The following is a 144,179-nucleotide window of genomic DNA, read 5'->3' on the forward strand; positions in this document are numbered from 1 at the left end:
AGTTTTTATTAAAAATACAAAATTTAAAGTGTTGGAAAGTTTGCCATACTGAAATTTTAAAGAATTATAACATTAATTTGAACTTATTTAGGAACTTCCCTGGCGCCATGTCTTCGATAGATATTTTGGTGGCAAAATTCTTCCCCTAATAATACCATAAATTATTTGAAACATCAATTTAAAATGATAAATTAATATTGAGATGCGAAATTGAAATTTTTTAAAAACAAATCGTAGATCAACAAAATTCTGCGACTCGCTAATACAGAATTAAATTTTTATATCAATTTTAGCTTTAGTACCTTGCAAACTCTTAATGTGAAAAAGAATTTCATATTTATGTAGAATAATGCATAAATATTAAAAAAAGTAAGGAAATGATTGGTAAATTTTTGAATCAAATAATCCAATAAAATATTAGTAGCAATATTGCCAATAGACAATACTCATGGAGGCAGTAAACAGGCTAATATATTTCCAGTTGTTAGTTAATTGATGTCACCAAAATTTAAAACCTAAAATTTTTACAATAGTGCAAATAATTCATTCAATATTTTATTTACCACTCAACATACAATACTTTATTAAACAAAGTAGACAGGATTATTGAATATTGCACAGATTAAATATTTCAATGACATTTAATTCCAGCTATTCACCAGTTTCCTTTATGCAAATGTTACTCCATTTTATCAACCAAACTTTTTTTTTTTTTTGAAATATTGAAATTTTTTTTATAATAGTAGGAATAGTTATGGATGTATGTCAATAAGCAATATTTATCAAATTTCAAGTGATCCAATGAAGTTCTATCAGTGATATTATTAGTGGTATGTATTTTATTAAATGCATCAAAATCCCATATCTCACGATGTCACCCAGTGTACATGTATTACTGAAATGGTAGAACACGCTACTGCAGCGCTTCCTTCGAGTTTCAAAAGAGCATTTATAAACTTTATAAACCACAAATGGTGGAGAGGAAAGCAGAATGAAAGAGAAAAAATATTAAAAACAATGAGGATTTGAAACTGTTTCACATTTGGTGTTTAACTTTTCACAACGATTAAAAACCTTTGATCTTTAAATCCAAGCAATCTGAAATAAAAAGCTTCCATTTGAGCATTTCTGTCATCTCACAAAATTGTGTGCTTCACCATGTTCTTCAATATATTTATGACACCCATCATTTGGTTCAATCTTCTACTATGCATCGCTTCTGATAATGAAACTTTCCATCTACCTAATTTCGACACTGCTAATGAAGTTATTACAAATAATACTTATTCTGGCATCTCAGATACCTTTGGATTTCTCGATTACCTCAATTTCGAGCCAATGTTTAGCTCAGAATTTCCATCCGATCCTTCACAGTTCATTGATTTCGCTCAGTTTAGTGAAACTGAGGATGTAGGAAGTGAAGAATCGAAATCTGAAACTAATCAGATCACAAATTCTCCTCATCCTGGTTTCTCCGATATCTATGATCCCTTCGGCCACACTAATTTTGAGTTATCACTTAGCTCAGATATGGACTCATACAGGAATCTGTGGAGAGATGCTAACGAAGAATTAAAAACGAGTGATGATAACGTGCGATATCCTTCCATTAGAGGTGAGAGTTTTGTTTTAGATACATTTAAAGATAAATACAACTTCTTGTAATTTGAGTTATTTAGATGCTCAGAATGAAACTTCTTCCTCACTTAATCTCAACAGCGATGATATTATCACATATATGCACTTAGTCCATGGTCCACAACAAAGTGCCGTTCCAACCCATTTTCATCAACTTACTCTTCCCTCAGGCGACACATCTGGTCAACATGGAAATGCTGAACAGTGTAACATCAACAATAAGCACTTCTCGGATAACTTGAATATCCTCAATTATAGGAAAAATGCCTATAAAGGATTGGAAACAGGTAATGACAAATTGCATAACAAAGTTCCGTTCTAATAATTCCTTACTTCATTAATAACGTGATATTGAAGAAAGAAGTAATAACGAATCGAAAATAATTTCATCACAGCAGAAAATTCACAATTACCTGCTAAGTGAGACCTTTTTAGGGAAGATATTAAAAGTAATTTTTGCTACAAATATGTGCGAAGATAAATAAACAACTACTAATTATCTAAGCCATTTAAAATGCCATGTGATATTATTTTATAGCGCTGAAATCTTTATGATTTCTCTCATTACTTAAGTACCTTATGGTATAATAGACTACTGTTGGCAAAAATAAATGCTTTGACAAGAATTTTTCAGATAAGAAAAATTATACTTGTTATTACCCGGGATGTACTATGATCACGAAAAATCACAAAGAATATCTAACACATAGGAAAACACACAGTCAGCCCTTCATCTATGAATGCAAAGTGCCCGATTGTGGGCGAATATTTGACCATGAATCATCATTTTACAATCACATACAGAAGCATGAACCTCGTCTTCAGTGCAAAGATTGTGGTAAATTCCTCGCCAACAGGAATGCACTGCGAAAACACAAATGGCTCTGCGGAACAAAATCTTTCAGTATGTAAATTTAGCAGAATTTCAAACATATATATCAACCTGAAATGGAATTCGTGTGAAATGTGCTACGAAACATTCGTGAGGACTGAGTGACAACACAACGGAAAATTTACAACTATTCTTTTTGTTGCAACTGTATTCGAAAATAGTTAAGCAACTTCTTGTGATCTAAATTATTTGAAATGGAATATGATAAGATTATTTCATGAGAGTGATATTTTATGGTTTATTAGACTACTCAATTAGCTACCAAAAACCATAATGAAATATCATTTAAAATATACAAGTGTAAGAGTTTTTTAGGAAAAAGCTATGAATGTCTGTATCCCGGGTGTGCTGTAATCGCGACAAGTTGCAATGAATATGTGACGCATATGAAAACACATGGTCAACCTTTCATCTATGAATGTAGAGCACCCGGTTGTGGGCGATTATTCGGCCATAAATCAACACTTCGCGGTCACCAGCAAATGCATGAATCTAATCCTCTATGCGAGTGCTGCGGCAAATTCTTCAGTAGCATGAATGTACTATATAGACATAAGAAATTCTGCCAAATAAAATCTCGTTAGTTTGAAAATTTAACAGAATTTTAGAAGTATATGCCAGTTTAAAACAGAATGTATGTGAAAGAAAACATATATGGAAAATTTGTAGAAAACATAGCTTCTAGTGATGTAAATTATTTGAAATGAGATGTGCTAAGGAGTGATGTTTTTATAAATAATCAGATTACATAATTAGTTGCCAAACATTGTAACAGAATGGCAATTGCAAAAATAAATATTATAAGAGTTTTTTAGCTGGAAAAAGCTACGAATGTCTTTATCCCGGGTGTGCTGTGATCCCGAAAAGTCGCAAAGAATATCTAACACATAGGAAAGCACACGGTCAACCCTTCATCTTTCAATGCAAAGTGACTGGTTGTGAGCGAATATTCAACAGTGAATCGTCATTTCAGAAACACAAGCAAACGCATGAACCTCATCCCCAGTGCGAGGATTGTGGCAAATTCTTCACCACCAGGAGTGGACTGCAAAAACATAAAAAGATCTGCCAAACAAAATCTCGTTAGTTTATAAATTTAGCAGAATTTTAATAGATATGTTAGCCTGAAATAGAATGCATGTAAAATGTGTTTCACATGCATTCTATTTCGCGAAGCACTTGTGACCACAGAGTCACAGTACAAAATTCATTTGACGCGCTCGTTAGATGTCGCATATTTTCTTTTATAACGCTTACTCGATGTGTAGTAATTGCCCATGATCTAAGAACCAAATGCTTAAAAAGGTGTTGACGGTGGTGACAGTGATGCTTCAATATAGATCAACGAACATTGAAAATATCAACAGAGAAACGAATGCTCCATTCGCTCTTCACCAAATTACTTTGTTTTTCTAATTCGTGGAAAGTATGCAGAAAAGCATATCATTTCATCCACAAAACCAAGCTGCGATGAACTGCTAATCATTTCTTTTGGCGTTACAAAACAAGTAAAAATTTTCATTTCAGAAAATGTGACAGAATTTGAACATTCTTTGCAAGCATAAGAAAAGGAGTGTAGCAATCGGACGTTTTCGAGACATCAGAATGCAGCTACCAATTTATAATTTCATTTTGTTATTGGATATTTAATATTTTATCGTCATTTATTATCTCATGAATATCATAAAAATGCATAAACATATAATTGACAATGAAATCTAAAATTTGAAGGCAAGCAATTAAATGCAACGCTCAATAAAGGATTTATCATGCAAAAAGGTAACAAAAAAAAAAAAAAAAAAATAATTGATAGAGTATTTTTTTAATAATAGTTTTTAACAAAAGTGGGTAACACGAGAAGATTTTAAGCAAAAAAAATGGTTTTATAAGAAAAAAAAGTAAGCTAGTTGCAATTTAGTCTAAATCTTGATGTGCAAAATAAATGGTAGATAGTGTAATGAAAGAACTTCCATCACATCACTGTTTCATCATAGCTTTTATTACTTGCAAAAGTTAACATTTGTAAACAGTTTAAAATTTATTTCGTTGAGTGCAAAACTTGTTGAACATTCATAAACATTAATTTAGCATTACGTATTTTAAAAAATTTGGAATGAAAAAAATTCAAATGAAAATAATGTTCAAATATATAAGAAATTGAAGTGATATAGTCTTCAGAGAATTTAATCATGATAGCTTAAAAATAATGCGTATTAAATGTCTTGATAGCTTCTTGAAATTTGTTTGGGAAGAATAGATTTAATGGAAGAAATAATTAACCTAATTACAAGTGTAAACAATTTTAAAATTTGCAGGTGAGATTTTAACTCTATCCAGAATGTCTCGCAATTAAATGAGGTAATCAAATTAAAATTATTGAAATATTGATTTAAAAATTTTTTATCACAAATCCAGCTATGAATTAAAAAAGTTTTGTAAGTCGCTATTACAGAATTGAATTTTAATATCAATTTTAGCTTTAGTACCTTGCAAAATAATTTGATGATATCATATTCAGCTAATTTCAGTAGTTTTTATTAAAAATACAAAATTTAAAGTGTTGGAAAGTTTGCCATACTGAAATTTTAAAGAATTATAACATTAATTTGAACTTATTTAGGAACTTCCCTGGCGCCATGTCTTCGATAGATATTTTGGTGGCAAAATTCTTCCCCTAATAATACCATAAATTATTTGAAACATCAATTTAAAATGATAAATTAATATTGAGATGCGAAATTGAAATTTTTTAAAAACAAATCGTAGATCAACAAAATTCTGCGACTCGCTAATACAGAATTAAATTTTTATATCAATTTTAGCTTTAGTACCTTGCAAACTCTTAATGTGAAAAAGAATTTCATATTTATGTAGAATAATGCATAAATATTAAAAAAAGTAAGGAAATGATTGGTAAATTTTTGAATCAAATAATCCAATAAAATATTAGTAGCAATATTGCCAATAGACAATACTCATGGAGGCAGTAAACAGGCTAATATATTTCCAGTTGTTAGTTAATTGATGTCACCAAAATTTAAAACCTAAAATTTTTACAATAGTGCAAATAATTCATTCAATATTTTATTTACCACTCAACATACAATACTTTATTAAACAAAGTAGACAGGATTATTGAATATTGCACAGATTAAATATTTCAATGACATTTAATTCCAGCTATTCACCAGTTTCCTTTATGCAAATGTTACTCCATTTTATCAACCAAACTTTTTTTTTTTTTTGAAATATTGAAATTTTTTTTATAATAGTAGGAATAGTTATGGATGTATGTCAATAAGCAATATTTATCAAATTTCAAGTGATCCAATGAAGTTCTATCAGTGATATTATTAGTGGTATGTATTTTATTAAATGCATCAAAATCCCATATCTCACGATGTCACCCAGTGTACATGTATTACTGAAATGGTAGAACACGCTACTGCAGCGCTTCCTTCGAGTTTCAAAAGAGCATTTATAAACTTTATAAACCACAAATGGTGGAGAGGAAAGCAGAATGAAAGAGAAAAAATATTAAAAACAATGAGGATTTGAAACTGTTTCACATTTGGTGTTTAACTTTTCACAACGATTAAAAACCTTTGATCTTTAAATCCAAGCAATCTGAAATAAAAAGCTTCCATTTGAGCATTTCTGTCATCTCACAAAATTGTGTGCTTCACCATGTTCTTCAATATATTTATGACACCCATCATTTGGTTCAATCTTCTACTATGCATCGCTTCTGATAATGAAACTTTCCATCTACCTAATTTCGACACTGCTAATGAAGTTATTACAAATAATACTTATTCTGGCATCTCAGATACCTTTGGATTTCTCGATTACCTCAATTTCGAGCCAATGTTTAGCTCAGAATTTCCATCCGATCCTTCACAGTTCATTGATTTCGCTCAGTTTAGTGAAACTGAGGATGTAGGAAGTGAAGAATCGAAATCTGAAACTAATCAGATCACAAATTCTCCTCATCCTGGTTTCTCCGATATCTATGATCCCTTCGGCCACACTAATTTTGAGTTATCACTTAGCTCAGATATGGACTCATACAGGAATCTGTGGAGAGATGCTAACGAAGAATTAAAAACGAGTGATGATAACGTGCGATATCCTTCCATTAGAGGTGAGAGTTTTGTTTTAGATACATTTAAAGATAAATACAACTTCTTGTAATTTGAGTTATTTAGATGCTCAGAATGAAACTTCTTCCTCACTTAATCTCAACAGCGATGATATTATCACATATATGCACTTAGTCCATGGTCCACAACAAAGTGCCGTTCCAACCCATTTTCATCAACTTACTCTTCCCTCAGGCGACACATCTGGTCAACATGGAAATGCTGAACAGTGTAACATCAACAATAAGCACTTCTCGGATAACTTGAATATCCTCAATTATAGGAAAATGCCTATAAAGGATTGGAAACAGGTAATGACAAATTGCATAACAAAGTTCCGTTCTAATAATTCCTTACTTCATTAATAACGTGATATTGAAGAAAGAAGTAATAACGAATCGAAAATAATTTCATCACAGCAGAAAATTCACAATTACCTGCTAAGTGAGACCTTTTTAGGGAAGATATTAAAAGTAATTTTTGCTACAAATATGTGCGAAGATAAATAAACAACTACTAATTATCTAAGCCATTTAAAATGCCATGTGATATTATTTTATAGCGCTGAAATCTTTATGATTTCTCTCATTACTTAAGTACCTTATGGTATAATAGACTACTGTTGGCAAAAATAAATGCTTTGACAAGAATTTTTCAGATAAGAAAAATTATACTTGTTATTACCCGGGATGTACTATGATCACGAAAAATCACAAAGAATATCTAACACATAGGAAAACACACAGTCAGCCCTTCATCTATGAATGCAAAGTGCCCGATTGTGGGCGAATATTTGACCATGAATCATCATTTTACAATCACATACAGAAGCATGAACCTCGTCTTCAGTGCAAAGATTGTGGTAAATTCCTCGCCAACAGGAATGCACTGCGAAAACACAAATGGCTCTGCGGAACAAAATCTTTCAGTATGTAAATTTAGCAGAATTTCAAACATATATATCAACCTGAAATGGAATTCGTGTGAAATGTGCTACGAAACATTCGTGAGGACTGAGTGACAACACAACGGAAAATTTACAACTATTCTTTTTGTTGCAACTGTATTCGAAAATAGTTAAGCAACTTCTTGTGATCTAAATTATTTGAAATGGAATATGATAAGATTATTTCATGAGAGTGATATTTTATGGTTTATTAGACTACTCAATTAGCTACCAAAAACCATAATGAAATATCATTTAAAATATACAAGTGTAAGAGTTTTTTAGGAAAAAGCTATGAATGTCTGTATCCCGGGTGTGCTGTAATCGCGACAAGTTGCAATGAATATGTGACGCATATGAAAACACATGGTCAACCTTTCATCTATGAATGTAGAGCACCCGGTTGTGGGCGATTATTCGGCCATAAATCAACACTTCGCGGTCACCAGCAAATGCATGAATCTAATCCTCTATGCGAGTGCTGCGGCAAATTCTTCAGTAGCATGAATGTACTATATAGACATAAGAAATTCTGCCAAATAAAATCTCGTTAGTTTGAAAATTTAACAGAATTTTAGAAGTATATGCCAGTTTAAAACAGAATGTATGTGAAAGAAAACATATATGGAAAATTTGTAGAAAACATAGCTTCTAGTGATGTAAATTATTTGAAATGAGATGTGCTAAGGAGTGATGTTTTTATAAATAATCAGATTACATAATTAGTTGCCAAACATTGTAACAGAATGGCAATTGCAAAAATAAATATTATAAGAGTTTTTTAGCTGGAAAAAGCTACGAATGTCTTTATCCCGGGTGTGCTGTGATCCCGAAAAGTCGCAAAGAATATCTAACACATAGGAAAGCACACGGTCAACCCTTCATCTTTCAATGCAAAGTGACTGGTTGTGAGCGAATATTCAACAATGAATCGTCATTTCAGAAACACAAGCAAACGCATGAACCTCATCCCCAGTGCGAGGATTGTGGCAAATTCTTCACCACCAGGAATGGACTGCAAAAACATAAAAAGATCTGCCAAACAAAATCTCGTTAGTTTATAAATTTAGCAGAATTTTAATAGATATGTTAGCCTGAAATAGAATGCATGTAAAATGTGTTTCACATGCATTCTATTTCGCGAAGCACTTGTGACCACAGAGTCACAGTACAAAATTCATTTGACGCGCTCGTTAGATGTCGCATATTTTCTTTTATAACGCTTACTCGATGTGTAGTAATTGCCCATGATCTAAGAACCAAATGCTTAAAAAGGTGTTGACGGTGGTGACAGTGATGCTTCAATATAGATCAACGAACATTGAAAATATCAACAGAGAAACGAATGCTCCATTCGCTCTTCACCAAATTACTTTGTTTTTCTAATTCGTGGAAAGTATGCAGAAAAGCATATCATTTCATCCACAAAACCAAGCTGCGATGAACTGCTAATCATTTCTTTTGGCGTTACAAAACAAGTAAAAATTTTCATTTCAGAAAATGTGACAGAATTTGAACATTCTTTGCAAGCATAAGAAAAGGAGTGTAGCAATCGGACGTTTTCGAGACATCAGAATGCAGCTACCAATTTATAATTTCATTTTGTTATTGGATATTTAATATTTTATCGTCATTTATTATCTCATGAATATCATAAAAATGCATAAACATATAATTGACAATGAAATCTAAAATTTGAAGGCAAGCAATTAAATGCAACGCTCAATAAAGGATTTATCATGCAAAAAGGTAACAAAAAAAAAAAAAAAAAAATAATTGATAGAGTATTTTTTTAATAATAGTTTTTAACAAAAGTGGGTAACACGAGAAGATTTTAAGCAAAAAAAATGGTTTTATAAGAAAAAAAAGTAAGCTAGTTGCAATTTAGTCTAAATCTTGATGTGCAAAATAAATGGTAGATAGTGTAATGAAAGAACTTCCATCACATCACTGTTTCATCATAGCTTTTATTACTTGCAAAAGTTAACATTTGTAAACAGTTTAAAATTTATTTCGTTGAGTGCAAAACTTGTTGAACATTCATAAACATTAATTTAGCATTACGTATTTTAAAAAATTTGGAATGAAAAAAATTCAAATGAAAATAATGTTCAAATATATAAGAAATTGAAGTGATATAGTCTTCAGAGAATTTAATCATGATAGCTTAAAAATAATGCGTATTAAATGTCTTGATAGCTTCTTGAAATTTGTTTGGGAAGAATAGATTTAATGGAAGAAATAATTAACCTAATTACAAGTGTAAACAATTTTAAAATTTGCAGGTGAGATTTTAACTCTATCCAGAATGTCTCGCAATTAAATGAGGTAATCAAATTAAAATTATTGAAATATTGATTTAAAAATTTTTTATCACAAATCCAGCTATGAATTAAAAAAGTTTTGTAAGTCGCTATTACAGAATTGAATTTTAATATCAATTTTAGCTTTAGTACCTTGCAAAATAATTTGATGATATCATATTCAGCTAATTTCAGTAGTTTTTATTAAAAATACAAAATTTAAAGTGTTGGAAAGTTTGCCATACTGAAATTTTAAAGAATTATAACATTAATTTGAACTTATTTAGGAACTTCCCTGGCGCCATGTCTTCGATAGATATTTTGGTGGCAAAATTCTTCCCCTAATAATACCATAAATTATTTGAAACATCAATTTAAAATGATAAATTAATATTGAGATGCGAAATTGAAATTTTTTAAAAACAAATCGTAGATCAACAAAATTCTGCGACTCGCTAATACAGAATTAAATTTTTATATCAATTTTAGCTTTAGTACCTTGCAAACTCTTAATGTGAAAAAGAATTTCATATTTATGTAGAATAATGCATAAATATTAAAAAAAGTAAGGAAATGATTGGTAAATTTTTGAATCAAATAATCCAATAAAATATTAGTAGCAATATTGCCAATAGACAATACTCATGGAGGCAGTAAACAGGCTAATATATTTCCAGTTGTTAGTTAATTGATGTCACCAAAATTTAAAACCTAAAATTTTTACAATAGTGCAAATAATTCATTCAATATTTTATTTACCACTCAACATACAATACTTTATTAAACAAAGTAGACAGGATTATTGAATATTGCACAGATTAAATATTTCAATGACATTTAATTCCAGCTATTCACCAGTTTCCTTTATGCAAATGTTACTCCATTTTATCAACCAAACTTTTTTTTTTTTTTGAAATATTGAAATTTTTTTTATAATAGTAGGAATAGTTATGGATGTATGTCAATAAGCAATATTTATCAAATTTCAAGTGATCCAATGAAGTTCTATCAGTGATATTATTAGTGGTATGTATTTTATTAAATGCATCAAAATCCCATATCTCACGATGTCACCCAGTGTACATGTATTACTGAAATGGTAGAACACGCTACTGCAGCGCTTCCTTCGAGTTTCAAAAGAGCATTTATAAACTTTATAAACCACAAATGGTGGAGAGGAAAGCAGAATGAAAGAGAAAAAATATTAAAAACAATGAGGATTTGAAACTGTTTCACATTTGGTGTTTAACTTTTCACAACGATTAAAAACCTTTGATCTTTAAATCCAAGCAATCTGAAATAAAAAGCTTCCATTTGAGCATTTCTGTCATCTCACAAAATTGTGTGCTTCACCATGTTCTTCAATATATTTATGACACCCATCATTTGGTTCAATCTTCTACTATGCATCGCTTCTGATAATGAAACTTTCCATCTACCTAATTTCGACACTGCTAATGAAGTTATTACAAATAATACTTATTCTGGCATCTCAGATACCTTTGGATTTCTCGATTACCTCAATTTCGAGCCAATGTTTAGCTCAGAATTTCCATCCGATCCTTCACAGTTCATTGATTTCGCTCAGTTTAGTGAAACTGAGGATGTAGGAAGTGAAGAATCGAAATCTGAAACTAATCAGATCACAAATTCTCCTCATCCTGGTTTCTCCGATATCTATGATCCCTTCGGCCACACTAATTTTGAGTTATCACTTAGCTCAGATATGGACTCATACAGGAATCTGTGGAGAGATGCTAACGAAGAATTAAAAACGAGTGATGATAACGTGCGATATCCTTCCATTAGAGGTGAGAGTTTTGTTTTAGATACATTTAAAGATAAATACAACTTCTTGTAATTTGAGTTATTTAGATGCTCAGAATGAAACTTCTTCCTCACTTAATCTCAACAGCGATGATATTATCACATATATGCACTTAGTCCATGGTCCACAACAAAGTGCCGTTCCAACCCATTTTCATCAACTTACTCTTCCCTCAGGCGACACATCTGGTCAACATGGAAATGCTGAACAGTGTAACATCAACAATAAGCACTTCTCGGATAACTTGAATATCCTCAATTATAGGAAAATGCCTATAAAGGATTGGAAACAGGTAATGACAAATTGCATAACAAAGTTCCGTTCTAATAATTCCTTACTTCATTAATAACGTGATATTGAAGAAAGAAGTAATAACGAATCGAAAATAATTTCATCACAGCAGAAAATTCACAATTACCTGCTAAGTGAGACCTTTTTAGGGAAGATATTAAAAGTAATTTTTGCTACAAATATGTGCGAAGATAAATAAACAACTACTAATTATCTAAGCCATTTAAAATGCCATGTGATATTATTTTATAGCGCTGAAATCTTTATGATTTCTCTCATTACTTAAGTACTGAATAGTGTAATAGACTACTGTTGGCAAAAATAAATGCTTTGACAAGAATTTTTCAGATAAGAAAATTATACTTGTTATTACCCGGGATGTACTATGATCACGAAAAATCACAAAGAATATCTAACACATAGGAAAACACACAGTCAGCCCTTCATCTATGAATGCAAAGTGCCCGATTGTGGGCGAATATTTGACCATGAATCATCATTTTACAATCACATACAGAAGCATGAACCTCGTCTTCAGTGCAAAGATTGTGGTAAATTTCCTCGCCAACAGGAATGCACTGCGAAAACACAAATGGCTCTGCGAAACAAAATCTTTCAGTATGTAAATTTAGCAGAATTTCAAACATATATATCAACCTGAAATGGAATTCGTGTGAAATGTGCTACGAAACATTCGTGAGGACTGAGTGACAACACAACGGAAAATTTACAACTATTCTTTTTGTTGCAACTGTATTCGAAAATAGTTAAGCAACTTTCTTGTGATCTAAATTATTTGAAATGGAAATATGATAAGATTATTTCATTGAGAGTGATATTTTATGGTTTATTAGACTACTCAATTAGCTACCAAAAACCATAATGAAATATCATTTAAAATATACAAGTGTAAAGATTTTTTAGGAAAAAAGCTATGAATGTCTGTATCCCGGGTGTGCTGTAATCGCGACAAGTTGCAATGAATATGTGACGCATAATGAAAACACACGGTCAACCTTTCATCTATGAATGTAGAGCACCCGGTTGTGGGCGATTATTCGGCCATGAATCAACACTTTCAGCGTCACCAGCAAATGCATGAATCCTAATCCTCTATGCGAGTGCTGCGGCAAATTCTTCAGTAGCATGAATGTACTATATAGACATAAGAAATTCTGCCAAATAAAATCTCGTTAGTTTGCAAAATTTAACAGAATTTTAGAAGTATATGCCAGTTTGAAAACAGGAATGTATGTGAAAGAAAAACAATATATGGAAAATTTGTAGAAAACATTAGCCTTCTAGTGATGTAAATTATTTGAAATGAGATGTGCTAATGAGAGTGATATTTTTATAATAATCAGATTACATAATTAGTTACCAAACATCTGTAATAAAATATCAATTGCAAAAACAAATATAAGAGTTTTTCAGATGAACGATGCTACGAATGCTGTTATCTCGGATGTACTATGATCACGAACAGTTACAAGGAATATATAACACATAAGAAAACACACGGTCAGCCCTTCATCTATGAATGCAGAGTGCCTGGTTGTGGGCGGACATTCAACCATGATTCAGCACTTTATTATCATAAGCAAACGCATGAACCTCATCCTCAGTGCGAGTGCTGCTGCAAATCGTTCAACACCAGGAAGGGACTGCATCAACATAAGAAGATACAGCATACAGCTAAATAAATTCTCGTTAGTTTGCATATTTAGCAGAATTTTAACACATATGTCAGTCCGAAATTGAATGCATGTGAAATGTGTTGCGAAGCACTTGTGACCACAGAGTGACAATACAAAATTCATCTGACGCGCTCATTAGATGCTGCATTTTTTTTTTTTATGACGCTTACTCAATGTGTAGTAACTGTCCATGACCTAAGAACCAAATGCTTAAAAAGGTGTTGACAGTGGTGACAGTGATGCTTCAGCACACATCAACAAACACTGAAAATATTAGCAAAGTAATGAATACTTCATCCACCCTTGGCGAAATTGGCTTTGTTTTTCTAATTCGTGGAAAGTATGCAGAAAAGCATATCATTTCATCCACAAAACCAAGCTGCGATGAACTGCTAATCATTTCTTTTGGCGTTACAAAACAAGTAAAAATTTTCATTTCAGAAAATGTGACAGAATTTGAACATTCTTTGCAAGCATAAGAAAAGGAGTGTAGCAATCGGACGTTTTCGAGACATCAGAATGCAGCTACCAATTTATAATTTCATTTTGTTATTGGATATTTAATATTTTATCGTCATTTATTATCTCATGAATATCATAAAAATGCATAAACATATAATTGACAATGAAATCTAAAATTTGAAGGCAAGCAATTAAATGCAACGCTCAATAAAGGATTTATCATGCAAAAAGGTAACAAAAAAAAAAAAAAAAAAATAATTGATAGAGTATTTTTTTAATAATAGTTTTTAACAAAAGTGGGTAACACGAGAAGATTTTAAGCAAAAAAAATGGTTTTATAAGAAAAAAAAGTAAGCTAGTTGCAATTTAGTCTAAATCTTGATGTGCAAAATAAATGGTAGATAGTGTAATGAAAGAACTTCCATCACATCACTGTTTCATCATAGCTTTTATTACTTGCAAAAGTTAACATTTGTAAACAGTTTAAAATTTATTTCGTTGAGTGCAAAACTTGTTGAACATTCATAAACATTAATTTAGCATTACGTATTTTAAAAAATTTGGAATGAAAAAAATTCAAATGAAAATAATGTTCAAATATATAAGAAATTGAAGTGATATAGTCTTCAGAGAATTTAATCATGATAGCTTAAAAATAATGCGTATTAAATGTCTTGATAGCTTCTTGAAATTTGTTTGGGAAGAATAGATTTAATGGAAGAAATAATTAACCTAATTACAAGTGTAAACAATTTTAAAATTTGCAGGTGAGATTTTAACTCTATCCAGAATGTCTCGCAATTAAATGAGGTAATCAAATTAAAATTATTGAAATATTGATTTAAAAATTTTTTATCACAAATCCAGCTATGAATTAAAAAAGTTTTGTAAGTCGCTATTACAGAATTGAATTTTAATATCAATTTTAGCTTTAGTACCTTGCAAAATAATTTGATGATATCATATTCAGCTAATTTCAGTAGTTTTTATTAAAAATACAAAATTTAAAGTGTTGGAAAGTTTGCCATACTGAAATTTTAAAGAATTATAACATTAATTTGAACTTATTTAGGAACTTCCCTGGCGCCATGTCTTCGATAGATATTTTGGTGGCAAAATTCTTCCCCTAATAATACCATAAATTATTTGAAACATCAATTTAAAATGATAAATTAATATTGAGATGCGAAATTGAAATTTTTTAAAAACAAATCGTAGATCAACAAAATTCTGCGACTCGCTAATACAGAATTAAATTTTTATATCAATTTTAGCTTTAGTACCTTGCAAACTCTTAATGTGAAAAAGAATTTCATATTTATGTAGAATAATGCATAAATATTAAAAAAAGTAAGGAAATGATTGGTAAATTTTTGAATCAAATAATCCAATAAAATATTAGTAGCAATATTGCCAATAGACAATACTCATGGAGGCAGTAAACAGGCTAATATATTTCCAGTTGTTAGTTAATTGATGTCACCAAAATTTAAAACCTAAAATTTTTACAATAGTGCAAATAATTCATTCAATATTTTATTTACCACTCAACATACAATACTTTATTAAACAAAGTAGACAGGATTATTGAATATTGCACAGATTAAATATTTCAATGACATTTAATTCCAGCTATTCACCAGTTTCCTTTATGCAAATGTTACTCCATTTTATCAACCAAACTTTTTTTTTTTTTTGAAATATTGAAATTTTTTTTATAATAGTAGGAATAGTTATGGATGTATGTCAATAAGCAATATTTATCAAATTTCAAGTGATCCAATGAAGTTCTATCAGTGATATTATTAGTGGTATGTATTTTATTAAATGCATCAAAATCCCATATCTCACGATGTCACCCAGTGTACATGTATTACTGAAATGGTAGAACACGCTACTGCAGCGCTTCCTTCGAGTTTCAAAAGAGCATTTATAAACTTTATAAACCACAAATGGTGGAGAGGAAAGCAGAATGAAAGAGAAAAAATATTAAAAACAATGAGGATTTGAAACTGTTTCACATTTGGTGTTTAACTTTTCACAACGATTAAAAACCTTTGATCTTTAAATCCAAGCAATCTGAAATAAAAAGCTTCCATTTGAGCATTTCTGTCATCTCACAAAATTGTGTGCTTCACCATGTTCTTCAATATATTTATGACACCCATCATTTGGTTCAATCTTCTACTATGCATCGCTTCTGATAATGAAACTTTCCATCTACCTAATTTCGACACTGCTAATGAAGTTATTACAAATAATACTTATTCTGGCATCTCAGATACCTTTGGATTTCTCGATTACCTCAATTTCGAGCCAATGTTTAGCTCAGAATTTCCATCCGATCCTTCACAGTTCATTGATTTCGCTCAGTTTAGTGAAACTGAGGATGTAGGAAGTGAAGAATCGAAATCTGAAACTAATCAGATCACAAATTCTCCTCATCCTGGTTTCTCCGATATCTATGATCCCTTCGGCCACACTAATTTTGAGTTATCACTTAGCTCAGATATGGACTCATACAGGAATCTGTGGAGAGATGCTAACGAAGAATTAAAAACGAGTGATGATAACGTGCGATATCCTTCCATTAGAGGTGAGAGTTTTGTTTTAGATACATTTAAAGATAAATACAACTTCTTGTAATTTGAGTTATTTAGATGCTCAGAATGAAACTTCTTCCTCACTTAATCTCAACAGCGATGATATTATCACATATATGCACTTAGTCCATGGTCCACAACAAAGTGCCGTTCCAACCCATTTTCATCAACTTACTCTTCCCTCAGGCGACACATCTGGTCAACATGGAAATGCTGAACAGTGTAACATCAACAATAAGCACTTCTCGGATAACTTGAATATCCTCAATTATAGGGAAAATGCCTATAAAGGATTGGAAACAGGTAATGACAAATTGCATAACAAAGTTCCGTTCTAATAATTCCTTACTTCATTAATAACGTGATATTGAAGAAAGAAGTAATAACGAATCGAAAATAATTTCATCACAGCAGAAAATTCACAATTACCTGCTAAGTGAGACCTTTTTAGGGAAGATATTAAAAGTAATTTTTGCTACAAATATGTGCGAAGATAAATAAACAACTACTAATTATCTAAGCCATTTAAAATGCCATGTGATATTATTTTATAGCGCTGAAATCTTTATGATTTCTCTCATTACTTAAGTACCTTATGGTATAATAGACTACTGTTGGCAAAAATAAATGCTTTGACAAGAATTTTTCAGATAAGAAAAATTATACTTGTCGTTACCCGGGATGTACAGTGATCACGAAAGCTCGCAAAGAATATCTAACACACAGGAAAACCCACGGTCAACCCTTCATCTATGAATGCAAAGTGCCCGGTTGTGGGCGAACATTCGACCATAGATCATCATTTTATACCCACATAGAAACGCATGAACTTCGTCCTCAGTGCGAGGATTGTGGCAAATTCGTCGTCAACAGGAAGGCACTGCGAAAACACAAGAGACTCTGCCAAAAAAAATCTTTCAGTATGTAAATTTAACAGAATTTCAAACACATGCATCATCCTGAAATGGAATGCGTGTGAAATGTGCTACGAAACATTTGTGAGTGCTGAGTGACAACACAACGAAAAATTCACAATTACTGCTTTTGTTGTAACTATACTCAGAAATAATTAAACAATTTCTTGTGATCTAGATTATTTGAAATGGAACCTGGTAAGTAAGTTATTTCATGGGAATGATATCTTTATGGTTTATCGCATAAGAAAATATCAATTCAGACGAACGAAGGTATGAATGCCTTTATCCCGGATGTGCTATGGTCACGAAAAGTCGTAACGAATATATAACACATCGGAAAACACACGGTCAGCCCTTCATCTATGAATGCAGAGTGCCTAGTTGTGGGCGGACATTCGACCATGAATCAACATTTTACAATCACATACAGACGCATGAACCTCGTCCTCAGTGCGAGGATTGTGGCAAATTCTTCACCACCAGGAATATGCTGCAGTATCATAAGAAGCGCTGCGAAAAAAATCTCGTTAGTTTATAAATTTAGCAGAATTTTAACTGAAATAGAATGCAATTTGTTGCGAAGCATTTGTGACCGCAGAGTGACCTAAGAACCAACTGCTTAAAAAGGTGTTGACAGTGGTGACAGTGACGTTTCCATATACATCAACAAACACTGAAAATATTAGCAATGTAATGAATATTCCATCCACTCTTGGCCAAATTAGCTTTGTTTTTCTAATTCGTGGAAAGTATGCAGAAAAACATATCATTTCATCTATAAAGCCAAGCTGCCATGAACTGCTAATCATTTCTTTTGGCGTTACAAAACAAGTAAAAATTTTCATTCCAGAAAATGAGACACAATTTGGGCATTCTTCGCAAACAATAAGAAAAGGAGCGTAGCAATTTGATGTTTTTGAGGTATCAGAATGCAGCTACCAATTTATAATTTCATTTTATCATTGGAATTTTTCCTATTTTATCTTTATTTGTTATTCCATGAACTAGTAAAAAATGATTAGCAAATGGGTTCACAACTAAAATGAACTAAAATGAACAATTTATGATACAAAGAGCTAATATTAAAAAGCATCCCAAGTGAGAACAAAAGTATTCACCTAATAATTTATAACAAAAGTTGACATCACAAAGTTGTTTTAAACAAGGAAATGCTGTTATAAGGAAGAGAGATGATGCATTTTTAACTTATTTATCATAATTGTTCATTATTAATTTATTTAAATTCAATATGCAAAAAGTTGTTTTCCACTTATCATAAGAAAGCAGCTCTAATCTTTAACATGTTGAACAAATTTTTCTTTTCTCGAATACTAATTATAATGAAACAGAGATCCATTTGATGTTCTTCATATCAATAGACAATCATATTTTTTAATTCATTACTAAATAAATCTATGTTCTACAAAATACACATGTAGATAAAAAATGGCGCAATTGTCCCTTTTATTGACTGAAAAGCGATCAATATAATTAGGTGGAGAATAAATAGTATTTATCTGTTGATTAATGTTCAAATAAATGATCTGCTTTTGTCTCTTCACATGCGGATTCCTAAGGCCATATATGTCGTGGAAATTACTCAGTTTACTCTCTGCAAATTAATAAAAAAGGCACATGGACAAAATTCATTTTCAATTAACAATCCAAAAAAAAAAAAAAAAAAATTGATCTTCATCAGTACTGATAATGTGATTATGTCATTTAGTAAAAAATTTCAGAGATTGTATGTAAGCCAAAGATCAGCCATATTTCATTAATAATTTCTAATTTTTACATTCACTGATCATGAAAGATCGATCGCATAAACAACTAAATTTTTGTAACAACGAAATGAAGAAAATAGCAAATTTTGCTAATAATTATTGCTACAACTATTGTTATACCAATTACATATTATACTGCAAGTTGACAAACATGTTTAAAATTTTGATAAATTTAAGAAAATCATGAGGTGATTTCCCGTAATACTTCGTGTTTTCACCATGTCTCTTAGTTTGGACTATTGGTAGTAGTCAATATACCTTCATAATATTCAATTTAACTATTAACATTTTTTTTTTCTGATTTCAGAATTTCTTTCTGAATAATTTCTAAATATTCCATTAATTTACGATCGACATCTTCACTTATTTGTAACAAATATGTATTTCAGTTCAGATGTTCTTTGCTTCTTATATAAGAAAGCAGAAGAATAATTCTTATAAATATAAGAAGATAAATAATGAGCTGAATAGCTGAGTAAATGAAAATCGATTTGTAGCATTCGACTTGTAGCTACTCTTTTTAGAAATTCTAAACTATGTCTAGCTGTTTGATTAGTTCAATTGTGAAGTATTAATAATTAGTACGCTTTCATAAATAACAACATTCTTACTAGAAGTATCACTTTTAGGAAATATTTATATTTTTTTTGCCATGCTTCACTATATGGATATTTTTTGTTCCTTATTGTGTGATGAAGTGACTTCTATAATTTATAATCATATTTTTCAATTACAATTTAATTTGTGAAAGTGAAATATTCTGTGCTTTAGAAATATCAGTATCATAGAAGAAATATGAATAAATAGTGTTAAAATATTATGATTTAATTATCTTCGATTCCACTGAAAGAATATACCTCAAAAATTGATTGGATAAAAAGGATTTATGAACATGCAGAAGCTAATTAGCAGAAGAATTTGGCAGTTAAATGGATATGATCAACATTGTGACATAGTTGACAACATTATGACAAAGTTGACAACATTGTGACATAGTTGACATAGCAATCAATCCTGTCATATCTTGTGTTACAATATGTTTTTTTTTTTTCTTATATTATATATAATATTAACATGTATTTCTGTGATTCTATCTCAAGCATAATCTTTTTCAAAGAATATTTGATCAAAAATGAGTAGAAGCAAAAAAGCATTTATATTACTGACTAATGCCATCAGAAGTTTTATGATTTGCATTAATTATTTGCAGTGACATTTGAGCATGTCACTGATACTAGAAATAAATCTTGCAATTTACGCAAATTCATTTTGATTATCTAATTAATATACATGATATCGTATTTTGATTTATCACGACTGTTTGATTATCATTTGCTTTTCTGCTTCGTTAAAATCTGCAATAAATATAAAGTTAAGCAAGAGATTTTTTTTGCCATCTGTTTTTCACGACATATCTTTCGTTCATTAAAATGAGATATATCAGTTGAGTATTTATTTCAACTTTATTTATGACATAAAATTAGCACGACAAGAATTGAAATAAAATGTTAGTCGAATTGAAATGAAATCTCTTATAGTATTTAAAATAAAGGAAATGCTTTTAATTTAAAAAAATTACTAATTAAAAATAAGCAGCATGCATTACCAATCATGAATTTCTAGAAATGGCCATCTTCTTTCGGATGAAGGTAACATGAATTTGAAATCATATTCTGGTACTTCCTCAGATTGTTGTGTTCCACTTATACTCAACAAATCTTCAACATGTTTCATAAAATACTCAACAAAATCAGTATTCTAAAACATTATACAATTTTCCTTTTTTTTTTTTTTTTCGAAAACAAAATCAGCAATGGTTAGTTAAACATTGCTGATTAATATACGCTATTCATACTTTATTAAAATTTTTTAATTGCTTAAAATTAAACTACTCAAATGACACATCTTATCATCATTTCACAACTGTTTGATTTATCACCTGTATGTAACATTCTGATCTTATCATCAGTTGTTAACTATTTATTTTTACAAACGTACAATTTTCACTTATCAATATATTGAGAAATTTGGGATATTGAAGTGCAGCAATCCTATACAATTCATGCAAATTTTCTTCAGTTATAGAATCCAATTCAGCAAAGAAATCTTCCTCAAAAGGAAAGTTGTGTTCACCAATTCGATATTCCTGGAAATTTCATTCATTTCTTTAACTAACAAATTATATGAACAAAAAAAGTAACAGTAAGTTTACATCAAATAACTCTTGAATTTATATTTTATTATCAACTTGCTATCCATCTTTTCATCTTATTATAGAAAAACTGAAAAATTAAAAGTTGTTCGTTCTGTCTGATATAATTTAGTGATTAATAACAACAAACTCGCATTATCATGTAGTAATCAAAATGTGAAAGACATCGTTGCCACTTGAAAATCGCTTCTGATACACCTTCCATAAATTTCATACATGACCAGCATTGTGGCATAGTTGGATCAACCGGATCAAGTGGATAAAGATGTCTAAGAGTTTTATTTACATCATATAAACATACAGCATGGAAATATAGCTCGATGAATTATATTCTGATATTTAAATAAAATAATTAGATGATACTAAAATGATGAGTGTAAGCATCACATACCTTATTTCCTCAAAATTTGCACTCAAATCTTCTCTCAAATGCTCCAAATTTCCCTTTGTAGAATGATACACTACATGACCTGTCAAAAGTTTTGTTGTGTCATCAAAATCAAGCAATAAAATAGCTGCGACATAATACTCGTCACCAGCTGCAGGTGATGAATGTACCGTATAACAAAGACCATTAAATACCTTTACAAAACCACTCTGTAATAGTTAAGAAAAGATTATTGGCTTCTTCATTTCATACTATACATGAAAAAATTTATTTACATTTTTTTTTTGTTAGATAATACTATATCCATTCTTTATATTCAGTAAAAAAAAAATTCAGTAAGAAATTAGCATTAAAAATTATAATATATGCTATTAGCAATGATATGAGTCAATCATTTACAAGAAATCACACAAAAAAAAAAAAAAAAAAGCTCTGAAAAAGAAGAAATCATTATTTGAAGTGATTAATGACGAATTAATGAAAAATTTCAAATTATTGTTTTCATACTGTTTCACAGTAATTTATATAATATTATAATTACCATTAAACTTACTGTATTAGCTTCATGACCACGTATGAGAGCTCGACAATTTAATTCTCGTAGTTTCTCTTTCAGTGCTCTTCGATTGAAGAAATATGATGCACCACGTTCAGAAGGTGAATATTTTGATCTAAACACTGAAAATTGTTTTGAGCAATAGTGATAGTGAGATCCGATTGAGAATGTTATGCTAATGCAAAAGAGCTTTTCAAGTTATGAACAAAGAATGTAAACAAATATAAGTTAGTTTATATCGAACTTTTTCAAACTTATACTGAATATTTTATTCCACTGAACTTCTAGCATCTTATTTCTAAATCTTGAAAATTTGAATGCTTCGAATAGTGAAATTATTGAATGCTATTAAAATTTAAAGAAAAAACAAACGTTATTTGTTTAGATGGATCAGCCCATAGAATATCTGTCATAATGCTTATATGAAAAACATTTGTTTCTGGTGCAAGCCATGTTAATGGACGTGGTATTTGAGCAATATCTTCTCTCGATTTAATAAACTGCGAGATACCACCATGACAAAGTAATATTTGATCTGCAATGATTTCTACAATTCAACTGATATCATCTTCTTGTTAACTTTTTTTTTTTTTTTTTCTCTCTTTTTGGAAGGAAAATATTGTTAATATTGAGAAAATATTTTAATTAATTATTAGTAATAAGTAACATTTATCACTTATACCAATAAGAGTTTTTTTTTTTTTTTGTTATAGAAAATTTCAGTGTAAATTTAAGCAAAATTTCTTCAAAATTTACCATTCACTTCTCTAATTCTTAAATGTTATCTGCTCTATCAGAATGAAAACTTTTCAATACATTAGAATTCAACACTACTAATTGTGCTCACCTGATAAAATAGCAGCAAGTGGTAAATGATCAAAAACAAAATTGATATTATATAGTATCAAATTCCTATCAGCATTCGGATAACAGCGCTCAATCTGTAAAGACAAATCTTTTTGCATTTTTGTTAATTTAAGCTACAAAAATGTAAGAAATGATAAAATTCAAAATACAAACAATTCAATACTTCCCAATACATTGTGAATATCCGACGGATAGATGCTTTATAGAGGAATGTCAAGAGGAACTGATAAAAGTAGCATAAACCAGTAGTAATTAGGTTTAAATTATAAAATGAAAAACACACACACACACATACATACATACGTACACATGCATGCACATGCATACACATACATACATTTCGAATTAATCCATTTTCCTCATCCTCATTTGCATAACATTGACTCATTGTTTCATGATTACCACGCAGCATGTACATTCGTTTTGGATAGCGTAATTTCAATAAGAAAAGTAATAAAACCATCTCGAGAGAATGCTTCCCGCGATCAATGTAATCTCCTGTCGAATTCTTATATTAATATTTTTATATTAAAATGGTAAGATTGAAGGAAGCAATGTAAGATTCACTTTAATGAAATATAATTAATTGAAAAATGATTTTCAAATTCATTAAATATTTAAATGATAGCAATGTTATAGTATGCTTCATCAACTAACCAAGAAAAATTAATGTTCTTTCGGTGGGCCAACCGGCATCCTTTATTCCTCTAAATAAATCGTATAAACTACCATGCAGATCACCAAATATAGCAACGCCATCCGGATCATGAATGTACTCTAATGTGCCACATTCTCGTAACAGATCAACTGTTTTGTGACAAATCTGCAATGGACGACATTTGCGCATATCCTCCTGAATAGTTTGTCATTGTTGTTGTCCAGATGATCGATGCAAGAAGTAATTTCAAAGGCAATTGGAAATGATATGAATTATCAAATTTGATAAGATCAATGAAGTCTATTGAGTGATTCATTTCTGTGATCAGAGCTAATCAAAGCAAACTTTTTCAAAAGCTACAATTTATATTTATTTTATCCACTTTCTCTTTCTCTTTCTTCCTCCTACTTTCAACTTTAAAATAAAATAGTGATTGGTACAAAAAAAAGTTTTTCCAAAGTGATCAATTCACTGAGTGGACATTCTCCACCACAATTATTCAACATCCCATGAATAAGCTGATCAATTTCCTCCTGCTGCAGTGGTGGACATGGCAAGCTATGCTGAATTACCAAATTTCGAGACATTATGTTTAGTACTGAAATTTTGTATGATTTTCTGCTTACATTTTAAAAGCTAGAAAAATTCAGGATAATTCAAGTTTAAAAAATTTTGTTTTACTTGTCTTTTATTTTGACTAGTACTTCTATTTAGCAATTTTTATTACCATCTTTGATCGTACAATTTATTTAGTGTTTATTTTATCAATGTATAATAATATTTTTCAAATTTCAAATTATGATCTGTTTCTTCGGTCTCCAAATGTAACAGATGAATTGATTTTAAATTAACAGATGATAAGAACTAATTAGACTGAAAGTATCAGAAGTATGCTCACACTAATTCATCATCAAACATTCATTTGTTTATTAATAAAACAATTTATTATTATCAAAACAATTCATTTGCAGGAAGGTCAAATGATAAATTCAAAAAATTTTTTTAACACCTTTTAAATTGCTATTAGAATTTAACCGCTTAGTATGACAAACAACCACTACAAATAATTCATTTCATTGAATTACTTCTCTTCATAAATCTAAAATTAAATCATTAAAAATTTGAATAATATTCGATTAAATCATTAAATATTTGAATAATATTCGATTAAATCATTAAATATTTGAATAATATTCGATTAAATCATTAAATATTTGAATAATATTCGATTAAATCATTAAATATTTGAATAATATTCGATTAAATCATTAAATATTTGAATAATATTCGATTAAATCATTAAATATTTGAATAATATTCGATTAAAGCAATTTATTAGCAATCGAAAAATTTAATCCTCACTTTATAAATTATTCACAAAACTCTTCAATTTAATCTAAATTTGATGAGAGGAAAAGAAATAAATGTATTTTCTATTAATGCAATTTCACAGTAAATTCTTTTCCACGTTGGCTTCAGAACGACCGATATTTCGCGGTTAGCCGCGAAGAATTGAATTTTATCATTTTTTGATTGTTATCTGATTGTAGTTGATAATTCTTTTGCAGTGATTTCTTCAGCAATTTTTTCTGTTCCATACAAATTAGTAATTCATCTTATTTGCTGTAACTTACGTAAATATTTAGTAAAAGCGGCGTACGTGAACCAAATGAGAATAGTACGTTATCATATGACTGTTACAGCACAATGGTATTATCTGTATTATAACCTGAGACATTACGTTTGAGAATTTCGACGTCATTTGCATATGTCGTTCTCAGTATCATTATTGGGTAAATTACTTATTGCCGTTTACGTTACTTATGATACAGCGTTAGTACGTCACGTTTCCATTTTCTATACACGTACTTCTCAGGTATACGGTTAAGATACTTTACTCACTGTACAGTTAAGATACTTCAAGTTATCAAATAGCACAGCTGAATATATCTTTTCAGCAGTAGTATTACATTTTATTTCTTTGAATTCACTTGCATTTTAGAAATTTAAATGTAAAGTAAGAGATAGTTTTATCACCTTATAATTCGTAGATTTTTACCGATTTAGGGACATCTTTACTGTCACTGCTTCTGGCTGGTTATTTGGCTCGAAAATATGGACTACCTCCTCCAGCACCTAAAATTGCTGCTATCGATTTGGGCACAACATTTTCATCAATAGGCATATATCAAGCTGTCACTGGGATAACAGATATAGTCGCTGATGAGACGGGACGGCAAAGTATACCAAGTGTTGTTGCATTTTTGTAAGTTATTATTATTAGCATTCATTTGTGATTTTTTCCAACTGTTAATAATGTTCTGTCTTTTTCTATTTCCAATATTATTTTTAAATATCACAGGCCAAATGGTACAGTAATAGTGGGTTCAAAAGCTGTTGAACAACAAGAGCACAATCCTCTACGAACAATATATGATGCCAAACGTTTCATTGGCAGAAAGTTATCTGAAGACGACCCACAATTTCAGGTGTTACTTTTATGTTTGTAAAGCCATTATGAATAATCTGTTTTTGGTTAGTTTTATAAGCGCATTTAGCTTTTTTAATTTTTTTCGATGCGTACATTCCATGTCAGCACTGCATATAGTGCAGAAAGAAGTGCAAACCAAAGTGGATTTGATTTCTAATCAAGAAATCTGTTGGGAAACATTTAAAGTTTTACGACTATGTTGTGATTATTTTCCATATGAAAATTCTCGAATCATACTTGTTAGTGTTCTGATTTTCAGAGGTTTTTTTTTTTTTTTTTTTTTTTGCAGGTTGATAGGAAGCGATATCCGTTTAAAATTGAGTTAGACATGGAAGGGCGAGTGCTTTTTGTCATACCACTGCAAAATAATGTTATTAAGTAAGTTTACGTAGGTGAAATTTCTTTTAATCCACATCTGTGATATAAAATGAGTCGCTGCTTTGAAAAAACTGGTTTTTTTCATAAAGTTCATATTTGTTCTTTCAGAATTAAAAAACTTTCATGGCTTGCTAACCCAGATGTTTTATTTTTTTACAGGAAAATAAGACCGGAAGAAGTTGGTGCAATAATAATAAATTATCTTCGAAAAGCAGCCGAGAAGAAATATGGGACAGAAATTATTTGGGCAGTTATTTCTGTTCCAGCTGAATTTGATGAAGAGCAACGGAATGCTACTTCATTAGCTGTTGAAAAAGCCGGTTTGTTCTTAATTGCAAGAAAAAAAAAATTACTGTCTTAAATTTTATTTGAAATTCATTTCTATGAGGTCAGCATTTTTTCATGCAGATATTTTTTGTTAATACATGCTTTTAGGAATGGAAAGTCGTCGTGTAATTAGTGAGCCAACTGCAGCTGCCCTTGCTTATGGTTTACATAAGAAAAAAGACGTTCAGTACATTGTTGTAGTTGATTTAGGTCAGTTTTATTTATTTATATATTTTTAATGTGTGGTTCTTGGAATAAAGTCGAAGAGTGCTGTATAATATGTTGCACTTTAGGTATTTGTTTCATTATACTTCTTTCTTTTTTTGATTCATTGTTTTGTTTTACTATTTTTTTTTGTAACTAACAGTTCATTTAAGGCGGAGGTACATTAGATGTTTCGATATTATGGTTGCAAGGAGGCATATTTATGACAGTGGCAATGGCTGGCAACAATAGGCTTGGTGGCCAAGATTTTAATAATCGTGTCCAAAGTGATTTGATGCAGGTTAATATTTTTGCATATTTTTCTTTATAGTTGTATTCCTAATTCTGATAAATTCAAAATTGAAATGTATATGGCGTTTTATATACAACTGAGCATTTAAAGTCTGAAATATTCAACTTATCGCATGTTTATCCAAGTTTAAGTCTTATTGGTGTTTAATTGAAATATTGCTTCCAAATGTTTTGGAACTTACACAGCTAATTCTGATTGTATCTTAGATGTATCTTAGATGAGTTACCTCTGCCTTGTTCATTTACAGTACATAGAAGAGAAGTACGGCAAGGCGCTTGATGACCAAGAAGATATCCAACAGTTGCGCCTTGCAATTGAAGCTGCAAAAATTCAACTTACTACACTTCCTGCCACAAATATCGATTTAAATTTACGGTCAATTGGAAAGATGATTTATAGAGTAATGATTATAAGGTTTTGAAATTATTTAGAGATTCAACTTCTGAAGATTTTTAATAAAAAAAAATGTACATATCTTTAGTCTTCATTTTCAGCTTACTCGTGACAATTTCGAATTTTTGAATGAAGATTTGTTTGAAAGTATCACAGAACCAATAGAAGCAGCTTTAAATGACGCTGAAATAAAGGCATCCGATATCGATGAAATTGTACTGGTGGGTGGTTCAACTCGCATACCACGTGTTCGTTCCGTTGTTGGTCGTTACTTTGGGTAAATTTCTTAATTTTTTTATTGGTGGACTGAACGAGCGAAATTAGTACAAGCGAAGAACAATCTAAGCATAGATTATCATCTCAGTAATAATAATAAAAATAAACTGAGCAATGGATGGTTTAGGTTGTACTATGTAGATTGATATATATCAAGTTGAACCATGCTTAGCTTTTTTTTTTTCATTCTGAATCAGTCATTTGAAATTCAAGACGTTGGTCTCTACATTTGATTATTTTTAGAAAGGCAGCAAATCATGGTGTTGATCCGGAATTAGCGGTTGTGACTGGTGCCGCCGTACAAGCCGGTGTTATCGGTGGTGGTTGGCCTCTTCAGGTTTGTTTTAAACCTGGCAATATGCTTTCGAATTAGCTTTGACAAACTTACACTTAATTTTACAAATCCAATTTTCGACTTTTTGTTAGTGAAAGAAGCGGTAGGTATGTATTTTTAAACACAATATGCAAATCGAGATCGAGCAGTTAAAATTAGATTTCAGTCAGGATTATTCATGAAAATTTGTGAGTATCATGCAAATCTCAATATTTAGGTATCTGCTATAGAATTACCAGTTAAACGCAGGAAGCATCATATTTTCACAGGACAGAAGAAATCAATCCGTTAAGTATTCTCAAAAATGGAGACTTTTGGTATTAGGAGCACATATTCTGCTCAGAATGTTAGACGCATTATTTTTTAACTTTTCGAAATTGCGCAATTTCTGTATATTAGGCGTTGGTGGGTCTGTATGTAAGCGTTGTGTGAATTTTTGTTCTATTGGAATATGCTATTAAAGTTCTAATAATGTTTTTGTTAAAATAGACCATTATAAAGTTTAATGCATATTTAATGAAAAATCGTAAACTGTTTAGTAGTTTCATCAAGTTTAATATAACTTTGATATATTTCATAAGAGATTTATAAAATTTGTGGCACTAAGGTTGTTTGCTTAACATGTGGAGAATCAAGCATGTTATGGTCTTGTTGTTTGTTACTGATGATAGCAATCATTCCGTCTGATTCCTTCTGTTTTTAAATTCCTTGATTTTTCCTGTGACTCTTTGTTTGATAGTTTCTTATGATCATAATTTTAATCTTATTAATGGAATAAGTGCCTAATCTGCTTTTCCTTTCTAGGTGGTAGCTTGGTGGTAGTATTTAGAGAATTTGGTATGTGGTGTAGATGTGGATTTCATCATTCGCTTTACAGATTAATTTGTACAACTTAATTATTTCTCTAATTCTTTGTTCGACAATATGCTTTGTTAAAGTTTTCGTTATTTTTGCTCTAGATTCTTTCTAAAACTGCTGGTAAGTAATTTAATTTTTATGAAATACAATATAAAAATTAGATTTTAGAAAAGAGAGGAATAACTGTTGTTAATATTGAGAAGTTAACTTAAAATGGTTGATTTTAGTACGAGTAATTTTAGCAATCTTACTGAACTATGTTAAGTAATCAGAGATTTGGTGCAGTAGGAATTGTATAGCTCATTTCATCTTTTTGTTTGAAAGTGATTGTCTGTGATATTTTTACAGTTGTTATGCTGCTTATAAAATAAATGTGAATCTTAACTGTGCAGATCAAATGTACATAAGTTTGATGCGCATATTTAGATTAAACAATGAATTATTCTTATTGGTTTCAACTAACCGATTAAAACTTAATTGAAGCATCGATATGAGCGTGTAGCATATAGAAATTGTGCCTTATTAATTTAAATTATAGCTTATTCTTGCTACATTCATTTTACCAAGCTTGATTAAAGTAATATTTTGTTTACTGAAAGTTAGGTATGTATGCTTTTGGCTAATTAATATTTTCGTTAATAGTGAACCAATTCTTATGACAATTCCGCATTTTTCTTTTGCAGCCGTGTTAAATTTGTAAGGTTTTCACGAGGCGCATATGTCGTTGAATATAATTTTGTGTTTCACTTATCGTTTACTTTTATTCCTTTAATGCAAATATGATATAGATTAGTGAGGAACAGTTAGTAGCGTTTCTAACTTTTTTATTTACTGGTTAAAATAAAACCCCTTTAATAATTTAAGAAAATTGGGTGTGATTGTTAGCTAGACATGGTTAGCACAGAAAATAAAATTGGATTGTTTAAAAATAAGGACGATGATATAGATGGTGAAGAAATGCGAGAATTGCCGCAGAAAAAGTTCTACCGACAAAGGGCTCATGCAAATCCGATTAGTGACCATGAATTCGATTACCCGGTTTTCCCCGAGCAGTAAGTGAACTGTTAATTATTTATGAATTCAACTGATTCATTAAACTTACAATGGAGCATCGATACGAATGTACAGCATACAGAGATTGTGTCGATTCATAAATGTATTTAAGGTGTGAGCTGCAATCAGTAACCAGTTTATTTCTAATTAGTTTGTCTATTATTTGTTAAAATTGTATCTGAACAGATTTCGTTGATGCTCCATTGTAAGTTTCATATTGTCACATATTGTTCACAAAAAATGATAAACTATATTTTGAACTTACTAGTACACTTTCTACTCGCACACTCACTTTTTTAACTTTCACCTCATGTAAGATAAATCTTGTATAAATGAACTGAATTAGTATTATATTGGAAAAATTGCTGTGTGATTATTACTTATAACAGAATGAATAATACCAATATAGTTAAGGATGGACTGGAAGAAATATTTCGGGGATTTCAGTGAAGGACGTCAGGTAGAGTTTGCTGATGTTGGTTGTGGCTATGGTGGTTTGCTGATTAAACTTTCTACTTTATATCCAGAAGCTCTGATGGTTGGATTGGAGATTCGAGTGAAGGTATATAAGTTATTCAAATATGATAGTAAATAAACTGTTCTCCTTGAGTTAGCTGAACAACACTGAGCCATAGTTTTTATAATTTAGTTAACTTTTATCAAGGAGTTAGTTAAAATAGTACTAAAAATTCACGATCCTTGAAAACTGAAATGTTTATAAAAAGTATAAAAATGGTAGGGGCAAAAGGGCAATGACTTGATTAGTTTTTAAGGGAACTTTGCTATTTTTATTGATTCCAACAAAAACAAGGAAGTAAAGTGTTTTACACGGAGTAAATGAGGTGAAATGATTTTATATTTATTGATTTCGTAATGACTGCATTTTTTCAAAAGCAGAAATAATGTTTTCGTTAAAACCACTTTAATTCATAGGTTAGTGACTATGTGCAAGACAAAATTCATGCGCTACGTTTGCGAGAACCAGGGAATTACCGAAATGTCGCATGTCTCCGAACTAATGCAATGAAATATTTACCAAATTATTTCCGTCGACATCAGCTCACAAAGATGTTTTTCTTGTATCCAGATCCACATTTTAAGAAAGCGAAACATAAGTGGCGAATCATTACACCAACTCTACTAGCTGAATATGCTTATGTTTTAAAACCAGGAGGTAACAGCTTCTATACTGAAATTGCGAATGATTATTTTGATTAACTTGTTAATGTGACTTATATGACATGTGACTGCATCCGTTTACTACTTTAAAACACTACATTTGATAATTTACTCAACTTTATTCTACATTTAATATGTTCTGAATGAAGATAGTCCTAACTTAGTGTAGTTCTTATCGATTTGCTCAATTTGCTAATTAATGTTCTCTAATACCTCATAAATCTGGAATAAGAACATGCTAAAATTGCATTTGGTGAAACTCTTAATTTTGTGAGATCGATAACTATAAGTTCATTATTCAGTGACTTTAATTTCATTTAGCAAAACTATTTGTAGTTTGGACTATTGCTAAAAAGTGAAGTTTATTTTTGAGGACTGGTTTACACGATAACGGATGTTGAAGAATTGCACATTTGGATGGTGAGGCATCTCTCTGCTCATCCTTTATTTGAGCGTTTAACAGATTTGGAAATGAAAATGGATCCAGTTGTGGAAATGCTTTATGATAGCACAGAGGAAGGACAAAAAGTAGCGCGTAACGAAGGATCTAAATGGTCTGCTGTATTTAGGCGGTTACCTAACCCTGTCCTGTCGTCATAACAATAATTATTATGTTTGTAAGATGTGTTTTACAATGTATTTCATTTGTGTTAATACGTAATTAATTCTTGAATTGAATTGGCTGATGTTCTATATCTAAAGGAAAGTTATCGGCGCTATGAGTATTTGTGATATTGGTGTGTATTTCTGCGTACAACTCTTTTCTCTTTTACATCCTTGGTAACTTGTTGGATAAATTAGAGATAAGTCGTGGAATATGAAATTGGATTCATAAAACACACTTTAATTTCATATTCTATTGCTGTTACTATAGGTTTCAACTAATTAAAATGACATATCGATGTTGTGATTTTGAAACCTTGACATAAAGATAATTTCACGAAATGAATTTTATCTTCAGTGGTTGAAATATGCTGCACTTCGGTTTACATTTTATATATGCCTCATTTCTCGAAAATGTTAAAAGTTGTTTCTGAATTTATTTTTTGTTGCTAGTTTACAGAATTAATGGACGGAGCTTCTGGATCTATGGGTTACAGTCCCATTCAACAAGCTGGTATGTTTCGTAGTTTCTGATAAGATTTAAAAAAGAAGTCTTTTAGTGCTGATTTGCTAAAGCTGTACAATTTCAATTATATATTCATTTTCCCAAAAATATTTAACTAAAAGTAAATGGTGAATGTTTTGTTTGTTAACAGAGTGCTGCACAGCGAGAAATTGGCTAATTGGGATTGGTACGTTGATTGGGTCTGCGTTGTTTGGATATTATGTTGGTGTGCATCTATCAAAAAAGAAAGCTCGTCTTAACAGTAAAATCAAACTTTTCACTGATAAAGTAATTTCTATGCCCGCATTTTTTTTAAATCAAGTTGTTACAAAATGCAACTGGAATACCAAATAGAACTATTAATGGCTTAACTAGCGAGTGCATTAAAATTGAACAGTTCGAGATAGTAGTATTGATAGCTTCTAAGTTTTTAAAGAAGGATTGCTTATTATGTGGTAGCGTCACGAACGAAGTGACGTAGTCTTTGTGACATGCCATCTAATTTTGATACAAATATAAAATATAAAAAAAAAAAAATACAAAAATGTTCCTATTTAAGGTGGCCGAAACGGTTGATTTAGAAGATATTGGTGAGAAAAAAGTTTTCTGTCGGTGCTGGAAAAGCAACAATGTTAGTTTGCAGTCGATAACTTTTGCTGAATTGAGCATTTAAGCATGGTATATTCACTCCCTGATCACATCATTTAGATAGTAGTGTCCGTCTCAAACTAATTCCATAATTTAACGATGATTTATGAAAAAAAAAAAAAAAAATCACTCCTTGACCTATGATATTTTGGTTATTAGATCGTCTCCGTTTGGAATACAATATATAACATAATTTCTCAAATATTTAGTGATAGTTTCGAACTTCCATCTCAATTTTAATGTGCTCTAATGTTTTCTTTATATAACGGTAAGAAAGGATAGCTTAAAAGAAACTATCACTAAAAAGGACAGTTTTTTTTAAGTGAAATTTGTCTCCTAAAATTTCATAAAAAAATGATCAAATTATTTGTACACTAAGCATACAAAGCATTTTGTGCCATAAATTTTACATGAATAAAAGGTCTTTTTTTAAAAGTACAGTAACGGTTATAGGACTTCATTTTTCATCAGTGACATAAGTTTGTTTTGAAATTTAAAAGGAAAAACGGTTTTTTTAAGGAAGATGGTCTGGTTTCTGTTAATTTCGGCTACCTATCATTAATAACTCCTTAAATTTAATAGTTGCTCCTTTGCTTAATATCAGTGATCCTTTGATTGCTAGTTTATGTTACATATAGCATATAGACTCGATAATCATTTGTTGCATATAGCATTTTTGATGGATGCTTTCTTATAGTGGCCTTACTGTGATGGAAGCCATAACAAACATAATGAAATCACTGGTGATAATGTTGGACCGCTCATTGTGAAGAAGGCCCAAGCATAAGGAAATCCTCAATAATTTCACATTGTTTCAACATATTTCATTCATTATAATTTGTTGTATACACGTTTAGTAATTATTATTAGTAGTAATGTGCATAAAAACGAAATGTTAACTTTTTGCTCTTCAATATTTTGACATCTCTGAAACTAAAGTTCGACTAGATATACATGAAGTGCTACTCATACAATCTCGTACCTTACACACGATACACACATCCAGGTTACGCAAAAATTACATTACGCACCTTTACGTACTTACCACTTGCGCTGGAGTGGCTTGTTATCGATATACGTGCGTTCACGTATCCACAAACTAACCTGAAATGGCTTCAGGACACAACTCGTTTCATAACGACTCCAGAGAAAAGCGCCAAGTGAATGATCAAATTTAAATGATTCGCCTGGGATTGTGAGGGTAGAGAGGGGAAGCGTATCTGTTTACGGTTAGACTCATGGGAATGTACACGTAGTGGAAGTACACGTAAGTAGTACAGAGGGGATGATCGCGTAACATTTGCTATGTGAATCCCAAAAATTGTTTTGCTGAATGTGACTCGATTAAGCTACTGCACTGTTTACATATGATTCTATATGCTGTACTCTTATGATTGCTCTATAATTTGTCTTTGTTCTTCAAAAGGGTATTTTTGCGCTTCCTCGAAATTTTGAAAATATCCTGGTTCTGAGATTCATGAGGATGTTTATGTGACTACCGTTTATTACTTTTTCCTCAGGATTTGGTAATTAAATTAGGTGTCTTTGTATCGAAATTTGGATGGCTCATAATTTCAAATTTTGATGCAAAATTTAGGTCAATCATGAATAGATTGGTAATTTCACGTTTAAATTTATTCGCGCAATACTTTTTGTAATAGCATATAATGGCTCTTAGTGTATTAGTGATGGGTTTAACTATATTCTTTGGGTAGGCCTACTCTCGAGCTTATCATCGCATTCCTCTGTAACTCTTTGTAATGTATTCCGTCAGTTCTGAGGGATTTTCAGTAAGTACAAGATATCAGTTTCCGTTTTGTTATACTTGTTACCTAATCGTGGGTTATTTGACTTTTAATGCTTTTTTGCAGGATTTGATATATACATGAGTGAAGTGAGATTTCAATAAAACTGTTTAATGTAATTGTGCTCATGAAACATGTAGACAATGTTTAAAATACATTGATTGATAAGTGAGGTAATAATGTAATGAGAGTTTGTTGAGGCCTTGTTTCTGTCTGTTTGTTCTTCAGTGCTTTTTTTTTTTTTGAAATAAGTAGAAGGATGTTGAGTTGTTATTGTATGGTTAGTAATCTGTACAGTTTTCAGAAATAAAAATTATTTACTTTTCACGTCTCTTGCAATATAAAGAATGGACTCCGGAGAAATTAGCGCTTTGCAAAATTATAGTCGAGTTGAGAAGATTGGCGAAGGTATTTCTCTAAAATTTCTCATCATAAAATCACTGGAAATGTCCAAATTGATGGAGATTTAGCTACCAGATTTCGGAAAAATTTTCTTTTAAATAATTAACCATATCTACTGTGACAGATGTTGTGGATCGAACGGCATGTTGGTAGCTGTATTGTTTAACTTCTGATTTGTCTGAACTTCTACTTCATTGAATTAGTGCCACTCACTGCAGCTTCTTGCCCTATTAATTTATTTATAGTATATGAAAAATATAAAATTCTTTTCAGTCATGAATCATTCTATGAAAGCAAATCTCTGCAAAGATACGAAGTATTTTTTTGTATTTTCAGGAACATATGGAGTGGTTTACAAAGGCATCGATAAACGATCAGGAAAGATGGTTGCAATGAAGAAGATTCGTTTGGAAAATGAAGATGAAGGAGTTCCAGCAACAGCAATTCGAGAAATTTCATTGCTTCGAGAATTAACTCATCCAAACATTGTTGCGTTGGTTTTTCATTAAGACATATTCTTTGGTCGCTTTGTTTGAAAACTCAGCGAAAAAAGTGAGGAATTAAGTTATATATTTTAACGAATTTATGAATAGGAAGTAATTGTTTCAATACCAGAAATTTACCGGACTCATTATCCGAATATAGTTGAAGTCGATCGAAACTTCGTGTTTTCAGTCTTGAAGAAATCATACTTGAAGAGAATCGGTTATACTTGATTTTTGAATTTCTCTATATGGATTTGAAGAAATACATTGATACAGTTCCTGACAGTGAGTTGATGAACAAAGAATTGGTCAGTGATCTTTTTCCATAAGTGGAAATTCTATGAAGAGGAAGAAAAGTATTTTTTGTAGCAGTGTTTGTGAAATATTTAATAAACTGAACGAGGATAAATCAATTTAATCTAATCAATTTAATTGTTACAGCAAAAATCTTACTTATATCAAATATTGCAAGCTATTTGTTTCTGTCACCAGAGGCGTGTTCTCCATCGTGATTTGAAACCACAGAATTTACTGGTTGATCAAAATGGTGCGATTAAACTTGCAGATTTTGGTCTTGCAAGAGCTATCGGTATTCCAATAAGGGCTTACACTCATGAAGTGATTTTTAGCTTTAATAACCATAAGTGTGCCGTTGAAAATATTCTTCATATTGCATTATATTAAATTATTCTATTCAACAGATTGTCACTCTCTGGTATCGAGCTCCTGAAGTACTTCTTGGCGCAACTCGTTATTCTATGGGAGTCGATATATGGAGCATCGGATGCATAGCTGCTGAGATGGCTACAAAAGTGCCGCTATTTCAGGGCGATTCAGAAATTGATCAGATTTTTCGCATTTTCCGGTTTGTTTCCTGTATTTATGTTGGTTTCTCTTGCTATCTTTTCTGTCTTTTTTTTTCTTTCAGAATAATGTCGACTCCTACTGAAGATATTTGGCATGGAGTTACCCAGCTTCCAGATTTCAAGATGTCATTCCCTCAATGGAAGGAAGATGGTTTGCGCAAAATTCTTGACCCTTATATGGATCCTGAAGCCATTAAGATTTTGCGTGTAAGGATTAATTCATTGGAATTTTAACATTTGAATTTTTAATAATTTATTCTAGATGAAGATCACTTTGAATTTTTATACTTACTGTATGTTCTTAATAGGACATGCTTATTTACGATCCGGCACAACGAATCTCAGCGAAACAGCTACTGAAGAATCCATATTTTGATGATGTTGATCGAAAAAAACTTCCAGCTGGCAATTATGATGGGACGTTGGTTTTACCTCCTCGATATATCTGATTTAAACTTAACTTTTTTTGCTGCTTAAAACTGACTGTGCTTTCCGCTTATTCTATTCATCCTTGATCATTACTGTTCCATAAAGCATAACAGTGTAGTGTTATTGACAAATGTTAATTGGATTCAAATAGCCTTGTATTTACTCAAAGTTCTCATTTATGTGAAGGAAAAATGGTTGCAGTAAGTGTCCTTCATGCATGTATTTTTAATTTTTCTTCAACAAGTACAAGTACAAATTATTGTCTTTTTCTTCTTAGAATAGAATAAACAGATTTCTTTGAATTATCTTTTTTTCACTTGTTCATGGAATAGTTGTGTATCACAGACTGTTATTAGAAATAGCAGAACAGTCAGGTATCATATTTTATGTGTAGAGAAAACTACTTTTCAGAAGAATCTCTTACCAAAGTCTACGAAGTTCATAAAACATTTTAATCATAGATTTGCTCACATTAAGCAGTATATCAGGAATAACACAATAAAATGCAGCTGTAAAAAAGTGGTGCCTGTTCATTGTGAATCATGAGGGAATGAGATTAGATGTTGATATTGATATTTTTAGTATAAGTCTAAGCAGTAAATAGCTTTAAATTTTCATCCTGTCTTCTCGTTTTAGCGAATATTTATACAAACGATAGCATATTTTGGATCTATATTAGGCAGTTCTAAATCTCTCAAAACAGTTACTAATGGCATATTTGCGCTAGTTCCGCTACATTCCTTTGTTTCGTTATTAGAATATTCAAAATGTAATAGAAGGGTTTGCATCAATCCCGATATTGGGAGGATATTATTGCTTGTCTTTGATTGTTATGATGCAAAATGCTTGTCACTCGAGACATTCAGCACTGATCTTTCTATGAAGAATGAGTATGGCACTAGCAAATTCATAACTAGTAAAGAAATAAGATAGATCTTTGAGATCTACCAGTTTTGCAGGCAGTTGAACATAGAAGGTGATCTTTACATAAAGATGATCTTTCCTTTATGCTTATGATTCTGGTATATGTGGTTAGTTTGGAACAAACATTAGTTCACTCAAACATTCCATCATTTAAGCATGTTAAACTTAAAGGAACCACTTAATTGAAAAAGCTACAAATGAGACTGACATAGGGTTGTTTTATCCATATGCAATATTCTAATTCATTTCATATATTACAATCAGGGTGAGATTTCTTAGGAATGAGCTGATTAATTCTAGTGGGAAGAAGAAGATCGAAGAGATGGGATGACAGTTCTAAGAAAAATATGTAGTTATCCATAAAACAGCTGTGTTTATCTTTCAAGGCTGTCTTAATACTGTAAAGTTTTCTATCCATTACTGTAATAATTGACTGATTCCTCAATTAATAAATTTGAAAGTCTTATCATTTATTAAATTCACTACATTGAGTGATTTGTTTCAATTTTAAATTCAGACTGAAATGTATGTTTAGAGGAGGAATCATTTGCAAGTATATTATTTGGATATGACTACTTCAGAAGACGGTTTACAATATTATTCTTTGATAGAGCATATTGGTGAAGGTGATTTTTCTCTTTAATTCATCATTATTGCTTATGTATTTCAACTTATTTCGATTATTATAATGTAATATACGATTGTAGCTTCTCCAGAGTCATCTTAAATAGTTAATTAGGAATCGCATATTTTGCTAGATATTTTATTTTTATCGAATTATAAAATTGTTCTAACATGCATATATATATGCAGAATTAATTCGAAAAACATTAATTAATTGAGGTAGTTTCGGCATGGTTTACAAAGCAGCTGACATTCGAACCGGAAAACTTGTTGCTTTGAAACGCCTTTGTTTCGATACAACTCCCGACGGTATGCTTAAACCTGCTGTTATACGTGAAATATCAGTTATGAGAGAATTGGATCATCCAAATATTGTACGGTTAGTGAGCAGAATTTAGCAATTTCTATTAATTAATTAAAGATTGAAATCCAAAGCAATTTTGTTTTGTTATGTATCGAAAACGTTTACTAGTGTACTTCTTTTTAGCATTAGCATTTTTACTTGTATGTTTTCAGGCTTGAAGAAGTAATTTTTGATGAAACAAACGTACATTTGGCTTTTGAATTCTTGTATATCGATTTGTTGAAATACATAAAACAGCTACCACAAAATATCTTTATGGAACGATGGCTTGTAATCTTCTATGTCTCAATATCACCACTTCATTTCTCACATAATTAAATTTTAATATTAATTCTCCAACAAATCTTATCAACGACAATCTAATTAGAAAAGCAGCTGGTTCTTTACCTGACATTATGGATTTCATTTAAAGGCTTAATAAGGGCTTGGCTCTATTGTTCATCATGCAGTTCCAGCCGTCCCAATAAATTCACTAAAATATTCAAATGATCATCTTATTATCAATAGCGAGAAAAATTTGATGTAATACTGCTGACTGCATTTTGAAGTTTATAGATATGCAGTATAGTTCCATGTACATTTATGTATATTATATTCAAGCACATTGCATTGATAGGAAAAAGGGAAAAAAAAAAATGAAATGCTAGTTAGAACCCCTTAAGTTACTAAAAACTTTTAATTACTAAACCAATAGTGAGCAGTATAATACATAAGATTTAAGTTAGTAATATGTAATTAATATCCCAGAATGCAAATTAATGCATTTTAGCAGAAATCATTTCAATATCAAATCCTTCAAGGAATGTGCTATTGTCATCAACGAGCCATTTTACATCGTGATATGAAACCATCAAATCTCTTACTCAATACTTATGGCGCTATCAAAATTGCTGATTTTGGTTTAGCAAGAGAATTTGGTATGCCAACACGTGCCTATACAAATAGAGTTGGTTATATCTAACCTTATGATTAATTTTTATTTCAATTTTAACTGATTTACGTAAAAACGTGAATTTTAGAAAAGTATTACAAGGGGAATGTATAATCAAGTATAGCAGTAAACTTATACTTTTGATAAATATTCGAGAATATTTGATAAAACATTTGATAGAATACTTCAAGACTTGATACCTTCATTAATTATCATTTCTTTTGCAATATTATTGCTTTGCATAGAATATTGCTTATTCTGATTTATTGAATATATCTAAAATTAAGATAGTAACGCTATCGTATAGAGCACCTGAACTACTTCTTGGAACAGTTCGATACTCACCGGCAATCGATATGTGGAGTATTGGATGTATATTTGCTGAAATGGCTACGAAAGATGTTCTATTTCCTGGACATTCACAAACGAGCCAGCTAAGAGAAATATTTTCGTTCGTTTCTTTTCTGTTACTAAATAAATAAAATAATAAAGATATAGCATTTTGTAATATGCCATATTTATTACCTGTGCTTTAGAATTTCGAAACTTCAAAAAACTTTAATTTTCGTGAAATTATTGAGTAAAAAAGTTCTTATTGCACTATTTTATATTGTTTGCATAGCATAATATAATTTATAACTCCTTATCAGACGACTGAAAACGCCTACAGAAGAGATCTGGAAAGGAGTATCAGAACTACCATTTTATTCAACTATTGTATTTCCTCGTTATGAATATGATCATCTTGATAATTTGCTCAGCTCGTACGTGGATCCTATCGGTATCGCCATAATTCGAGTTTGTTTAATAGCTCATTTAAAGAAGTTTTTTATGCTCCTTAAGTTCAGTTGTTATTTGTTTTGTAAGAACTATTTCTACAATTTGTCATTAAAATTTACATTATGAAAATGATGAGAATTGATGTGATATTGTATTTGGCATAATTGTCATTATTAAAGTTAACTTTAAAACAAAAAATGTCGAAATGCAGGAAAAGTAGGTGAAGTTATGTCCACTATTAACATTCAACAGTATATGCTTTTCTTATACTTTTAGCTGTTACTTACGTACGATCCAGGCAAGCGTATATCAGCTAAACAACTCCTCAAACATCCCTATTATTCTGATGTGGATCGTTCAAAATTACCAGATCCTAACTATGATGGTGCATTACGAACACCACCTAGATCTTGGATTGCAAATCTCACAGCAGAGAAATATCCAAGTAGTAGTAAGTAATATGTAAAGAAATGATTTGTGTGTACCATTTTAACTTTATACATGAAATATTGTTTGCTGAAGAAGTCATTTAAACTGAGATATATTAATATGACATGATCTAGCAGTATTGAAAGATATGAAAATTTGGAGGAAATGAAATCATTTCCTTGAATACGATTATTAATCATTGTATCATTTTATCTTTGTTATTCATTCTACTGTCATCTTACTCTTCATTCTGTTTGATATTTTCATTTCGATTGGAATAAATTATTTTTCTTGAAATGGAATGCTTTGAAAATTTTACAAAATGCAATGATTGACGTGCATGCAACACATAATTCATTGCAATGTACCACTACTCTCTTACAACGATCATTTCAAACTGCTTGTGCTCTTCAATTATACGAAAACATTATGTTTGATTTTCTCACCTTAAGAATATAATACTTCTTCTCACTAATGAGTGCATTCTCTTCACTTCACAATCACTTACCTATAACTGTCATCTGTCATCTAACTGCACAAAACTCTCTCCTTGTTGAAATGTTATCGATAAATAGAAGCAATGTCCTACGGGTAAGGTAACTCATTCACCGCCACATTTTACAGTTTTACCTTCCTCTTTTTGCTGTCACTTTGAGCATCGACGAGACACACAGATTATTGCGCCACAGTCATACATACCTACATATAATATCTGCTGTGTATGTCTATGTATGCGTGTATGTGTATGTTATGTGTATGTGTGCGTGTATGTGTGCGTGTATGTGTGTATACAAGCGCATTCTCTCTATTACACTGACATCGCAGATTTTTGTTTGTATGATTTGCTTTTTTACTCTTCCGTCCATTATCAAAACGAACCGATAAGCTATTTTTTCTAAAGTTATTTTATTAAATTCTATGAGAAATTTCATTACATTCACATTTAATTCTCATTATTTGAGTATTTTTTAAGAATTAAATAATTTCTCAAACGATAAATTACTTTAATTTATTCCTCTTCAATACTACAATTTACATTCATACTCTCCCACTTACCTTTTACTTTACTTTATTTCATAGCATACTCAATTAGCATTAAACAATAAGATATTTATTATTTAAATGGATTTTTCCGCATATTTTAAGTTGATTTTCAAAAACTATTTAGAGCACTCATTATTGCATCTTATTTTGAATGCTTAGTTATTATCAGTTGGGAAGTATTGATTGATCTTTGGTGATATTTATATTTTGAATGCTTAGTTATTATCAGTTGGGAAGTATTGATTGATCTTTGGTGATATTTATATTTTGAATGCTTAGTTATTATCAGTTGGGAAGTATTGATTGATCTTTGGTGATATTTATATTTTGAATGCTTAGTTATTATCAGTTGGGAAGTATTGATTGATCTTTGGTGATATTTATATTTTGAATGCTTAGTTATTATCAGTTGGGAAGTATTGATTGATCTTTGGTGATATTTATATTTTGAATGCTTAGTTATTATCAGTTGGGAAGTATTGATTGATCTTTGGTGATATTTATTGATGTCTTTGTTGACAGTTTTACATGATCAAATAATGATGATTCATGCTGAGTGCATAATGAATTATTCTATTAATCATCACTGTTCCAATTAGTAAACAAATTGGTTAATCGATTAAAGATTTTGCTTTGATCATTTTTTGATCGCACATTAAATTTTAATCAAAACTGATTTATTTCAACATTTCATTTATCGCCTATTCGAAAGCTTATTTAAATATCTGTAATAAAAAGTTAGATGTAAGTTTTGTAAGAAAAGAAAAAACAGTACATTTTATACATATTAAATTTCTTCATCTAATTCAAATAATCTTTTGTTAATTTTTTTTATTTAAAAAAAAATAATCAATTGCTATGATTAATGCTATCGAATAACTTTATCTTATATCATCATATCAATCATCTTCTCCTATTAATTGGAATTATTTTTGGAATATTCAAAAATTACATAATGTAAAAATTATTGAAAACATTTCGAGATTTATCTGTCACATTGTTTATCATCTAACTTTCATGTAATTCTGGAAGTTATTAACTCAATGTCCTTCAACTCAATTGCTCTAAAAAAAACAAAAAAAAAAAAAAAAGAATTGATTCATTCATTTTGCGCTCACCTCTTATTTCATCGCCTTTCTCTTCATCTCTTTCTTGCTTATTTTGTGACACTGCTATTGTCACCCGTTAGTTAGAACTATTCCTATTCAATTGATCATTGCATTTATAGTACTTAAATTGACTATTGAATAATTAAAAATTATTTATTATTATATTTATTTATTAAAATTATTTGTTTATAATTAAAAATTATTTATTATTTTATTTTATTAAAATTATTTATTATTATATTTATTTATTAAAATTATTTATAAAAATTATTTATTTATTAAAATTATTTATTTATTATTATTATAGTTCAGTATTTTAATACATTTTCAATAATTTCTTCCTTGTTTTTATGTATCATAAAATATTAGAATAACTATGTTTTATTCGCTTTAATTTCTTTTTTCAGATTTACATTTTACATGTTATTTAAAATCCACTTGTGTTAGTGTTAGATATATATATATATATTTTTTTTTAAATCTGAAGATAATTTTCTTGAAATATAAAAAAAAATTGTTTTGTGATAAAAGTTTTTGCTAAAGATAAAATAACTGTATGCTTAATCATTAATATCTTATGGTATCTAAATGAGAGATAGTTGCAATTATTGAAATTTTTTCATGATATTGTATGATATTTATATATGTTATAAACATTTTTTTGTTCTCTAACTAATAGTTAAAACTTGAATATTTACTTTCTATTAATAAAATATAAAACTTTTGCATGTATCTTCTGCCAAAAACGTTTGCTAAAATCAAAAAAGAAGATAAAAAGTTGTTAATTTAATAATTTCATTTTGATTCATTTTCAGGAAAAAGTATTGCTAATGATTGCAAATGTATTTCAACGAATGCTAAAATCTCCACAGCTTACCTGTTGCTGTTTTGTTAATAATATTCGCTACGTTGTTTTGATATTATTAATTGCTTGTTTAAGTATTTTATTCGCCAATATTATTCTCTACAGTATTGCTGTAATATATGATGATTATCAGGTAAGTTATTTTATTACTGCTTTCATTTTTCTCATTACTTTATTCATAGTTAAAATTATTCTTTCATTTATTTCACTTTGATAGATGAACTATTTGTTAGAGATTAGTGTGAAGTTTGATTTCTAGTAGCAAACAAATTGTTATCGTATCAAATTGTTAAGTTGCTTACTTATAGTTTAATAACTTATTGACTTGAAGAATGTAAAATTAATACTTGAATTCATCATCTATAAAGAAGAAGTTTAATTTTAATTGATAAATTTACAATATCTTATTCTCAGGTTGAGTGATATATAGAACAATGTGGGTTTTCATCACAAAAAAAAAAGAAAGTTTTCATCAAAAATTGAATTCCTAAATGATAATTTTTGTTACTTCATTAATAATCTTCCAGTTATATTAAAAAAGTTTCACTTTATAGAATTTCCACTTTCAAGCAAAATTTTGGGCAGCTTTAAATTTTAGAACAAAATAACTTAAAGCAAGTCTTCTTTTATTTTCAGTTGATCAATTTTTCATAATTCTGTTTTATTACTTTTATTTTCAAAAAGTTAATGAAAAGTTAACACTATTAGTGATAGCTCAAAATTATAATCTTATCATGAAGTAGTTTAATTTGTTTGATTATTTTATGAGAAATATAAAACCATTCACTAATTCACATTTTACAGAATACTCAATTATGGAGGCAAGTGCATTTGACAGAGCTAACTTCTACAGGAAAAAGTATTTCCTATTTTTTTTTTTTTCATAATCAGTGCCAAAATTAATTTGAAGGATTTTTATGATATTTTGAGAAATATGCCAGATTATATTGAATTAAATAGCTGAGATGATAATATAATGATAACTTTTCAGAGCGATTTTTGCGAAGCGTTGTTAACAATGACAGTTTGGAAAACTCAGATATAAAGAGCAGACATTTAATGGAAATATTGGAAAGAGTAAATTTCAATTTCAATGAAACTGTTGAGTCGTATGGAAGTGATTTTTTAATCATAATGCTCATAAAACTTCAGTAGAACTCTCGAATTGTGCATTTTTTTAAGAAGCATATATTTCCAAAAAAAAAAAAAAAGAAGTTATTATATTGTCTTCATTTTCTCGGATTTAATATTATAGTTTCAAATATTCTTTTCTAGCAAGCAATGTAACAATACTCGCTCATGGGAATTTATTTTCAGATACAAATGTAAATGATGAAAAAACAACATCATTAAGGTGAAATAATTGTATATCTTTATGGAAAAGTTATTAGAAACTGAAAATTTTTGAGTTTCTTCAGATTGAATTAAGCCAACAGTTTGTTTTTACAACTTTTCTTCTAGGCCAATTGGTGCGGATCTTTCAATCTTTCGTAAGCAAGAAGGTAGTGAACGTAAGTTTCTAGCTCACTTTGTTTTTATTCACAGCATTTATTGAACAATTCATTCGAAATATTTACACACTAAAAAAATCCATGTTATAGTTTAAAAAGTTCTTATTTTTATAAAAAAGTTTTTCTGCTTTTTGAATAGTTTTTTCTTTTTTTTTTACTTCTAGAGCTGACTTATAAAAATGGCTTACAACTTGATAAGGACAGACAGTGGGATGACAATTTGAAAGATGGTAACGAAAAATCGAGACAGCAAATTGAAATGTTAGCTACTTCTAGTTCAAAAAAATTTGATACCATAATGTTAGCAGCTTTTCCCAGCTTTTACAATCCAATTAATCTGGTAAGTAAGTGATTAATAAGTATTTTGACGGCTAATGCTCTGAACTAATTTCAGTTCATTTCTGACTTATGAATATTAGAATTCTTTGAATGAAGTAATAACTACTTAAATGGCTTATAACATTGATGAAGATAGACTGTGGGGTGAAATTTTGAAAGATAGTGGCAAAAAATCGAAACAGTAAATTGAAATATTTTCACAATGAATATTCTTTACTTAAAAATTTTTTTAACAGTGTAATTCTCTACTTAATTATCAAATTTGAGAACAACTAAACTTTTATGAATAAATTCATTATAAATATATTTTAAGAGAAAGTATTGCACATCGAACACCGGAGAAGAGAATGCAACACTTTTTGATTTGGACTGCTCCAGGTATTGGAATGTTTTGTGGATCTTTCTCTATTTCTTGGTTTCTTCGGTCATTTGGTGGTCGTCGGTTTTTTGCATTTATGATGATGGTATCAGCTGCAGCAACTGCCTTACTTGTCGTGACACCTCAAATTAAATACGGTAATTGTACATTTGTTGTATTTATTTTTATGAAATTTATGTTTTGGTCAACATTTATAGCTGTTCAAAAATTGTTTTTTTTTTTTTTATCTCAAGATTTTTTTTATGATTTAGGCCGATATTTAACAGCTTGCATGCGATTTATCCAGGGTTTAGTTTTTGCCAGCGTTTATCCGATAATCGGTTTAGTGATAGCAAATTGGGGAACTCTCAAACAGCAATTTCTATTTTTGGTTTGTTGTACATCTTTCATTCAGGTAATTTTTTTTTTTTTTTTAGATTTTAATGAACTTCATCTTTTGGAAATATTTAAAATATTTTTTTTTGAAAGCAATTATGAGGGGCATGATAAGAGATATTTAATATATCTCTTATTATGGAAAAGTTTTAATAATACGAAACGATAACTGAGTTATAGTCTAGTTTTGGACTAAGAGCGACTTTGTGAGTTAGTTAACTAAACGAATATTTTTGAGTGCTGAAATTTGAGCAGTTTTCATGGCTACTCATTTATGTCTGAACCGAGCTATCATAGGAGAGAGGCTGTGGTCTCTAACCGAGTAGCTCTTCTCATAGCAATAAATAAATGTGATAATGTATATCCAAAATATAAGTAATAAACATTAAATTTATTGAGATGATTTTCTCTAAGGATGAACATATAATGTTGTTTTTGTAATTTGTAGCTAGCACCTTTAATTAGTTGGCCAATTTCATCTTTTATATTCGCTCACGATTGCCGAGCACCATTTTTGGTACATGCAGCGTTGACTTGTTTACTAGCATTTGTCTGGCTGGTTATTTTTCGAGAAAAACCACAATATCATTCCTCAGTGAATGGATTGGAACTGAACAAAATTGTGGCCGGAAAAATTAAGGTTTATATTGCATACATTATAGAATTTATTCCTTATTCGTTTTTCAATGACTGAGAGGCTTCTATAGTATTCGAAAGACATTCAGATCTATTAAATAATTTCTTGGTAAGAAAAATGAATTTTTAAAAAAATGGTAATTACAATTTATTATGAGTGCTTTTACTTTATGCTTTACTATGTGAAGTAAAGCTTATATTCTATTTGTCATTCAAAATTTATCATTTTCTATAGGCTGAACACAACCGAATTATGGCGGAGAATCCGTGTCGACCGTTGATTATGTCATTTCCGGTTTGGGCCATTTGGATTGCTGCTTGCGGTTATTTTCTTGTTGTATCGGTTGCTGTTCAGTTCTTACCCTTGTACTGCCTGCTGATTATTCGTGAAACTCGCACTGATATCGCACTACTGGCTGCTATTCCTTTCTTGTTTATGGTATAAGATTCTTTTTTTTTGTTGATATGATAAACAAGCAAGTGATTTCATTAATTATGTTAGCTAATTATATCATTTGATTGAAGAGAATAATGAACTTTGCTAAAATTGCTTCTTCTAATTATAAACTGATAAGTAATATTTGATAATTTAGTGTTTGCTTTTCATTCCAGTTTATAATGACAGAGCTTCACTGGCTGTGGTATCGTTTAGCGAAACATTTTAGTGACAGAATATCAATACTAACATTCAACACTATCTCTTTTGTTATTTGTTCATTGATTTTTATTTTTCTCGCAATATTTCCTCCTGGCGGAGTATTTCATGACAGGTAATTTTGTTTAGTTTAATATTTCACTATACATCTTCCTTAAATAGCTTCTATTTGATTGCAAAATCAAGACTCAATTCTAATAACAGCATAGCTGGAAGAATTTGCTAATAATATGTTTTGAATATATGATTGTAACTTAACATTTAGGAATTTTATTTTACTAAGGTTCTGCTAACGAAATTCAGATAAATTAATGGTGCGCGTAGACAGTAATATATCTTTATAGCTTATGGCCATATCATTTTTTAGTAAAAAATTGCTACCTATTTTATCTTTTCTATGTAATATCTCAACTCTATAATTTCAGTGTCGTGGCGGCATTCACTTTCATCCTATGCATTTTAACATTATCTCTTTACGGGTTTTATCGTAGTGCGATATTAGTGGGCCGTTTTTTTGGGCAATTTATTATTTCCTATATTCGGTTTTTTACTGGTTTTGCATTTTTCTTTACAGCTGCAGCTGTTGTTTTCTTTGTGGAAGAATAGTTAGTTTTTTAAGTTTAAATATAAGCTGAATTACTGATATTGATTTTTTGATAAATATGGCGATACTTCGAGGATAGGTCCACCATTATTATGAAGTTCTATGAAAATATGTTCTCGTTTAATTTGATTTTTTAATTTCGTAATTAATATTTAGCAAATGAGCAGGGAATAGTAAGATGATTTGTTCTTTAAAATAGTAAGATAAGTTTGCTAGTTTTATGAATTTTGAGCAGAAAATTGTCCTTTGTTTAGTTTTTTTTTTTTTTTTTTAATTTTTTTTTTCAGTAATGCTGATGAGTGGCGAGTAATCTTTTTGATGTTAGCAGCTCTTCTCTTGATTTCTGCTGCCGTGTTTGGAATATTTGGAAGTGCATTACCTGAAGAATGGTCAAAGGATAGTTGGGATCCATCAGTTGCACGTCCAATGATTACATTTGATCAAATTGATTATCATGCAGATGAATGTGGCGTTTTAGAAATGAGAATTTTAAGATAATTTGTTATCATTTCTGTGTTACTCTGTACATAATGTAAAAAATGACAACAATAAATGTTCCATTTTAGTTTTCTTTTCGTCTACTCAAATTTCAATAAATTGAATATGTATGTGACGTACGAAATTCAATCCATTGAAAAAAAAAAAGAAAAGGAAAAAAAAGAAAGTTTGTTAATACTCTTTATAAATTCTTTTCAAAGTATTAACAAAGGAATAAAATATCATTATTATTAGGAAAATTTTTGAATTCTTTTTAAAATGTTAACAAAGTTAAAAATAAAAAAAAAAAAAAAAAAACACAAATGTTGCAAGTTAATTATTATTATTATTATTAGGAAAATGAAATATACATGGCGGTCGATTGTTGCTACTACATTATTCAGTTATATTACTCCGGTTTATACAGAAGTACCAGTAGTTCCGATCAATTTTACAGCTATTCTTATTGAAATAGTCAATAAATTTCAATTACGAGGTTAACAACTATGTAGTGTTTATTGAAAAGATATATCTGTTATAAGTAAAAAAAAATGTGAGAGTAAGAATTATTTGTAGAAAATTATCCGTTTTTGCATCCGGAAAAGATAAAAGATGATTAAGTGAATTTCAGGACGGTTGTTTGCTTTACATATTTCATATATTGTATTGGGATTATTATCAGTTTTATTTATGTTTGGTTTATCAATCGTACTACTCTCTGAACATCAATTGTGTAAGCATGTAATTTCAAAATATTTTAACCATAAATTTTCCTATTTCTCAAAACATTATCATCGATGATTACTTGTTCCATTGATCATTTATGATCGATTAATTAAATTATCAGTGAAAGTAATTAAATGTTGACTTTCTGAACAAATTGTATTGTTTCATAAATTCAAACATAATAAGATTTATTATCTACCATTTAAATTTTAGGCAAAAAGAAAGAGGAAGAAGATGCAAAAACGATGGAACTTGTACCACACGATATTTTTGAAGTACATTATCCAAAAATATTTAGTACAAGCAATCATCATCAATTTCAATATTTAAATGAAAAAAACAATGAATGTCATAAAAGAGAGAAACAATGTTGCAACTGTTTTATCAACAATAATAAATTATATTTGTTAAATCTCTTTCATACAATGTGAACAGTTAATTTCAATTTTATTTTTTTTTTTTTGAAAATTTTACAATTTTAACAAAATATATGACATTCTCGAATTGTCACACTTCTTCCCTAAAAGATCATTTAACAATATTATTTAGTGTCTTTTTTTTTTTCCTTCTCTCTCTCTCTCTCTCCCTTCTAAACAATAATATTTCATGTATATTTCAGAAACGATCAAGTTCATCAATGTCACAAACCGGACAAAGTCAATAAATTTATTATATATTTTTGATTGAAATTAATTTTTAAAAATTTTTTACTGGATCAAAACATTCCTTTAAAATTTTCTTGCTTATGAGAGAAAAATAAGCTTACAATAATGCTAGATGATATCATTCATTGTATATTTGTGATTTGTCTCTTTCCTTCATATTACCTTTAATTTAAGGAAAATATTAACTTTTGTGACATTGAAATGCCCTTTGAGTAGTATATTTGATTTTGTTTCAACTTGTTTTAAATTCAAAATTTGGATATTAGAGAGGAAAATTTTGCAATTTTCAAACCTTATATATCAGAATTAATGCATAGTTGAAAGCTATAAAACATTTACAAAGAGTGAGAGAGAGAGAGAGAAGAAGAGAGAGGGAGAAGAAAGAGAAAACTTAGGAGTTATATAAAAAAAAAAAAAAAAGTAAAAATGAAAAAGTTACATTCTAAAAAACATCTCCCATAATTTATTCCGATTTTGCTGATTGCAGTTTTATCATTTATTCCTTGTTTTACTTCAATTGTTAAATAATGAAGAAAAAAAAAAAACATTTTCTTCGCTTTTTATTTTTTGGAATTTAACTAACGATGTAATTTGATGGAAACTTTTAAGTACTTCAAATTTGACCTTCCATATATTTCATGAATTTTTTTCTTTTGATCTATCACAAACATCTCTTTCTACTTTTCGAATTTAGATCTTTTTTAAATTTTAAAAGAATGGCTTTTCATGATGAATGAAAGAATGTGAAGAGAGATTTATCCCAATCTTTGTTTTCCTTTTTCCTTTTTTTCAAAGATTTGTTATATCTGCTGCATTTATATGTTAATGATTGATTTATGAAGTATTTATTAAACAATAAAATTGCACAAAATAGCATTCAAATTTCTAACTGTTAAACTTTAAACTTTAACAGTTAGTGCAAACCTCCAAATGTTATGTCATTCACTTCCACAAACTTTCAACTTTTGAATAACAATTGAAATTATAGCTCTTGAAGTGATTTCATTCTTAATTGGTGCTTAATTTGGTAGTCCTAGCAAAATTCATTTAAGCCATACTACAAAAGCAATATCAAAATCCTTCTGATGTTGACATTTTTCCTAAGATCATTTGCAAAGTTGACAGAAAAGAATTTTACTTCCTATGAATTACTAAAGTAGCAAATTATACTATTTCATCATAAAAGCTAGCAATGAGCTTCAATTTTAAGATGTTTAATAATTTACGGATTAGATTTCCGGTGCAAACAATGAAACATTACTTTTTTATACTTGAAAATATTCATTTTAGAAATTAAACATTTCAAAGACTGCGCCACTACAGTTACTTAATGGAAAAAAGGAAGAGAACTCATCAAAATTTCGTTGACAACAGCAAAGCAAATAATGGCTCATAGTTAGCCAAGAATTTTAAATTCATTAACTGTGGTAAGAAAACAAATTGATTAGCTTATTATCTTCTAATTTACGTAAAACTAAATAAAAGTAACAAATAAAACTTATGGTTAAGAGGGAAATTTCATTTAATCTATATATTTCCATTATTTCTTCGATTCTATTAACTAATTTATTAGTTTATTAATTTCTTTTAGTGATTCAATGTTTTTTTTTTTTTTTCCCTCTTTTACACAAACTATAACACCAATTATCGTAGTAAAAGTAATCTCACGTAGAAAATATTTATCAAAACTTCAATATGAGTACTCATTTCATATCAAATTATAATGAATTTTAATTAGTATTATGTTTTTTTAATTGACACTAGTCGTTCAAACTGATAGCAATAAATATGTATTAGTATTAAGGTAATGATTAATAATTTATGTCTAATATATCTGTGTTTAAGAAGTTATCCATTTAACTTTATGAAAATATATTCTTGCTAAAATATGGAATAAAAGTGAATGGAAATTGATATTAACTTCATTCTCGCCTAATTACTTCATGAATTCGTTGTAAACATATAAAGTAATTAACTAAATGTAATCCTTTTTACTCTACAACTTTAAAAATTTTCTCTTAATGATAATTCTTCCCAAAGTATACGGTTTTTTTTTTTTATTTAATATCAGATAGAAATAGATTTAAAATGTAAACAGGTGAATAATACTTTTCCATTTCATAAAGAATGAAACAATTTCATTGCATCATTTCTCGACAAATACATCATTGTTAGATTCTCGAAGCAAATTTTAACAGATTTGCAATTGAAATAAGCACGAAGAAAGTTCTTCGTTGTTCAGTTCAACTTGCATTATTCAATGCTTTTATTAGAGACTAAGAACTATTTATTTGCATCTATTATGACAAACATCAATGATGATGCTGCATTGCAGCGTTCATTTTCCGTTTTAGAAATTTTTCTAAAACTAATTTTTTTTCTTTACTTTCTTTTCTTGCTTATCTCATCATGTTAAGAGGAACAGAGAGAGAGAGAGAGAGAGAGAGAGAGAGAGAGAGAGAGGGAGAGAGAGAGAGGGAAAGAGGGACGGAGAGAGATCAATTTGTTAGAAACTTCAAAACTTCAACTTTCTTTTTTTCACAAAGCAAAAACTAGCAAATCTTTACTTCCTAATTGCTGTGCAATTTCATTTCATTCTTATGCATTAGAAATAGTTAAATTGATGATCATTTCATGTTTGCTTCGTAATTATTCTATCATTCGAATAAATTCTCAAACTTAAATCAAACTTGCTCATAACATTTGCTTTCATATTTAACACTACATTATCAATCATATCAATCAAATAACTTGCTTAAATTATATATTATATCTGTTTCATAAGAAGTGTGAAAAAACACAGTGGACTTTTAGAAATTTAGGATAGTGTAATGAAAAGTTTATAAGAAAACTTTTGAAGAAAAAAAATAATTGAAACATATTCAGTGCATAGTTCAAACTCTTACCTCTCGCAGTAATCATTTTCAGATATCTTAAATTAAAATGTTTCACATCCACTCTTTTCTTCAATCACTATGCGAGACCAGATTTATTCATTTCGTTGCTTGAAAAATGGTTTTGATAAATCGATTGAAACGATTGCTATGAAAAAGAGTAATTATGAAAGTATGCATAGTTTAGATTACATGAATGTACCTTATTTAATGAATTAATAAAATTAAGGACCTATTTCTGTTATGTTATCGAATGATACTGTCATTCCAATGCTATTCATTTTCAAAGCTTAACCAACAAAGATTTTTATAATTCATGAATAATTCTTTTGTCTTTTTACAGAAGATTAATTATAGTTTAAGAGTTGAAACAAAACTTCCTTATTTACTTTGGATAAAAAATCTCTTCTTTGAATTAGCATTCTGAAACTGTTGTTGAAATGTTCAAAAATTGTAGCCGAAAATATGAATGTATTTGAGGAATGAAGTAATTGTTGAAAATAGGCAGCACAATCCCTTTTGCATTGTGGGAAATTTCAAGAGGAAATATTCGTCATCCTTAAATGTCATCAGTAAAGAATTATAAAAATCTTTTTTGGTCAAACTTTGAAAATGCAACTATTCTTTCCAGTTAAATCAATATCAATTCCCTGAACAGATTTGTAGCTGAGCAGAAATAAAAAAAAAAAAAAAAAAAAAAAAAGAAGTTGAAAACTAAATTGAAAACTGAAATAAAACAAAAGTGAAACATATAAAAATATTGATAGTAATCTAGAATATAAACAGATTCCTTTCTCATAAAACTAATTAAAGATGTTTCCCAATGTATGTTAACTTTTAGATATTTTCTAAGGTACCTTCCGATAATTTAGAATTGCTGTATTCTCATTTGTACTGACAACTCTCATATTCCACACCATTTTTCGTAAGTCAAAAATGAACTTGTGAAGGACAGTCGAATAAGTCCTATTTTCTTGACTGGTTAGACGACAAATATCATTTGCTAATTGATCATATATATTCTTTCCACTGCTTTTACTACTTTCAAGCTTCCGAATAAAATAAAAATGAAATTCTCTCGAGAAATATTCATTTTTCCCAACACAATAATTAAGAGATATCAAAAAAAACAAGGTTTGCAAATTTAACAATAAGTCATAAAAGTTATAATTAAACTAAACAAACAACTGTTTGAATCTTTCTTTTTTCTTTTCCTTTTTGTTTAGATAGGCTTTTTTCATTCTCAGATGTCAAATTTCTCCCTTTTCTTGGATAATTCACTACAAGAAACCTTGGCATTTCAATAAATATTTCAAATGAAAAGATTTTTAAACGTAAACTTTGAGAAATAGAGAATTCCCATTTATTATTTATGGAAAATAACAAACATCTAAGCTGACGTACGTCATAATCACTCCACGTCACTTCCACTCTCTCAGCCTCACACATCCTAAAAAATCAGCAAAACACTTCTGCAACTCATCCCTCCCACTCGCAAGCATGTTATTTCAGTTCTCGTAGCATGCAACGAACATGCGACTTGGCATTGTCTGATGGTAGTTAGAGATGCAAGGATCTCAGAGAGTATGATGGAACAGTTAGAGTGCTACGATAAGAGTACACTAGTCACGAGAGAAGATACAGGTTGTCTAGCATATGCGAAAATAGTGTGCAGCGGATGGTGTGCAGATTTCTAAATGGCAAAAAGAGAGTGAGTAGTGAAGAGACGATAGAGAGCAATAGTAACTGCATGAAACAATACCGCAATCTTTATTGGAAGTGAGAGTGATGATTGCTGGCGACTTTTGAATTGGGTGGTGGCGGGTGAATGAATCTGTGCTTATAATTGAACACTTTGAGGGTAATCTGCAAGTTGCAGATGTAACTTACTGTATGTCTTGCCACATGCATGCATGATTGTCTGCGTGCATTGCAATGAAGCAATTCATTAATGCATTCCTTCAATTTGAAAACTTGTTTGTGAGTTGTCTTTTATAGTTTTATGATTTTTAAAATTATATGTTGTAATTTATTACAGATTATCTCTCAATTCTTTGCTAATGTCAAATTATTCATAGATTTTATATGACTGTATATGTTTGTTTTTTTATTTCAAATCATAATGTGTCACTAAAATGAAATTTTTCTACGAAAGCGCAGATGTTGAAAGATATGAAGAGTCAATTTTATGATAGTATCAAGTTATCTCTTTGTATGTTTTATCATCTTTTGATGTCAGTCGAAGCAATTAAAAAAAAAAACACTATTTATAGGCACAATGCATCTTTATTCATAATCTAACAAATTCATTCACTGACAAAATTTACTCAGCGTTGCTCTAACCAATGATGGAAGTGGAAAGGTATCCGTTACACCGTGCTGCATTCTTCAATGATACACAGTCAATTGCACGACTCATTAATAATGGTTGCACTTCTAATTCATTTATTTTTTGTTCTGTAGTAAAATGTCGTAATTGCTAACTCTAAGCTCAATGTTTTAGTAGCTCAAAAGAATGCATTCTTTGATGGAAGTAAATATTTTTTGTTTAATATGTAAATCATGGACATAATTTGAAATGAGTTCAATTCTTTAGGTGCAGATCTTCATTTTCAAGATCGCCAAGGCAATACAGCTTTACACATTTCCACGATGCTGGGACACAAGGGTTTGTTTTTAGGATGAAACTTGCTTTTCGAATTTCTCATTGTTCTGGACTGAATACATAATTCATTTTCAGAGGCAACAACACTTCTGCTTGCTCATAATGCTTCAGTGAAATCGAAAAACAAGGATGGGTGGAATAGCTTAATGGAAGCAGTAAGCTATGGTGACCGACAAATAAGTAAATTAATTTCTTTTTAATTACTGTCGTTGTGGAAAATTTTCTCACTTCATATTATCTATCTTCCAGACATGTTTTTTAATGAACAGTATGACTTTCTGCTTCTGCTAAAATTTCTTATAGTCACTATGCGTGGGGCGTGGGTTGTTTTAGACTATAAATAATAACTTTTCAGTTCAAGATTTTTGTTTGGATGCTGGTAAGTTGTAACTGATTGTTATGTGAATGTTAGTATTATTATATACTGATTAATTTGAATCAGAATTAAATGTGACTTATATCTCCATGAAAAAATTCAGAAATAGTGGAAAACCGTAATGCTTCTGTCCAGAGTCATATATATCAGGTTAAACAGGTTACTAGAACTCCTACGTGCCGTACTATTAAAAGTCAATTTTTATTCAATTTCAGTTACAGCTATGTTACGTAAATTGAAGGCACAATCACGGGAAAATATGGCAGCTCGAAAACCTCATTTACTTAAGATGTTGTCTGAGTTTGGTGATTTCTACATGGAATTAAGATGGGACTTTCAAAGCTGGCGTAAGTTGTACTTACCGTTATTAGTTCCTTTTTTCTGTTTGGTGGTGGATTCGCTGATATCATAAACTTTGGGCAGATGAGGTCTTAAACAATATTCAAGATAATCGACGAGAATCATAATTAAAGTGACTCTTTTTAAATTTATTAAAAACTCGCAGTGCAAGTTTAGATTTATGTGGTTACAAAAATTCATACATCTTTTAAATTTCAGTTCCTCTGCTCACTAAGATACTTCCATCAGATGTGTGCAAGATATATAAATATGGGACAAATCTAAGGTTGGACACAACACTAGTTGATTTTACTGATCGAACCTGGGAACGAGGCAATATATCTTTCATCTTTTCATCAGATTCAGATCGCTCGAAGGACCAGTTTCTGATTTTAGATCATGAGGCTAAGGTTGTTTTCAGTATCAAAATCTTTTTTTTTTTTGAAGAAATTTATTGAAATTATTTGCATATTAATTTATTCGTTTCTTTCGGCTTACAATATAACTGTGGTTTTGAGGTATTCCAACGTATAAGGCACGAAGAATCAGAGACTGAATTGGATGAAGAAATTGATGTTCTAATGTCTTCTGATATTGTAAGCGCTCAGATGTCTACAAAACCAATAACGTTTGAAAGAACAATAAGTGGTTGGATTTTCAAACATGAAAAATTGGTAGTTTTTTTTTGTTTTCAATTGTTTAATTTATTCTAATTCTTTTCGGACTTTCGTCATCAAAGGCAGAGTTAAACTATCATTTTGACAGCTTTTGGCGCTCTTTTCTAATGTAGATGTTGATTTTGTAGGAACAAGTGGGTGATTATAATGCCGTTTATTATACTGTGGAGGGTATGTCACTAATTACACGTAAACGGTTAGTTTTTGTTCTGAAAATTTCCTGATAGCTATGAATTATTATTTGATTAGGAAGGACAAGTTTATAGTTTTTATTTCTCTGGAAGGTTTCATTTCTCTTCCATTTTTCTGCGATGAATAGAACATTCACTTAAGAGAAAAGTCATCAAGGAAGCAAAAATAACGAATTAATATTAAAGTCATCCGATTCGAATCGCTTAATTATTTTGAGATTTAACCTTATGATCTAAAATGTGAAAAGTTTTCATTTCGTTTATTTCTTTATTTTTGTTTTTCTAAGAAGTATCATTTTGTAGGAGAGAGCACTTGACAGCAGAAGATATCAAGAAAAATAAAGCATTCATGCAAAGTTTAGCAATGGGATCACTGTTGGCAGAAGATGAATTCATAGTAAGTTAAAAAAATTTTTCGTCTTACAGTTATTTTGATTTTTATCAGAGTTCTGTTGGCTTACTGAGTTTTCAGTAACACATTTAGTAATTAAATTGAAAAACAAAAATAACTGAAATTTATTTATGCCATTCGTGTATGTTGTCTGTAAAGATATCAGTTTCAGAGCCTTCAACATCGAAAAAGTTTACCTCCACCGCGAAAAACAGCGATCACTTGGGAAGAATATATTAATGCTGCTGCTGGTCTTGCTCCTTCTCTAGGACGTGCTCAGGTTCTTAAGCAAAATACAAAGAAATTCAAAGCGCTTGTTGCAATGGTAAAATTCTTTTTTACTAATGATGGTAAAATCGTATGAAGTATTAAAAATTTTTGAAAAACTTTCACTGATCGTGCTAAGAGAAACGATGTAGAAAAAAAACTTGTTCAACAACTTTATTAGCTGACATTTAGTAGTAAGATTCAAAACATCGAACAATAATTGCAGCATAATATATCAATAATTATCTTTATATCATTAATGATTAAGATAATAGATTTATCAAACAAGTGCTAGTTGTTGAGTTTCTTTTTGAGCTGTTTTTTTTTTTTTTTTTAATTCAGCTTTTGTAGGCCGAAGATTTTCCTCTTTCGGTTGACGTTTTATTGGATATTCTCGAAATTGTCGCACCTTTCAAGCACTTCGATAAATTGCGGTGTTTTTGTAAAATGAAGATGCCACCTGGTTTTCCAGTCCGAATCGGTAAATACTATTAAAGTTCAAAAAGTATATTTTAGAATTAATTGTGTCCATCTTTTCTATAAATTGTTTTTATATCCTATTGTTTCATTTCAGAAATTCCTATACTACCAACAATATCAGCGAAAGTCACATTCCAGAAATTCATGTTCCGCAATGATCTAACGCCAAAAATATTCAAAATACCAAAGTCGTATCAAGAAGATGCTAATCGTTTTCCGGATCTTTAATAGCGGCATTTGAAAGTGCAAGCCACAGGACTTTAGGAATTCATTAGATTGTTTCTTTTTTTGATCTCTACACAATTCAAAAGAGCTTCCTCAGATTCCATGCATGATTTTTTCGTGCATAAGGACTTACGTTTTCATGCTCTATTGTGCTCCATGCACTTTCTCTTTTATTGTTCCTTTTTTTGTCTTAATAATTAAATTGAATTCTTTATACGTAAATAATTCAATTTCATATGTGGTAAAGGTGTATGCGACTGTTAGATAATATTATCTTAATGTTATCATCTTTAATATTTTTAAAACGGGGTTGAGAGTTTTCTTGTGAATAGTTGAACACGTCTTTTTGATTGTGTAAGATAGTGTTATTTTAGATTACGGTTATTGAAGTCAGCGTACTTTGTAATCTTTGTTTGTTTTTGAAGCTGTATCTTACTGCTTTTTAAAATCTGTGCTTGCGTACATTTTTTACAATCTTTGCGTTTGCTCAGGATTTGATGGCCTCATATTGTTGAACAGGATGTACATGTTGCTAGGATAAACTTGGTATCATTTTAATAATGCAAAAGAATTACTTTGATTTCCTCACAGTGATGGTTCATTTTTAAATTTTTATTAGTCTCTTTATATATTTTTGCCTTGCATTGTTTTAAAGAGAGGGTAATAATTTCGTGTTACTGCATCTATCATAAATAATATATCAAGGACTATTTACTGGTACATTTTTTTTAAACAATGCTTTAGAAATTTACGAACATAAAAATCATTTCAGTTGTCTTCATAATCAAAAATATTTGATATTTGATGATTTTTATAAATATTTGAAAATTTTCGTTGTCCCATATGATTGGTTCAGTGCGCATAAAAAGTATCGTCGAGAATTTTGATGATTCAATGAAATAATGAATAAAGAATCCATAAAGTATCAATTTCAATCTATAGCATTGAAGTGCAGCACTGTTTTATATTGTTGGATCTTTTGTTGTTTCAACTTTGTCTTTATCTCCGGAATTAATGTTTTACTACTGAATTGCGGTTTTGGTTTTTTTTGATATTGGTGATAGACAGGTATTGATATCCTGGGTAATTTATTCTGATTCCCATACCATTTAATAATATTTGATAGAGTTTTTTTATAATCTGGGAACTATTTGGAAGAGCAATTATAAAGTTAGATATGTGGATATTGTAGCAGTGATATGACGATATGACAGTGATATGATAATAATTTTAACACTTTTTTGAATGATGATTCCTCCCAACTGATAAGCTAATTGTATCACATTTACGTTTTTGAGGATGGTTATCAGTTTCACTAATCACATAATCTCTTGACTACTTGTCAGCTTGTATTTTTTTTTACTCTCTGAGAATTGCAAGCTAACTCAATTCGTCTGTTATAGTCAAGTGGCTACCAATGATAGATCTTTTATTCGAAAATATTTCTCTAACTAGTGTTTTAAAATTGGAAGGAATCAAGATGTAAGTAGTTTGATTCAGAAATTGTAAGATTTTTCAGATAACAAAAGATTTGTTTGAGCATTGACTGAATGGTTTCCAAGGAATGTACTAGTGAAATGCCAAATTATCGATCTGTGGTGGATCGAGTTTACAAGCGTTATATTTTAAAAAATGATGGGAATGGTTTATGCTATTTGCGACATCCAAGTGGAGTAATAGTTGTGACATTGTGTAAAAGTCATGAATTGATACAAAAGCAAATTACAAAAATTGATTGGCGGATGAAGAAAAATAGAGGAATTGATCGAAGTAAACAGAAAGTTAGTGGAAAAGGGAAAAAAGTGAGATTTTTTTTATAATTCATTTAATCATATTTTTTCACATATTATAATTTTATCAGATCAATTTTATCATATTTTAAAGATATAAAAAAATTTGTTGAATTCTATGCAGGGTGGACTAGCACTACTACCAGATACAAAGCTATGTATTGTGCATTGTGAAGATGGTACCGAATATATACTACGTGCAGGTATTAAAGCTCTTTTAATTGAAATCAATGAACGACTTCTAGAAGATCCTAATCTAATGCGTTCTTCTCCTGAAAATCAAGGTTACATAGCAATAGTTATACCGTACTGCAATGAACGACGACAACTTCCACAAGCTTTTGCCGAAGAAGGCATTGATGATAGTTAACAATTAAGGTAATTACTTATTACTCTAACTAAAAAACCTTTTGTAATATTTATTCCTAGCAATATATCCTTGGTACAGTATGAAAGACTGCTTTGTCTTTTTAATTTCAATCATTTTAAAATTTCATATCACATCATATCACTTTTCATTGTCACAAACTTAAGCAATACTTCTTTGTTCCTTTTTTTTTTTAAAAAAAAATATTGATAGACATACTTATATGCTAATATTCTTTTTGGTAACGAAAATGATGAATTTAGCTTTTATTGCAATGAAAATTTTGTTATTTATTTATCATTTCTTTTTATTAATAGCTCCGTAAATAAATATCAAATTCTTATGATAATTCGCTGGAAAAAAAAAAAGCTATAATTTTGCAAATAGTTGTCTTTAGCTTCTCAATTTAGCCTTTATTTTGTTATTTTATTATTTGGATTGATTGTCTCTTTTAATTTTGATAATTAATAATTTATTTCAGAATTTGATTGCAAAGACGCATCTTATCAACACTTTTTCATCAATCATTGGTGGGAAAAAAAATTTTTCAAAAATTGTTTTCTTATTTTAGCACTTTTCTCTCTCTATATTTATGTAAATAAATCATTTGTGAGTGCTCTTTTTTTTTTTTTTTTTTGTTGCTCTTCATGAAGATATGCACTCGCAATTATCGAATTACTGTAAAGAACAGTGACAGAGGTACGAAATTTAGTCATCGATGAAAAGAACCCAATTCGTTTCCTTGTATAAAATAACATTCGTTGCATTCCTTTACAGAATGGGCAAAAGAAACAAAGGATTACTTCGATGATAGAAGGTTCCTAGAATATTTTGAAAAAATTTGGGAAAGAATTTTCTCTTCCAAATTTATTATTTATAAATTTATTTGACATTGTCACATAAAAGTCAAAATTTGTCACATAAGAGGATTTTTCCTTCTTCTTCTTCTTCTTCGGGTCGTCATAACATTCATCAAACAGTTTCACTGCTATCGATTGATTTTAAAGTTTGGAAGAATTAGCATCACTCAACAGATTGCAAATTTTCAAACGATTAATGTCATGATAAAATTAGAATCAAATTTGATTAAAGTCTTTCATTGATTCCAGAATTTTTTTTCATTGCATTTAAACTTGGTAGACCTGAAGGTCTGATAAGCATGGAGAGTTTACATTTTTTTTTTTGGAATTGGAAAGCATTAAAGGATAAGGAAAAATTACATTTTTGTTTTGTCGGTTCTAACTTGTAAAAAACCAAAATTGAAGAGCTGGAAAAAAAAAAAAAGAAAGAAAACATTTCATAAAAAAATTAAAAGTGGGACATCATTTGACAAAAAAAGAAAGAAAAAAGAAACGGAATTCTCTTTACTTATTTTTCAATAAACGAAAAATCTATTTGCGACCATATAAGTTGATGGAATGTTAAAGAATACATTCATTGTTTTTGCTAAAGTTAGGAATAATTCAAAATGTCTCAATGCTTTCAATTGAAAATTTTGTCACACAGATATATTATGTTTATATATTTTTATTATTATTATTTTTTCTTAATTTTTGCACTGTGTTTTTTTTTTTTTTTATTTAATTTCCAAGAAAGAAAAAAGAAGAAAAACAACACGAAAGGAAGGAAAGTTCTCTGTTTGATTCTCAAATATCGAGAAATTATGATGAGAATTATGATGTCATATTACAAATGTGCAAAAAAATAAGCTATTAGTAATTGGTAGTGGTCAGTGAAGTCCACTTATTGGTCATTTTATTTTCGTTGCTTTATGTATGAGAAAAGACATGCAATAGCATTATTTTATCTTTTAAAAATTGTACAAAATCAATTCAATTCATTCTTACATTGATCTCAACTTCTTCAGTTCGATCTGATTAAATAAACAAATTTCTATTATTATTATTATTAAAAAAAAAAACTTCTATTATTATTATTATCATTATTAATATTATTATTATATCATTATTAAATAATATTATTATTAATATTATTATTATCGTTATTAAATATTATTATTATTATCATCATCATCATTAATATTATTATTATTATCATTATCATTAATATTATTATTATATATTATTATTATTACCATCATTATTAAATATCATTATCATTATTAATATTAATATCACAACATTTAAAATATTATGTTTAAATATATAATTGAAATATATAATATATATAATCAAATTGATGGAAATATTTGCATTTATAGCTAATAATTCAGTTTCAAAACTTCAAAATTTCTCACATTATTGTTTTTTTTTTTTTTTTAAATTCATCTGCATTGTTTCGGTGTAACATTTAAAAAAAAAAAAAAATTGAATGTAAAAAAATGAGCAAAAATATTTCTGTAAGGCGTAATTTGTTGTAATATTTTTTTTTTTTTCACTTTTTTATCAAATTTATGAATGTAAATGCTAAATATTTGAAGCACTTATAAATAAAACTATAAAACATTTTAAGAACAAATTTTTTAATTTAATTTTTTTTTTTTTTTTGCTATTAATTAAAATTGAATGTAATTTCAAATACATAAAAGTTTTTTTTTTTTTTTTTGAAATTCATGATGGACATGATTATTTGATAGAAGCAAGAGACATTAGCAATTTTAGTTTATTGAAATGTATGTCCAATGTCATAAACAGTGGTTATTTCAATTTATATAAAATGAAATTTGTGATTTATTTGAAAGATAATCAATGAATGCAATCTGAAAAGAAAAAAAGAAAAAAAAAAAAAAAAAAACAGAACGAATTTCAATTTATTTTTTTTTTTTATTGAAAAAAAATATTTTCTTCTAATTGTAATTGTAAAGAGTTCATTGTAAAGCTATGAATGTCATATGCATTTTCTTTTTTAAAATAAAAAAAGAAACAAATAACATTGTTTACAGAAAACTTTCATTTATTTCCAACAAATATCTTTTCTTGTTTTTTTTTTTTTTTTTTTTTTTTGTAACAGTGTAATACATTTTTCATGTAATTTCAATTAATTATAATTGTCTATTCACACATGTGACGTAAACAACATTGTTGTTGTTGTTGTTGACAATCACTAAACTATCATCAAACAGAAGAATGACACATAAATATTACATTGTTGAAATACATTTATAAAGATTTTAAAATTGAAAAAAAAAGAAAATTTTTTTCTGGGTATATTCTATTTTAAAATTTAAATTAATCCAGTTTTATCCTAATTTGTTGTAATTTTTGTTTTGACATTGCACACAATTCTCGAATGATTCGAGAATAGAAAAAAAGTTCATTTTCTGGAAAAAAAAATTTTTTTTTTCTCACAAATAATAAAAAATTTTTGTTAAAAATTTTTTTAAAAAAAGTGAATTATAAGATTACGGAACTAATTTAACGTAAAAGTATTTAACGTGATTACGTAAGTACCATTTTTAGCTAACTGCAAACAGATCAGCAATCGTGAATGACGTACTGTTTACGTTTCATATAAATGCTAAACTTCAATTAAGTAAGTACAAATTAATTTAATTATTAACTTTAATTAAGATAAATATATATATATGAAATTAATGTCATTAAAAGTGAAATATTTTGCAATTTGATTGAAATAATTACATACCAAATTTGAATTTAAAATTTCAAACATTTGTTATTTCTAAATTTGAAATTCTCAATTCTTTTTCAATTAATTGGAAAGGATTTTTTTTTTTCAAAAATTTCAAAAGTTCTAATTTAAGCTTTCAATTTAATTCTGAATAACTATTTTCTGAATGTTATACATAATTTTTATTTTCACAAATCGATAAATAATTATTAACATCGTACCACCTGTTCACAAATAATTAATAATTAATTAAAATATAAAAGCCACAAGGTAATATCTAACATTGTGTAGCAGAATTTGTGTTTTTTTTTTTTTTTTTTATTAATTAAAATGTAAGTGTCACTTTTGATAATAAATCATTTACAGTTAATTTGATAAGTTGATATAGAAGAAACTTGAAATGATACAGCAAATTGGAAATGAATAATCGAATTTCTCAGATAAATTCTCAGCATAAATAAATTCCAATTAAGCTTTTAATTTGTGCAAAATGAACTGTGATATCATCCATTTAAATCAAGGTATTACACCTAAGTAATCATCAAAGTAGTCATTGTTCTTTTTGTATTAATTTATTAATAATTTCATGAAAAAATTTTTTTTCAACTTTTTTTTCAATTTTTTTTTTTTTTTAAATTCAAAATACTTTCCGCTTTTGAAATTTCTATTCATTTATTTCTCAATTAAGATAGCATTAAATTTTCTTGAATTCTAAAAATTTTATTAGAACATAAATAATGCAATAATATTATTTATAAAAATGAAAGACTTATAAAATTATCTTATCAAACTTGCAAATGATTAATTTAAATGTTAGCAAATATTTTAATTTTAATTTTTTTTTTTTTTTTTAATCATTTTGAAATATTTTCTTTAATTATTCTTAAAATCTTCAAAAATTTTTCTTAAATTCTTCATATTCTATTCTGGTGCAATCATTAGTTAAAATATTGTTTTTTTTTTTTTCCTTTTTTCACTAAAGAAAATATCAAAACAAAAACTTTTGCATAGGAAATTAAATTTAAAAAAAAAAAAAAAAGAATCAAAAAAAAAATTTTTTAAAATTTATCAATTTTTTTTTGACATTTATGATTAAACTGAAAGTAGTAGCGTATGAATTTACCTGAAAATAATGAGAGATGAATGATGCAACTGATAAATTACTTTGTTTACAACGAATATCGATGAGAGATAAAAAAAAGAAGAAAGAAAGAAAAGAAAAGAAAAGAAAAGAATTTAAATGATATAAAACAGGTCTATGAAAATTTCTGAGAGAACAATTATTAATGAATAATGAATTCTTCTTAGTGCTTCGTTTTTAATTTAAATCATTGATACATTCTTTTAAAATGGAAAAAAAAAAAAAAAAAAGTTTACATACAGATTAAAATTTCTATTGATAATACATTTTATCAAAATTTTTATCAGAATTTGCTACCATTTTATTAGCTAATTATCAATTAATTTTAGATACATTTTAATTAATAAATTTATAAATTTGAATAGAAAAAAAAAGTTTACATACAGATTAAAATTTCTATTGATAATACATTTTATCAAAATTTTTATCAGAATTTGCTACCATTTTATTAGCTAATTATCAATTAATTTTAGATATATTTTAATTAATAAATTTTAACAAAGACTTTTAATTAATGTCCTTGCAATTTATCTATAATAATTTTGCGGTGTATTTTTTTTTTTTTTTTGATCACAATAAAGTTTTAAAATGAGTGCGTCAACCATTTATGATGACATTTTCATTCAGAACACATACATTACGTGCATACTAATTTCTTTCTCAAATAAAAATAAAAACTAATTCGATGTTAAATTTCAGGTCATTCAATAAAAAAAAAAAAAAAAATCATTGAAACAAAACTTTCAATAAAACATTTGATAGTTTCATTTCAACAATAAACTTTTAATTATGATAAATAAATTTCATACGGTTAATTCTTGAGAAAAATCAAAGATAAAATGAGTCAGATAAAAAGAAAAAAATGAATTTTAATTATGATAAATAAATCCCATACGGTTAAATCTCGAGAAAAATAAAAAAAATGTGGTCAGATAAAAAAAAAAATCAACTTTAATTATGATAGGTAAATCCTACATGGTTAATTCTCGAGAAAAATCAAAGATAAAATGTAATCAGATAAAAAGAAATCAATTTTAATTGTGATAAATAAATCCTATATGGTTAATTCTCGAGAAAAATCAAAGATAAAATGTAATCAGATAAAAAGAAATCAATTTTAATTATGATAAATAAAATCTACATGGTTAATTCTCGAGAAAAATCAAAGATAAATGTAGTCAGATAAAAAGAAATCAATTTTAATTATGATAAATAAAATCTACATGGTTAATTCTCGAGAAAAATCAAAGATAAATGTAGTCAGATAAAAAGAAATCAATTTTAATTATGATAAATAAAATCTACATGGTTAATTCTCGAGAAAAATCAAAGATAAATGTAGTCAGATAAAAAGAAATCAATTTTAATTATGATAAATAAAATCTACATGGTTAATTCTCGAGAAAAATCAAAGATAAATGTAGTCAGATAAAAAGAAATCAATTTTAATTATGATAAATAAAATCTACATGGTTAATTCTCGAGAAAAATCAAAGATAAATGTAGTCAGATAAAAAGAAATCAATTTTAATTATGATAAATAAAATCTACATGGTTAATTCTCAAGAAAAATCAAAGATAAATGTAGTCAGATAAAAAGAAATCATATTTATTTCATTATTTTTCTCATCTCTTTGATTAATTATTGTTTCTAAAAACAAAAAAAAAAAAAAAAAAAAACGAAAAAAAATGGAAAATTTTTGGCTGAAAAAAAAAAACAAAAATTTTTTTTTGACAAAAATAATTGTTTCTTGTTTTTTTTTTTTTTTTTTGTTTTGTCGTAAGCAGTGATTATTAAAACAAAATATTTCAAGAATTAATTCTTAAAAGAAAAAAAAGTTTTCCAAAAAAAATAAACCTTAATGACTTCCAATAATAAAAAGTGTATTTATTTTAAATATTTGACTTACTGAATATTTTTCAAAATGATAAATTAAATTGTGATAGTTCGAAATGATTATCGAATGATTTTTAAGTTTATAAATAGAAAAAAATATAATAAATTTTTTTTTTGTTTCAATTTGTAAGCGTTGTTGATTAGATTATATTTGACAAGTAGCTTTTGAAAATAGCGAGAAACTATAATTTGAAAATTTTAGAAATATGAGAATTTTTAATTATTATAGGCTTGAATGGCTGATAGTAAATATTTTTTTTGAAAAATTTAAATATTCAACACCCAGTTTTTTTAAAATTTAAATTAGTTGTTTTTATAGACTGAAATATTTGCGAAAAAATTTCAACTAACATTTTTTGTATTTATCATTTAAAAATTTTACAACAGATATTTTTCACGAACAAAAATTTTAAAAATTTTGTGAAACTTATTGATAGTTTACATTTTAGCGAATATTTTTTGTCATAAAATTTGCAAAATTGATGACGAAAAATTCTTTGCTATTCGATCAAAATTTAAAAAACAAAATGATTTGAATATATTTGACAAAAATTTTTGCATAAATTGTTTAAAAAATTGAATATGAGTAATTGAAAAAATTTTTTGTTTTTTGATTTTTGATTTTAAATAAATTAACAAAATTTCAAATTTTTTTTTTTTTTTTATCAAAAATTGATTGAAAATGAAATAAACATTGGTTTATGGCGCAAAAAAAGCTAAGCAAAAATTTTGAGTAATTAAAACTGAATGATGTAAATTGAATTGGTTAATGAATTAAATTGACAATTAATTTGATCAAATGAAATAGTTAATTTACAAATAACAATCAAATTAGTAGTTAATTTTTTATTCTAATTTTAAAATTTTTTTTTGAAAAATTCAACTGAATAAAATTTTGTTACTTTTCAACGATAAGTAAAGTTGTGATATGATGTGATCAATGTAAATTTCAATATTTGAGGACACTTATCACCACTGATTTCACTAACATCGAGAATTTTTGCTATAAAAAATTATAAATTGCAAAATGATGCATAAATAATCAAATGCAATATGTAACGATCGATCGTTATCAGTGATTGTAGTTATCAATGATTGCTGTTATCAGTCAAATAAAATGTTCAACTGATCGAGTAAAGATTTGAATTAGTACATCTCATATAGTTGACTTAGTACAAAGTGAAGGTCAAACAAATAAAACAATTAATTTCTTCAGATACTCCACCCATCCTTTCCATCTAATTTTTTTTTTTTTTTTTGTTTGGAAGAATACCCGCCCAATTAGCGGGGAGTGGTTGATGGGTAAAAGAACCTGAATGTTTAGTAAATGTATGAGAGTGAGGGCAAATCATTGTATAAATAAATACCTGGAAATTACCTTCGAAATCAGTGACATTCGTATCAGAAGAACAGTTTCAATTCATTTTCAGAAGGAAAGGAATGCTTATCATATCATTTTATTTATTATTTTGTTACATTTATTTGATCAATTCGAGAACAATCACAATTAGAATTCCTGAAAGTGCTAATCCGGATTTTCCGTATGAAACAGCTGGTTCGTTTCAAGATTACTATTGACACTATTCAATTACTAATTTAAGATTTTTTTTAAAAAATTAAAAATGTTTGATAATATAAATTTTAGATCTTTTTTTTTTTTCACTGAATATTTTTTAAATCAAAAAATCATTTCCTATGAAAATTGAAAAAAGAAAAAAAAAATTCGTCTAAAAATGAAATTTTTTGCATTTTTTTTGATATATATTTAATATCAATTTTTTGCATTCATTTTTGATACTTTTAACTATTTCTATTTTTATTTAATTATTTTTAAATTTAGTGGAACAATTTAAGCGATCAGATCAAAATGGTGACAATAAATTATCATTTGAAGAATATCTTCATCTGGATTTGCTATATGAAAAGATGAAAAAGTTTGAATTTGAACAAACTGACAAGAATCGTTAGTTCTCTTTTTAAAAGTATTTAAATATTTGAATTAAATTAATAGCATTGTATTCGTTGGTACTATTAATGCAAATATAATTTAATATCAATAAGATTAAATAAATACAAATTTTTTTTTTACTTTTTTTTTTTATTCATTTGCATTACATTTATGGTTAATTCTTTGGAAGCTTTTTGGAAAATTTTTCAAAATGTTAAAATTTATAAAAGTATTTTTTGTCTATGAAAAAAGTTACAAATTTAAGGAAGGATATTTCATTTTATAAAGTAAGGCGCAATTGTGCATAAATATATTTCATTTTATAAAGTAAGGCGCAATTGTGCATGAACATATTTCATTTTATTTATTATATTTTAATATATAATAGTGTTGAGCAGAATGATTTAAGATTAGTGAGACTTCAATTTCTCACTTTCACAACAATTTTACAACGTTACTCTCTGAAATACCTCATTTAAATTTATTTTAGCAGCAGGAATAAACTTTTATAAGAAAAGAAAAAGGATACTTTTAAGTAAGGCGCAATTGTGCATAAATATATTCCATTTTATAAAGTAAAGCGCAATTGTCCATAAATATATTTCATTTTATTTATTATATTTTAATATATTATAGACGATGGATTTGTTTCACGTAGTGAATATGATGCTGACGAGAATGTGAAACAACAAGAAGTTGATAAGCGACAAGCGCAATATTTTAGCCAAATTTATGAAGTACTAAAATATCATTTTTTTTATCATGAAAGTTTTAATTTAATCAAGTTTTAATTTTTTTTTTTTATCATTTTAAAACTTTTGAAAACTTATGCAAAAAAGGAGAAAATTTTTTTTTTTCAATTTAAATTGTAGAATATTTGTTTTAAGAAAAAATCAATGTCATGTGAAAGTAAGCTATAAGTAATTTTAAAATGTTATTATTAAAAAAAAAGAAAAGTTTACTATTTCGTTTATATATAATTATGTTTTGATTTGAAACCTTAACTAAGAAATATAGGTTCATTTATCAAAGTTGAAAGTAATAAATTTAATAAAAACTTGAAAAGATATTCATTTTTCAAGAATGCTTTGGAATATATTAAAAAGAATTCGAGAATATTGTATCTCGAGAATGCTGCAAACACTAAAATTACATTTAATTTCATGCAAAGGAAGTGAGTGCAGCATTTTAGAAGAGTTATATATTTGTTAAATAGCAGAAGAGGAAATTGTTTAATAGTAATTATAATTTTAGGAGTTCAATGTGCTAATTTGTGATTATGCTAAAGTGCTGCAAAAAAAGAATTTCAGATATTCGATGAAAACTTAGACTCAAAATTGGACATCAAAGAGGTGGAAAAAATCTTGGCTGAACGATATGGCCTGAAACCTCGTTCCAATTTCCATTCTATATTTTACTCATTTGATACAAATAATGATGGTGGCCTGGATTTGTCCGGTTAGTTTATCTTTCTTCTTTCATAATAATAATAATAATAATATTAATACAAATAATAATAATAATACAAATAATAATAAATATATTCGAAAGTATTAGTATTTATTATTTATTTATTTATTTTTCATAGAATAAAAATAAAAAAATGAAAAGTAGAATCATATGAAAGAGTAAATCTTTGAAATATCTGATGACACAGGTCTTTTCAATAAATTTTTCGAAATAATAAACAGTTAGTAACAAATAGGTTTTTTTCATAAAAATTATACTTTCAAGAAAAAAAAAAGCTAGTAATTGTCCGGTTAGTTTATCTTTCTTCTTTCACAGTAATAATAATAATAATAATAATAATAATAATAATAATAATAATAATAATAATAATAATAATAATAACAGTAATAATAATAATAAATACATTCGAAAGTATTAGCGTTTATTATTTATTTACTTATTTTTTCGTAGAGTATCTATTATTTATTTATTTATTTATTTTTTGGTAAATTTTTCCGATTTAAAGTAATTCACATAAAATTGTCAGAGAAAATTTTTGAAAAAAATATTGTCTCTAACAATAGTAAACAAAAAAAAAAAATGGATCTTTTGTGATCATAAAAATATAATTTTCTTAAGTTTTGACTTTTTCTAAGTTTTATCTTCAACAAATCAAAATATTTTTAAGTAATTTAAATTAATTGATTGTACCGGTTTCTTTCTTATTGCCTCCATTACCTTACATTTTTTTTTTCTTTTTTTTTTTGCTAAATTATTGAAAAAACTGGTTGCTAAAGAATGCAAAAAATTTGTCATTAAAAATTACTGTTTTCAAAAAAAAAAAAAAAAAAAAATATTTTAAATGACTAATTTTCAGCAACATAATTTTTAATTTATCAATTTTTATTTTTTTTCCTTCATTCCATTCCAAATTTTCTTTTTTATTCTCATTTTTTTTTTTTCACAAATACAAATCTTTTTTTTAACTTTTCTTAAAAAATTTTTGCTAAAAATAAGTTTGATGATAAAAGTAAAAGTTAAAAGTAATCTAAATTGTCATTTTTCTATTTTATTTTTTTTCTATTTGTACAAATTTACATAAAAATATATTAAATTAAAAAAAAAAAAAATATATTTTTGTTTGTTTTCATTACTTTGAAGCAATTAAATTAGTGAATATTTCAGAATATGTGAAATTTGATAATAATGTACCATTCGAGGAGATGGATCCACTAGATGACACTCCATTGTCATCAGGTAAACTTGCCCGAGAAAAGTTATTGATTCAAAAATCAAAATCATTGGTCAAAATTTAAAAAAAAAAAAAAAGAAAAAAAAAAAGTAAAAGAAATGTTGAATTGTAGAATAAACAATCTATTTGTATATGCTTTACTGAAATCTCATATCAGAATTTTCTAATTAAGGCTTTAATTTTATTTTATTAATTAATTCCTTCTTTCTCCGCAATTTTCGAAATATTAAAATGATATTTTCTCATTTGTACATACACAAATTTGCATATTTTATTTTCTATTGCAAGAAGAAAACATTGTTTTTTTCCAGAATTTTCCTGATTTTCTCTCAAAATTACTTTGATTCATCACTATTACTAATTATTATTATTATTTTTATTTATTGTAATAAATTAATTATTATTATTTCTATTTATTGTAATTAGTCAATTATTATTATTTCTATTTATTATAATTAATTAATTATTATTTCTATTTATTGCAATTAATTAATTATTATTATTATTATTTCTATTGATTGTAATTAATAAATTATTATTACTGTTTCTATTTATTGCAATTAAATTCCACTGTTTTTAAACTGCTCAATATTATTTTATTGTGAATAATAAATTTTACTTTTGAACTGAGATCTGTCAACATATAATTTTAAACATGAATATAGATTTTGATGAAAATTAACCAAAATATGAGAGATTATTAATTTGTTTAGTGCATAACATATTTATAAATGATTTATTGAAATTTTATATTAAAATTTTAATTTAATCTTTAACAATTAACAAAATGCATTCAAAAATATATTTTGAAAAAAAAATCTTATTTTGAGTCATATTTCAAGCTTATTAATTAAATTATTAAAAATATATTTCAATCCTATTAATTTAAAACAAATTATTATTTTAATTCAACATGAGCTTATGTAAAATCTCGAGAAAATTCCCGGGATGCAAAAAAAAGAAGGAAAGAAAAGCGCACAACTGGAAAGAGATATATCCAAAGTTCTAACTATTTTTCGGCAAATATTTTTGTAAATTTAGGAAACAAAGAGTTTGATATAATTTCAACAAAAAAAAAAAAAAAAAAAAAAAATAAAATAAAAATTAGCTATTTAAAATATTCTCGAAATTTGCATATTTTTAAACGTAAATTCCTGATTATGCAATTTACATTAAAAGTAAATTTAAGTAAATTTTCTTGCAATTCTTGATCACATTATTATACTTTGATTTAAAAAAGTGCTGTAAAGTTAAATAAAAAAAAAATTTATGATTATAATCCTTTGCAAACAAACATATCATTAAGGTATTTAAAATTAATATTCATATTAACGACAAATAAATATTTGAAACAATAAATATTTCATTAAGTAATTTACAGTTTACAAAGATTAAAATTTTTGTTTACTGTTACGATGATAATTTTTCAGCAGATAGAAAGTCTTTTATCTTTTATCAATAAATTAGAAAAAAAAATTGTTTAAAATCCAAAGAATGACATTGGCAAGTTTTTTTTTTATCTCTTTTCAAATTGAATATCTAAATTTGAAATTGAATATGTGAGTAATCGATAAAAAAATATCTCAAAATTGGAGATATTATTATCATTTCAGAGATATTACTTTCATTATTATTATTTTCAATATTATTATTATTATCATTTCAGAGATATTACTTTCATTATTATTATTTTCAACATTATTATTATTATTATTATCATTTAAGAGATATTACTTTCATTATTATTATTTTCAATATTATTATTATTCTCATTTAAGAGATATTACTTTCATTATTATTATTTTCAATATTATTATTATTATCATTTCAGAGATATTACTTTCATTATTATTATTTTCAACATTATTATTATTATTATTATCATTTAAGAGATATTACTTTCATTATTATTATTTTCAATATTATTATTATTCTCATTTAAGAGATATTACTTTCATTATTATTATTTTCAATATTATTATTATTATCATTTCAGAGATATTACTTTCATTATTATTATTTTCAATATTATTATTATTATCATTTCAGAGATATTATTTTCATTATTATTATTTTCAATATTATTATTATTATCATTTCAGAGATATTACTTTCATTATTATTATTTTCAATATTATTATTATTATCATTTCAGAGATATTACTTTCATTATTATTATTTTCAATATTATTATTATTATCATTTCAGAGATATTATTTTCATTATTATTATTTTCAATATTATTATTATTATCATTTCAGAGATATTACTTTCATTATTATTATTTTCAATATTATTATTATTATCATTTCAGAGATATTACTTTCATTATTATTATTTTCAATATTATTATTATTATCATTTCAGAGATATTACTTTCATTATTATTATTTTCAATATTATTATCATTGTTACCACTCCAGAGATATCATTTTCAGGAATGCGTTGATTTATCCAAATTACTGTTTTCTATAAAAGTTAACTTATCGATAGAAATTCAGACTTAGTTTATTTTTTTTTTCTTTTGTAAACAATTTATATAGTTAAATTACAATGATTCTTTCATACATTTTATTTCATTTTTTTTTTGTGCTATTATTTTTACTTATCATTCTTTTTTTATTTCTTAATCATTTAAAAATTAAAATTAAATTACTTTATTTTACTAGCACATAAACAATAATAATGAAATATTTATGGATCAAAATTTACATTTGCATTGCTGTGAATTGTTAATTTCATTTTGAGGACAACAACAACAACAACAACAACAACAACAATAGTAATAATAACTGTTTGGTGTGTGAAATAATTAGAAGGATGATGATCACTTTATCATTTCATATTTTTCCAACTAGGAACTTCAAAAACCAGTTTTATTTTCGGGAAGCTGAGCAATTGAAAAGGAAAGTTTTAAAATGTTTATTTTCATTCATTGACATATATTTTCTCCATCGTCAATGATAATAGTAATATTTTCGATGAGAAAAATTTTGATTAGGAAGTGAAATGAAAAAGAGAAAAGAGTTAAAAAGAGAGTTCAAAGATGAATTGAATATACTATCATATCATATCACAACTATTCAATGAATGATATCTAAACAATTTGCATTCTCAATTTAAATTTCATTTTGAAAACAATGAAACCCATCAATCTACAATTTAAACACCAATTAATAACAACCACAACAACAACAGTAGTAGTAGTAGTAGTAACGATAGCGGTAGTCAGTCTTTGAAATAAAAGTTTATTTCGATCTGTCTGGTTGATCTGTCTATTGTTGTGTCAAAACTGATTAGATATGATCGATGACCCAGCACAATTTCATTTTCAGTCCTCCTTTTTTCAGTTCATCTCGTCTGTCACCTCTGACCCCATCCATAATTCTGTTTCAAATTGAAAAGTTTTCAAAATGAATTCTTCCAAATCTTTTATTACATTTAATATAAATACATGTAACAACCATAATTAATGAAATCATTCTTTTCTGAATGAAAATTTGAAATTTTTGAAAGTATGGGAGGGCAAAAAAAAAAAAAAAAAAAGATTTTCATTTCAAATCTATTTGCAAAACAAAATGATAATAATCAATCTTACTAATAAGATGTGATAAGAGAAAGATAATACATTTATGACTAAATATTAACTTATTAAATCTTAGCTAATACTTTTCAAAATATATGCTAATTTCAATTTATTGATTGTTAATTCAGAAAGAAGATAAAAGTAAAAAAAAAAAAAAAAAAAAAAAAAAAAAAAAAAAAAAAAACGACTCAAAATGAATAAACAGGAAAAAAAACATTTATAATATATTGCATAATGATAAGATAGTAATGCCATTATCAGTATCCTCAAATACAAAGTAATTTTTATTTTAAAAATAGTAGTGATAAGGATGGCATAATCATCTTTGACTATTCCCATTAAAAACAAAACAATTGTTATGTTAACCCGATAAGGATACACCTGGAATTACCGGTACCTATCAATGCAACATTTCCTCTAGAAAAATGTCCATAATTTTTTGTTTTGTTTACGAAAGTATGAAATGTATACGATGAATGTAGCCATCATTAGCGCACTAATTGAAATAAGTAAACAAAATATCACAGGTGATAAGCATACAGCAATACGATCACTCTTATCAGTCATAACATTTCCATGCACATCTAATCGTGTCCGATACCGCAAATCCTCTGGTAGTATTGTATTCTGCAAGGATACTTTGCTTAAAAATGAAATTTGCAAATTTCATCAATTATAAATATTAGAAATAAACTTGCATATTAGCATAATCAATTGTTGCATGGAACATTTTTTTTTTTAATTATAAACTGAGGAAAGGAATGTAAAGTTAAGAGTTATCAAACTGATCTAAATCATTTCGATAAAAAAGAATTTTACAATGAGTGAATGATAATTTCTTTACATGTTAACCTTATAGTATTAGGAGCTTAAGTTAAACTTAAAGTTTTGTTCTTAATTAATTCATATTTTATGCTTTGAAAAGAAAAGAAATTAAGTAAAAGTGAAAAAAATTTTAATTCATTTCGATAAAATATTTAAATTAAAATATAGTATAATTTTACATTTCATTTGACGTTACTATTGAGTAAGCGCAATTGACTCAAGGTATCATTTCATTTGGCTTTACTAGGATACTTAATAATGAAAAAAAAAAAAAAAAAGGTGACTTGTTAGTATAAATATTACAAAGTAGTTTCATACTGTACTTTTTTTTTTTCCAAATTACTTTCGAAATTTCAATGGAAAATTTTAATGTTATTAAATCAAATTGAATCAAAGAAATAATTTTTTTTTTTTTTGTTATTTAAATGTAGAAAGAAGTATTTAAAATTCATTTTGTGGAAGTGTTCGAATGGTCGAAACAAATAATTCTAATTCAGAAACTTAAACTAAAAACTATAAACATTGGATGAAAGTTATAAATAAAAAAAAAAAGATAAAATTAAGAATATAATAAAAAGTTTGCTAATTATCATAGATATATTTGCATTTTATTCATTTCAAAATGAAATAAAAAAAAAAAAAAAAACCTTAACTACCTCATCAATAATGTCCAATGTACTGATATCAGTCCTGACATCTACCGTACTATCGTAATCAGCAGCTCTCTTCTTCAATAATCTCATATGTGACGCAGGTGTCACCAATGAAACCACCGTTGCACGATTTGTTCTACTACTTTGCTGAACTGCACCAAATCCTTCCGGTTCGGAACATCTCGGTCGTTCACAATCAGTATTTGGCTCTTTGATTGTAATTGTGATTTGACATTGATAGAAAAGTTGCGATCGATCAGCATACTTATATACATGTGCTTCTTGTCCAGCCATTAGATCAGTGGGATATTCTAAGTTATTTAGCAAATATTTATCTAAAGCACAGCCTTCTTCATTTAAAATTTGCACCGTATCACCATTACCATCATCAACAAAGCATGAGTGGACAATTGCGCAAAATGTATCAACAGTTTCTGATTCACAGGTCCATTTATGATAAATTGGTTGACCAATGATAGCAAATTGAATTGGTTGTCCTGTTGGACCACTATCAAGTAGCTAAAATTTAAAAAAATCAATGAAATATAATAAATTTAATTTCATAAATAGATTTAATTGATTTAATTTTTTTTAAGATTTAATTTCATAAACATTAATTATTTGGTCAGATCATTTAATTATGATCAAGATGATTGATTTAAAACAAAAAAAAAAAAAAGTGCTAAAAAATGAAAATTGATAAAATTACAAATATAAATATTTTCGCCATTACACGTTGCTAAATAATTTTTTTTTTTTTAACTAAAAACAGAATTTATGTTTCGTAAAAAAAAGTTCTTCGTCACTTCAAATACTCATATATATATATATATATTGAAGTTAAGAATGAATTAAAGATGACAAATTTATCAATTGTTCTTTCTTCTTTCTGATTTGACCTCTTTATGATTACAATTATGATTATGATTGGGTGATTGATGAAGAAACAAATCAATAAATGACCTCATAACGACAAATTGGCATTGGTACCACTTGAGTCTGGAATGCAGTTGTCATTTCAGAAACTTCAATTTGAGTGCTCACTGTTTTATCAGCTTCCATATAAAAGCATTGAATGCGATAAGCACGATCAATTTTAGTAATGAATAATGGATGAAATGAGATGACAACAGTGGTTGTCACAAAGATACCACGTGGATTTAACGATCTTGTCCGTACCACATTACATGTATCAAATAAAAGTTCAATTCCTGCTACCTGACGACCACCTGCATCTGATCGACAGTCTTGCTCATCATATAAACCTTTCACGTAAACGTGTCCTGAATAATATTATTGAATCATTTGCTATTGTTGTGTATCGTTATTAAAAAAACATTTTCAAATTATCATTATGAACAGAAAAAAAGAACAAAATTTTAAATAAGAATGGAATAAATAAAAATAATAAAGAGTGTGATTAAGTATTAACATTTCCACTTTGTCATCTTAAATAGTATGAATTTCCACTTTGTCATCTTAAATAGTATGAATTTCCACTTTGTCATCTTAAATAGTATGAATTTCCACTTTGTCATCTTAAATAATATGAATTTCCACTTTGTCATCTTAAATAGTATGAATTTCCACTTTGTCATCTTAAATAGTATGAATTTCCACTTTGTCATCTTAAATAGTATGAATTTCCACTTTGTCATCTTAAATAATACCCGCAAATTACAGTACAGCGAAGAAATATTTTCAAGTGCATGTAAAAATAAAAAAGTGAAATGAAATGAAATATCAAAAATTTTCAAAATCATGCAAATATCACTATTATTAATCATTCAATTTCTTTGTAAATTCACGAATTTAAATTTCGATGAAATCTGCTCATTTAAATCCAAAATGAACCAAAGAAATTAGCAAATCTTATTCGATGCTCATTAAAATTGTTTAAAAATGTTTCAATATCATTGAATAGAAGCCAAATGAGCTAATTACTTTGTTTAATTATTTGATAAATCAGCATTGAAAACATTCAAAACAATTTTTAAAATTATTTTATGACTTTTAGATCAACAAATAAATAGCTCATGATGAACAATTTCGTTTGAAAATGAAATTGTATCTAAATTTGATCTGTTTGATCAAGGGAAAGAGATAAGTGAAAAATGAGAGCTATAAAAAAATGTAATACTATTTTAAAAATAGAAAAATGAAAGCATCAAGCAATTGATTAACTATTTTTTTTTTTAGCAACTTTTATTGATTTAAAATTGCAAATAAATTTTTTTAACAATAAAAAAATTTTGAATTATAAAACAAATTGTTTGAATTAAAAAGTAAACCTTCAAATGAATTCCTTGTATTGAAATTAACAGTAACTGATGTTGGACCACATTCAATTTCAGGTTCACCTTCAACACCATTATCAATTGGAATAGCATTAATCCGATCAGTAAGTACTACTACCAATACTAGTAGAACTAAAAGTAAACAATTCGAGAGTGATAATTTTGCCATAAAGGAGCGAATAGGTTGATAGTGATATCTCAGCTGCTTCATAATGTCTCTCTTTATATGAAGACTTTAGTGTCAATCCGATACTGACCGTGGAACTATTTCGACGGGGTTGGATAGTGTGGACGAAGAGGGGAGTAAGGTAGTAAGTTGCCCGCAGGGTAGTTGACCCGCGCCCTTTCCTATTCCTCTCTCATCGGCCTATCTCGGCCTGTTTATGTTTATAATTTTGAAAAATGTTTCTTTTTAAGAAAGAATGATAATATTATTTACTATACTAAAACAATGCAAGTTTCACTTTCTCAAATCCGATTAATTATTTTCTCGATTTCTCGATTTCAATACTATTTCCATCTATTGAATTTTACATTATAATTTTCTATTCATTCCCTTTCTTCCCTCTCTCTCTCTCTCTCTCTCTCCCTCTCTTTCTCTCCTTCTTCCTTTAAAGTTTTTTTTTTTTTCATCAAAAAAAGAAAGCTAAAAAGAAATTGAAAATTTTTTTGGTGAAAAGTTTTTTCAGTATTTTTTAGTAAAAATTTTTAGTAAATAGCTTTTGTTGCTATTCTATAAATGAAGAAAGCAATTTATCATTTATCATTTTATTAAGTAATTCTAACAATTTAGTAACATACTTTTATTTCACGAAAAAATTCTTTTAATTTTAAAATTACATTTTCAAACAAATTTTCAAAAAAAAAAAAAAAAAAAAATGATAAAAATATCATTTAGTTAATTACTTCATTTGAAATTCCTATTTCGTTTGAAACAAGAAATTCAATGAATTAAAATGAATTCGAAATTTCTCAGATTTATTTATTTTTTTTTTTTTTTGCTACAAATATTTTCTATTATTAAACGATCTTTGGTGACACAAAAAAAAGAAAAAAAAAAATGACTAATTTCAAACTTACTACTGCACTGATAATATCAGTACTTTTAGTTGATATAAGAGCTTCTTATCATATTGCTATCAGTCTATAGCAGTTTTTATTCATTTCAACTATGTCATTTCTTCTTATTTTTATTTCTTAAATTAAAAAATTCATTTCATTCTCAGAGTTACTTAATTTCATTTAAAAATTGCATTAAAATGAATTAAATTTTGTTTCATTTTCAACATAGTTATGATAAAATTGTGAAATGATAATTGTTTGCAAGAAGAGTGATAACAAAATTTTATCTTTGTGATAGAAAGTTAAATCTTTAATGACAGCTACTTTAAAAGATTTTTCATCTGAAAGAGATTGAAGTGAAAAAATTTACCAAATATTAAAGTAAAATTAGCATAATTATTTACTAATTATTTTTCTTTTATCCATTGTTAGCTATTTTATCAATAAAAGTTGGTTAATAAATCGCTAAATTATAGAATGTAATTAAAAATAAGTTTATTCTCGAATACTCGAATAAAATTATTGCAAAAAAAATTTGATTAAATTAAATTGAATCCTACTAAAAAGATGATCATCGTACAAATTTCATTACAAAATTAAAATTCCCTCTCAGTGACATTTTAAATTTCTAAAATATCCAGGACAAGAATGTATATTATTCAGATAACTAAATTCATTCCGGCATTTTTCCGATTCGATATCATCAATCACATATTAATAAATCTTTCCATACTTTCCTTCTCCAGGAATTAATTACACATTTCATTTATGATTTGAGATGATCTCGACATCTTTCTCTCGCTCTCGACATCTGTGATCTAATTTCTCTCTCCCTCTCTCTTTCCCTCTCTCTCTCTCTCTCTCTTTTCTGAAATTTATTTGTACACAATATTATTTTCTTTAGACTAAATTATTTCTCATTACTGTGCAAAATGTTCGAAATGATCTCGATAATCCAATTCCTTTCTCCCTCTCTCTTTCCCTCTCTCTCTCTCTCTCTTCTGAAATTTATTTGTGCATAATATTATTATTCTTTAGACTAAATTGTTTCTCAAAATGTTCAAATTGATCGAAGTATGAAATTTCAATGAATTCTCTTTGTTAACAAATGAATTTACTTCTATGATTTTTTCTTTTTTTTTTTTTTTTTTTTTTTTTGTTTACTTTTCCCCAAACACAATTTCAAATGTATTTTCATTTTATGCAAAAAAAAAAATAAACAAAAAATTGCTCCGAATGTTGCAACAGCTATTTTATAAGCTATTGATTAGTAAACTTTTCAATATTTCAAATTTTGTATTTCAATTTCTCTTCAAAATTAAATTTTTATACTACTCATTAGGTACTCATTCAAAGGTATAACTATTCTATGAAGGTACTAATTCTCAAAAATTTATATGACATGTGTGACACACACTTTATTAATTTGCTATCTCATAGTGTGAATTAAGGAATAAGAAACATAAACATATTTGGAAACATTTTAAATTGTTTAGTTTTTTTTTTTGAATTTAATTTAACTGATAATTTCAACTGATTTTAGAATATTTAGCTAATAATGAAATTAAATTTGACAAAAAGGAAAAAAAAAATTAGCAAAAAGCATAAATTAAATGAGCAAGTATAGCTAAACCTAGTAAAATTGTTTAACTTTAAAAATTTTTTAAAATTGTCTAACTTTTTTTTTTTTAATTTTTTCTAACTTTTAAAAATAAATAAGAATTCATTAGAATGTAGCACAATTTATTAGTGATATTAATTTCTTCAAACTTTTGCACTCATTAAATTGTCAAAGTTACATTAGATACTTTTTATCATTACTGATTAGCATCAGTAATGATAAATGATAGCTCATTTCCACTTTTGCCTTTCCCACTCTGAATGCAATATTTAATAATTAAAAAAAATGATTTCAATTTTTTAAATTACTAAACAATTATCTTTTTTTTCTGCATGAAATTAAATCAGAATAAATTAAATTAAATTGAAAACTGAATAAATTCCAAAAAAGTTTCTCATCAAATCTGTATAATATTTATGAATAATATTCATATCCACGAGATATTCATAATAAAAAAAAAGCAAATTTTTATTGCTAAATAAAAATATAAAATAGATAAATTATTGTAGAATAATACATTTTCATTTTTATATCATTTCCAGTTCGGTTCAACTAAAACAAACATTTATTATTTCCTTTTTCCATTTTAAATGTACATTTAAAAATTAATTCTTTTGATTCAATCAAAAAACAAAAAAAAAAAAAAACAAAATTTTTTCAATAATTACTATTCAAATAGTAATAATAACAATAATAATAATAGTAATAATAATAATAATAATAATAATAATAATAATAATAATAATAAGTTCATTCTTATCATTAAAAATTTAAAAGAAACAAAGAAAAAGGATCGATAATACTAATTTGCTAGTTTAAAATAGAATAACTTCATCTAATTGTTTTGCTTTTCAAATTTTTTAAAGCTATAAAAATTGCAGAAAACATTCTTTTGAGTTTTTCGAAAAAAAAAAAAAAAAAAGGAAATGAAAATTTTTAAGTTTTTTTAGAAGTGATAAAAAGAAGAAAAAAACAAAAAATGGGTAGTTCATATGAAGCAATTGGTCCGGCAGAAAATATTGCATTATCACCTGAAGAAAAAAAGGTGGAAAATAATGGTAGGAATTTGAATAGACTAATCTATTTCTCTTATAAGATAAACAAATATAGCTGTTATCAGCTCTAACATAAAGTCTTCTTATCATATCAGTATTGTATGTCTTAAAATATCACAAATGATAATGTGTATCTTTCGTATTTTTGTTGTAAAATATATTTTCTAATGATAATAGCAAAGATAGCAATGATATGACAATTTATCTAATTTATATTTCATATTAAAAGTTAATTTTACCCAATGATTGAATCCTTTTGATGCTAAGCAAATAAATTGTTAAAAAAATATTTGCTTATATCTTTAATGAATTTAATTTGCAGTTGAACAAAAAGCGCAAAAAGTAGCCAATAAAAAAGAGACACATTCAGGTGAATACATTAATTTATAAAGTAGACAATACTGCTGACCATAGTAGGTCAGATTAATTAGAGTTGGGTCACTCGATGATGCATCACTGAATTATTTGAAGTCTATAAATTTAGCATCAATTGCTACTATTATTGTATACATTGAATAGATCATTTCAAAATCATTTCATTTAGTTTTTTCAAAATCATTTTTCACCTTTTGAAATGAACAGGTAAATATGGCTGGTCAATTCCAGCAATTACTCTAATGTGCATATTCATGCCTCTAATGATCATATCCTTTTTTGCTGCTGGAGCTGGATTTGGTAAATTATGGAAGTCAGATTAACGGGTTATTAAATTTAACAATTTCTTCTTTTTTCCCTCAAAATTTTTCAATTTCAGAACAACAATTGAGTAATAGCAAATTTGAATCATCAAAGATTATTATCTTTATTAATTATCTTAATTAGCAATAGTATACTTTCATGGATCTTATTTATTAAGAATAAATCATTCCTCTACATTGACATTGTAACCTAATTCGACAAATTTTCATTATTTTCAGATTATTCTTTCATGTTCGTATTTATCAGTGAAAAACTATAACACATTGCATCGGAGTAGCTAACTCGATGGGAGAAAAAAAAAAATGAAGATTAATAAAAATTTGAATTTAAATTGTTTGTCTCAAAAAGTAAGAGAGAAAGAGAAGGAGTTAGGATGAGACAAAGATTTCGTTGTTTAAAAATTAATGAAAAGTTAGAAAAGTCTTGCTTGTAGATCGTTTAAGAGCACATCTAATTATTGACCTCTATTGTTATAAAACATATTACTGATATCAGTTAAAGCATTAATTAATCATGCAAAAATTCATGGCCATAAAAGAGAGCATTTTCTTCTAGCTACAAATCTTTAAGCTCTATTTATCATAAGACATTACTAAAAGCTGTGTCACTACTGGTGCAGATATGTTAGAATAGAAAGAATCAATAACGAAATCAAAGGAGCAGTTTGTTGTTATCAACCACAACAATAATTTCAGCTAAATTCTCCTATAGTTTTCTCCCGTCTTTTATGCTTTTTTAAAGATTCATAGAGAACTAGAAGATGTTAAATGTAGAAAACGAAAACTGAAAAAAAAAAAAAAAAAAAGGAAAAAAGCAAGTAGCGAAACACCCTAGATGACAAGCAGTACAGGTGAGAAAGTATACGAAGACGATTCTTTCCATAATAGTAAAGATTGTTGATAATAGCTTGCAAGTGTTACGCCAAATATTCGCTGCAACATCTAGGCTATCGTAAAACGGCTTTATAATTGCACACCAAGCTATATTATTTTTTTTTAAAAGGAAACTGACAGTGATGTGAAAATAATGATCATTGAAGGTCTCCTTGATCTTAGTCTAATATAATTTCCAAAGTGTCGAGGTAATTCTTGAAAACTGGAACAACCGCAAAAGATAGGAACCCTCGAGGCGAATAAAATTGGATGCAGTATGTAGACTCAGAATTTCATTTCAATGAATTATTATCATCGTTGCACTAACAATACAAGACAAACCACCCAAACTCATTCATATTTTCCTGATAATTTCAAGAATTTCCTCTCCCACTAGCATTCACAGTTGCACAAATAATTAAACAAAAAACAGGGAAATGTAGCATTATTCAAAAATCCAAAATAATAATAATTATTAATGTGAGTGTACTTTCAAAAATTTGCAGTTGAAATCGAACAACAACTTAAACAAAAGAGATCTTAGTATTATTATTTAAAATGAATGATTTGTAGACGCTCTCGTGTGATGCTTTAATAATATTAAAATTATAATCAAAATAAGCCCAATAATAGCAAACAGAAACAATCATCCAAAGGAAATAAAAAAAATCAGATTGCACTGCATACACATATTTGCCCGTTTATGGAGCCGAAACTTTCGGATGTTTGGAACCGCGCATGTAAGCATCTAATTCTCGATCCAGTTCTTCACTCGTCACTTGTGGTTTCCGAGATGCTTTCTTCAGTCGACCGAAACCACCAGTCCTTCTTTTCATTGATAAATTGTTACTACCAAACCGAATACTGCCTCTAGCTCCTCTTTTTGTTACTCGACCCTGAAATTATTTCCTGTAAATTTACTGAACCTTCTGTAAATCTGTAAAAATATTCTCCTCTCAATTATAATACATACAACACGGAAAATATTTAATGCAGAAGCTATGACAACTACTTTGTCAGATAGAGTGAAACTCGAATTTCAAAAGAAAGGAAAGAACGACTTGAAAAGGAAAAGAACTAACCTGCGAAACACCTCTCATAAAATCATTCTTCGTCAATACGAACAAATCCATCACTTTCCCTAAACATTCCAAATTATTAAACAAATAAAATACAACTAAGTGATCGTTTTAAATGAATTCCATCTTTTCCCAACTGATATCGTAAATTAAAAAGGACCAAATACTCAGCAGCAGATAGTCTATCACCTAAGACGCCAATTAAGCAATATTAACTCAAATGTAGCACCTTAGATTATATAACACTCAAAATCCTTAATGGACTAACATGCAAATATATGCCAGTCTAGAATTATCACTTATATCAACACAGCGTTTCAGAAATTATGTGAAATCAAGTAACAGTTATAAAAAATTAAAAGTCGTATAGAAACGAAACCCAGCGCCACTTCAAAACATAGTAACTTGTAACGACAACAGACAGATTACAATCACAGCATTTGATAAAGCAATTTTGATCTCAGAAAAAGTTAAAGTTATTTCTCACCATCTAATCTTACTCCGGTAAACTGCCTCTTCAATTTCATACCATCTTCGAATCTCTTGAATATCACAACAGCGGTACCAGAGGGGCTACCATCTGGTTCATATTGCACAGCGACATCTTCGTATGGATGCTGTGCAAACAATTCCTGAAATAAAATAAATAGGACCCTTAATGTTTTAAAAACAGATGGGAATTAGTCAGATCAACAGTGGAATATGCTATTTATCTGAAGCAATGAGAAAGCGATTACTTGTTGACCTCATTAAAAGAAAATTTAGTCGAAAAGTTTCCAAACTACCTGTAAGTCGGTTGTGGTAACCATTGGTCCGAGATTTGAAATGTTAACAATACACATATTTGCATCACGTTTGAGGTTACTCAAGCGAAAATTTCCTTTTGGACGCTAAAAAACATCAAAGCTCTCGATAAGAAAGATAATAAAATGCAAAAACTTACTATCACGGTTCCTACTTAAGCACAAATGCAAAATCAAACTCATAAAATAAATAACATCATAAAACAATTACCCGACTGGTGACTACAGGAATTCGACGTACGCCACCGCGAAAACCACGTACACCTTCACGCCTAACAATACCCGGACGTCGGTTTGTGCGAAACTTTGGTCCACCCCGTGCAATAATTTCGTCGAGTGAAAGACCGATCAAGTCATTCACAGACATTATATTTCGTTGAGTTTCAGTTCAGCAATGTGAAAACAATGCTTACGTTGACAAGGAAAACAACAGGCTGAAAATCATACCATAAACTGTTTAAGGAACAAAACCTTAATGAGTTAAAATACGTACAGGATCTGTTGCTGCTATCATTGTATGAAAATAACCACCATAATATTTCCCAGATATACAATTTCTCAAGTTACCAAATGATAGCACAAATATCATTTGATAACTTCATAAAACTCTCCAGTTGCCTACTGTACCATTACACTGGATATTTATCGACTTATGAGTAAATCAATGATTAAACAAAATAAGGTCCAAGTTTCAAACTATATTGCACGCAGATACCGCGCAAACATTACATAAAAAAATATTGTGCCACTTTTTTAAGCTTATGAGATCATTCTTCCCACTTTTAACCTTATAAGATCATTATTTCCCCTTTTAACCTTATGAGACCATTATTTCCACTTTTAACCTTATGGGATCATTATTTAAATAGTATTATGATTAAGTTACATTGATTGCTCAGCTGATTCGAAATCCTATGCCACTATAATTATTTTGCTGCATGTAGTCTTCACATAATTTATTACTCGATTTTCATTTTAATCAATCAATGGTGATAAACTATACAACAATTTAATATTCATATATACTGAACATTGGGCTAACAAACAAAAATTAACAAACAATAAGGACTGATCTTAACAACCTTAACTGGAAAATAATATGCTGAAAAGAAAGTAAACTCTGAAAATCGTTTCAGAGTAGCAAACACCTCGAGAAATACACCAAATACCCCAAAAGAAAATCCCAGAAGAACTGTACACGTACATCAAAGCTAAGACAGCCAACAGTAAAACTAATAATTGGAAAGTATCCTGACGAGACCTATCATACCAATTGCAGCTTTGCATAACTGGGATTTTCTGACTCTCTGTAGTGCACCCAGCAAGATGTAATGTGGTAATTAGACAGGGGCTAGAGATTTCGAGACTTACGAGATAGTATGCTACCAGGGATTGAGAGGATTCTTGAATAGATTCATTTTTTGGGTGGATTCATGATCAAAAGCAAGAGAGACATTGTGGATGTAAGAGAAGTAGAGATGGATTGGAATCATAGACACAGAGTGACAGACAGTTGGTAGTAAGAAATTTGGTGACATTGGCTTGGTTGTGTTCGGTTGGGTGGTCATTTCTTCAGTTATTCAATAAAAAAAATTCAATTCAATTATATTTTGTTTAAAATTAAAAGTTACATTGTCACCTTTCAAGAAAAAAAAAAGAAAAAGTTAAACTGATTGAATTTTAATTAAAGTAAAGTATTACGATTCTGGTTGAAATTTATTAAATTGAATTAGAACTTAGAGAATAAATTATTGCATTGAGAAAAATTTTTGGAAGTCAAGAAAGATGCATAACAATTGTTATTAGAGTTATTGAAGTAAGCATTAGCAGTTTTTAAGTAAACATTAAGTAAGCATGTAGTAATGACATTGAATTAAACTGCAATTGAATTTAATTGAAATGAATTATACAATTCTGATTGAATTTGACTAAACTAAACTGAAATAAATCAGTGCGAAACAAATTTACTTTAGCTCTTTTATTTTTCAAACCATACTCGAAATGAATTCCGAAATTAGCAAAATTAAAGTAACAGATAAGGCAAAAACGAAAAAAAAAAAAAAAGATAACTTAATGAATTAACTATTTTTTAAAATAGCAGCTATAAGTGATCATTATCACACCATGTGGTACACTTTATCAAACGAGATTCTTTGGTAGCGAACAATAACCTGAAATTAATTTGAAGATGACATGTCACTTCATTTTCATTTTCATTTCACATTAGTTTCTCATAGAGCAACTTCTTTAACTTTGACATTTGACATTACTTCCTTAACTTTGACATTTGACATTACTTCCTTAACTTTGACATTTGACATTACTTCTTTAACTTCCACTTAATCATTTAATCAAGAACTAGTTGAAATAGCATAGCTCTTCGCAAAAAAATAAATAAATTTTTTATACCAATGAAATCAAATGATACGGATAGTTAGAAAGATAAATATGCATATTTAACATGCTAAAATTTCATTTTTTTAAATTCCTGCTAATAATAAAAAGTGTCACAAACCTATATAGGAAACATGCAAAAAGGGAAGCTAAACAAGGTCCAATCCAGAATATTCCTTGCATTCGTAAGAGTCCAAAATTGTTTTCAATGCTACCATAGCTAGCTAATGCAAATGCAACTAAAGGATTCCATCCAATGGTTGAATTCAGTAAGCTGTAAATGAATTAGCATAATGGAATAAACGATTATTTGATTGGTTATTAATTTAAGTAAAATTGGCTAATAATTTGATTGGTTATTAATTTAAGTAAAATTGGCTAATAATTTGATTGGTTATTAATTTAAGTAAAATTGGCTAATAATTTGATTGGTTATTAATTTAAGTAAAATTGGCTAATAATTTGATTGGTTATTAATTTAAGTAAAATTGGCTAATAATTTGATTGGTTATTAATTTAAGTAAAATTGGCTAATAATTTGATTGGTTATTAATTTAAGTAAAATTTGTATGATACAACTAAAAATCCATCATTTCTTTACTGAATTAGAAGCGTACACTAATTTTGCATCAATTATAATGTACCATATTTTCATCTTTTTTACTCTTATTTTTTATTCATTTTTAAAAATGATAAAGTGATAGGAACTATTGAAGAGGGATTGAATTGACAGAGTTTTTTTTTTTAAATATTCTTAAAATTTTTATGGTAGACAACGAACTAACCAACCATAGTAGCGATGAAACAAATACAGCGGCAACAACTGAGAGAGGAGTGTCACCAGGCTTTGCTAAAGCTGTCAACCCGGAACCTGTTCGTTTAGTTATGAGAAGATGAGTAATGATAATTAGCAAAGTACCGATAAATTGAGAAAGAATCTGCAAGATATTAAAAATGAGACTTTTTATAAGGGTTTTCCAAGCATCTTCATTTGAATATCTGTTTTAAAAAAAATAATTCGTCTCCTACTCCTTTCAAGTTTCTAGAAAACGAAAGAGTTAATTACTCTTCTATTTAATAACTATGAAATCTGAATAATATATTAAAAATTAATTAACAATATACTTAATTAATAACATAAAAATTAATTAACAACATACTAAATGGTATGCAGCACCGATGTCACCAATGGTAATATCAGATATAATTGTTGGCATTTGCAATTCTGAACCACCTGATCGAGTTATCTATAAGAAAACAAACTAATCAGTTATCTTAATGAAATGATTATTATAAACAAAGATAATATCAATTAATTATTAATTACCACAAAAGTAGCAATAGCAGTTACAGAGCCAAGAATTTGCATAACAATCATGGCACAACACATTGGCCAAGCAGTAGTGAGTGCAAAAAATTCAGCCAAGGTAATCACTGGATTCAAATGTACACTGCAAATGAATGATTGCTTAAAAGAAAAAAATTTTTTAAATTCATAAATATAATTTGTGTAAGTTTATTACTCATAAACTTAAACTTAAACTTAAACTCATAAACATAAACCTAACAATTTGCATAAAAAAAAAGGTATAAATTTTCTTTCCTTTTTATTAGCAATTTACCCTTTGTTTTCTTCTTTTTATATCTACATTTATCTTCTAATTTATATTTAACTTAAACTTTTTCCAAATTAGCACCACTTCAATTTCATTACAATTTATTATGTTATGATGAATTTTACTTAAACAAAGAGTAAGTTAGAGTTTTTAATATTATAATATTAAAAATTTTTAATATAAATATTTTAATGTAATTATTATCGTAGATCAATTTTTTTTCTTATATCTTTAACCCACGAATTGCACTCAGTAATTTAATCTCTTAAATAATCTTTCTGATTCAAATAATCAATTTTATTTCATTAATTAACATTTAAAAGAGGTTGAAAAAAAAAAACGAACAAATTTGATAATTCTATCTTTTATATTTTATTGTTAATTATTTCATTTTATAATTAATTTATAAATAAATATATGGGAAAAAAAAATTTGCTAAACATAATTTAACGAAATAAAAAAGAAAAGGAAATTTCCATCAATTCTCTTTTTTTTTTTTAAATTTTAAAAACTCTAATTTAAAAAAAAAAAAAAAAAAAATGAAAAAAGTTATTACGTTTGAAAAGCCATAATCATAGCAAATACAACCACTGAATCAGTAAAAGATTGAAGTATAATTCGTTCAGTACTGAATGATATCAAATGTGTTCGCAATTCAATTTCCATTATTTTTCCAATAAAAATACATAAAAAAACAGCAATAAATTCTGCTACACATGGACGAATTATACGATTGAAACAATTTAGCTGCAAATTTTAATAATTAATTTAATTTAAATTGTTTAATAAAAATGAAAATTTGCATTGATAATAGATTGTAACTATAAATTATCATTGTTAATGTGATAGTTTGGAAAATTTTTTATTTCAATAATTTAAAATAATATCAATGGCTGCAAATTTTAATAATTAATTTAATTTAATTTGTTTAATAAAAATGAAAATTTGCATTGATAATAGATTGTAATTATAATTTTTTATTTCAACAATTTAAAATAATGCAGAAAATATGAATGATCATTAAAGATTCTTTTCTTTTTTTTTTTCAATTCTATTTATTTACTCTAAAAGATTGTAATGAAATTACTGAATGCTTAATTTAATCCCTGAATAGTAGTTCTTTCTTCTTTTCTCTATTATTTCAATCAATTAACTTACCTTAAAAGTTTAACTTACTCTAAATTAACTTACCTTAAAAAAAGATAAACAAACCTTTTGATCGATATGATTGCATTGATATTGTAAAATAGTTGGTGTGTAATAATCATTGTATTTAATACAATGATTATTTTTCAAATTATTTCTCATTTCCAAATTATTTTCATTCAAATTTCGTTCTTTATTATCTCTCATTGTTCCATGCATATTTCCATTCAATGTTGTACAAAAATCTTTTTTATCGATTGGTGTTTGAAGTAATGAAGAGGAATATTCCAAATCATCGTAAAACATGAAATCTAATTAAGTGTATAATAATCAATCGTAAGATATTGAGAAATGAGATGATGATAAGTAAGAATATATATAAGTAAGAAGGAATAAGTAAAAATATAATAAGTAAGAAAGAAGTAAGAATAAGTAAGAAAGAAGTAAGAATAAGTACGAAATAAGTAAGAATAAGTAAGAAATAAGTAAGAATAAGTAAGAAATAAGTAGGAATAAGTAAGAAATAAGTAAGAATAAGTAAGAAAGAATATCACCTGTGATAGAAACAAATTTACAATTATATTTTAATAAATTTTAATATTTAAAATTTGATGAAAATTAGTAGGCAAAAATGAGGAAACTTTGATATAATAATATAAGTAATATAAATGATTTGAAGAAATAATTTTAAAAATAATTTTTATTGAGAATGAATATGATCATACTCTAAAAGGTCTAAAAAATAAACTCAAAATTTCTCTGACTATATATTTATACTTTAGATTACATTCAAAATAAATCATTTTGATAGAAATTAAAGTAAGGTAAAAAAAAAAAATCCGAAAAAAAAAATTAAATCTAAAACTGATAATATTTAACTATTATTAATTATTTGAATTATTAATTTGAAATTAAAAAAAAAAAACTTATTCTGAAATCAATGAATAGTTTAAGATATAATATTTAAGTACAAACATTCATTATTATAAATAATAAAACCTAAAATGCTTCAATCATTAAATGATTGAAGCATTTTAGGTTTTACATCAGAATTTATACTTTAAAATTGTTAAATTTTCAGATTAAATTTTATTAAAATTGTTGAATTTCAGAATTTTGCAATAAGAAATTTTAAATGAAATAAATGAATTGAAGATAACAAAATTAATGAGATGAATGGTATTAAGCAAACTAAAACATATGTTCTTTGAAAATGCTAATCGAAAATTATGGGATGCTCGAGTGGGATTTTGAAAATTTTTGTTGTAACAATGTTAGAGAGCTAATAATTACAATCACTAAGCTTTGCAGTTATCGAAGTTAATTGATGTGTACATAAATTTAAAAAAGAAAAAAAAAAAAAGCAAAAAACTTTTTAAAAAAAAAAGAAAGTTTAAAATTAGTTTAAATTAGCTCTTTTTACTTTTTAATTAATTGAGCTATTTCTATTGTTAGCATTTCTGGAAATTTTTAAACTTTTCTTTCTTTTTTTTTTTTTTTTTTTATGTTCACTTATTTTAATAAAAAATTTTAAAATGAGCAAAAGTTCAAGTTTTAATTAAAACTTCTCTTTTTCTTTCTTTCTTTCTCTCTCTCTCCCTCTCTCTCTCTTTCTAATGTAGCAAAAAAAAAAAAAAACAAAAAACAAACATTGAAATATGATTTAGCACTTACGAAAAGATAAAATTTGAAAGCATTGATATTCGTGTGGAAATGATAAATTTAAAATATAATGGATAGAAATTAAAATAGTTTGTATAAGTTAATTTAAAAAAATCTTTCACAGAGAAATTTTGAAAAATGAAAAAAATGCAAATGAAAGATAAAAAAAATAAATTATTGCTCAAAAACTTTTTTTTTTTTAATCTAAGAAAAAAACCTACAAATTTGGTTAAATAAGATTTAACTAAATTTGAATTGAAATTACAATAAAAAGAATTTTATTTTATTTTATTTTTCATCATTAAAAATATTTATTGGTAGTAATATAAAAATGAATTATTGATTAAAAATAGAAATTGGGAAAATAAGCAACCATCTAACTTATTCCTATATTCTTAACATTCATTCAATAAAATCGTATCATTTTTTCTAATAAATCTATCTACTTCGTCGAGACTGTTCTATTTATAGCTCGAGACTGCAGAGTGTAATTTTGTTAGAAAATTTTGATTGTAATTGTTGAACTAAACTAATTTTTTTTTTTTTTTTTTAAAGTAGTAATAGGAAGTTTTTTAAAAATAGTAAAATTTTGTTTTTTTTCAAAGTAAATCAAAGTAATAATTTAAAAATAGTAATATTTGAATGACAATAATGAATCGCTGAAATGTTGACCTATGATAATCCAATTTTTATCTTATCTCCTGCAGAATTTTATCTACTTTTTCCTTCTTCTATATCAATTAAAAGATTTAATTCAATAGTTCGATTCAACAATTACAATCAAAATTTGTTAATTATTTAAAAAATTTACTAATTAATAAAAGTTTATACTAGTTTTATTGCTTTATAATACATTTACTTTTTACAATATATTTTTTAAGAAATACAGAGAAAATAGTAACAGAAAAATAGTAGTATTAAACTATGGGCGCAAATATAATTTAAGTAAGTAACTTTTGCTCATCCTGAAATTACTTGATGATTTACTTTGAATTGTCTAAATTTTAATTTCAATAATTATAGAGAAATGATTTTTGTATTTTTACTGCTATTTCATTTCAAATGAAATAAAGCAATTAATTCATTTCAAATAATTTTACGTCTAATTTCGCTTATCATATGCCACTTACGAACGGATATCACGTAATTCAATAATATCAATCAAATCTGTAATTCAATTTACTAAAATTTAAATTAAAAGTATAACTTCCATCATTATTACTAACTTCTTATGTAGATAATATTTTTTCATAAAATTCTGCAAATGTTCACTACGGATTTTTAATGCAACTAATGACCCAAATTGAACCCAAATTGAACTATGACCCAAATTCTTCTAAGATTCTATCAATTTCACTAAAGTGAAGGAAAAGAAATTTCTAAAAACAGAAGGTCATAGTTCATAGTATCAATTACTTATTTATTGTTTGCTCAGTTTTTTGTTTATTCTTTCTAACATTTTATTCTTTTATATGCAATCATTATATGTTCATCTTTTTTTTGTTTGTAAATAAATATTCGTTTTACAAACAATAATTTAATAGTAGCAAAATATCCATTCTTCACTTCGTTACGATCGAAATTTCTCGTAATTTCTCATACTAAATCGAAGATTACAGTTTTTTTTTCTTCCTTTAATATTTTTAATTTATCTTTTAAAGTGCGTCTCAAAAACAACGACAGTGCTAATTAAACTTACAATTCTTTATAAATTTCATCCCATCTACTCTTATGTATTTTTATAACAGTCACAGTGTTCAACTGTAACAAATTTTGATTTAAAAGTTTCTTCAATAATTTCATTTCAATAAATTCTCATTAACATAAATTATTAATTAATAAAACTCAATAGAAATAGTCCCATCACAACATACTATCGTAAAATATTGAAATATCTCGAAACAGTATAGTATTGACTTATTTGTTCTACATCATAAATGATAGATAATTGTTGAAAATGAACGTCCCCAATGATAACACAGTTTTATCATCTGAGTTTTTATCCGAATTTTTTCTTTCGGTCTGCTAAACTGTCAACTGTCTTGTGAATTAACTGTCAACAGAATATCTACAATGAGACATTTTGTTTGTTTGAAATTTGTACGAGATGTGACGTGTAAGCAAAACGCAACTAACTATATAAACTGCTGAATTACTACCAGAAGCAGTTGACACAGTGATTACTACCAGAAGCAGTTGACACAGTGATTACTACCAGAGGCAGTTGACACAGTGATTACTACCAGAGGCAGTTGACACAGTGATTACTACCAGAAGCAGTTGACACAGTGATTACTACCAGAAGCAGTTGACACAGTGATTACTACCAGAAGCAGTTGACACAGTGATTACTACCAGAAGCAGTTGACACAGTGATTACTACCAGAAGCAGTTGAACCAGAAGCAGTTGACACAGTGATTACTACCAGAGGCAGTTGACACAGTGATTACTACCAGAAGCAGTTGACACAGTGATTACTACCAGAAGCAGTTGACACAGTGATTACTACCAGAAGCAGTTGACACAGTGATTACTACCAGAAGCAGTTGAACCAGAAGCAGTTGACACAGTGATTACTACCAGAGGCAGTTGACACAGTGATTACTACCAGAAGCAGTTGACACAGTGATTACTACCAGAAGCAGTTGACACAGTGATTACTACCAGAAGCAGTTGACACAGTGATTACTACCAGAAGCAGTTGACACAGTGATTACTACCAGAAGCAGTTGACACAGTGATTACTACCAGAAGCAGTTGACACAGTGATTACTACCAGAGGCAGTTGACACAGTGATTACTACCAGAAGCAGTTGACACAGTGATTACTACCAGAGGCAGTTGACACAGTGATTACTACCAGAAGCAGTTGACACAGTGATTACTACCAGAAGCAGTTGACACAGTGATTACTACCAGAAGCAGTTGACACAGTGATTACTACCAGAAGCAGTTGACACAGTGATTACTACCAGAAGCAGTTGACACAGTGATTACTACCAGAAGCAGTTGACACAGTGATTACTACCAGAAGCAGTTGACACAGTGATTACTACCAGAAGCAGTTGACACACTGATTACTACCAGAGGGAGTTGACGTTTTAATTCATTACTGCATTTTGTCCATCTTCTGATCGTCACATGTACGTGTGACACTGTCCCCGAGATATTAGAGGAAGGTGAACTACGGACTATTAGAAATTCGGGTGACATTCCACTGCGAGTAGTTACTACTGAAAAGCTCAATAGCGCTGCAATATTTCGCACCTGTCATAGGACCACTGTTTGACAAAAGTGTCTTTTTCATCTTTCGAATTTCGTTTTCAGTTTGCAAAGTTGAGAGATGGTGGAACGAAGAGGCGCAAATGTCGCGGGTGCTGGAAGGCTTAGTAGTGATTCGGTTCGTTCTTTTATAGATTTATTGCTCTTTGTCTTGGAAATTTATTTATGCAACATTTTCTTGCAAACGAAAGAGTGAAATGTGGACAAAGTTTTCAATAAGTAGGATTTATTGCAGGATGAATCGCAAGATGAGGTAGGACTGATAAGAGATGACTTAGAGAATGCTGAGGAATTGGTTTTCGATTTTGAGGCTTATCCCATATGTGATGACGATAAAGAGGGTCTTGTCAATATGCTAACACAGGTACTTTTCAAATTTTTTTTCACTGCAGAAATGACATATAACAATATTCATTGATCATTCGAATTTTACTCATATTGTGCTATCAGCAATCAATTACTTTTTGACAATTATTGCATTCATTTCATTTATTAATTTAGTTTTCCTTGAAGCGTAACGAAATTCTTCACTTCTTTTTAACTCAATATATTCATCAGAAAAGCCTTGATAGTGTGAATATTGCAGATACCGCTTTTTTTTTTCCTTTTTTCTAGATCTTCCTTCGTGTCGATATTGATGTGAAACAAATGGCCGATATCTTAGTGGAACAATCACCATTTGGCTGCGTTTATCGCGTACGTTTTTTTTTTTTTTTCAGAAATAATTCTAAATCCTACTTTGTAAACAAATTGTATTTGATAAATCAAGTTCATTCGGTCCTCTGGTACTGCTTGTTTTGAGTAGAGAGCCTCAAAGAGTAAAGCTTTCTAAATCCAAATTGTTGAAAGTTTTCAGCCTTCTGAAGAATTTATGGATGAAGATGATGAGGGTATTGTATATGGTGTATTGTCGATGTTAAAACTGGATACAGATCAGGTTTTTTTCTTTTTTTTTTAAATCTTTATCGATTTCAGAATTAGGTGTTCATGTTAATTCTCTGTTCAATGAGATTTCTTTCATTTTTTGTAACTGTTGCTTCCCCTGCTTGAAATATATTGAAATATTTTGACTAATTGAAGCGATCATTTTTTTCGTTTTCTCTCTGATGTGCATCCAGTTTGTGAAATATATTATTGCAGAAATTCCAAACAGATATTTGGGCTCTACTGAAAGCAAGAGCACAAAAATATTCCGTTGATAAAAAAATATCCTCTATTTTGGAAAATTTGTCGACTCCAAAATCGGATATTCGTGTTGGCCTGCTAATCAACGAGAGATTGCTCCACTTTCCTGCAACTATTGCTTCTCCTGCTTTCAAGTCGTTGGCGTATGTTATTTTCTTTTCATTTCTAGAAAGTTTCCTGGGTTATTTTCTCAGTTATGATCTGTTGATCTTTCCACTTTTTTTGTCGCTGCTGGATTATTGTTGCTGTATTACAGAACTGAAAACTATATATGTTTCATTTCTGAATTTTGCCTCTGTAAATTCATGATGATTCGTTCTTCTTGAAGAACGTCTAATTCCCAAAATCTTTAAAACGGAACTGGAACATCAGGAAATATAAATTAGCCCAAAATATATTCCTTGTGTATAATGTAGGTGTATTGTCACAAAAACTTAGTTAAAAAGGCTGAGATTTATTCCGCATCAATTTGATTTCTCTGAATTTTCATTTTTCTGCTTATTTCGTTCTGGCATTGCTAATACAAAGAACTTGAAAATTTTCCATATTTCGCATTTACTAAAATTTCATAGATTTTTAGTATATTAAGTTTTCACCAAATGGAAAAACATTCTTCATTTAGGAATGATCTGAAAAAGTTTGCTGCACAATATCGCTTTTCCCATGTTGTTTTGATTTTGAAAATTCGAATAGCTGATAAGGACAGTAATAAAGAACGAAATGAAGCAAGTGCTTCCGATGTACCGAATAAAAGGAAAAAATTAACTAAGGCGCAAAAAAAGCGCATCGCGGCGAGTGCGATTGCCAACGCCAAAGTTATTTATGACAACCGTGAAGAGGAGCTTTTGTTTCAAGTACGAACTATAGTTATAATTTATATTTTTCGAAATCCAAACACCATAACTGTAAATTCCTGATGCTGTGAATTAAATTTAATTATCTAATCGGTGAAGCGTTTTCAGTTTACCATTTAGTCATTATTCAGAAAATTATAGGATTTATAAACGAAAGAGTTTGTATTTATATTTCTTTTTCATCAATGATTTCAGGGTGGTTTGCAGTTCGACTATTTCCAGTACCCGGTTCAATCAGATGTAGAAAAAGATTCTAAATTTGGTTCAGTTGTACGGGAAGGTATCACTTATCGACCTTATAGACGTGTTTGTTTTCTTGATAGTAGCACATTTCATCGTTATATTGAGCTTGTTAGTTCAGCAGACAAGCTCTGATTAAAGATTTTTATTTGACGATATTTCTATTTCTCATTGATCGATCATTTCATTTATATAATCTCTTTCTGGATTGGAATGGATGGTCATCTTTTCTGTATATACTAGCATTATCTTTTCTAATTTTAAAATGTGTTATCTGTTTGAACATTGAATGGAATAAATATTTCATTGCGTTAATACGAGACATACAGCATATCAAGATGTCATAGTTTGCCAATTAAGAAAAAAAAAAAGAAGTCTTTTAATATATATAAACTTGTATTTCTGGCTCATTGCGAAGACGAAAATTTCTCTTAATGGTGAAACATTTTAATTACTTCTTAATGATGAAGCATTTTAAAGATTTTTTTTTGATTTATTAAATTTTCAAAAATATAATGCTGAGATTTTCGATATAGTTTTCGTGATATGTTTGATCATGAATTACATTTGAATTGACATTTATCTTCCACTTTAGTGGGAAATGAATTTACCTGCGAATGATCCGTTCTAAAGCATAGGAAAAGTGAGGTGACCATGGTAACGGTGTTATTTATCATTTATTTGCTGGGCAGTGAGAGGAATTCTTTATTCGATATGTACACCATCATTCTATAATATATTTCTTGTTAGCATGGATGTAAATGTTTGTAAATAAATTAGAAATTTCAGCTCAAACATTAATATTTCAAATATTCAAATATTTTTTGTTATTTCAAATATTTGAAACATGAAAGAAGGGTCATCAAAAAAATTTCCGATTAGAAATTTATTTTCAAATTTATTCCTTCTTGTTTCAAATCATTTTATATGCAGTACTGAATGGATCAGATAAATAATAATGAATCAAAAAATTTCTCGCATCATTTCCTATTCTTATTTTTTAGTTTTCAAAAATTGGCTTCTTTTTTTCCAGAATTTATATCAATCTTTTTGATGTTTTTGAAATATTTTATTTAATTGTTCTTTAATGGCAAACATAAAAATATTTAAAATATCATTTTTTTTTTTTTTTCAAAATGAAATTTATTTATTTTTTTAGTGAATTTTTTTTTTTTTTTTTTTTTTGTTCATAAAGTTTGTGAGCTTAAATTTTATTAGATTTTGAAGAAGTCCTAAATTTTTTTTTATAGAAAGGACATAGAAATGATAGAGGACAAAAAAGTCTTATCTTTAAGTAATTTCATCCATCTTAGTAATAATAATTATTTTTTTTCCATCTTAGTAATAATAATTATTTTTTGTTTTGTCATTCATTTATAATTTATTGATGAATTCAGACTAATTATACTATCATGAGATCATGTCGAGAACAGAATTCAATCGAACAGTTCCATAAACTTTCACTCAGAACACCTGCAGAAGATGAGCAAATATCTAACAAAAAAGTGAAACCTATAATTGATGCTGCAATTATCGCTCATAAACTCCACTCTGAATATTCAAATTCAGATAATTTTGAATGGAAATCATTAAATGATTTAAATATTCTCACAATTCAAAAATCCAATGAGAAATACATCCTTGGTACGTTGTTTTTTCGTTTTTTTCCCCCTAAAACATATGCATAAATCTCTTATAATTATCACTTTGATGCATAAATTTCTTATAATTATCATTTTGATGCATAAATTTCTTATAATTCATTTCATTTCGATTTGTGATTTAAATAAACTTTCTCTAAGTTTAATCTGATTTTTATCTGATTATATTATGAATGAGAAAAGATTTCAGGGCAAAGTAATTCACAGCGTATGATTTACCCGCACTCAGCTACAACAGATTTTGGGCAATTTCAAGTAATTAATTATTTACATTTCATGGAATTATTCAACTCTAAGATTTTTGCCATTGTGTAAATTAATTTTGGATTAAACTCAAAAATGTTTTTTCTTTTTTCTAAATATACATCCTCTAAATATGCTTTTTCATTTGAAGAAAGTTATTTTTTTTTTTAACAAAAACAAATTAATACCATAACAAAATTAGCATATTCATTTGCTTCATAAATACTTTATAATAATGTAAATTTAATTTTCTAGCTTGATGATAATGGTATTGATAACGAATCAAATATCACAAAACGATTACTATTCAAAAGCAGTACTGTTATCACTGAATCATCATCGCCAAGTACTATCAGTTCAGCTTATTCAGTTACTGATAAGATATCAGAAGTAAACGAGGAAAATATTTCTGATTACGATGTGAATGATTTTGAAGAAATAACTTCAACTGAAAATTTCTCTTCTTCATCTTCAAAAAGTTTGACTTCTTCCAACAAACTTATGCAGAATAATTCGACAGGAAGAAAATCAATGGATTTTCAAATGGAAACTTCTAAAAGTAATAGTAGCAGTAGCAGCAGCAACAATAGTAGTAGTAGTAGTAGTAACTCTTCAAGTACTGATAATAGTAGTAGTAGTAACTTTTCAAGTACTGATAATAGTAGTAGTAGTAGTAACTCTTCAAGTACTGATAAACTATCTGTTAAACAAGCAAAACAATGCTTATCGAAATCAGTGATTAAGGAAAATGAATTTGAGAGTAGAAGTGATAGTGAAACATTGTATTCTACGACAACAACAACAACAACAACAAAAAGTTATAAATCCGGTAGCTATCAGGCAAAAAAAGATGAAAGAAAGAAGAAAGTGAAGAATTCAGAAGAAAATCAGAAGCATAAAAATACCTGTAGCATAGGATGTAGTAAATTGAATTACGGAAACAACCTGAAATATGAATCGATAAGCAATTCTAGTGCAGATAGTCAAAGTTCTCGGGAATCGGTTATTCTGGATAAAAGATCATACAGATTTAAAAGGAAATCATCAATTGCCGAAACGAACAATTTTGCAAATATGAAATATCATATTGATAATCTCGAGAAATCAGATAATTCATGGCATTCTAAATTAGCAAATTTTGATAATTGCTCAAGAAAAGCCGGATTTGACAGGAAAAAAAGTATTAAAAATGTTGCAGTGCAAACAATTCATTTAGAATCAGACAATGATCTTTTGCCTATGTTTACACCTCTTCTACTAAAAGATATTGAAGGTAAGCTTTTTCTTTAAAATTAGCAATTTAATATTAATTAAATTTAAGCAAATATTTTTTTTTACTCTTGCAATTTTGTAATAAATAACTAATATTACTCAAATATTTTCATTTAGTTATTTTTTTCAATTTTACTTAGAATCAATTAATTCCTTTTTAAATAAAGAAATTAAAATTTTTTTTTGTGTGTGTGTGTTTCTTTTTTTTCTTTTTTTCTGCTCTTTTTGAAATTTTATTTTTATTTTAGAAAATATGAAAGAAATGAATAAAAAAGAAGCTATTCACACAATTATAAAAACACATTTGGAATTAATCAAAAGACAAGCAAAACGTGAAAAACGATTGCTGCAAGAATGGAATTCTGCTATTAGCGATTTGGAAGAACGATGTGAGGTGGTCAGTTTTGAACGATTGAAATTACTTCTTCGTAGTGATAATTATTCGTATGCTTGAAGATAAGCTTAGTTTTTTATCACTGTTTTTTGATTTGATAATAATTATTTGATATTAGCAAAAGTTTTTATCACTGTTTTTTGATTTGATAACAATTATTTGATATAATTTGATATTAGCAAAAGTTTTTATCACTTTTTTTTTTTTGATTTGATAATAATTATTTGATATAATTTGATATTAGCAAAAGTTTTTATCACTTTTTTTTTGATTTGATAATAATTATTTGATATTATTTAATATAATTTGATATTAGCAAAAGTTTTTATCACTTTTTTTTTTGATTTGATAATAATTATTTGATATAATTTGATATTAGCAAAAGTTTTTATCACTTTTTTTTGATTTGATAATAATTATTTGATATATAATTTGATATTAGCAAAAGTTTTTATCACTTTTTTTTTTGATTTGATAATAATTATTTGATATTATTTAATATAATTTGATATTAGCAAAAGTTTTTATCACTGTTTTTTGATTTGATAATAATTATTTGATATTATTTAATATAATTTGATATTAGCAAAAGTTTTTATCACTGTTTTTTGATTTGATAATAATTATTTGATATTATTTAATATAATTTGATATTAGCAAAAGTTTTTATCACTTTTTTTTTTGATTTGATAATAATTATTTGATAATTTGATATTAGCAAAAGTTTTTATCACTGTTTTTTGATTTGATAATAATTATTTGATATTATTTAATATAATTTGATATTAGCAAAAGTTTTTATCACTTTTTTTTTTGATTTGATAATAATTATTTGATATAATTTGATATTAGCAAAAGTTTTCATCACTGTTTTTTGGTTTGATAATAATTATTTGATATTATTTAATATAATTTGATATTAGCAAAAGTTTTTATCACTGTTTTTTGATTTGATAATAATTATTTAACATTAGCAAAATTTATCAACTAGTAAAAGACAATAGTGATCTTTAATGATCGTAATATTATAATTTCAATTTTAAATATAACCTTATTATTATTATTATTATTATTAAAGAAGGATGTTTTTTTTGCTTATTTTTTTTTTTTTTTTTTTTTTTTGCTGTTAAATTGCTGTTTTATTATTCAATTTTATTGTAGTCCTATTGGACTTTATATTGTCAAATTGTCTTCATTCCATTTTTTCAAAATTTTTCACTCTTATATTTTAAAATTTTATTTTCATTCATATTACAATGAAATTTTGCTTATTCTCTTTGAAATTTCATCAACAAAAAAAAAAAAAAAAAACATTCAGAATTATTTTGTTCTATTGTCAAGTATTATTCTTTTGTAGAATTTTTGCAAAATTTCTATCATGCAGATTTTAAATTTAAAATAAAAAAAAGCAGATTGTGAGATTTATAGAATGAAGAAGCAATTCATTCGTTTTTTCTTTCTTTTCTCGTCTTTCATTTCAAACATTAAACTTAGTCATCAACCAAAATCAACTAACACACACACATACATTCGTTTTTTTTTTTTTCCATTGAAGTTTGATTTTGATTTTAAACTATACATTTTGTAACAGAAACAAATTTTTATTGCATTCAATAACAATAAAGCATTTCATAGAATTACAAAGATACATAAAAATTATTACAGTAAATGAAAAAAAAAAAAAAATCAATCAATCGATATATCATTCCTGGCTTATCTTTAATAAATTAATTAATTAATTGTTTCAAAAAATTTTATTCTAATTTCAAAATAATTTGAAATTTTTGTGAAATTTATCATAAATGTTCCTCTGAATCCGTGCAGTACTTACTACAGAACTTTAATGATTAAGCAATTGTTATTAAAAATTAAAATTAATTATCCCATAATTTATCAAAATTAAAATGTGGAAGGCATGTATATAATCGTCGTGCTTCTTCAACTGTGATACAACGTGTAGCTAAAAATTATTTCAACTTTATGCTATCAAACATGTTAAAAAGTGCTTCAAAATAATCTTAAAATAATTCTCAACAATTTCATAAAAAAAAAAAGGAATGGCTTTGTCAATAATTTTATAAAAAGAACACCTAAGTTAATTAAACTACCAAATTTAATTATAATAAAAGGTTGTATTTAAAATACGTCATTGATGAATTAAAACAAATTTGAATTAAAATTTCAAATTTGAAAGAAAAAAAAAAAAAACTTAATGAAATCAAATTTGAATGCTTCATACTATTTCTAGTTTCCACCTGTTTTGTTGCTTTTTATTAGGCAAAAATATTTTGATAGCTAGCAAATTTTCATTAGAAGAATTAACCTGTAGTATCGGTGACATTATCACATTCTGTGACAGCATGAACTGATGGCAGTCCAACTGGACAAGCATTTATTCGAGGAGTGCAATGTTCTGCCATCGTCACTATAAATTTCTTATTATATATATATATATATATATGTATTTTTTAAAATGAATTTTTAATAAATCATTTAATTAATTATTACTTAAAAATTACAATTAAGTTTAGATTGAATTTTTTTTTTTTTGTAGTAATATTGTGTCGAATTAAATGTATTATCTTTAAAAAATTTATATATATAAAAACTTAGCTGTATTTAATTTGTACCAAATTCACCTGGAACTTGTAAAGTAACCGTTTGCATGGGAACTTGAAGAGGCACAATGAACTGTTGTGTTTGTGGTATCGTTTGTTGTACCGAAGGTACCATCATCATTTGTGTTTGTTGTATTGGTACCTGCTGTACCGTAGACATATATTGTGATGATACCATTGATTCTGGTATTTGCTGTACTTGTCGCAGCACCTGACCCGGTTGTTCAATAGTTCGGATAAGGTACACAGGTGGTATACTGGGTCGTTGCATTCCTCCTCCTATTCGTACTTGCTGAGGTAAAATTTGCTGTTGCAATAAACTTAATGTTTGCTGTTGTTGTTGTTGTTGTTGACTTTCTACTATGAATTGACCGGGTATTTGGGTCAATATTGGTTGCACTGGTTGTTGAATGAGGAAATACTTCATAAGCGGTGCCTGTGTTAACACAAACGGTTGTTGTTGATGGTGGACATTTACTGCACCACTGAACATAGCTTGCACTGCAGTACCTGCCCGACTACACGGGGTTTGCATCCCATCGCAAGGGCATAACGATCGAGGTACAGAGGTTTGCGGGCAATAATCCGGTATACATCTACAATTCTGGCACTGAAAGGTGGAAAATATGCAAATAACTACAAAAATTCCTACAACAGCAATTAATGGAAAATAAATTTAATTGCAATATGGCTTAAAAGATTAAATTAATGTTTGTTTTAATTAATTAATTAATTAATTAACACAAACCATAAATTTAGTCTTTGTGGTTGAAATAATACATTCGTAACAATTAATGTTTACAAATTTTTGCAAATAATTTTTTTTTTTTTTTTTCGAATCTAACAAGTCTTATTGCCTAATTTATAATAATTAAAGGGATTATCATAAATATTTAAATAAAAAAAAAAGAAAAATAGTAATTTTATTCCAATTATTTGATGAATTTCTTTTGTACAATAATAATGCAAAGAAATGTTACATTCAATGATTGAATTGATAAGTTTAGATAAAGTAATGATTGTGATAAGATGATAATAAAAGAGAGTAAAATACCTGTAGGATAAATGCTTCATTACAAATAATAGTAATTACAATAGTAATAGTAAGAGTGAAAGATGTAAGGCGGTGATTGAACATTACTGAATTGTATGGCTTCTCTCCAAAACAATAAATGTTTGCGCCAAAGGGAAAAAAAATAAAGAATAAATTTTTGTCGTTCTGTTAGCAGTAGTGAAAATAAATTGCAATGGACAAACCGATTTATAAGCACAATATAAAGGGGAAGGAGGAAGAGAGCTATTACTCAGCGGACAGCAAAATATCATATTTGAAGAAATAGTTACTATTTTACATCAATTTCTCTTTTTTTAGCTTGATAGCGAAAAGGGATTTTCTCTCTGTTCATCACTAACTTCTCCTAAAGTGGCGGTAATGTCTCTTAGAGGTAGCAGTGAATCTCATCGGACAGCAAAATATCATATTTGAAGAAATAGTTACTATTTTACATCAATTTCTCTTTTTTTAGCTTGATAGCGAAAAGGGATTTTCTCTCTGTTCATCACTAGCTTCTCCTAAAGTGGCGGTAATGTCTCTTAGAGGTAGCAGTGAATTCAAATTTGACAATAACTTTATTACTTATAGAAAAAATCAAATAGATCTCAAAAGTTACTGAGTTATAAACCTTAATATTATTAAAATAATTCAGACGTATGATAACACGTAACGTGATTTACGTATACTTTCAGTTATACCAGAATGACAAGCGATGCATTACTGTAGCTAAGAGACAGTACTGAAGTAGAAAAAAAAAATTTGCAAATATTTTTGAACGATAATTTTATTACATATAGAAAAAATCAAATAGATTTTTTTATTATCTTTAATTTGAATTTTAAAAATGAAATACATAAAAATGAAAAACTGTGTCGAGAAAAATTTGTTTCGAGAAAAAAAATTTTTAAATAATTTCTCTGATAAAAAAAACTTTATTGTGTAATTTAATTTTAGTCCGGAATGGTTGCTGCTTTACCGATTTCTAAATTTCCAATATTAATAATTTTAGGTATTAAATTTGATAAAAAATTGCTAAGATAGCTAAAAAGTAAAGTGAAAAATTAATAAAAAAAATTCAATCATTATAAAAAGAGTGTTAATATTCAGTAATTAGTTAACATTTCTATTTTGCATTTTCAGCATAAGTAATTATCAAGTTTAGTAATTAAATCGCCTTTTTTTTCTTTAATTTAATTCTTTGTTGACTGAAATTGAAAAATAAAATTTAAAAAATTTATGCTATTAAAAAAGTTAGATTTAATCATTTTCAGGTTTTTCAACATTTAAAAAAGAGAATATTTTTGGTGCTGCACGATGTACTCCAACTGTAAGTTTCATTTACTTTTCATTAAATTGAATATTTACTTTCTGTGTAGCAAATTTGAAAATACCTTTAATACTTTCATATAAGTAAAAAAAATTGACCTTACCTATTGTGTATCTAATTCAAATTCATTTTCTCACTTTTATAAATATGTCTTAAATTAAAATTTTTCTTTTCTAGTTCGCTCCTCTTGTGACATTGACATTTAAATCTCAAATTCAAAAATATTTTCCTAATCAAAGATTGAACTTTAATTTGTTATATAAGCTATAAGCTTTGTATTATTTTTCATTTTTTTTTTTTTTTTTTTAAATTTCCATTCTTTGTAATTTATATGAAATTTTTAAAGATAATGCAACCATTTTGTTGGTGGGCAATTGATTTGGTGACAGCAACAAAATTTCACCTTTATCGGAATGGTATGTCACCTTTGCTGGAACATAACATATATCTCAGATGTAGTCAAGCTGCTTCCGGTATTTATGGTTTCTCATTTATGAATGTTACTACCAATATTACTTACGTGTTAGTATCTTTTCAAAAATTTATCTCTCTAATTTGAATTTTACAAAAAGTAAAGTTTTTTTCTCTCTTTCTCTCTCTCTCATACTGATTTCTTTTGAAAGAAAAAGCTAAAACTCAATGCAAATTTAATTACTTGAGAATATGTGATTTAAAAAAAAAAAAAAAAAAAAAGTCTCTTCAACAATTAAAGAATATTTTGAATCTTTGGTTTTGGATTAAAATTTAAAACAAAATACTTTTATAAAAATAAGAAAAAGATTAGATGCTGATTAAAATAATTATTTACGTTTCATTGTAAGCATTTTTCTCCCTTTTTTTTTTAAAAAAAAAAAAAAAAAATTCAAAAAATTCTATTTTAGTGATTTGAAAGTAAATAAAAATGAAACTAAAATTGAAGAACGACAAAAAATTCTTGTTGAAACTATATATTATTGTTGTAAATCATGTGAATATTATGAGGTAAATTATAACAAATTCTACTACTGTTGTGAATTTATTTACGTGAATATGTTACCTAGATATAATTATTATTATTTATGTTTATGTATTTTTACGTTTATATTCACGTTTCATTTTTTATATTTTATATATTATATATACTTAATTACTTATATATTATATATATATATATTTTTTTTCTTATATGTTTTTACGTGGATATGTATGGTAGATATAATTATTTTGATACAATTGTTTATGTTTATGTATTTTTACGTTTATATTCACGTTTCATTTTTTATATTTATATATTATGCATATATTTAATTATTTATATATTATATATATTTATATATTTTTTCTTATTTATATGTTTTTACATAGATATAACTTTTGATTAGTTTTTTTTCAAATCATTTTTTTTTATTGATAACATGCTCAATCTTTTCTCTAATAATTTTTAAATGTTGCAGGAAAAAAGCGATGAAGAAATAATCGAAGATCTTGCCACGGAATTCTACAGGCGTCGTCTTAAAGATTCAGATAGTACTCTATTATCAAGAAAATATCAGGAAGATTCCGGTTACTGCATTAATGTTGATGGTGAAAAAGAAGTAAAGTGATTTTCCGGATTCGTATTTTCACATAAACTTAAAATGAAATTGAAATTGTTTTGAGACGAATATTAGCGTTTTTAAATTTGCATCTAAGAAAGATTTAAAACTTAGATGAGCGATGTGTCATGCATATTTGTGCTTGATGTAAATACTCCAGCGAAGGTTCATTTTGGTGCAATGCATTGGAATATGATCGATTTGATGAAACAGTCGTCAGAACGTGAAAGTGTATGTTCGTTGATACATTGACGTGACGTAGAAGTTCGTTGATATTGACGTGACGTAAAAATAATGCAATCAAGTAACGTATGATAGAGGAAGAAATCTTTCTTTTGTTTTCGAAGTCAAACGATAAAATAACAGTTTCAACAAGTGTTTATTCTTTAAAATTATAGAAAATTATTTTAAAAAATTAAAAAAAAAATAAATTTTGGTTTTTTTTTTTTTCTAATTTTAAATATTCTTCAAATAAGATCTCATTTTCCAAAAAATATTTTATGAAAATCAACGTGAAGTCTCTTTTTTTTTTTTTTTTTTTTTCAGAATTCACTGGTATCCTTAGCATTGAGCGGTCATTTTTGTGCGTCATACAGTGTCTCACAAATTCCGGACGGTGAATGCGTCCGGTACGCATCGATACGAGAATATTTTGTACTTTGTTGTTGCTATGAAACACCCGAACTTTGTGCATACACAATATCAAATAAATCGATGAGCAATGTAAAAGCAAATCGTGAAATATGGGAATCAAATGTCGAAGTTCGCAATTCTCTTTTAGCTAACGAACTGCGTAAAAATACGTTGGATACGCCAACAAGCTCTTGGACATATCGAGATTTTATTTACAGTAAACCTATGACATTTGGTAAGCTTTGTAGCAAAAATATTAATTTAAAAATTTTCAAACGAAAAATTTATTAGCATTGTGTTTACACGAAATTCTTGTTTTTCTTTATAGTAGCTGAAGACTAAGATAAATAAATTAAACAAAAAAATAATAATTCATTCACATAATTATGTCACCAATGTCAACTGAATTCATTATTTTTCTGAACAAAGTTTAACTATATTAATTTTTGAAAATATCTTCTTCAGTGTTTTCAAAAAACATTCATAGAGTATTGTGAAAATTGCTGTATTTTATAAAGATCAAAAAAGCTAAATAAAAATTATAATTACAATTAGACTTCAATTTTAATTTGAGTACAAATATTAGCTAGATAATAGATTATTATTATTATTATTATTATTATTATTATTATTATTATTATTATTATTATTATTATTATTACCATTATTATTATTATTAGTAAAAAATCATTAAAGCCATTCATTCATTCACTTTTTGAGGTGACCAAAAAGAAATTTCATCCATTCGTAATGTTCCGCTTTGGCACTGTGCCGTTGGACGATTCATGGTGTACAGCATTCGAGATATTAATACGTCTGCGGAACTGGACCGACTGAAACGGAAAGACCTGCCAGTGCGTACGGAATACTGTATCGCTGACTTTTGGATCGAATTTAAGCAAGGTCAAACAGAAAGGTTATAGGTTACAATTTATGCTTATTTCTCTCTCCCTTTCTCTCTCTCTCTCTCTCTCTCTCTCTCTTCGACTAATCTTGCGGTCGGTACGGTAACTAATTTCTTTGTAACAATAATAAAATATTACCGGAAATATGTGTGAATGGATCGTCTGGAAAAGCTTTTCATGTCACTGATCAAATGATTTCCTTAAAAGTTTTAGATTGACAGCGATTAGCAGATTTATCTCATTTTAGAAAAATAATTTAAACTGCTTAAATGTTCTGTGATATGTTTGAACAAATATCAGAAGCCATCAAAAGCTAATATTAAATTTTATGGAATAGACAACATTTAACAAATTGAAATTTTATTAAAGAATGAGCTACAGATATGAGCTAAATGTAGCATTAATTTTTGATAAATTAAAGCAATTCATCTTCTTACTTTAAGTTATATGCATAAGTTAGAACAAAAATCAATAGTTGAGTTCATCTTTATGTCTCAAAATTATTTTAAAATATTTTTGATGCATCTTATTTGAGAATTTTTAATCAAAACTTTTATATTATTATATAAGTTAGAATAAAAAAATCAAATATTATATGCAGTTAAAAGTATAAGTAAACAAAATGATAGTTCAAAATTGTTTTTAAAAAATTTTATTAAAAAATTTTTTAAATATTTTAGTATAATTTTTGATGCAAAAGCAGATACAAAACGAGAATGTAATTCAATTGAAAGTGTTTTTTGTCAACTAATTGGACCTGAATGTCTCAATGATTTATTATACGTATCAAATATTCAAGCACAATATCAGTGCTGTTGTAATCGTGGAAATTTATGTAATCATTGGGGCAATAGCAATCCTTCAAAAAGCAAATATCAAATTAGTTTAAAACCAAAAGATTTTCACAAGTTTGATTATTTTAATTTTAATTTTTTTGTATCTTTTTGAAAATTTATTTAAAAATAAATTTGAAATTTTATTTACAATATTTTCATATGAACATAAGCCTTTAAATCTGCTTTAGTTCATAAAAGTAATTATGAATTTACAATAGTTTTCTTTTTATATATGTAATTATTGATCCATCGATCAATCATTGGTAAAATTCAAATTATAATTGCTTCATATCTTTAAAATTCAAAGGATAAGCAGATTTAAATCTTCAGTAAAATTTTGTTTTATTTTTCAATTTTAGTAATTTTAATAGGAAATTCAAAAATGATTGAAATGATTGATTAAAACAAAAAAAAAAAAAAATCTTAAAATTTATATGATGAATTCATTTTATTTTAGTGTTATATTTCAATGTCACATCAAAGCCATAGCATATTTGACACAAATTTTTTTGAAACGCACAAATGCTGATTTATCAGAAAGTATGTTCAATAATTTTTTTAAATTTTTATTAAATTTTCAGAAAGAAAAAAAAAAAAAAAAAGCAAAAGTAAAACTTTTGATATGAATGCATTTTTATCATTTAACAGTATGTTGGCGATCATTTGATTATCATTTCGAGCAAGAAATTCTCATGATTCCTGGTGTTTCTTATCAGCGAGAGATGATCTATCGAGTAGCGCGTAAGGAATTCTCAGATCAGTAAGTTTAATTTTTGAAAAAAAAAAAAAAAAAAATTGCATAAAAATGATTATTCTTCAGAGAATATAATTTGAAAAAAAAAATTTTTTAAATTTTTGAAATTTAAAATTATCAATATTAACTAACTGCTTCTTATCTATTTGTGGGTTAATTTCAAATTATTTTAACAACATTTTAAAATAATTCACATAAATTTTAGCTATAGTTAAAAAATGAATGTTAGATAAATGAATTTTCATTTCGTATGGAAATTTGAAATGACTTTTACATTTGTTTAAGAAATGCTCAAATAAGACAAACATTAATCAACAAATTTCTTTCTTTCGTCAATGCTAACTTATTTTCATACAAAATTATTTTCAGTTTTAAAATCAAAATTATTATTTCACTGTAAAATTATTTTCAGTTTTAAAATCAAAATTATTTCACTGTAAAATTATTTCAGTTTTTTTTTTTTTTTCGACAAATATTTAGTAAAAATTTTTTTTTCATTTTTTTTTTTCATCATTTAAAACTTTTTTATTACAGACATTTGATTTGTGAAATATTGAATACATTTCCACTAAGATCTCAAAATTGTCATCGAAAAGATTACTTCCATCAACCTATCACTTATCAGTTTTTTAAATGTGAATGTAAACAACGAAGGACATATCTCAGTCTTTTAATGGATTTATTTTTCAGTTATTTACAAAAAGAAAAAGAAACTGTATGAAATTTAAAATTATATAAATAGAAATTTTAATAAAATTACTTATTGAAATTTCAGAGTAATAACTATTATAGTTATAGAAAATTTTTTTTTTTTTAAATTATAGAAATTTTTTAGAGTAACTTTTAGAGTAATAACGAAATGTATAAACAAAATCTAAAAAAAAAAGAAAATCATTTCTTTATTAGAGGAAGGGTTTTTTTATCTATTTTGAAAGAAGACAATCAAATCCAATCTTTATTGGCTTCAAAAAAATTTGATTTTATTCTCTCCTATTTTCCATTCATTTTTTTTTTTTTTTTTTTTAATTTAATTGGAATGGTTGAGGTTTATATCTTCAATTTAATAAATTTTCTCAAGCATTATATTATTGTAAGGTAAATGAGGAGACAGGTATCTTTCATTGCAGGAAACTTGTGATGAAAATATGGCTGATTATTTCAAACAGTACAAAAATACCCTTAAAAGGCCAACTTGCTATGAAGTGTATCATCAAAATGGGCCATTAGTTATTGATTTGTATTCAGTTACCCGAAAAATTAATTTCACGGGTATTTTAATCAAAAGAGTGGTAAATCTTAGCCAATTTGTATTCACTTACCTGAAGTGGTGTTTTAATAAAATGAATGATAAGTTGTAATTTTAGTAAAATGCGGAATTTATTGAGTAATTTCAAAATCTTAGTTAAATTTTAGTGGGAACCATTTGAGATTTATATTTTTAACATAATCAATTTTTTAAGTATCATATTATTGTGGTGAAATTTTTAAATTTTTTGAACTTTTTGATATATTACCTTTACTACATACTCATTATCATTAATTACTACTAATTTAATTCTTCGTTAATTACTATTAATCATTAATTACTACTAATTTAATTCTTCATTAATTACTATTAATCATTAATTACTACTAATTTAATTCTTCATTAATTACTATTAATCATTAACTACTACTAATTTAATTCTATGTTCAGATTTTGCTAATATCTCAAATTATTGTTTTTGTTTTTGTTTTTTTTCTAACAAAGCGTAACATAAATGTTTCAATTTTAGATGACAAATAGTACTCCAATTTGTGTTACTTTTATTAAAATTAGCAGAGAAAGTATTTCCTTTGGTATATACGCGTTACGTCCATCAAAAACAGCTGCGGAAGCTAAAAATTCGAGACGTCTTACAACGTTTAAACATCATCAAACTAATACATTTGTGCAACGATGTCAATCAAATTCAACTAAATCATGCAACGGTCAACTAAACTTCATTTTTTAAATTGAATTTTTTTAGTTTTTTTTTTTTTTTAAAAAATTAAAAAGTTAGGTAAATATAAGCCTTTTTGTGACTTATTATCAAAGATGAATGAATTAAAAGATATTAACTTATAATTAAAGGGAAGTTCCGATAATTTGAAAAAAAAAAAAAATTTCTTTTTTTTAGGTTTTCCAAATTTAATCGAACATTTGTTACCACTAACATTACATCGCTATGCAGGAGATAGAGAACCATCTGGTTACTCAAAATGTTATATCACCGATGATTTAAAGAGAATAAATTGTAAAACGAATTTAGGATGCTTTGATTTTCATTCTTTTGATGGTGAAAGACAAGTAAGCTTAAATTTTATAAATAAATTATAAAAAAAAAAAAAACCAGTGATGTTTGTAAAAAACAAGTAGTAATTAAAAATTTAACTCTGAAATTTTATAATCATTGATAAGTTCTATTTACATAAGTCAACTACTGAGGAGTAATTTCATAAATTATATTAACAAACCGAGTAGTTAAATTTTATCACAAATTGATGTGAAACTAAATTAGTATTTCCAAATAATTTGTTTTAGGATAGAAGAAACTATTAGCACATTTTATCCTTAAATTAGATAATTAAATCAAACTATTTTGATATTTTCCAAACAATATCTTAAACTTTATCTTTTCATCCATTACTTTGCACTGCCAAAACTTTTAAGCGTGGATGTATCGATGATATACCAAAATTAATAAAAGAAAAACCAAAATTATTAGTACTAAATTATTGCAAACATGCCAAATTATGGAAGTTTCGATCTTATACCTGTAACGGTATACATAATATCACATATTCTCATGTAAAAACACTCGATGGAGTACTTTGCTGCTGTAAAAAAATTTGTCCGTTAAGGTAAGTATGTCAAATAACTTTATCTTTAATAATCTTAATCTATTTGAAAAAATGAAAGTTAGAAGTTAACTAAGTATTTCCATAAATTTGTACAGTTATTGATTTTAATATCAACACAAATTACCTATGTAAATTTAGATAAATTTTGAGTTATTTAAATTGAGTTATACTTAATCATAATATACAAAAATTTTATCACTTAAAATAAGTCTTCTATGATATGACATGCCTCAATTTATTAATAAACAAAAATGTTCCCATATTCTGAAAAAAAAAAAAAAAAAAAAAAAAAATGAATTTTCAGTAATCAAGCTCAATCACCGACAAATGCAAATATGGGTTTCAATACTTTTGAATCAGTTTCTTGAAAATTTTTTTCGTCATCTACTACATGATATCATTTATTCATCAATATTTTTGCATAATGTTAAATTTTTTTTTTTGTATACCTTAGTGTCAAAATATTTGATAAACTTTAAGTTAAGTTGGTCCAATGTGAATGGAACGTCCTCTTGTCATCGTTGGAGTTAAGTATTTTGAATTCTAAAAGATAATACAATATAAAGATGCAAAAAGTTTTAGCGAACCTATTTTTTGTGAAAATAAAAAATAACAACAACAGCAATAATTATAATAAAATTAAACTGAAATAACTTGAAGGGATGGTCAATATGACAATTTCTTTTTACTGTCTCTTTTCCATTTTAAAATAGGAATAAAGAACTACTTAAAAAAATAAATTCTTAAATGTCGAAATTGAAAACAGCACCGCTGCAGTTGCAGTGTTGCCTTGGAAATCGGAACCTGACGATGACGCATTCTCTTGGACAAATGCGCTTTTCTGAAAAGAATCTTTTGTTTCATTTTTTGTCATTCAAACTTCAAATTATTCTGCATCATTGAGTTATGTCATTTTTGTCTTTGTTCTATCCAAATAAATCCTTTGTAAAATCAATTTCAGGAAAAAGGAATGATTCTCATCCTCTTGAATGGAAGATAATTTCAGGAAAAAGGAATGATTCTCATCCTCTTGAATGGAAGATAATTTCAGGAAAAAGGGATGACTCTGATCATCCTGAATGAAAACGAACCTGTTTTCCGTGACAACAAAAGAAATAAAAAATAGCAATAACAGCAATAATTATAATAATTGTGCTAACACCCATTCTAAGACAAACTGTTTCGCTTCTAAAATTTTAAGAATGCAATTGTTTCCATTAAATCTTTCTAATATAAACTACTATTTGGGTTACTAATTCAAAATTCCGGAAACTTTACAAAAAAAAAAAAAAAAAAAAAAAAAATTACAAAATGAATGAATTATTCTCATTTTTGTCATTGCTCTCTTTTATATGTATCCTAGACGGTTGTTTTACAATTTCAATAATATGCACTCCACATTGTCGGTCAGTAACGAAAGTCAAGAATGTTTGGATGATCATGATAATGGTATAAGTAAATACCAGTAATACTTTTGCCTTACAAGAGAGAGAGAGAGAGAGAGAGAGAGAAAGAGAGAGAGAGAGAGACTAAATTTAAAAAAAAAAAAAAAAAACAATATGCTCTTTCAGCTCGAGGTGTCCATCTAATATACTCAGAATACGATTGTGCACCATCTGAAACTGATGTTGAGATAATCGAAGGAGCCAAACAGTATTGGTGGCAAAGTTCAAAATCGAGTAAATATGACAATTTCATCCTTAAAATTTACTTTTTCTTTGATATTTCCGCATAAAATAAAAAGAATAATTTTCAGCAGGTGATGAAATGAATTTCTATTACAATCATGCACCACATGGAACTAATAATTATTGCTCACCTCCATGTAATGTAATTCTTTATTAAAATTTTAATTTAGTAATAGTTTCTTTTTCTTTGAAACAAAATTCTTACTTTAAATTTAAAATTTCAGTTTCTGATTTGGAACAAAAAAAAAAAAAGAAAAAAAAAGAAAAATGGAATATTTAAAGTGAAATCATTTAAAAAAAAAAATTTCAAATGTATTATATTATTTGTATTTGAGATTTATGAAAAAGAAAGCTACACTAAAAAATTGATTGAAATTTATATAAACAACTAACTATCAGTAGTAACATTGATTAATAGACGACCACATTGAGATGCAAAAAAAAAAAAAAAAAGTTATTGTCACCAATAGGTAAACCAAAAATTAGATTTAGGGGACAAATCGATGATCATTGATCAGTAACAAACAAATATCTATAAAAAAAGTATTTATTTGCATAAAAAAAAAAAAACATTTATTTCTTAATGAATAAAATTTAAGATGGCAAGGAAGTATCACTTGTTTACTCTGAATATGATGAACCACCATCTGAAACAAGTGTTGATCTGAGTCAAATATTTAATAATAGAAAAATTGACGGTTTGTCTAACATATTACATTTTGTATTTTAACAATTCCGGTACAAAACCGGAATTGAATAACCACTTTTTTTTGCAAGAAATTATATACACTATGCATAAATTCTTTAATTCATAATGATAATAATTTTTACTTTGTTAATAAAATGTTTTATTAAAAAATTTATTTTTAAAACAATAACTTTAAAGTATACAAGAAATTATTAACAATTTTATTAATTCTTTTTTTGAAAAAAAAAAAAAAGGGAGAGTTGAGTTATGTTTGAGGTCGTGAAGTTCATTTAATTTATTCGGATTATGATGAACCACCATCAGAGACAGATGTCGAATATGATGGACGTCCATGGTGTTCTATTTTTGGTATTAGCTATTTCTTTCTTCTTTTTATTGCAAAAATTTTTAAACATTTTTTTTTTTTTTCAACCATTCATTATTTAAATTAAATTTACTTCAAAAATACAAATTTTAACTAATTTCAGGTAATCCAGCACTTTGGAAAATTCGAGAAGAAGGTATGGATTTGTTTTTTTCTTTTTTTTGTTTCCTTTCATACAAAATGTTGATCAAATGTTTTTGCTTGTATTATTGCAATCTTATGTTTATTGATTTTGTAATATTTGAAAAGATTACCATCTATAATTTTAATTATATAAAATATATTTTTAAAAATTAATTTGTTTATTAATAATGAATATAAAAAAAGATAAAGAATGTATGAGAAAAAGGAAGTAATTAGCATAATGGCTTAATAAAGATTTAAACATAGTAATTAGCATAAAGATTAAAAAAAAAAAAAAAAAAAGCAAAACAAAATTAAAAAATTAATATTAAAGAATATAAAAAATTAAAGATCTAAACAATTACAAAAAATAAAATAAAAAAAATTAAAGATTTAAACACATAAACACAAATGCGAAATTATTTAGCGATTGACAAGTGGCAAAAAATATTTAAATTTGAATGTAATTTAAATGTGTCATTTTTATGACAAAGAATGCAGTAGATAAGAAAAAAAAATTCTTATTGAAAGTTACATTTATTCAAGGTGAATAAGACATTTTGTAATAATTTAAATAATTTAAAATTGGAATTATTTAAAAATAATATATGAAAACTGCAAAAAAAATATAATTTTAGGTCGCGAGATGCATCTAATCTATTCTGATTATACAGAACCAAAATCTGAAACAATTGTTGAAATTGAAAATGACAATCAGTCTGAAATTTTCGATATCAGTAATTTATTTAAAATTATGATCAATTTGACAATATTAAAAAAAAAAAAAAAAAATGAGAATTATGATATTTAAAATTATGACTGTCCCAGTTAAAATTAAATATTTGGTTGTAGTCTAAAAGTATTTTAAATTTTATTTTTTATTTTATTTATTTATATCTTTTATTACAATGTTTGCAGGTAATTTAGAGACTTCCGATAAAGAAGTAAACACAGGTGAGATTATCTCGGTAATCACATTGACATTGAAATGTAGAATGTATATTTGAAATTTATTTTTATAAAAGTAAGAAAATGAAATGCCATAAATGTCTTTTTTTTTTCTGAGAATTTGGCAAATCAAATTAAAAAGATGAAAAAAGTTAGCGCAAAAATCATTATGCTAAGAGCAGCTTTTAAAAAGCGCCAAATATATTAAGTGATGTCGAGAGTGAAGCAAGTTTAATCCGTTTTATCATCTTTGAAACAATTTCAAATGTATATTTAGCAACTCATAATTCTATCATAAAGTCAATTTGAATTAGCGATAAATTTTTCATACACTTAAATTTGTGCAGTCAATAAGCAATGCTAATAATTTTATTAATAATTACTTTGAAAAAAAAAAAGTTAGTGATCACTTAAAGTGTTTAAAATTAATTCATATTTAAGACATTATTTTTTATTTTGATAATATTAACATTATATTGAAGATTTAAAATTAATTCATATTTAAGACATTATTTTTTATTTTGATAATATTAACATTATATTGAAGATTTAAAATTAATTCATATTTAAGACATTATTTTTTATTTTGATAATATTAACATTATATTGAAGATTTAAAATTAATTCATATTTAAGATTTAAAATGAATTCATATTTAAGACTTTATTTTTTATTTTGATAATATTAACATTATATTGAAGAGATTATTACTTTAAAAAAATAAAATATAAGACAAATTAAATTATTTTCAAAGAAATAAAATAAATGAATATATTTTTGCAGCACAAGAAATATCATGGAGCACTGATAATATTTATAGCGTTGATACACGTAATACTATTTCCAGTGATATTTATACACGTACGTTTAGTGTTATTATACAGTATTAATATTAATTATGTGAAAATCATAATTGAATTTAAGATAATTTCAAATTTAGGACGTCCACCAAAATTTCGTACTCTCTATGCTAGCGATTCGCTAGAATTTATTGAACAAAGTAAGCTTTTTTTTTTAATATTCAATCTATTATTTTTTAACTCATTAATCAATTAAATAACTTTATTTTCTTTTTTTTTTTAAAAAAACAAATACCTATCACTGATTTAATTTAATAAATAATTAAGTTGGAGAAAATGAAATGATCAACGATGAATTTAAACTATTTTCATCATCTGATAATGGTAAATTAGAGTTTTTAGCGTTCGTTTCATTACATAAATAATATTTAGATTAAAGATTAGTAAAATCTCTCTAAATTCATTTTTCAAATATATCATTTTTTAAACTTATATTTTAAACTTACATATATATATTGAAGATTCGATTGCTACAGAGAAATCCGTAATATCGGTCCAGTATCTTGATAACATGGAAGAATTGCTTGCATTCTCGAATAATAGTAAATTTGACTCCGGCAGTATGCATTAATCTTTTTTTTTTTTATTCTGCTCTATCAATCATTTTTTTTTGAAGATAAAAAGTAAAAGTGATGAACTGCTTAAATTATTTGTTTTACTTCTTGCATATTTCCAGGTGTTAATGAGAGTACTATTCTTGAATATCTTGAAGCTCAGGAATTGAATACAGGTATTACTTGCTTTAATCTGACTACTCGAATCTATTTTTTTTTTTTTTTTTTTCAAAAAATTCTTGAGAATAAACTTTTACGCTTAGAATTAATGCAATTAGCAAGTTCCAATTTAAAATTTCAACCTTTAAAATTTTTAATTTTATAACATACTAATATTATGAAACCTAAAGAATACACGTGCGACAGATGTAAATTCATATTTTACTAACAATTTAAAATACAGTCTATTTTGATAAAATAAAAGAAATGAAATGATTACTGTATTATTGTAGCAAAAACTGATTCATCGTTGGTGTCAATAATTTCGACAAAATATGACACAACATTGGGAAATTCATTTGCAACGGATTATAATGATTCGTCGAATTCCGGTTGATTGTCATCTGTCATATTTATTTTTATTCTCAAACCAGAAAAATATTTTAGCAAAAAGAAATAGCACTGCTTATTAGCATAGCAATTGAATGCTTATTCAGATGACATTATAGAATATTATCATCATATAATGGCTATCACATTTTAATTAATTATTATTATTTTCAGTTTCTTTCGAATCAATCTGAAAGTTTGGAATATCGCTACCTCTCTCTCTCTCTCTCTCCGCATTTACTTGTCATTAAATGATTGAATAAAACTTACGTCTGTTTAAAATAAGTGTCAACGTATTACTTCCACCATATTATGAGCACTTCACGTCCGTACGTATTATTCTTCTATTCATATGTTGTTGAGTCGTTCAGTTTGCACAACGGTTCCTCACCAACCGATCCGTAGATTACAAACGAGTACGGCATTACGTGAGGCGTACGTGATGTAGGTGTGTGGGTGGACGTGTGACGTTTACTTCTGATATCGTGTCGAAACATGTTGACGTGTAGCGGATGAAAAAGGTGTTAGACTAAGTTGACGTTTTGTTAATAACATTTACATAACTTGCGTTAAACTTGTATAGCAGAATACGGGAATAAGAAATGAAATATAAGAAGTAAGTAAAGAAATATAAATGGATGGTAATTTTTTGCTATACATAATAATAATGAATATAAATGCTTATCTATTGTACTTTACAAAACTACTCATTTACTGGAATTTGTAATTTTCTTGCATGCTTCAGTCCGTTAATTTATTGTTAAATTCAATCTGAATGCTAGTAAGGAAGCTAAGATGAACAGAATACAATTAGAATATAATGAAGTGGAATGGAATGGAATAGAATATTACTTGGAAATGAGATCCATGTAATTTGTACTTATAAATTTATATAATTTGTTTTTTACTATTCATGTTACCACTGTTCAAAATTTTATTTGATTATACATTTGTAAGTGACTTCTTTCAGGTACTTTACTACACTAAATTATTGACTTTTTTTTCAGCTTTGATCATTCTGAACTACTTTTTAATATTATACCTTATTTGTAGAGTTCGGCTTTATCAGTCAATTTTTACTTAATTTTTGCCGAGTACTTTGCACCTTTTTAATTTTTTGATTATTGTTTGCTTACATTCAACTGTGTTACAGGCATGAACCATGATGGATGAATATATGACGACATAACATCACCGGCGCAAGCTATCATGGAATTAGGTATTTGATAGGAAATTATCTCTTATATTTCTGACTTGTTTGTATTAAAAGCAGACTGAGTTTTCATTTTATAGAAAGAAAATATTCGTTAATTACTACTTAACTACTGAGATAGCAAATTTATTGCAGTAATGATAACTTGGATGGTTTCATTGCTGACTTTTTATGATTGTTAGTTTTTTATAATGGTGTTTCTATCTTAGAGCAAGCGGAACAAGCATTTTATAGAACAAAGCAATGAGTAATCTACAAGCAGAAGATAGTCAAAGATATAAAACAATATAAAACAGTTTGAAGATAACAGAAATAATTACCCTTAAACGAAGTACCGATGTCGGTTTGTTCCTCGTAAAAAATGATTTCATCATAAAAGAAATGATTCATTCGCATCGGGAATGAGCCAATTTTTTTGAGCATGCACTGTCTGAAATTTTATGCGATGAATTATCCGAATGCAATTTAAATAGTCCACTTTCCCGTATTTAAGTGCGTTCTCTTTTTTTTAATTTTATTATGTTTTAATTTTGTTTCATTTAGTTTTTTTTTGTTTCAACATTTAAAATAGCAACAATGTATGTTAAATTTCCATTTATGTTTTTGTTATCACTATAACCCTCTGCATCACATTAAAGCGATATTTACTACAGTAATTTCTTCCACTTGCATAAAAATTGCACTGCTCTCGTATTCAAGGTAGTAAAAAAATGCAAACATCTTAAATTAATCTCGAATTATTATTTCATTATCATTTTATGCTCAACTAGTTGTTTTCTTATTAAATATGGGTAAAGCACAAGTGATGGCACATCGGTAAAAAGTTGATAATATTATGACAATTCTAGAACTTTTACATATGATTGCTGCAATGAATTGTGGTAAGTATTTACAAGTAACAGTTTTTTCACTCCAAAAAAAACATAACGCTTGTGCATTTCTATTGCTATGAATAAGGCTTTAAAATGGTAGTGAATGTATTTGATATCAATGGGAATAATTTCGTTTTTCTGGTACATTTTCGTTCTTTTCTTTTTGCTTTGTTAACACTTATGCATTTTTGATTTTGCACATTTCGGTTTATTAATGGCTTATGCTGTTGTATATTTTGATCATATTTTCTCATACAATTTTTTAAATGAGTATTACTGATCATGTTCCTTCCACCATATACTGAATGCATAAAATAAGTGCTGCAGCAGATTATTTATTCAGATTACTCGCTGTATAAATTAAGATTCTTTTTATAGGAACGTCGCTTAGCAATAATCGAAGACATTGCTTGCAGCGTAGCGATAGTTTTGAGTGTGAGTCACTGATAATGAATATCACTGAACTAGCAGAAAAGGAGGTAAGGGTGTCATTTTCATGATCTGTGTAATGTAAAATGTTTCTTCAGTGAATAAAAAATTAGGGGATTTGTAGTCGGATCAGCAGATGAGGATGGAAAATAGTAAATAGTAAAAATGGTATTTTTATAAATTATAGAGAAGTGGAGGGTGATAGAGATTATTACAGACATTTCTTGGCATCCTCAGGTAAAATATGCTTTATTCATAATCTAGTAACTGCTACAACTGTTTATGAATTTGTGAATCTTCCAGAGAAGGGATGAAATTTCGAAGCCTCAGCGAAATAACTTCCAGACTACATATTTTAAAGATGGTAAAAGGAAAATTGATTACGTTCTGACTTATGAATGTAGTGAGATGGATGGTGAAGAAGAATCGAGTAGTATAAACGATGTAGAAGATGTAAGCAGTGCTTTAAAATTAAATATATTTGTTAATGGTTTGTTACTCACTCTCGATTTCATTTTGTTAGGCGGGATTCTTCCAATTTTAGCTTACTGATATTTTAAAACTTACAGCTTGCTACACAATTCCGCAAGCATGCTATCAGTTGTAGTTATATCATACTGGACCGACAATACGGTACTATATGGGCCAAAATAATGAGCATATTTTCTCGAGAAGCTATCAGAATTTCTGCAAATACCAGTTTCAAAAGCCATCTTACATGGTATTGTTATAGAGCGCTCATGCAAGATCAAGAGAGGAGAAAAAAGTAAATAAACGCTTACAGTACGAGGCGAATTTAAGGGAGCTAGGATTGGAATTAGAGCATGTTGAAGGAAAGGTATGGTTTTTACAATTTGTCCCTTATTTCTAAGTTTCGAACATTTACGGCGTATTTTCGGAAAGATTTCATATCACATTTTTTTTATTTGCATTTTTCAGTACTTAGTTTGAGGTTGAAAATGAATCTGAACTTCTAATTAATGAGGAATGTCAAGTTTCATTTACTGGAAAATTTCTACGCAAATGGAGAATTTTTCGATGTAAAATAGGGAAACAGCTACTTATAAAAAGTGATTCATATAAATTCATTCAGTTTTTGAAACATGTGGTTTTCAGTATTGCAAAAGGACTCACTTTGTATTAGTTCATGCACCATTTTTGCTGCTAATGAAACAAGCTGAAAGTCTTTGTTTGAAAATGCCAGTATTGCAAAGCGATGTGAAAGTTAGTTGATTTTTGCGATGTGAAAATGAATTATAATGTTCAGTTATAAAATTATTTTATTATTTAAAATTAACATTATTGGGACCTTATTTTTGTCTCAAGCAATATAGTTTTATTGAAAAGGTACAGATGATATTCACATGTTTCCTTGCCGTTTCCTTATAGCTTAAATCTACAGGAGTTAGTAATATCAAGAAGTTTTAAATATATTTTCCCATAAACTATTTTTTAAAACGCCAGATTTATGACATTGAGGAATTTTTTCTTGTCAATGAAATACTTATTTACATTGAATTTGCAAAATATTAGTTTCTTTATTTCAGGAACGAACCGTTTTGGAAGGCATATTGGACAAATTTATGAAAAGATTTCGTTTTTTAACATTTGATGAGAAGACAAATGAACGTTTAAAAGAACCAAATTATTTTACAGCTCCCTTTGTGGCTGCCCATTTGGAATGGTATTTTTATTTGTTTTTTATTTAAAATCTCTACTTTTAGACATTGATGTATAAGAAGAATCAAGATAAGTAAATAAATTTATATGTGATTCAGTAGGAAAAGGCTTTATTTTCGTAATCCATATAATTAGCTCTTTCTTGGTATGTGTGAACTGTAGGATTTATTTGTGTAATATTCTATAGTTATGTTGGTCACGAAAATCCGGACACATTTTTTGACGACTCAGAACGAAGTCGGTTAGTGTATGATTTATTAATTCGAACTAGGTACGACACACATGAAGCTGAAAAGTATCGCGTTGGCATACAACGTTTGATCAAGAATAATACATATACATCAGCTTTTCCATTGCATGAGGTAAATTTTGATTATTCAGGACACTTTTAAATATTCAGGTGCAAACTTTTATAACCTATTATTTGGACAGAAATGTTTGGTTGGTTGGATGGTTTGATGCTTTTTATAATTCAGTTTATGTTTTATTTTTTTATGTATGTTTTATTTGGCAATAATTTTTTGTCATTTTTATTCTAGGACTGTGGTTGGAATGAATATAGTGTTGATAAAAGCACTGATCGTGAATTTTTATACTGGAACTGGGCTCGTATTACAAACATTTATAAATATCAGCCACTTTCTTTAATAAAGTATGTCATTGTTCTTTTCTCCATCTCATTCCGTCTTAGGATTTCCATATCAAAATTATGCTCAATTCTCATTGTTTTGATTCAAGAACGGAAATTGGATTAATGCATTTTATAAATTGAAATCGATTTCAACTGAAGTTTCCTTTTATTGCTACTGACGTCAGAATTAGTTTTCTCATTTGAAATCAAATCTAATAATTCTTTTCTCCATCTCATTCCGTTTTAGGATTTCCATAGGCAAAACCGAAATTATGCTCAACTCTCATTGTCTTGATTCAAGAACGGAAATTGGATTAATGCATTTTATAAATCGAAATCGATTTTAAATGAAATTCGTTTTTATTACTGCTAGCGTCAGAATTAATTTCGTATACGGTGTTTTAATCATTCACTAGAAATCAGATTTAATAATAAACATTATCGGTGTAGAGTTGATCTTTGGTGGTTATAGGATGGGATTTGCTTTGCTTTGGAAGTTTGACAACAGGATTTGTTAGATTAATGTTTGTAGGAAATATTTCGGCTCAAAAGTTGGATGGTATTTTGCTTGGTTAGGTTATTATACGAAAATTTTAGTACTTGCTTCTATTATCGGCATTTTATGTTTTACTTATGGAATATTAACGATTTCAGAGGATATACCGAGGTTTATTTTTATTTCTGTTTAAATTCGGATTTGTTTTTATTCATTTTTACACACACACGTCGATCTTTTCCACCAAATTTTCAAAATTTGGGCAAAGTAGAACACTTATTGAGATCTTTCTTATACAGGTAGCATTTTAAACTTAGATCTTATTTTTTTATAATTGTTTGTAAGTGGTGGCATTCCTAAAGTTTTATTTGATAGGATAATTAATTTGATGATTAGACTTACTAGAAATTGAGGAAATTATAGGCAGTTAAAAATGAAGAGCAAAATTTGGCGACAGGTCTAGCAATTTTATATTTTTGAGATGAGTTTTAGAGCATTTTCCATTGATTAAAGAACTTTTTGCATTTTAAGTGAATTGCAAATTTGAGTCCTAAGATTTAGGGTTTCTTGGATTTTGAATCTACACTGTGCTGTTTCAGTAACGACATTTGTGGTAGTGATGGAATCGGTGCTGAAGTAATATTATGTCCAACGTGTGACAAGTATTGTGATTACACTCGACTTAATTCTAGCTGTATATACTCAAAGGTGTTGTCTAAGTGCTTGTGATTATTTTACAGTGAAATTAAAAAATTTTTCCGAAGCAAGCTACTGAATCAAGCAGGGCATTCTTTGCTATTTCTTTCAATTCCTGCTTATATTTTTTACCTTGCTTTTTTCAGTATTATGTGCTTTTTTTGTGTCTTCATTTTACTATTAAAATATAGTTGATGACTTAGACGATCCTTTTTTACTTTATACATTTATTTGTAACTTATTGAGTTGCAGCTGTCATATGTGTTTGATAATACGTCGACTGTTATATTTGCTGCCTTGATGAGTGTATTTGCAACGCTGTTTCTGGAAGGTTGGAAAAGATATCACGCTGAAGTGGCCTGGAAATGGGGCTTGCTTGATTTTGAAGTTGATGAGGTTTTCCACTTTTTTTTCTTTGAAGATTATAATAAATGTTTCTAGTAAAAATTTATATTCAGATTCTCTATAATTCGCTCAAAACGCATTAATAAACTGTAGAATAAGTAGTAGTAAACATCATTCTTATAATCATTCTAGTAAACGCTATACTGCTGCAAAGTTTCTCTCTATTAAAATTTGTTTCTTTTTTTTTCTTTTCTTTAATGCATTAAGTCCTATTTCTTTTTTCTTAATAAGAATCGTTGGCTGAATGTATTATGTTTACAAGCACCATTAGTTCCATCGTTTTTGAACACAGAAGTTTTTAAACTTTTCGTGATTAAATGAATTATTTACTTCAGGAAACAGTTAGGCCTGAATACCAGTTACGTGTTAAAAGAGCGAAAACAATGCGAATAAATCCGGTTACGCAAGAACTGGAACCTTATCTAGCATTCAGTTATAGATTTCTGCATTTAATTGGATCCGGTGTAACTGTTCTGTTCTTTGTGAGTTTCTTTTTTGGTAATCAGTTAATATAATTTAACTTTTTCATTTAATAAGGACATGCTGAAATGCGACGAGAATTTTTTTGTTAGCAGTTGAGTCAACAGCCTAGTTTTTTTGTTTTATTCTGTATCATTGTTGTTGTTGTTGCCTATGAATAATGTGAAAGACGATGCGATGATTCTTTTTTTCAATTACTTTTAAAACTGCTTCGATTATTTGTGTTTTCTGCAGCTGTTTCTCGTGATAGCATTCGTTATTGGTATTATAATTTATCGAATCGTATTCTCTCAGGTTCTTTATCGAGTGGATAAAATGAAACCATATGCAAATCTTCTCACATTCACTACTGCTGCCACACTGAATTTAGCTATTATTTTAGCAATGAGCTATGTATGTTTGAAAATTTTTTTAATTTATTCAAGATTGCTGAAAATAACCTGCTTTTGTAGTTGTTTTCTGCCGATGCCTGCGATTCAACACGACAAAACTCACCTAACTCGGACACCATATGGATGACAGATTGAGAGCTCTTTAATGATTTGGTGTTTGGTAGTGCGTGGCCATTCTTAGTCGGTGGAGTGATTTGTCTGGTTTAATCTAATAGCGAGAAATACTGTAGCCTACTAAATAGTTATTGGATTTTTATCTAGACAGTTGCAGGCTAAGGGAATATTATATTAACAGAAGATATTAACGTCCAACAAAGTAGGTTTCTAAATTTTCGAATGGTACTCCTGGGTTTGTTTTTTAACCATGAAACTAGCTTAGAGAAGTTAACATCATGAGAAGAGAACGATCACAAAAATTACCCAAATTAGAGGGAAACTAAGGTACCACTTACTTCTACTATTTCACCTGCGATTCCATTTGCTTTTAGCTTTATTCATATCTGGCGCTGAAATTAACAGATTGGGAATGTCCAAGGACGCAACTTGAATTCGATAATAGTTACACGTTTAAAGTTTATTTATTCCAGTTTATCAACTACTACTCGTCCATCTTTTACATTGCTTTTGTAAAGGGCAAGTATGTTTTAAAATTTTTGGATTTAAATTTGATGATCAATAATTATATAACGAAATCAATATTGCATAAGTACTGCTAATCTTTCTGTATGATGTGATGCTACTATCTTTTTCCATTTAATTTAGTGGCGGTTTGTTCATCTATTCATTTTTATGAGCGAATGATTTATGGACTGTATTTGAAATCATTTTTGATTGAAAATATGCTCTGATTAAATTGAGGCTGTTTCTGAATTCATTTTCCAGCCACCGTATCTCTTTTGTATTACTTTCATCGAGGATAACTAGCCATCGCTGTAATGACATTTTGGACAGCCATTTCTACCATTTCTGCTCAGTTTCACGACGTTCGTAACGTGATCTATTTGCCTTTTACAATAGTAAATAAACAAATTACCTTAATTCTAATTTTTAAGTTGATTTTTTTCTCACTGCAATGTTTGGTGATTATTTAGAAGTTTGAGACTTATCATTCACTTCAATTCAATATACACTTCACTTTGTTTTGTTATGTATTTTTGCCAATCTCGATTCTTAGATTACTCTTTTCAAGACATCACCGCTTATGCTTAACAACACGCTGACACTGGAACTTTAGTTTTGTTTTCATAGCTGGATAATTTTTCAATATATTTCTTATTTTTTTATGAGGCATTATATTTCGGAGTTAAAGATATCATGCATGTCAATCTTCTGTCAGATATGCTTTGGTCAGCAACAAACCTTAATTGTATTCATGCGGAAAAATAACAAACAGTTTTCCGGTTCATCTTCTAATTGATCAATTCCAGGTTAACGGTATTCTCTTGATTCTCATGCTGATAATGGTGTAAAATCAGCAAATTAAGAATGTGCAATCGATTTCAACAAGCATTTTATAAGTGGATTTCTTTAGTTTGTCGAGCGTACCTGGACGACATTATTTTGGTCTCCGACCAGAAGAATGCGATCCAGCTGGTTGTATGGTTGAGCTTGTAATACAATTGGCAATCATCATGTGCGGTAAACAATTCTGGAATGGTTTTGTGGAATTTGCATGGCCGTAAGCAACATTTCTCGGATTCTATTATCACTTTCTTTAGAAATGAAAACTTTACTATCCATCAAATGATTATTGATTTTGAAAGTTAGTTTTTAGAGTACTTATGACTTGGTTCCGGTCGCTGCGGTTATTAGAAACCAAAAAGCAACGAGACGAAAGAACAAAACATGAACTAGCCAATCGAATGGCTAGATGGGAGCAAGATTATGTACTCAATCCTACATATGAACAATTCTTATTTGACGAATATTTGGAAATGGGTCGGTCAAAGTAATTTCGATGTTTATATTCTGGTTTCTTTTAGATATCAGACGGTGTGAAAGTTTTGTAAACAGAAAGCATAGTGATTGCTCTACTATTAGTTTATCTCTTATCAATGTCTAATCCATAAGTTCTCAAGATTAAATTCTTTTAACATACATATATCTTTTTCAAGAATCTCTGAATCATAGCTTTCTCTTTCAAAATACTCACTGTTGAACGCTGTAGTATAGGTAGTTTTTTTTTTTTTTTAAACTCTTAGGTTCATAGAATTTCAAAAGATATTCTCTTCAATCCTTATTTGTGTGCCTTTTACTGAATTATTCATGATAAAATGAACAGCAACAGCTTTCCTCAATACTTTTTTCATGAAAAGAAACCTTTTTTCAGTGATACAATTTGGCTTTGTAACTCTTTTTGTGTCAGCATTTCCACTTGCTCCACTTTTTGCTTTGGTAAATAATATTCTTGAAATTCGAGTCGATGCATACAAATACGTCGTTGCTACTCGACGTCCTATACCGGAGCGAGCACGTGATATTGGTATCTGGTTGCCTATCTTAAGCATGATTAGCAGAGCAGCAGTTCTCGTTAACGTTAGTTTCATTTTCATTTTCAGCAAAGATCTCAATCTCACTCTAAATTAGTAGAAAAATATTGTTCATTTGAAAAATTGATACCTTGTTCAATTGATTTGCATGAAAGATATTTGAATAAAGTAATAAATGAACTGATTGAACAATCAATCGCTTTTTATATTATGCAATGTAATTTTCTATTTAAAGGCTTGCATCATAGCATTTACAAGCGATTTCATACCCCGTTTTGTTTATCGATTTGTGTATATGCATGATGAATTGTATGGATACGTGAATAACTCACTCTCCTTTTATGATTCATCTGAAATTTTTGTCAAATGGAGCGAATTCAAGAATGATAACATAACTGTTTGTAGGTTGGTTTATAAAATTAGATAGCACTTCTTTTTATAATTCAAATTTTACATTAATTTTAAAAGATATGAGTTTGTATAGTTATTTTTGAACAGTCCGAAATAAAATGTAACTAATATACTTCATTTTGCTTCAGAAAAGTTTTTGTTTTAATGGTACAAGGATGTTACTACCATAGGCTTGATGAATATATGGTATAAATAAGGAAAATGATCCTTTTTATATCTCACTGACACTTTTATTTGTTTTTGTATAGAAGCTATAGAATTTCGTTATTCGTCAGGTTCCGTGACTACAGAAAACCACCATGTACAATCGATCCGTTAGCAAACTGTGACAATGATTATGGTTTCACAATGCAGTGGTGGATTGTTTTTACTTTTCGCTTGGCATTTGTCCTTATTTTCGAAGCAAGTTGTTTATTTTGTGCAACAAATTACTTTATAATTATAATAACTTACCTTGATTTGAGTCAAAATATATGTTTCGAAACAGAATAACTTTGAAATGAAGGTTACAAAGATGGCTACTAACATCAGTAATTATTATAGCAAAAATTCGTAATGATGACATTAATGTTTCGTCCTCCATGTTTTAGGAAAAAATCTGGTTCATTTTCATTTGATGTTTCATTATTATTTAGCAATGTAAGTTAATAGTAAATGTAAATTAACTCTATATTCTTGATACAAGCATTTATTTATCATTGACAATGAAGTTAGGAATATTTTTGAATCGATTTATTTGAAGGATACTCTATTATGTTTATTTATAATAGCAGCTTTGTCGGACTATTTATAGAACTCCCTCAAATAATAGCATAATTGGGGTAGTGAAAATATGACAATGTTGTCAAAAGCATGGCGTAGAAGTGGGGAAACCAATAATACATCTGTAAAATTGTTGGTTATTAATTATTTTAAAGATTTTTAACGTTCTTTTTGGCATTTTTTTTTTCTTTATAGCTTAATTCCTTTGCTGGGGTGTCGTATTTTAAGTTTTTCAAAACCACTGCATTGACAGCTATCCATTTAAAGTTTTTTCATAGCAATTCATGACATTCAGTATGAAACTGATGTGACTTTTAGTTTAATGGACTTTTTAGATATGACTGAGTTCGATTCATTTGCTTCACATCTGTATTATTTATGAATATATTTTTTTAAGCATTTAGTGGCATTGGTTAAAGCTATGGTTGCTTATGTGATACCCGATATTCCAGCGAATATTTTCATTCAACTACAACGACAGCGTTTCCTCGCACGACAGGCTCGAATTTCAGATATTACTTCAGGAGTCAGCGCCCGAAATGGTTCAGAGAACGGCCAAGATAATACAGAAAAAAAGTATATATATATATGATCTTGATTTATTTCATTTGTGAAATAGTTTTTATACAAATTGTGCGACGAAAATTTTTCTCAACACAGTTACGAGCATTATTTTTTCCGATGAATTATTGCTGATTTAAATATTTTCAGTCAGGTGGACTCTGCTCAAAACGAGCTCGTTTTCCAGCCGGGACAATTCAGAAATGAGCAAGCATCGATTGAACTAGAAAAGGTTATGAGAGAAGATTTTAATAGGCGAGCGCACTCTCTTCTCTCGCTTCGAAGTCATGGCAGTGGTAGTTTTCATACATGTCAAGATTCGGTAGATTCAGATGGGCCTTATATGTAACTTTACTTGACGAAAATACTGTTTTTCATTTGCCTTTTGAGAAGTGTTACTTTCTTTTTAGCAAAAAACATCGTTTTTCAAATTAAGGAAATAAGTTTTATAGATTATTAAAGGCTATGAAAGGAAATTTTAGAGCTTGCTAATGTTTTTTTTTTTTTTCACCTAACAAGAAAATGGGAGTGAATAGCTTACACGTCTTCATCTCTCAGTATTGCTTTTTAAATATATAATGTTGATGTATTTTGTATTGATATTGTTATTTGTTTTTCATATTTTTGTTGTGTTGTTCTGCCCACTTTGTTGTCCTTCAGATGTACTTTTCTTTCCCTCTCTGTTTACTGTCATCCATAACTCAGTACTCTCGTGACAACAACTTTAGCATCTTTTCATTTTTCATATCATTTCATTCACATATATAAATATATCATTAATTCGTGGTGTTAGTTTTATAATTTTCATTATCATTTTTTGTGACTTGTGGTATCATTTCTTCACTGCTAAATTTCAGCCTTAAATTTTCTTTTTTCTATGTTGGTGATTTTGTTCAGATTATCATGCCTTAACATATTTGTTGTGGCTTTTAGCCACAACAAAATCACTTTTAGATTAATTGTATTCAGCAGTAAGTAATTGTTTCTTTAATTTCTAATTGTCGTTTCTATTTGGCAATAACTTATGTTTTTGTCACGCTTCTATATATTTGTTATTTATTGAAATATAAATACACTAAAAGCTTATCTCTTGCATTTAAAGTGATTTTTTAACTCGGAATTTTTTAAATTCCTTTTAAACTGGATTATTGATTTAGGGGCTTATTGTATATGTTACTTTTATTGATAAAAATTTGTAATGATTGTTAGGTTTGGAGAGATATTCTATGATCATTTTATGTTTGAATGATGGATTGTTGAGAACTTAACATTTTTGTTTAGAATTCAAGTTACGTCGAATGGTCACACATTTCAGGTATTCATAATATGCAAAATAATTTGATTGATGATGTTATTATCAAAGACGTATCAAATGATCATGAGTTATCACTTGGTCTTTGGATGTTTTGCTACTCATGTAAGCAGCAATTGTTCGTTTAATCACTAATTTAAACACTTAGATTCTTCAATATTAGTTTATTTCATAAATTATGCTGGTGGATTGATACTTTGCTTAATGGGCGAACTGGAGTAGCTGAGGCTTTCCATCATTATCAGTGATATCAAAGTTCGTTTTATTACTGATCGCTACAGAGGGGATCAATTTATCTCGATCTTCGTTCTCCATCGTAATGCACAGCTACATTAGAATTTTTTTTTTTCTCTCTTAAAATTAACAATAAATAAATGCGCAGTGAATTCACATCTAAAAATTCTAAAATTTCAAAATTTCAGTGTTCAGCATTTGCTATAAGTGTAGCTGCTGGTTATGAATGTTGCATCTGTATTTCATCTTGAAGAGAAGCTAAAATATATTAAAATGCTCAAAAGTTTATGTGAAAATTGGAATGAAGTTGTAGAATATCTGCGGTAAGATAGATTTGCGTGTCGAATTGATTATTACTTCTCAATTAATAATTAACCTAAATTGATTAGCCACAATAATCAATCAATCAATTAATCAGTGATAACATTTTAGAATTTGTTTACATGTGAGTACAATGACTGAATTAAACTTATGTTTACATTCTTATTGGTTAGCCATGTAATTGTATCAAAATTATATCGAAATTTGCCGTACTTTTTTAAAATAATTTTCTAAAGTGATTATTTTCAAAAATCCAGAAAAATTTTATTCAAATAAATCAATATTGTATATCGCTTCTATAATTGATTCCGGTCTTTTTTTTTTTAACTTTATTTATCCTTTACTCGTATTGTGATTGAGCAGTTTTGTAATCTAATTTATTTTGAACTTAATTGAAACTGTTCGAATGATATTACATTAACCTTATTCTTGTCCACAATCCCTTTAAATCTTATGTCATTAACTGGATTATACTGTATAAAGATAGTAATACTATGCAGAATATTTTGCTTGAAAAATTATGCTTACCAATTGATTAATTAATTAGTTAATTTTATTATGAAATAAATTTGGTTGAAGAAATTTGGCTATAAATGATATCAGTTACTGTATAAATGACACACATAGAAAGATAAGTTAATTTTAATCTCACCTGTAATTAGACATCAAAGATTTTAACTGTATGGAATTTAAAGCTGAGAAGACTATCAGAGAAAAAATGAAATTGAATAAAGAGTTCAACGTTTAACGTATTGCTTGACCTTTATGATTTACATTTTCTTCGATTAGCAAGCATTATTAATATCTACAATCATTGAGTAATTTATAATAGGCTATTAATAGTATAAGTGGATGTGAACGTACATCACGTTAAACGAAACGTGCTATAGTGTAGTGGAACGTATTTTCTACGTTACACGTACTATAATTTACGTGTTGTGTAATAGCCATTCAAAGTGATATCTTTTACGCATTAAATGAGTGAGAAAAATTGAGCATTCTCTATTGGTGTAGTTATTTGAAATGCTTACACAATAACAATAATTGAAGAAGTATCAAATTGCTGATTTATCGTGTTTCATTGAAGATTTCTGAAGTTTTGAGAGGACCGACATATCAACGTCAAGTGTCACCTCTTCTCTTTGTCTGTCTACACATCTATACATATGCATATATCTTGATATTTAGGTAGATAGATAAATAAATAAATAAATACACTTATAGATTTTGTGACAATTGATGATTTAAACGGCTTGAGCCACTTCAGTCACACCACGTATCCATTTGCTTACCTTTCCCTTCTTTGTTTTATTAGTATCTGTAATACTTATCAAACATAAATTACTGTTTATGAAGAATGATTAAATATCTTCTAAAAAAAAAAAGGTGTGAACCAGCATGATATGTTTACTCTAGTGACAAAGAGAGATATGTAAACAATAGTATTTGCTTTCAGAATATCTTTCGGATTATCTATATTCACAAATATCACCAAAATGAAAATTTAATTTAATCATGTCATGTCATACATACTTCTCAACCACTTCATTCATTTCTGAACGACTGTTAGCTTATTAGCTCAAATAAATTAGACATAAAGGAATAAATTAGATTATTTGGCGTTATCTAATTCGTCAATTTAACAAAAACAACTGCACTCAACTTAGTTACATTTCTACATTACATTTTCACTTTATGTCAAAGTATTTCAACAAACCTACTACTGAAGATTTAGCAGATAGCTTGAATGGAGTAGATTTATTTCACGTTTCAAAATGTCAGTAGACGTGTGTACGTGGAAGCTCTTTCTTTAGTTGAGTATTAATTATTGCAAAAAAAGTGAAAATCCTTACCAAACGTTTCATTATAACTGAAAATTCATTAATGATTCGTCTTGTTACTATTTGTTGACAAATAAATTAGCTCAAATTTTGACCTCTCACTTAGAATCATAATAATTTATCAATTTACCTTTAAACATATAAGAAACTAAATCAAAAAAATTGTCAATACATAGCTAAAAATTAGACATTATACTAAAATTAAAATTTGATAATTGATAGATAACATTTCAGATAGATAAGTGATAAAATCAAACTTCTAATAATTAATTGCTAACAATAATTGTATGTAATAATCTTAAAAAGTTAATTTTCTATAAGCACCACAATTACTGTGTCACAATATTTGTTGACAGAGAGTTTCCGTCTTTTCGATCTACAGGTGTAACCGGTATCTATTGTTCAATTTTCTATATTCTATTGATATGATCGAGTCAGTTACTTACTTAGTCAGTCAATCACTACGATCGTCTATTTTCCATACAAACTTCCTTTTCGTGTATGTGTGTATGTATGTATGTGTGTGTGTGTGTGTGTGTGTGTGTATGTGTGTCGTCCGGCTTATTATCTTCAGAACCAGCAATCGGAGCACTTTCCACAATTAATAATAGCAAAAGTATTTTCAAACTTGGGCTGAGTGCTGATTCTATTGCATTTCAATGCAGCGATTTAGCAGAAATTTACTGATGAATTCCCTTATTCATCGTGGAAATTTTACGTAAATAATAAAACGACAATATTTTGCTGATGATAATGATAATGATGATGATGATAATAACGAAGATGATGATAGTGATGATGATAATGATGATGATGATAGTGATGATGATAATAATGAAGATGATGATAATGATGATGATAATAACGAAGATGATGATAGTGATGATGATAATGATGAAGATGATGATAGTGATGATGATAATGATGAAGATGATGATAGTGATGATGATAATGATGAAGATGCTGATAGTGATGATGATAATAATGAAGATGCTGATAGTGATGATGATAATGATGAAGGTAATGATAAGAAAGTAACAAAGAACAACTATGCTTATTTATAATTGTTTTTCTTTCTAGTTTTTATAGTCATTTTAGAAAATGAGCCAGAAGTATAAAGACTAGGAAGCTAAATATGCTTCATACAAAATATTTTGCATAAAAATTTTTTCTCGAAATATTTTCATTTTTATTTCTTTTGAAATATTATTACCTCCAAATGGAAAATCTTCATTTTTTAAAATAAAAATATATGGATCAATGGAGTAGTTTTTAAATTTCAAATTTCAAGTAGTTCTCAAATAAACTGAGCAGTTTTTTTTTTTTTTTGTTGACTTTGTGAATAAAAATTGTTCTTTGATCTTCTGAAAAAGACCGATTGCAAAAATCATATTTCATTGATTTATTTTAATCATATTTTTTTACTCAAAAAAAAAAAAAAAAAACTTTTTTTTATCCAAATTATACAACAATTAATATTCTACTATTCTTTTTCTTTAATGAATTAACTTATTAACTCATCCATTTTCTGCGGTCTTATTTTAATTTTTATATAAGTATTTTATATAATTATTACCTCTATCACATGCTTCTTTCAATTTGAGCAGAAATAAAATTGTAATTTGAATATTTTGGGTTTGAATGAATTTTGAATATTTTTCAAGCCATTTATTACAGTTAGCACTTTTTATGTTAAAAAGAGGAAGAAATTTTAAGAAAAACTATTCACTCATATATTATATATATTTGGATTCTCAAAGCTATGTGATTCCTGAAATTAACCTGAAATAGTGATTTTTTATTTTTTCGCTTAAAACATATTTATGTAAAAATTTTCAGGAATAAAAATTTTTAAATTAATTAATAAATGATAGTAAATGAAAATGAACAAATGAAAAAGTAAATGAAGGCAATAATGGAAAGATGGAAGAAATTTGCAAACTGAACCTATTGCCAGGATATAGTTAATTAATATTTTGATGACACATCAAATTCAGGATGGGTGACAAATGTATAAGTCATTGTGCGTTGAGAGAGTGATGCTAATCGTTTTATGAAAAATTCATCACTCTAACAGCAGGTACAACAATATGGCACGAAGCATTTTAGCTTTTCAGTCAGTCAATTGGAGGAGAGCAGACTAGCCACTGTCCTGTTGTGGTCAACCGAAATGACCGTTAGGCTAAGCTCTAATCTAAGGATTGGTTTAGCAGCCACCCATTCATTGCATCATCATTCTCTCTATCCTTCATGAACAATGCATTCATGATCAGCTTATTTCACTCCCTAAAGTCAATTACCTCAACAGACACACACACACATATATATACACACACATATACACATACACATACACATACACACACACACACACACACACACATGCACGACATTTACCAATTTATTATGACCACAACAATTAAACTAATCTCGAATAGGTATCCTCAATTATGACTCATTTGGTTTATTCTAGACAAGTCGAAACCATCGCTGCTAATTTCAGGGCAAATTATTATGGAGAGAATGCATTTTTAGTGAGTGTATTTGGAATTCAACAAATATCTTCAAATCATTTCTTCAGAAAGTTTTCAATTAACCATTTAAAAAGGTAAACAAGAATATCAATTTTTGTTTACCAACTTAGAATGATCCATCCCGTATAGAAGTATTTTCATATGACAACAAATTCTTGCAAAAAATCAAAAATGTTTCAGTAAAGAAATAAAATGATGCAATATACTGCTAAATCATTCATTACTTATTTCAATGTAACTTTATCGATTACTTTCACTTTCTTCTTTAAATCGCTAAACATTTCATTTGTTTTCCATTTCAGTGGTCACTCTCAATTGACCATTACATCTCTGTTAAATGTAATCATAACATTATGAAAGATGCATAAATAACATACAGTAAGGTATGATGAGAGAGAGAGAGAGATGAAAATTGAAAAAAGGGTGTTTAAGTGGAAATAATTTGATTGCTGCAAGGAGACTTCATTTTACTTAAGCTTATTTGGATTACTTTCAACATCATTTTCTCCTTCATCAATTTACACATATTTAAACGTCACAAATACCGTAGTCCAATGATAGAAAAATGAAAGGTCCACTATATAACCACCCACACACACACATACACACATGCATATATACAAGGTGATAAGGTAGATAGATAAATGGAGAAGAAAAGGAGGAAAGAAAGATGGAGAATGATGGAGAGTCTACCGGATGCGCTGATGTCTGAGAATGGCGGTGGAAAGTAAGGAAGAAGCAGCAGCAGCCGCATAGAACTCACCGCTGATGCCATCCGCAGGCGGAGTTGGGCAGATGAGATGGATAGGCAAACCTCGACTGCTCCTCTCTTCCACCTCCGCCCCTCTATCTACCTGCCTAACGATAGGATGAGCCTCATTGCACTCACTTCACTTACCAATTGCGCCATATCGAGTAGTCGTGATCGACTCTCCCACGTATCATCATCGTTGTCTATCTATTTCTCGCTCTTCTCCAACGCTTTATTGTCATAACCTCACTTACAGTATGCCATGAATGATTTGAATTTATGATGTTAAAGTGGAAGAATTGTCACCTCTTCAGGTCACATATATTTAATTACTAAAATTTTCCTTCCAAAATAAAAGTGTGGTTGTGAATTTTTTAAGCAAATGATTTGCTTTTGCTTTCATATATTTTAATACTTGTCTTCTTTATCCAATCGAATGTCACAAGCTAACCCTTGAACTTTCTTCAACATATCATTATAGTTTGGCTTTTAAATTAACTAAAGTAAATTTCTCTCCTTGACATAGATGTGTTTCAGTGTTGTCTCGAGATGCTTTATCATTTCACAATTTTAATTGTGTCAAATTTGTTAATCCTTTGTTGTCATTTGCTTCCTTCAATATACATTCTGAACTTTAGAGGACTTTAATTACGAAGAATCATTATCATTACTTTTTACAGAATCATAATAAATAGAACTCATTAGGTTGCCAGCAACAAGAATTTGGTAATTTTATAAATGTTAAATTAATGTATTTTCTAATTTCCAAACTGAAAAAAATTCAAAAGAATTATAGTTCCATATGCCTTGGATTTTTGTAAGATTTTTGCCGTGTCGCATACATAATTTCTTTTTTTTTTCTTTGTTGATCATAAATTCAGTTTTTTTACAGCAGTTATCAAGAAATGAGTTTGGATGCGAATTTTTTGCGATTAGTAGAAGTTCGACAGAATGATGATCACACAAGTTCATTGTGGACAAGAGGAAAACTTGAGTCTGGTTTACTGATTGGTGTCCTTGATAAGGTTATTTTTTAGGCCTTAACATTTTCATCCATTTATATTCTATTCAAATTACAATACTTTTTAGTAATGCATCCATTGATTAGTCTGCTGATCTTTTCCTATCAATCAAGTAGGTATGTGATCAGTTAAAGCTGATATGATCAGTAAACAAGATGTCATTTAATGAATTAAGAATCGATTGATGGATTTTAAAGCATTCATAATGATATGATAAGCGCACAATGATAACATTCTTCAATTGAAAAATTTATTGAGTAGCATCAAATGTAAACAAACAGTAATGGATCTATACTCTAACCTATAACATTGCTTAATTGTCATCTTGAATCTTAAAACCAGTTTTAAATAACATTTTAATATGCATCCATCACAAACAACATTTTCAGTCACATCAACAAATAGAAATTTATTTTACTTACCATAAATGCCTCAAAACCTAACAATACCTTAGTCCTCTGCATACTTATCAATATTTTCAGATGTAATATTAGATATTTATAAATTATTTAACATAAATTCCAATCTTAAACTACACTAAAATTCCAAAGTTTTAATCAATTTTAAGTATACTAACTTAATAATTTGCATGTCAACCAACTTTGACCTTCAGTGATTTTTTTTCAAAATGTCCCTTCTTTCTTAACAGATCATCTATTCTTCAAACTCAAAAAAAAAAAAAAAAAAAACTAATTAATTGACCTCAATAATTAAAGTGATATTCTCGAATAGATTATGCAAATTTCCTTTTTTTTTTTTACCAAATATCCAGAATTATCTATAGAAATATGAAAAAAAAAAAAAAAAAATTTTTCATAATCAATCAGTAATGGAATGCGTAATATAGCAGCTGTTTACCACCCACACCGTTTTTAGATTTCGTTCCGCATTCCGAGGTGCTTCGACGGGTACGAAAAGATTTACCCAAAGCATCCTTCTTTCCTCTCTCGCTGTGTTCCTCATTACTCATTTGAGAACGAACCCATATTTTACTATTGTTATGATGTATTAACATGCATAAATTATAATACTACTGCTGTTGCTGATACTTACTGAAAAAGACCACCCATAGGAATGATCCTCTCTTCCTGTACCACCCACCACTACTTCCCGAGAAGAAGAAATTAAATTCACTCGGTTATTAGAAATAAAAGAACGAATGAATTAAATGCAACAATCATCGCTTTCTATTTTATCAGATCAAATTTTTTTTTCTTTTTTTTTTTGTAATTATCTCGGATACGATAAGATAATTATTCGTAATCAGTTGAATTCTTGTTTTCATCGTGATAAGCATATTCATTTTATGGAAAAGAATAAAATATTTATCAATACTATCAATGATTTATCAATGCTATTCAATGGAGCATTCATTATATTTGAAAAAATAGCGAAATTTTCACATCTCTAACAAGAATGAATGATTGATCATTTATTTTGTTTATCTCTTTTTGATAAGAAAAAATTTGATAAGAACTTTTAACTTATAAATTATATTTTAACTTGCAAACTATCAAAACCTTAAGATGTATATATATATATATATATATATATATATATATATATATATATATATATATTTCAAAGTATAAAAGATCCATACTCTTTCTATACCATCCAATAAAGCTAAAAATTTTTTCAATAAATCAAGTCTTTTAATTTTGCCCAATATGAAATCTTCTACATTTCAAATTTATGCTTTAAATCTTACTGTTATTTTAAATATTTACGAAGTGATAGGTTTAAAGTTAAGCAAAAATTCAACTAAACTTTAACATAAAGTAAAACTCATAGAGTAATCGTATTTTAATATCATCATATAATTTCTACATGCAAAGTTTCAAACAAGATATCACAAATATTGAAATTACCTTTCCATCATGGACTTTTCCATTGACTACCCAATTGCATAGAATTTCTTAAAAAGTCATACAAAATTGCGCACTTTGCAAGCTACAATTTATTTTTTCCGGATATGCTGCAATTCCAATAATTGGTATATAACATGGGAAATTGAGGTATAATCTGCTTGCTACCATTTAGTGCTCCTTGCAAATCAATCAACCATTCACTAATTGCGCACACATCCTTGGCATCTTTTCGGGATTTAAGTGGAATTCAGAGGAAAATTATTTGTAATGATAAGCTAAGCTTTATGCAAATAAGTCTCTCTTATTTCATTAAACTTTTTTTTTTTTTTTTTTTTTTGCAAGAAAGAAAACATGAAATTGCCAAGGTATTAAGTCAAAAAAAAAAAAGGTTAAGCTATTGAGTTCTACCCATCTAGTAATTTCTTAAACTAATTACATGATTTTTATTTAAACAATTAAATTCTTGATAAATATCCGATTTAGACGATTACCGCCAGTTTACGGTATATATTTTTCCTTATAGACTTTGCATTAGTTGTTAATTTTCAAATTAAAATATACATAAAAATTGTGAACATTAGCTGCAAATTGTGTAATGATAGCTTAGACGCATATAATTGCTGTTTATTCATTTTCAAGTATTGATGTGTTAATGATAAAAAGATAGATTCATATGGATACGGTAGCTACATTTGATAACAACAAGGAAGGAGTAGAAATGTCGAAGAGCTGTCACAGACTACTAAGCGCAGGAAGAACTAATTCTTTATCCTGACCAATTTCATGAT

The 144,179-nt window shown here is 27.7% G+C and overlaps 26 protein-coding genes and 2 non-coding genes across 32 annotated transcripts in view; 22 read left to right on the forward strand and 6 right to left on the reverse strand.

Moving 5' to 3' along the window:
- Positions 1-1,338: 1,338 nt before the first annotated feature.
- On the forward strand, positions 1,339-3,617 carry Bm17457 (Uncharacterized protein; the record flags this gene model as incomplete). Its single annotated transcript, XM_043078033.1, has 5 exons — positions 1,339-1,615; positions 1,680-1,925; positions 2,273-2,542; positions 2,846-3,001; positions 3,346-3,617. The coding sequence occupies 5 exons, from the start codon at positions 1,339-1,341 to the stop codon at positions 3,615-3,617; spliced, it is 1,221 nt and encodes a 406-aa protein (XP_042933967.1).
- A 2,780-nt stretch (positions 3,618-6,397) lies between these two features.
- Bm17458 (Uncharacterized protein) lies at positions 6,398-8,675 on the forward strand (the record flags this gene model as incomplete). The annotated part of the gene is made up of 6 exons (XM_043078034.1): positions 6,398-6,674; positions 6,739-6,983; positions 7,331-7,363; positions 7,501-7,600; positions 7,904-8,059; positions 8,404-8,675. The coding sequence occupies 6 exons, from the start codon at positions 6,398-6,400 to the stop codon at positions 8,673-8,675; spliced, it is 1,083 nt and encodes a 360-aa protein (XP_042933968.1).
- A 2,780-nt stretch (positions 8,676-11,455) lies between these two features.
- On the forward strand, positions 11,456-13,142 carry Bm17459 (Uncharacterized protein; the record flags this gene model as incomplete). Its single annotated transcript, XM_043078035.1, has 4 exons — positions 11,456-11,732; positions 11,797-12,041; positions 12,558-12,658; positions 13,076-13,142. The coding sequence occupies 4 exons, from the start codon at positions 11,456-11,458 to the stop codon at positions 13,140-13,142; spliced, it is 690 nt and encodes a 229-aa protein (XP_042933969.1).
- Positions 13,143-16,518: 3,376 nt separating this feature from the next.
- Positions 16,519-18,257, forward strand: Bm17460 (Uncharacterized protein; the record flags this gene model as incomplete). The annotated part of the gene is made up of 4 exons (XM_043078036.1): positions 16,519-16,795; positions 16,860-17,105; positions 17,453-17,722; positions 17,980-18,257. The coding sequence occupies 4 exons, from the start codon at positions 16,519-16,521 to the stop codon at positions 18,255-18,257; spliced, it is 1,071 nt and encodes a 356-aa protein (XP_042933970.1).
- A 2,848-nt stretch (positions 18,258-21,105) lies between these two features.
- Bm10325 (Ser/Thr protein phosphatase family protein) lies at positions 21,106-24,771 on the reverse strand (the record flags this gene model as incomplete). Its single annotated transcript, XM_043078037.1, has 10 exons — positions 21,106-21,221; positions 21,502-21,649; positions 21,846-21,984; positions 22,107-22,312; positions 22,657-22,774; positions 23,032-23,194; positions 23,507-23,600; positions 23,864-24,024; positions 24,184-24,349; positions 24,625-24,771. 10 exons carry the CDS (start codon positions 24,769-24,771, stop codon positions 21,106-21,108), a joined length of 1,458 nt encoding a protein of 485 aa, XP_042933971.1.
- A 1,181-nt stretch (positions 24,772-25,952) lies between these two features.
- Bma-stc-1 (dnaK protein) lies at positions 25,953-29,192 on the forward strand (the record flags this gene model as incomplete). Its single annotated transcript, XM_043078038.1, has 11 exons — positions 25,953-25,977; positions 26,252-26,450; positions 26,547-26,673; positions 26,965-27,053; positions 27,213-27,373; positions 27,489-27,590; positions 27,758-27,885; positions 28,145-28,297; positions 28,392-28,567; positions 28,810-28,903; positions 29,118-29,192. The coding sequence occupies 11 exons, from the start codon at positions 25,953-25,955 to the stop codon at positions 29,190-29,192; spliced, it is 1,329 nt and encodes a 442-aa protein (XP_042933972.1).
- A 1,457-nt stretch (positions 29,193-30,649) lies between these two features.
- Positions 30,650-32,590, forward strand: Bm6127 (tRNA (guanine-N(7)-)-methyltransferase, putative; the record flags this gene model as incomplete). Its single annotated transcript, XM_001891770.1, has 4 exons — positions 30,650-30,810; positions 31,226-31,373; positions 31,745-31,985; positions 32,364-32,590. 4 exons carry the CDS (start codon positions 30,650-30,652, stop codon positions 32,588-32,590), a joined length of 777 nt encoding a protein of 258 aa, XP_001891805.1.
- A 468-nt stretch (positions 32,591-33,058) lies between these two features.
- On the forward strand, positions 33,059-34,533 carry Bma-cisd-1 (putative hematopoietic stem/progenitor cells protein MDS029, putative; the record flags this gene model as incomplete). The annotated part of the gene is made up of 4 exons (XM_001891769.2): positions 33,059-33,107; positions 33,250-33,386; positions 33,658-33,729; positions 34,444-34,533. The coding sequence occupies 4 exons, from the start codon at positions 33,059-33,061 to the stop codon at positions 34,531-34,533; spliced, it is 348 nt and encodes a 115-aa protein (XP_001891804.1).
- A 1,365-nt stretch (positions 34,534-35,898) lies between these two features.
- Bma-cdk-1 (cell division control protein 2 homolog, putative) lies at positions 35,899-37,753 on the forward strand (the record flags this gene model as incomplete). The annotated part of the gene is made up of 7 exons (XM_001891768.1): positions 35,899-35,959; positions 36,290-36,446; positions 36,629-36,746; positions 36,880-37,056; positions 37,140-37,303; positions 37,367-37,511; positions 37,613-37,753. The coding sequence occupies 7 exons, from the start codon at positions 35,899-35,901 to the stop codon at positions 37,751-37,753; spliced, it is 963 nt and encodes a 320-aa protein (XP_001891803.1).
- A 1,472-nt stretch (positions 37,754-39,225) lies between these two features.
- Bm10326 (Protein kinase domain containing protein) lies at positions 39,226-41,815 on the forward strand (the record flags this gene model as incomplete). The annotated part of the gene is made up of 7 exons (XM_001891767.2): positions 39,226-39,283; positions 39,501-39,660; positions 39,798-39,915; positions 40,415-40,591; positions 40,864-41,027; positions 41,227-41,374; positions 41,633-41,815. The coding sequence occupies 7 exons, from the start codon at positions 39,226-39,228 to the stop codon at positions 41,813-41,815; spliced, it is 1,008 nt and encodes a 335-aa protein (XP_001891802.2).
- Positions 41,816-44,768: 2,953 nt separating this feature from the next.
- Positions 44,769-49,800, forward strand: Bm5489 (Uncharacterized protein; the record flags this gene model as incomplete). Its single annotated transcript, XM_043078039.1, has 13 exons — positions 44,769-44,936; positions 45,608-45,662; positions 45,795-45,920; positions 46,121-46,157; positions 46,265-46,314; positions 46,479-46,575; positions 46,967-47,169; positions 47,284-47,426; positions 47,856-48,047; positions 48,279-48,482; positions 48,656-48,813; positions 49,124-49,303; positions 49,590-49,800. 13 exons carry the CDS (start codon positions 44,769-44,771, stop codon positions 49,798-49,800), a joined length of 1,824 nt encoding a protein of 607 aa, XP_042933973.1.
- Positions 49,801-50,139: 339 nt separating this feature from the next.
- Positions 50,140-51,169, forward strand: Bm1396 (Uncharacterized protein; the record flags this gene model as incomplete). 2 transcript variants are annotated; one of them, XM_043078040.1, is made up of 4 exons in its annotated part: positions 50,140-50,275; positions 50,411-50,512; positions 50,719-50,780; positions 51,125-51,169. In XM_043078040.1, the coding sequence occupies 4 exons, from the start codon at positions 50,140-50,142 to the stop codon at positions 51,167-51,169; spliced, it is 345 nt and encodes a 114-aa protein (XP_042933974.1). The 2 variants fall into 2 exon arrangements, with proteins under 2 accessions (XP_042933974.1, XP_042933975.1); XM_043078041.1 differs by lacking the exon at positions 50,140-50,275 and having other exon boundaries at positions 50,470-50,512.
- On the forward strand, positions 50,369-50,401 carry Bm16855. The gene has a single exon (XR_006228121.1). It is a non-coding gene; the product is annotated as a small nucleolar RNA Bm16855 (small nucleolar RNA).
- Positions 51,170-56,409: 5,240 nt separating the features above from the next.
- Bm1877 lies at positions 56,410-59,678 on the forward strand (the record flags this gene model as incomplete). Of its 2 annotated transcripts, XM_001891765.1 has the most annotated exons (11): positions 56,410-56,491; positions 56,661-56,732; positions 56,805-56,909; positions 57,321-57,452; positions 57,664-57,854; positions 57,963-58,118; positions 58,250-58,317; positions 58,616-58,709; positions 58,876-59,028; positions 59,322-59,451; positions 59,545-59,678. In XM_001891765.1, 11 exons carry the CDS (start codon positions 56,410-56,412, stop codon positions 59,676-59,678), a joined length of 1,317 nt encoding a protein of 438 aa, XP_001891800.1. The 2 variants fall into 2 exon arrangements, with proteins under 2 accessions (XP_001891800.1, XP_042933976.1); XM_043078042.1 differs by lacking the exon at positions 56,410-56,491 and having other exon boundaries at positions 56,717-56,732.
- A 1,547-nt stretch (positions 59,679-61,225) lies between these two features.
- Bm4380 (Uncharacterized protein) lies at positions 61,226-61,835 on the forward strand (the record flags this gene model as incomplete). Its single annotated transcript, XM_001891764.2, has 2 exons — positions 61,226-61,477; positions 61,590-61,835. The coding sequence occupies 2 exons, from the start codon at positions 61,226-61,228 to the stop codon at positions 61,833-61,835; spliced, it is 498 nt and encodes a 165-aa protein (XP_001891799.1).
- Positions 61,836-69,898: 8,063 nt separating this feature from the next.
- Positions 69,899-73,171, forward strand: Bm3541 (Uncharacterized protein; the record flags this gene model as incomplete). Its single annotated transcript, XM_043078043.1, has 5 exons — positions 69,899-70,013; positions 70,299-70,421; positions 71,043-71,143; positions 71,717-71,864; positions 73,041-73,171. The coding sequence occupies 5 exons, from the start codon at positions 69,899-69,901 to the stop codon at positions 73,169-73,171; spliced, it is 618 nt and encodes a 205-aa protein (XP_042933977.1).
- Positions 73,172-77,110: 3,939 nt separating this feature from the next.
- Bm3273 (cuticlin 1 precursor, putative) lies at positions 77,111-80,679 on the reverse strand (the record flags this gene model as incomplete). Its single annotated transcript, XM_043078044.1, has 4 exons — positions 77,111-77,320; positions 78,175-78,690; positions 79,135-79,454; positions 80,463-80,679. 4 exons carry the CDS (start codon positions 80,677-80,679, stop codon positions 77,111-77,113), a joined length of 1,263 nt encoding a protein of 420 aa, XP_042933978.1.
- Positions 80,680-84,130: 3,451 nt separating this feature from the next.
- Bm1397 (Uncharacterized protein) lies at positions 84,131-85,154 on the forward strand (the record flags this gene model as incomplete). Its single annotated transcript, XM_043078045.1, has 5 exons — positions 84,131-84,209; positions 84,529-84,576; positions 84,789-84,801; positions 84,896-84,907; positions 85,124-85,154. The coding sequence occupies 5 exons, from the start codon at positions 84,131-84,133 to the stop codon at positions 85,152-85,154; spliced, it is 183 nt and encodes a 60-aa protein (XP_042933979.1).
- Positions 85,155-86,478: 1,324 nt separating this feature from the next.
- Bm10327 (RNA and export factor binding protein 2, putative) lies at positions 86,479-88,026 on the reverse strand (the record flags this gene model as incomplete). Its single annotated transcript, XM_043078046.1, has 5 exons — positions 86,479-86,673; positions 86,860-86,918; positions 87,344-87,488; positions 87,642-87,746; positions 87,871-88,026. The coding sequence occupies 5 exons, from the start codon at positions 88,024-88,026 to the stop codon at positions 86,479-86,481; spliced, it is 660 nt and encodes a 219-aa protein (XP_042933980.1).
- Positions 88,027-89,760: 1,734 nt separating this feature from the next.
- Bm10328 (Uncharacterized protein) lies at positions 89,761-93,121 on the reverse strand (the record flags this gene model as incomplete). Of its 2 annotated transcripts, none has more annotated exons than XM_043078047.1 (7): positions 89,761-89,830; positions 90,175-90,327; positions 90,843-90,991; positions 91,214-91,300; positions 91,381-91,504; positions 92,226-92,416; positions 92,882-93,121. In XM_043078047.1, 7 exons carry the CDS (start codon positions 93,119-93,121, stop codon positions 89,761-89,763), a joined length of 1,014 nt encoding a protein of 337 aa, XP_042933981.1. The 2 variants fall into 2 exon arrangements, with proteins under 2 accessions (XP_042933981.1, XP_042933982.1); XM_043078048.1 differs by having other exon boundaries at positions 92,882-93,034.
- A 4,700-nt stretch (positions 93,122-97,821) lies between these two features.
- Bm7626 (protein ZK1127.4, putative) lies at positions 97,822-103,669 on the forward strand (the record flags this gene model as incomplete). The annotated part of the gene is made up of 11 exons (XM_043078049.1): positions 97,822-97,878; positions 97,996-98,124; positions 98,376-98,456; positions 98,617-98,697; positions 98,901-99,088; positions 99,568-99,799; positions 99,995-100,150; positions 101,437-101,683; positions 101,891-101,955; positions 102,199-103,216; positions 103,464-103,669. The coding sequence occupies 11 exons, from the start codon at positions 97,822-97,824 to the stop codon at positions 103,667-103,669; spliced, it is 2,460 nt and encodes an 819-aa protein (XP_042933983.1).
- Positions 103,670-105,483: 1,814 nt separating this feature from the next.
- Positions 105,484-107,365, reverse strand: Bm10329 (Uncharacterized protein; the record flags this gene model as incomplete). The annotated part of the gene is made up of 4 exons (XM_001895280.2): positions 105,484-105,569; positions 105,933-106,034; positions 106,249-106,837; positions 107,282-107,365. The coding sequence occupies 4 exons, from the start codon at positions 107,363-107,365 to the stop codon at positions 105,484-105,486; spliced, it is 861 nt and encodes a 286-aa protein (XP_001895315.2).
- Positions 107,366-108,241: 876 nt separating this feature from the next.
- Bm10330 (Uncharacterized protein) lies at positions 108,242-116,561 on the forward strand (the record flags this gene model as incomplete). The annotated part of the gene is made up of 17 exons (XM_043078050.1): positions 108,242-108,290; positions 108,553-108,608; positions 108,955-109,130; positions 109,490-109,589; positions 110,042-110,182; positions 110,297-110,413; positions 110,729-111,050; positions 111,536-111,731; positions 112,401-112,628; positions 113,014-113,096; positions 113,205-113,316; positions 113,845-114,025; positions 114,438-114,599; positions 115,086-115,281; positions 115,470-115,639; positions 116,003-116,193; positions 116,498-116,561. The coding sequence occupies 17 exons, from the start codon at positions 108,242-108,244 to the stop codon at positions 116,559-116,561; spliced, it is 2,544 nt and encodes an 847-aa protein (XP_042933984.1).
- A 1,020-nt stretch (positions 116,562-117,581) lies between these two features.
- On the forward strand, positions 117,582-122,182 carry Bm10331 (Uncharacterized protein; the record flags this gene model as incomplete). The annotated part of the gene is made up of 15 exons (XM_043078051.1): positions 117,582-117,642; positions 117,765-117,872; positions 117,950-118,018; positions 118,481-118,579; positions 118,846-118,938; positions 119,058-119,090; positions 119,716-119,814; positions 119,996-120,031; positions 120,809-120,886; positions 120,966-121,025; positions 121,153-121,209; positions 121,347-121,445; positions 121,562-121,615; positions 121,892-121,990; positions 122,163-122,182. 15 exons carry the CDS (start codon positions 117,582-117,584, stop codon positions 122,180-122,182), a joined length of 1,065 nt encoding a protein of 354 aa, XP_042933985.1.
- Positions 122,183-123,197: 1,015 nt separating this feature from the next.
- Positions 123,198-133,854, forward strand: Bm4450 (Transmembrane protein 16C, putative; the record flags this gene model as incomplete). Of its 2 annotated transcripts, XM_043078052.1 has the most annotated exons (22): positions 123,198-123,207; positions 124,050-124,082; positions 124,452-124,552; positions 124,806-124,955; positions 125,236-125,340; positions 125,619-125,726; positions 126,050-126,186; positions 126,370-126,544; positions 126,722-126,834; positions 127,346-127,480; positions 127,909-128,017; positions 128,258-128,401; positions 128,746-128,892; positions 129,125-129,283; positions 129,771-129,919; positions 130,814-130,960; positions 131,057-131,220; positions 131,612-131,817; positions 132,007-132,176; positions 132,458-132,584; positions 133,342-133,520; positions 133,656-133,854. In XM_043078052.1, 22 exons carry the CDS (start codon positions 123,198-123,200, stop codon positions 133,852-133,854), a joined length of 2,967 nt encoding a protein of 988 aa, XP_042933986.1. The 2 variants fall into 2 exon arrangements, with proteins under 2 accessions (XP_042933986.1, XP_042933987.1); XM_043078053.1 differs by lacking the exon at positions 124,050-124,082.
- On the reverse strand, positions 129,361-129,603 carry Bm15525 (the record flags this gene model as incomplete). The annotated part of the gene is made up of 1 exon (XR_006227918.1): positions 129,361-129,603. It is a non-coding gene; the product is annotated as a Eukaryotic small subunit ribosomal RNA (ribosomal RNA).
- Positions 133,855-134,831: 977 nt separating the features above from the next.
- Positions 134,832-138,277, forward strand: Bm10332 (Uncharacterized protein; the record flags this gene model as incomplete). Its single annotated transcript, XM_043078054.1, has 2 exons — positions 134,832-134,922; positions 137,997-138,277. 2 exons carry the CDS (start codon positions 134,832-134,834, stop codon positions 138,275-138,277), a joined length of 372 nt encoding a protein of 123 aa, XP_042933988.1.
- Positions 138,278-141,403: 3,126 nt separating this feature from the next.
- Positions 141,404-144,179, forward strand: part of Bma-egl-43 (Zinc finger, C2H2 type family protein) — a gene marked incomplete at both ends in the record, with an annotated part of 15,321 nt that continues 12,545 nt past the window's right edge. The window contains one exon of the mRNA XM_043078055.1: positions 141,404-141,523. Within this exon, the coding sequence (XP_042933989.1) occupies positions 141,404-141,523 (120 nt within the window). The remainder of the gene's footprint in view (positions 141,524-144,179) is intronic.

Source organism: Brugia malayi (assembly GCF_000002995.4).
Source record: "Brugia malayi strain FR3 genome assembly, contig: Bm_v4_Chr2_contig_001, whole genome shotgun sequence".
In the NCBI taxonomy this organism is placed as follows: Eukaryota; Metazoa; Nematoda; class Chromadorea; order Rhabditida; family Onchocercidae; genus Brugia; species Brugia malayi.